The 144,179-nt window shown below is 38.5% G+C and overlaps 5 protein-coding genes and 1 long non-coding RNA gene across 11 annotated transcripts; 3 read left to right on the forward strand and 3 right to left on the reverse strand.

Moving 5' to 3' along the window:
- Nucleotides 1-3,253: 3,253 nt before the first annotated feature.
- LOC110674717 lies at nt 3,254-3,731 on the reverse strand. The gene is made up of 2 exons (XR_002499124.1): nt 3,657-3,731; nt 3,254-3,586 (listed from the first exon to the last, which is right to left on the reverse strand). It is a non-coding gene; the product is annotated as an uncharacterized LOC110674717 (long non-coding RNA).
- A 93-nt stretch (nt 3,732-3,824) lies between these two features.
- LOC5577736 (trafficking protein particle complex subunit 1) lies at nt 3,825-4,527 on the forward strand. Its single transcript, XM_001663460.2, has 3 exons — nt 3,825-4,026; nt 4,094-4,303; nt 4,362-4,527. Exons 1-3 carry the CDS (start codon nt 3,931-3,933, stop codon nt 4,488-4,490), a joined length of 435 nt encoding a protein of 144 aa, XP_001663510.1. The 5' UTR covers nt 3,825-3,930; the 3' UTR covers nt 4,491-4,527.
- An 8,527-nt stretch (nt 4,528-13,054) lies between these two features.
- On the forward strand, nt 13,055-76,581 carry LOC5574744 (protein shifted). 3 transcript variants are annotated; one of them, XM_021838774.1, is made up of 7 exons: nt 13,055-13,574; nt 61,037-61,505; nt 61,562-61,744; nt 62,914-63,114; nt 63,193-63,288; nt 76,046-76,249; nt 76,313-76,581. In XM_021838774.1, exons 2-7 carry the CDS (start codon nt 61,094-61,096, stop codon nt 76,354-76,356), a joined length of 1,140 nt encoding a protein of 379 aa, XP_021694466.1. In that variant the 5' UTR covers nt 13,055-13,574; nt 61,037-61,093; the 3' UTR covers nt 76,357-76,581. The 3 variants fall into 3 exon arrangements, with proteins under 3 accessions (XP_021694466.1, XP_001655311.1, XP_001655312.1); XM_001655261.2 differs by lacking the exon at nt 13,055-13,574 and adding an exon at nt 42,808-43,039; XM_001655262.2 differs by lacking the exon at nt 13,055-13,574 and adding an exon at nt 42,808-43,039 and having other exon boundaries at nt 61,562-61,705.
- Nucleotides 17,472-26,062, reverse strand: LOC5574740 (non-structural maintenance of chromosomes element 3 homolog). Its single transcript, XM_001655263.2, has 2 exons — nt 25,600-26,062; nt 17,472-18,065 (listed from the first exon to the last, which is right to left on the reverse strand). Exons 1-2 carry the CDS (start codon nt 25,927-25,929, stop codon nt 17,571-17,573), a joined length of 825 nt encoding a protein of 274 aa, XP_001655313.1. The 5' UTR covers nt 25,930-26,062; the 3' UTR covers nt 17,472-17,570.
- On the reverse strand, nt 76,530-78,506 carry LOC5574741 (5-demethoxyubiquinone hydroxylase, mitochondrial). 4 transcript variants are annotated; one of them, XM_011495297.2, is made up of 3 exons: nt 78,348-78,506; nt 78,071-78,279; nt 76,530-77,030 (listed from the first exon to the last, which is right to left on the reverse strand). In XM_011495297.2, the coding sequence occupies exons 2-3, from the start codon at nt 78,219-78,221 to the stop codon at nt 76,600-76,602; spliced, it is 582 nt and encodes a 193-aa protein (XP_011493599.1). In that variant the 5' UTR covers nt 78,222-78,279; nt 78,348-78,506; the 3' UTR covers nt 76,530-76,599. The 4 variants fall into 4 exon arrangements, with proteins under 4 accessions (XP_011493599.1, XP_021694467.1, XP_011493600.1 ...); XM_021838775.1 differs by having other exon boundaries at nt 78,352-78,497; XM_011495298.2 differs by having other exon boundaries at nt 78,071-78,294; nt 78,348-78,496.
- A 9,195-nt stretch (nt 78,507-87,701) lies between these two features.
- Nucleotides 87,702-110,969, forward strand: LOC5574742 (mitochondrial cardiolipin hydrolase). The gene is made up of 3 exons (XM_021853121.1): nt 87,702-88,122; nt 110,404-110,574; nt 110,671-110,969. The coding sequence occupies exons 1-3, from the start codon at nt 87,702-87,704 to the stop codon at nt 110,967-110,969; spliced, it is 891 nt and encodes a 296-aa protein (XP_021708813.1).
- Nucleotides 110,970-144,179: the final 33,210 nt, after the last annotated feature.

Raw genomic sequence — 144,179 nt, forward strand, 5'->3', positions numbered from 1 at the left:
ATTCTCCACCCGGATAAAAACGTATCATTCAGTGAATGGAATAAACCATCAATGTACAATATAACGTATTGGATACAATACAGCGTATTGTAATTGAATGTCGAAGCAACATTATTCTTGTTTGGATATACAATTCAAAAACAATATAATATATTGTAACAGAACACTGTATTGTTTTTAATTGGTTTTATACCTTACAATTTTGGTCAAATTCCTATTTTCGCGTAAAACAACTGTTGCTTTTTTCCTATGTACCTTTGCTGAAAGAAGTAAACAAAACAAGTTCAGAAAGCAAGAAATGTTGGGTGAAAAATATTCAAAAAGTAAAAATAAGTAGTTTTGTAGAAGTCACTTGACATTAGCTGTAACGACGAATGCAAACAAGATAAATATCTTTACTTCTATTAAAGTTAAAATTATTTGGCTACTTTTGGCACGAATATCCGGTAAGTTGGGGGATAATCCATACAAAATACAAATTCTATACTTTTCACCACTAATTGAAATACAGCTCGTTGAATTGTTTTTGTATTGTACAACAATACACAAATTGCTAATACGCGAACAATATATCGTATTGTATTTTCAAAATGTATGTATGAGAAAATATATATATTTGTATTGTTACGATACTTAACCACCCATACATTATATTGCAAAAATCTCATATACCATACAGTGATCCGTTCAAAACAATATATTGTACTGTAATTGTATTGTCATTTTACAATATACTGTATTGTATTTCCAATATATTGAATGGTACTATTCCAATACGTTATATTGTTTTTGTATGGACCGATGCATGAGTTCACTATTTGACGTTTGAGCGGTGCCGTGTTATATATGTGGCCATGGCAATGAGTGAATTTGGCACCGCTCAAACGTCGATTGATTTTTTTATCCGGGCACAGTGAGCTCCATTTAAATTGACATTTCTTTTCAACTGCGTACTGTGATCAAAGAAAAATGCTTTTCTTGAGCATTTCTTGCAAAAAATTTCCCATGCATCGTGATAGTCGATTACTTTTCTGTTGAAGTACAAAAATATGATCAGTAATCTTGATAGCGGCCTCCGTCAATCAAAAACTTTAGATTTGATGCTGTTCAATCAAATTCGCTCAATCGGTGTTTGAAAATATACTGCTTCGCGACTAAAAATGGGTGAACCAACGTGCGAATTCGATTTTTGACCAACTTTGCCGCGTCGCGAGTCACTTCGCTATAGTGCGCATCTATGCCCTTCGCCGTGTGCATTATGCGCACTATTGAGAATCGAGTTGCGACGCGGCGAAGTTGGTCAAAAAACAAACTTCGCACGTTGGTTGACCCATTTTTAGTCGCGAAGCAGTATATTGACTTCGCAGCACCAATCTGGAGTTCGCCGGTTGGACTTCCGAAGCGAAGTTTTTAACGAACTAACTGTCATTGCTCTGCCGGCTCGGCTTTTATCTCGACTGTTTTAGAAAACTGTCCAACATCACGTCGACGGAAGAAGTTTCACCACAACGGATGATTTGTCAGTTCGAGCGCGCCAAAATCCTTCCGATTGAAAATGTGTTGGCGGTGCTTAAGGTGCAACTGTTTGCTATCCATAAATGGTGATCAATTTTGTAGTTTTGGGGATGTGATATCGGTTCTACCGGACATAGATGAACTGAAAGTGTATCAACATGCCTGTTGTTAGCAAGCATATGATCCGGATAGATCACCGAATGATCGATATGATATAAAACAGAAATATTTTCTTTTCAACGATAGTTTGAACATAGATTGTTCATGGATGTCACGATGAGTCTATCGTGTGTTACCTTAAGTTCGTTGAAGGAAGAGGAAATTGAGCGAAGTTCTTTTTCTGAATTTTATCGGGATGCACAATAAACAAAAACAATCTGCCATGGAACGAACAGAGTTGCCAGATATTGCAGTGCAACTAGCATAGTATGACATACGTCAAGGTCGCTCACTTCGGCACAGTCGGCACAAATCGGCACAATTTTAGGTGACAGGGGGCACAGTGAGTCGAGTTTTCCTACTTTACTTCGTTCGTTTCCTTGACCTGAGATATAGTTTGTAAAAATGTAAACTGACAGGGTATCGTACACGCAAACAAATTTTGTTGTATAATCTACCGAATCCATAGTAGAATTAAGAACAGCACCAACGATTTTCAACCGACTACAAAATTCTGTTAAGTTTACTATAATCTGGTAAAAATCACTGAGCAGTGTAGTAATTGTGACTATGCCCATAGTAGCCTCGACTACAAAGCATTTTATTTCAATCCGTGACACCCACCGTACAACGCAGTATGGTGAAAAGTACAATGCCAAACTTGTCAAATCTAGAATATTTCTAGTCATAAATACTACAACTCTGGTTAAATAAACTGAATATATTTTCTTGTTGACTATGTTATGGTAGAGTTAACAGATTAATGTAGTCGGTTGAAAATCGTTGGTGCATTTCTTAATTTTACCATGGATTCAGTAGTTTTTACAATAAAATTCATTTCAGTGTATACGCTAAGATCAGTCTACCCAAATATGGGTAAAGTTCACCCATAATCGCTGAAAAGTGCACACACTCATTTTATGGGTAAACAAGGTTCTACTCATAAATTGGTAAACTTACAAAACCCATTTATGGGTATTTGATCAAGAGAATTCTTAAGAAATATAGGAATAATACTCATATATGAGTACACTGAAAATAATCCACACGTTCGATCCACATTCTTTTCAACGTGGATCTGTTGTGTCAAATGGCAAGATGAAATAACGTGTAAAACTTGTAATTCTGTTAAGGTTTGACTTTGGTTCGAAAGCAAAGCCTTTTACATATGATTTGATCGTGTTTTGCAATTGCAATATCAATCACTAGTAGAACTCGTTTGCCTAACATGACAAGGACTTACATTTGCCATCCACGCGTGACATGTTTAATGGAATGTCATTTTTGGTGAAACCGTGCGCCCGTAATGGGTGCCTGGTATCAGGCAATCAAGAAATCGCTAATAAATTCTGCAGAACACTTTTCGGAAATTCGTAAATTAACGTGTTTTACATTTGAATTCGGATTGCCGATAGCGACTGGTTTTACACCATCGATTGATGTGTTTTACAATTAGTGAAAATTCACGTGTGAAACACATTGATCGAGCTTGTAGATTTTTTTCAGTGTACTATTTTTCTCTTTTTGACAAACTCAATAATTATAACAGTGAATTCCAATCATAAATAAAAACAAGTTATTTTAATATCACAATATAAACAAGTTTATTTTAAGCACAGCCAAACATGTGCTGTTGAAATTAAACAATGTAAACACAACACAATCATCCAGAGTGGCTTCTTCCGATTAGATGGACACAAGTCGTGTTGCACATGATGAGACATCTTCCGGTTGCAAAGGTCCGTTCGAATTTAGTAGCAGAAGGTGCATCTTGAGACCATCCGTGGGTTTTTTTTAGTTAGTTGCTGGTTGGAATTTTCGAGTTGGGAAGAGGTTGCCTTGAATGCCAACGGCTGGACCATGATATTTTGGAGCCAGCACCTCAGTCAGCAAATATTCCTATTACCGTTAACTGAAACAGGAAATAGTGCTCTTTGTATGATTTTGTTTAAACAATATAATAAAATGAAATTTCTACTTACCTAGAAAACATCCGTTTTGATAATTTTTAACTTTAACTTTATTTTCTTGCTGTCAAAATCTGGATTGACAATCATCAACTCAATTTTGTGTTGAAAGATCTAACCGTGCACACGGGATGTTTCTGAAATGATGTTACGCGACATTATTTCAAACTGCTTGCGTGTGTTTTGATGCAAAATTTCTGGATGATTGTCCATCGAGGATCTGGATGATTTTGTTTTGAGGCAAACAAAATCCATTATAAAAATAGTGAAATTCAATTTTTAAATCATCATGATCTATAATTTATACATTTTCGACAAATACGGAACGCTTCTCTACTATGGCGAATGGAACCGGCTGAAACAATCTGGAATAACGAAAGATGAGGTGAGTATCGTGTTGTGGCACACAACCATCTATCAGATCACTTATCTCTTATCATGATTGGAAACAGGAAGCCAAGCTGATGTACGGAATGCTGTTCTCGCTGAAATCCTTCGTTAACAAAATTTCGCCCATCGACCCGAAGGAGGGCTTCCTGTACTACAAAACCAACAAGTATGCACTGCACTTTGTAGAGGTGGCGTCCGGGTTGAAGTTCGTACTCAATACGGACACGACAGCCAGCGGGATCAAGGAGTTCCTGCTCCAGCTGTACAGTAAGGTGAGTCCTCCTTATAAAAAGTTATCGGTTATGAATCTTAACCGTCTGATTATTTTAGATATGGGTTGAGTACGTGGTGAGGAATCCGCTCTGGACTATCGGGACTCCGGTAACATCGGAACTGTTCAAAACGAAGCTGGATGAGTTTGTGAAGCAGTCCCCACTGTTCGGACCCAAAGTGATATAAATTCCGTTAATATAGCAATTGAAGCAGTGTTTCACAACTTTTTTGTTTCAAGTTCTACATTCCACGGACCCTGAAAATGAAGGTTCTTGAAATTAGAATTTATGGAAAGGATTTGTCTGATTTTTCAGAATCTGATGATTTGAGCAGTGCTGGGAATGGTGATAGTAGTAGGCTTGAATTTCGCGAAAATCACGTGGCTCTTTCCAGTACAGTAGTTCAAAAACGTGAATCTCATCAAGTAGCCTATGTTGGATGAATGAATTTTCTAAATCGTTAGTGTCATTGAAGGCTCTAAATGCGGAAATAGAACATTTTTCTACAGTAATTTTGGGTTCCGGGTGTTTTGCAATTTTCAAGGCTTTTTGCCTACAGCAGCGATGGGCGTGAGTGTCACTGGCTTCGCTGACTGTGATTGGCTTTGTTTGGCTACTGATTTGCAATTGTACAATAGCCAGGGACACGGTTATATGGAAAAATAGGATTTTCGCTCCAGTCTACTTATTAGATTGCATGTATGTCCCATAACAACTGCAAAATTTCAGCTCGATCGGTGAAACTAAATTTTAGCGCCAGCCGTTCAAAGTATAGGAAAACTCACTCTTGCAAAGAAAAATCGCCCATGGTCCTCTATAAAAATTCTGAACACAGATCTCGATAGGCATTTTAACCCCTCTACCGGCAGCTTCATTTTTTACCGCAAAATTCAAATTCAAATCGTTATAACTTTTTTGATTTTCAATATTTTTGCACCATTTTTTCACAAGTTCTCAAAAAACTCTTCTAGTTTCGAAATCCGTGTCGATATTAATAATTGGTCATCTGGTTTTAATGATATTCCGGTGTTCCTTGGGGGACCGACATTTTCCATACAAAATGTCTCTGGCGGCCATTTTGTTTTTGATCAATTTATCAAAAAAATAAAATGTGGGCTATATAATGCAAGGTAATAAGGAGCTTCTCTGAAAAAATCATACAAATCGGTTCAGTATTCTTGGAGATATCTGAAAATTACGATATGATGTTTTTTGAAGTTTTTAAGATCTCTATTTGGCCAGCGTGGTTCCAGAAACCTAAATGGCCATTACCTAAAGACGGCTGCACCAAATTGCTTCACTTTTTCACAACAAACTCTCATTAATGTATTGTTCCGAAGAGTGAATATCAAAATACGATTAAAATTCTGTAGCCTGAGAAATTAACGGGGGGTTCTAGTTACGGGTCGGTCCCCCAAGGAATTTTGGAATATCTACAAAACCAGATGGCCAATGATCAATATCGGCACAGATCCTAAAACTAGAAGAGTTTTTTGAGAGCTTGTGAAAAAATGGTGCAAAAATATTGAAAAACAAAACCGTTATAACGATTTGAATTTGAATTTTGCGGTAAAAAATGAAGCTGCCGGTAGAGGGGTTAATGATGAACAACATTGTCGTAGACCGCAAAGCAATCCGATGCTTGTGAACTTGGTTGGTTGGAATCACGGTCCGACTTCTTCGGGAATGGAAGACCTTCAAGGTAGCATTCACAAACAGCCCGACAGCCGCAATCTTCCATCTTGGTTCTAGTTGCCATGCTCTTGGATACGAGCTCACGGATGCCTTCGTAGTCACGATGACATGAGTACAGTACAGTCCTCCGGACACGGTCGATCCTGCAATCACCTTTTTGTCCTTCAGTATATGGCGTTCGTTGATGTGGAAAGCAACCGTGGCTCTAAATGAAACCAATTTCTTTACCGACACCAGGTGCGATACGAATTCCGGTACCATCAGCTCATCTTTAAGGGTTACTTTTGATGGCTCACCCTCCGGGGAAAGTACTGTTTCCTGGCACAAACCGATCCCTTCCGCCTTCATCATAGTGCCATCGGCCAAAATTACCTCCTGCTTGCAACTGTCTTCGAGCTCCAGGAAACGTCGCGCCTGAATCGATGATCCACGAATTAGATGTCGCCGAGCCCGTTCTGACGAAAGAATACTCCTGCTTCTTCCGGGTTTCTTGACGAGCCGCTCACACCTGTGATACCCTTCTCATGTTGATCTTCGGATGACCTTCGTGCGGTGGTTAGCTTTTCAGCTAGGGACTCTGCAAACTCTCGCTCAATTCCTCGCCAGTTATCGTCAGCCGTTCGAACAAATTTCGGTCTAATTTACAAAATGTTCCCGGTTTTCAATTGTGTTCATAGGAGGGTTCCTATTCTTGGTATCGTAAACAGGGGCGAATTGATCACTATTTTACAATTTTTTTGTTATATGGGTACCGTAAAACGGGGTAACTTTGATAGTTTTTTCGAAGAAAACCTGAATATTTATGCATGCTGTTTCAAAGAATTATAATTTATATTTTTAAAACAAGTACTGGCATCCTAGCTATCGATTGCAGTTGATAGATTACCAAAAGATTTATTCTGAATGGATATATAATTTTTCATATAATCGAAAGTCGGTTTTTTGTTTTGGGGTAACTTTGATAATGGAGTATGAATCGAACAAAATTGAATGAATTACGGACATTTGTAGGACATTGCATACTTCTAGGCGTTTAACGTTATATGGAAATTTCTGACTTAGATTACAAAAATGGTCCCAGTTTGTGAAAATGCTTTTCGCTAAGAGATTTGAGACCGTATTCAAGTTCTATGATAACTAGGCTGTCAAAGATAAGTGGCCAACTATTCAAAACTACATCAAATAGTGATCGTAGAACAGATTGTTTGTAAGCGTTTCGAAAATGCTAAAATTGTGTCAATTTTTAAAATCTGTAAAAAAGCCTCAAATGTTCTCGATTCAAATGAAAATAGCTCTTACATGAAGTGTCATACTAATATTCTTCAGTTTTGCATTCGTTTTGCGTAACCGATTAACAGAAATAATGATATTTCGTTCAGTATGTGGTGGGTTACGCACTATCAAAGTTACCCGCATTATCAAAGATACCCCGTTTTACGGTATCTATCACGAATGGGCCCTATCACGAATACCGCTCACGGTGACAAAACGGAGAAATGATCACTTTCCTACCCAAGGAACAATTGGTAGCTTTTAAGATACTTACGTGTTTAATACAAGCTGCATAGCAGCAACCATTGCTGAACAAAATTTTAGTTGAATCATTAATTGAATAAAATTAATTTCCGCTTATAAAAAAGCTGTTATTCCACTTGCAGTTTGTGTTTTGAATAAGAGCTGAATAAACCTCCGAAACTGCAAATATAGTAGCTTTTGTTCTACAACACATAAGAAGTTTAACAATTGACTGATTAAAAGCTTCTTTAGGTTGTAGCCATCATTTTAGTAGAATATTGAACATTTGGTTAACAACAAATCGTACAAAAGTTTCAGTGTCTAATACTTAAAATGTTGACCAGCATGATTAGTAAAACTTATAAACAATAAACAAAGTGAATAACAGTATGTGAGTATACTCTTATTCAAGCAAAACATATTATGTCTTTTTATGTTATTTTCAAATGTTTCAAATGGTTTTCAAATCAAATCCAAGACGTGTATGCGATGGATGGATTAACGTAATGGACGTAATGGCGACGTAATGGATCAACGAGGGTAAAGTTAGAATCACATTGGATTAAAAATATCAAAATTTAAATTTTCCAAATGTAGTGATCATCATCTGCGACGTTATTGATATCGGAAAAAGTTACTAATCATAACATTTTTACTGATAATCGAAGTATAAATAATAATTTAACAATAGTTACATGAAAGTGGTTACCCAACTTACAGTCAAGTGTCACAAATAAACATACATAGTTAATTATTGTCGAATAATGGTGATAGCTGAAAAAATGCCCTACAAAGAGCTGGGAAGATGGTATTTAGATCCAAATTAAAATCAATGTTCAACATTGTTCATTGGAAAGAATAATAGTAGAATCAACACTTATTAAACTTCTCCAAAGAATCTCTGCCGACTTGTCAAGATTGTTTTACTAATGAGTTGAACAAGTCATTTTTCCTTCTATTAAAGAGCCAATATTCCACCAAACAAATATAATTGTGTAAACAGATGTACAGGAGACGAACTAACGTTTTGGTTGCTTCGCACTTCAGCTGTTTCCATGTTTAACATGAACATGATTAAAAGCTGAATAGGTATTTTATAAAATCCTAATACAACATAGATATATCATCCGAGCAGGTCATCCAAAGAAGTCCAAAATAACGATTACTAAACACATTGTTCAGCAACAAAGAAGCCTTACAAAAGAGGCACACCATAGCCAAATTTTTGAAAAATGGACAAAATATCTAAAAATTGCGTTGTATTCTTAATGTATTGCAATGTTCAACTTACTAATATTATTATTATTTATCTTTATTTGAGTGGCTTTTCGCCCTTGGCGAATTCGCCACTAACTTACTAATATATAAAAACATGTTGGATACAATAATAACTTATTATTGTTTTATGGCTATATCGGTCATGCGACTCAAAGGTAAAGGGAGTCTATAGAAGCAAATGATGGAAACGAATAGGTGCATAAACGTCGCAAGGGAGCGACAAGATTGAAATTTAATTAGGTGGTGAAAATTGAGCAAGCCATTTTAAAGTCAGTAAGCATCGAAGCGTCCTGTATTTTTCCTAGCTTCTCTACTGGAAAACGGTTGGCTCAAAGCTTTGAGCTTTGCTACCAACACATGACCGATATAGCCATAAAACAATAATAAATTAAAACAATCACGGTCGAACCTTCTCCTATATATATACAATAATAACTGATGCTTTCCCAATACAATATTCAATTATGTTTAGAAAATATTTTGAATCAGTCTTCTGACATAGGATTATTGATTAAAATATATTTTATATTTGTATAATGTTTAATAGATGGAAAAAGCACGAAAAATAATGAAAATATTAACCTAGTAGAAATATTATACATTTAATTAATGAATTTTAGTATAGTTAGATGAAGAATTCAATTAAAATTTTAACAAATCAAAACTATTTATGAAATTCGATTAATCATTTCAGACTTTTACTTTGTGAATAAACTTTATTTTTGACCAGCATTGAAATAAATTTTCTCACTGTGCGCTATAAATAGCCGACTGAGTTCAGCTCGCATCAGTACTGAACAGCAGCAGAAGAAATGTGCTTATTCAGTTGTTGATCAGCATAGCACGTGATGATTAGTTATTGTTGAATAGAAGTTCAAGCATGATCAATAATCAGCTACAAGAGGTTTATATTGGGCACTGGAAGGCTGATATATGAATTCAAGGATGGCGCAGATGGCAAGGTATACCGCTGACGATGGGAAGGTCTCGAGTTTGAATCCAGTATCCGGGTAATTATTCAAAGTGGTTATTAATTCATGGTAAAAGTGTACGCTGCATTTGATATATACGGTGTTAGCGATTTTTAGTCATTTATTTGTTTTCAATCAATTTTGTGGCAGTTGAATAAAAGCTGAGATAAATGCTCATAAAGCGATTTTGAAGTTGTAGAATAAAGTCAATATACAACGACACGCTTTATAACTTCTCCAAATTTGTGCGAACAACGCCTGAACAAAGGTTTCACATGGAAATAATTAAAATGTTGTTAAACATTGTGCTGAATTAAACTGCAATAATGTTGTTTGTTAAATTAGCGTTGTTAAATCAACAGTCCTTATTAGGCTGAGTGAAACCTGAATAAACATCATTACAATATATGATTACAATCACTAAATGATAAGTAGCCTAATAATTTCGCCAGATTTGCTTGAACAATGTGTGCGTAGCAGCTGCAAATTAATATAATGAAGCAACTATTCAGTATGTAGTTGTGAAAAATTGCTTAATAAATGATTATAAAATAAGCAAATGTTTCTTGGGTATTACGAATATCACCTAAGCGAGAAAATGTGGAGAAGTTCATCGCAAGTGATCGCGCTCATGAACACGAGCTATTACGAATGGCACGCTTTCTTGAAATCCACTCAATCGAGGATTGCGACTTCTCCAACAACAACTCTCTAGTTTTGCAGATTGGTGTACTATCAATCGCATGATTGTTAATCCCACGAAGTGCTCTGTGATCACTTTTTCCAGAAAGAGAAGTCCAATCCATTTCAGTTATCAGCTCATGGGTGCTGAAATCGAACGTGTCGACCACGTGAAGGATTTGGAAGTGGTCTTAGACACGACCTTAACTTTTAATCAACATGTGTTTTACGTGGTTGGTAAAGCGTCACGTGTTCTAGGATGCATTTTTAGGATAGCTAAAAACTTTACTGATGTGTATTGTCTTAAATCACTGTACTGTTCCTTGTCACGTTCTATTCTAGAATACTGCCCGGAGGTTTGGAGTCCAAACTACTCCAATGGAGTCGAGCGTATTGAGTCTGTGCAACGGCGATTCTTACGCTTCGCCCGCCGTAGACTACCGTGGAGAGACCCTTTCCGCCTCCCCAGCTACGAGATCCGTTGCCGATTGATCGATCTTGAACCCTTGCACGTTAGACGCAATACTGCCAGAGCTTTGTTTATAGCTGTTGAAGAAGTATCTCAGCAAGCCTTGACATCTATAGCTGTAAGAATTATCAGAAAATAAATTAGTTCCTTTTTAACCACTACCAAAGACAGACGTCTTAGCTACTCTCTACAGGTTATGGGCCTGTCGCATTAGAAAATGCCATCGACTCCAACTTCAAGTTCCGGCGGATCTTCAAGCCTCCCACCAATCGAGCGATTGGCTGGACGAGAAAATTGGTCGTCATGGAAGTTCGCAGCGAAAATTTTTCTTCAGCTGGAAGGACTTTGGGAAGCCGTGAAGCCCAAGAAAAATGAAGACGGAACATTTGAAGCGGTTGAAGAGAAAAAGGACCTTCAAGCCCGATTGAAGTTGATCCTGCTCCTAGTCCCGGCAATCTACGTCCACATCGAAGACGCCGAATCGGCGCGTGCGGCGTGGGAAAAATTGGAAACGGCGTTCGAAGACAAGGGGCTGTCTCGGCAAATCGGCTTGCTCCACAAGCTCATCAAGTCAGATTACGATGAAACGTATGCTCCCGTCGTTCGCTACAGTTCGCTGCGATACCTTCTCGCACTAGCGGTCAAGCACGATCTGGCGATAGACCAGATGGACGCGGCCTTCCTGCAAGGGGATCTCGACGAAGAGATATTCATGGAGCAGCCTCCATGCTTCGTGGACGGAAAAAAGAAGACGATGGTGTGCAAGCTGAACAAGGCGTTGTATGGCTTGAAGCAGTCGAGCCGAGTTTGGAACCACAAACTAGATGCGGCGCTACGACGTTTCGGACTGACACCAACGAAATACGACCCGTGTGTGTACATCGGCTTCCGAGGAGGCAAGATTCTGATCGTTGCCATACACGTCGACGACCTGATGATCTTCAGTAACGACCGGATGTGGACGAAGAAGCTGAAGGAACAGCTATCCAGCTACTTCCGTATGAAGGATCTGGGACAAGCGCAACACTGCCTTGGAATCCGGATCGAGAGGAAAAACGACTCCATCGCTTTGGATCAAGAATCGTACGTAGAGTCGTTTCTGAAGCGGATCAATCCAAGCCTGTGAAAGTACCGATGAACTACAGTGAGAAGCTTACGAAGGAAGCGAGCCCGAAGGACGACGATGAATCCGCTCTGATGAAGGACGTTCCGTATCAGGAAGCTGTTGGATGCTGATTCCAGTATTGTTTGTCCAGTGTTTTTGGCCCAAGGCGGTGCAATTTCGTGGATGTGCAAGAAGCAACCCACGGTTGCATTATCTACCTGTGAAGCGGAGTACATGTCCGTATCAGCCGCTGTACAGGAAGCATCATGGTGGCGTGGACTTTCGGCGCTACTGGACAACAACGACGATCCCATAGAAATCCGTTGCGACAACCAAAGCTGCATCGCAATCGCGAAGAATGGTGGGTACAATCCTAGCACGAAGCATATCGATATACGCCACCACATCATCAAGGATGCACTGAGCCGTGGTGTGGTACAACTAGCGTACGTTGGCACGGAGGAGCAAGTTGCCGATGGCCTTACCAAACCACTGCAGCTGACGAAGTTTGAAGAGTGTCGTCAGATGATGGGAATCTCTGCGGCTTGAGGAGGAGTGTTGAAGAAGTATCTCAGCAAGCCTTGACATCTATAGCTGTAAGAATTATCAGAAAATAAATTAGTTCCTTTTTAACCACTACCAAAGACAGACGTCTTAGCTACTCTCTACAATAGCTAACTCTCTTCAAGGTCGACTTGATTGCCCCACTATTTTGGAGCAAATCAACATAAACGTTGCACCCCGTACTGCACAACAACCTCATGCTCCGCTTACCGTTGAGACGAACCAATTATGAGCCTCTGCATGCTATAAAACGTTTGACTTTTACTGTGCGCTCTGTTTTCAAGTTGCCCGTGAGAGAGAGCGAGACAGCACCAACACACGGCGCACAGTAAAAGTCAAACGGTTTATAGCATGCATAGGCTCATAGCATGCACGGAGCTATTAAAGGTCTGCCTCAGAATTTGACTTTGACACTCCCCGACGCACCTTCTGCCGACATTGAGGCTGTTGATTGCCTGTTGATGTATTAAAGAATAAATAAATAAAAAGGACCCGGCGAAGATCGACAAAAGCAATCACTTGAAGTGGAAACTTTACACCGCCGTTTGCGGTGGTGAAGAGTTGTCACGTAAAATGAAATAAGCTCAAAACAGCATTTTTTCTGCTTTTTAATTACAAATCTAATATTTTTGTTATTTTAGAAAGCAAAACAATATGTTTAGGCTCGGTTTGCCGCGTCAAAGTAATCTATTGGCCTATCTTTATTTGTGGGAAATTGAGGCAGAAGTGTTGTTGAGTGATTTCAAAACGATTTTTCTGTACGCAAAAGAAAACATAATGGCAAATCCAGAAGGGATTCGCTGTAGAAAATTTCAGCCAGTAATCGACGAGAGATTTATTTTTTTTAGTTGCAAATTAGACTTTAGACATGGGCAGATAGGTGTAAAACAAATATTACGGAACAATAAGTACCTATGCAGTTGGACGGACCTACTGGAGGAGGCATAACAATCATACAATTGCTTTATTGTTAACTTCAAAGAAGTTCAAAGGGTAAGTGCGATGCTACGTTCAAGAAAAGTAAACAAATACTTGACCAAAAGGATCATGATATTTCCAACAAAGAGCTTCATTTCAAATTACATTTCTGCTCAACTGCGTACTGCGATTAAAGATAAATCATTTCCTTGATTTCCAAGAAATTTCACACGCATCGAGACAAGCGATCACTTTTTTGCAGTAAACCAGCTCTAATAAAACATAAACTTGTTATATTTCTAGTAGGATTAAATAAATGACTCACAAATAAAAAGTTTATTGATAAAAGGATTACAACGAATCATTGTATATGAAAATCGAAAGATGTAGATTTTATCTCTTTTATCAAACTCTAAAAAAGTTCTTTATTTTAAATAATAAAATGAGCATGGTTTTAGCTGTTAGCATAGCATAGCATAGCATAGACTGACTGTACATGTCAATGGTTGCTACTCCGTGATTGATCGGAACTGGTAAGAATTGCACTACGATCCAAATGAATAAGGGATGGGAGTTTCCGCTTACTCTCGAAGTGCAATTTTAGCAGATCTAATATTATTGATCAATAACGGCGCCGGCCAAGTCCTTACAGTCAGTTGGGATGGGGAAGGAATGTTAGGTTGTAATGATTGTTGCTTCTAGAGACCGAGAATACCTCTGCATCTCCACAATCACCACGGGAAGGGTGTTTATTAGTGAGGGAGGAAAAGATCTGGGAGTCACCTCTGGTCGATGATGCGATCCATGGACAAGGGGGAAATATACGACTTATATTTAAAGCTAGTTTTGTATTTTTGTCTCGAGAAGTTTTTGGTAGAAGCTTTAGAAAATACGTCAACATCTATAATGTCGAACAATTCATAAGATGTTTTTATTAATGACGAAAACTGAAAATTACATGTATATATTTCAAATTATATGAAACAGGAATAATGCCGACACTTGTAGTGACGAACTATACATAGTTTGTTTGAAAATTACATATGAGTATTACTGTGCATTTTGTCTCGATATGAAATAAGTTTTAAAAAATACGTCAACATTCACAATGTCGAACAATTCAAAAGATAATTTTTAATAAGGGATGGTACACAAATTATGTCACGCTAAATTTCAACTTTTTCGACCCCCTCTCCCCCCCTTTGTCACACTTTTTGTATGAGTCCTTCGAAAATTTTGTAAGGCTTGTCACGCTTGGCTCGACCCCCCCCCCCCCCCCCCTTGGAGCGTGACGTAATTTGTGCATGACCCCTAATGTCAAAAAGAGAAAAATATATGTATATTGAAATTGTATAAGAAAAAAGCATAATGCCGACACTTATAGTGACGAACCATACAAAGTTTGTTTTAATATTATTTAAAAGTTACGCTTTCAAGAAAAAATGTGTTATCACAAGCATGAAACGAACTCACCAGTTGGTAATCCATCCTCGACTGAACACAAAACTGACACAGACAGCAAAACTTCTTGGCGTCCCGACAACAAATTGTCTTGCTTGTGCCTTCCCAAATACCTACCCAGCAAGACGCTCCAAAAAAGAAAAAAAAATTCCTCGAAGACGAAAACACGCGCGAAACCGTGAGCAAAATCCATCCGACGACGCAAAACCGAACCGTCCTGCTTGGGCTTCACGAAGCACTACCCAGCAAGACGCTCCAAAACAGGAAAACAAAAAATCTCCAGCGACGAAAACAAAAAACACGCGCGAAACCGTGGGCCAAATCTATCGGACGACGCAAAACCGAACTCTCGCATACTCTGAGATAACGCCCTAAAAGCCATTGGTAGCCACGTGTGTAGCTCATTGTTTCTGAGCACAAGAAAGAATAAGCATCCAAACCAACATAACGGGCAGGTAGATAATGATCCTTTCTTTGCCATAGCGTTGTTAAATAACATGAAAATCCATTCAAATGCTCAGAAACAACGAGCTACACACATGGTTACCAATGGCTTTTAGGGCGAGATCAGAAGTTATGCGAGAACTGTACTGCTTGGGCTTCACGAAGCACTCCTAAAATGAGCATGGTTTTAGCTGTTGTTTACAAAGTAATTAGCTATGTCTTCTGCCGAGAATCAATAAGCGCTCCGTACTTTAAAAAGAACATTTAATATTTTAAACGTGATAGACAATTAAAAGCTAAAAGATGATCTATCGCGAAATGTATTCATCAGATTCTCCAATAATCGAAGTCCTGTTTGCGTTCACCACTATTTAAAATAGATTAAAGTATTTAGTAGTCGACGTAACCCTTTTTCTAATTCTCTACCAAACCACTATATCCTTGCCTATGAAATTCAAACGGCATCCGACGCTTGAAGGAACACGAATACAATTATTGTTAGACATAACATATGTTCTACATAATCAATTTAGTCATTCGAATTATTGACTATAATTTGGATAATCTGATTGATATTTAACAGTTCATATCCGCGCGAAAGCTTCAAATCAACTTTCAAAGTCGCACAAAACAAACCTGTATTGTAATATTTATGTAATTCTCGATATATTGACTCAAAATTCTACAATTCCAATAGGACAAATAATAAACGAAGACATTTCTATTACCTTATCATGCTTAGCTTAGCTTAGCTTAGACTGACTACACATATCAATGGTTGCTATTCCGTGATTGACCGAAGTCAGTGAAAATGCACAAAGAATCAACTAGAAGTTCGGCTGGGATTGGCCATAATCTTCTTCAGTGTGCATAATTCAGTGCCTCTATTTATACAGGGTCAATAACGGCGCCGGCCACGTCCTTGCAGTCAGGTGGGATTGGAGGAAGGAATGTTAGTGTGTAACCTTTGCTTTTTGGAGACCGTGTTTGCCTCTGCATCTCCACAAAGGTTACTGGGAGGGATGTTTGTTAATGGGGAGGATCGTTAAGTCATAGGATTCACTTTGATAAGCGATTAGACTATGATAAACAATGATTTGTGAGATATATACATGCTTATACGTAAATATAATATTTTCATTTGATATGAACAATTTCTATGTAGAGGAAAATTATGCCGACACTTGAGGTGACGAACCATTCAAAGTTTGTTGAACAAATACCTAAATGTAACATTCCTACAGCTGTCAGTACGAAAGCATGTGTTATTATATTTTACTCATTTGAAAAGAAACAAAAAACTCGATTGGTTGGGACATCATAGAACACTCTTATTCTTATGCCGACACTTACAGTGGCGAACCATCCAAAGTTTGTTGAATAAAGTGAACCTTTCGCAAGTCTACACTTGTAGTGTCGAACCATTCAAAGTTTTTTTTAATTACAAAAATAAAGGTATATAAGAGGTGTTCTGAAAAAAAAAATGTTAAACATAAATAAATCATGAATCAGAGTTTGTGTCGACACTCACAGTGACGAACCATCCATAGTTTGTTGAAACATCATATTTACATCCCACCATTGTAACGATTAAATGTGCAGTCATACATATTTTATAGATTAGAAATAGTAGCATGAAACGAGCTCACCAATTGATCCGTTATCCTTGACTGAGCAGCCACAATCCACTTTCAGCTTCACTCGTTTGCTCAGCTAGCACTCAGAAAAAAAAAAGAAATAGGCGCGCGACCCTAAAAAAACACGGACGACAGCTCGGGCTTTCTTGACGCACTGCTCAGGAGCAAGCGTCAAGGTCGTCGAAAGATCAAAAAGAACGAACCGATCGCGGCACTTTTTAACTTACTCCAACCGAACTCCCCGATCACGCCACTTTTTCACTTACTAGACCGACGCGCGACATGTTTGATCCTGCCCTCGTCGCTCGCTCCGGCAAAAGCAAGCGTCAAGGTCGAAAGATCAAACGGAACTCCATTTTGACAAAAAAATAAACCTTAAAACCCATTAATTAAAAGTATAGACTTGCCCTGGAATAATAATCAGTAAGTCTCTACTAGTCCTGAAAGCATTTGTTCTTCATTGATCGAACATTTTATTTATCACTCGGCAGGTACATTAAGAGTTCTTCCATTCGTCGCTTCCGTCATCTCAACCCTGTGTGTTATCCATGGAATCATCCGGGTCGTCATTCAGACCGTAGGCTTTCGTGTGCTGCGTAATGTAACAGATGGACGGTTTCCCCATAAGCTTGCAGATCGATTCCAGGATGTCACATTTGCTCAGTTCGTGCTCAGCTCGAACGCCCCATCCGTAGAAGTACCGGTCATCGTTCATTCCCTCGACGACCTGCTTGGTGCGCACCAGATAGGCTTGCTTGACGAACGTTTCTTGGACCAACTTCCGAACATCTCCAAAGAACGAGTGCTCCTCGTCGTCCGTGATGTTCAACTTTGCCAGAAAGTCCCACAAGCTCTCCTCCGGGATGTCTCCGTTCTTCATGAAGATATAACCCAGAATCAGGTACAGCAGAGTGTACTTTTGACGGTAGTCTTCGTTCATGTCCAAAACGGACCCGCAAGTAACAGTCGACACCAAAATGTAGCTTTTATTGCGATCAGTTTCGATAAGTTTGTATCCATAAACCTAAAAAGAAACAGATTTCAGGATTGGTAGAAATTCAGTATCTTTAAAATTGGAACTTTAGATATCTAATGAAAAAGAGACCAAACAGATGTAATGATTGAAGAGATAATATAAGATTTCTTCAAAGAAATCTCTTTTTTTTTTTGAATTTCCTACAAAATATTGCAAAGTTTTCGGTTGGAAATATTTTATTAGGAATTACTGCGTGGATTCTTCCTAAGATTCTTTCAGAAATTATTCTAGATTTTTTAAGGTGATTATAGAACGAAGCCACACCTCAAAATTTCAAGAGCACAAGGCTTGAGAACCAAACAGCGCTCCACGTTGAAAATTTATCCCATTGGTCACCACCAGCAAGCAAGCAGTTTGGTTGATTTTAAACGCGATCTGTTGTCAGATTCTTCAGTCTTGTGCACTTGTAAAATCAAAGTTTGGCTTCGTTTTATAATCACCTTAAAGGAATTTGTCAAAGATATCTTCAAAGATTTTTTTCAGTCATTTTCTAGGGATGTCTTCAGAAAAATGTCAAAGATTTTTTTCAGAATTTATTGAGGAATGGAAGAATAATTAATATATTCCCTCTATCATCTCTGGAGGAATGGGACGCGTTTGGGTCGTTTGGCATAATAGTCATTTGGCATAATGGACGTTTGGCATAATCATTGAAAACTGAGTTGCTATGTTTTTGGCATTACCATTGCTAACATTCTCATTATGTGATTTTCGCTTTTTTTGGTCATAGGCTGTTCTTTCTCATTACGTTGTTAAACTAGTGGTTTGCATTGTAACTACTAACATTTTCATCAAAAATTTTCCCTTCTTTTGATCTTCTTTTAGATAGCACTATTTTAATTTCTAATTTCTTTTCTTTTGAGCCAAACGTGCATTATGCCAAATGACCATTATGCCAAACGACTTTATGCCAAATGGCTTTAAGCCAAATGACTTTATGCCAAACGGGGTAGCCCCGTAACTGGAAAAAATGGTCAAGGTAATCTTGTAGATTTTCCTGAAAAAATCCCTATACGAATTACTTCAAACAATGTGGAATAATTCTCTGTGTTCCTTTTCATGGTAGAGACTCCGGATTGTACAAGAGGCTTGGTAAATCCATCTGCAGCTTGGTCCTTAGTATTCACGTAGTTGATTACCACTGAACCCTTTTCAATAGCATCGTGAACAAAGTGAAAACGTATATCGACATGCTTTGTCCTAGGGTTGTAGCTTCCATTTTTGGCTATGGCGATAGCAGATTGATTATCACAGAAAATCTTGATTTGTCTTTCTCCAAAAATTTGCTTCAGCATATTTCTCCACCAAAACGCTTCTTGAATCGTTCGTGATAACGCCATATATTCTGCCTCGCACGATGATAAAGCTACCGTTGGTTGCCTTTTAATATTCCATGAAATCGCTCCACCTTGAAGCATGAAAACGTATCCCGTAGTTGATCGTCGAGTGTCCATATCTCCTCCCCAATCGGCATCGGTGAAGCCAATGATTTCATCGTTGCCTTTCTTGTTGAACGAGAGCTTGTTGTTGATCGTTCCCTTCAAATAACGGAAAATCCTTTTGACGGCCGCCCAATGTTTTTGACCTGCATTGCTACTAAATTGACTAACTGCGTTGACTGCATAGCAAATATCCGGACGCGTGGCTTGTGATATGTATTGCAAACATACGACAGCTTCTTTGTATGGAACCTTTTTCATTTCTTCAATTTCTTCCTCTGATTTCGGGGCCATTGATTTGTCCAAACGCTCGCTAGGTTCGAATGGTGTTGAAACGGGATGACTATTTGCCAAATTGAATCTGTCCAGTACGTCTTCAATATATTTACGTTGGTCTAACAATAATTCTCCTCGTTCCTCATTTCTGGTGATTTGTAGTCCTAAGCAATACTTCGTTTGACCTAAATCCTTCATGCGAAATCGGTTACACTAGAATTTCTTCATGCGTTTCTTCATGTTTGTGTCATTAGTGAATATAAGCAAATCGTCTACGTAAATTGTAATAAACAGCATATTCTCTCCTTCAATTGAATAGTACAAGCAAGGATCCGTTTTTGATTGTTCCAGTCCAATTTCTCGTAACGTTTTATCAAGCTGCTGATTCCATATTCTACTAGATTGCTTGAGGCCGTAAAGCAATCTTTGAAGTCGGCACACCTTCGTCGGATCCGTTACAAATCCCTCTGGCTGCTGCATATGGATTACTTCATTGTTTAGCTTACCTTGTACAAATGCTGTGATTGCATCCATTTGATCTACCTCCAAATCGAATTTTACCGCTAATGCCATCAAATATCGTAATGTCGAATATCGCACTACCGGAGCGTACACTTCATCATAGTCGATGTCTGGCCTCTGTGAGCATCCTTTGACCACTAAACGTGCCTTATAGCAGTCAACTTTTCCATCTGATCCTCGTTTTATTTTAAAAACCCATTTATTCTTGATGGCTTTTGCTCCGTCTGGTAAGTCTTCCAGGATCCACGTTTGATTGGACTGCAGTGCAGCGATCTCCGCCTGCATCGCCTCGAGCCATAGCTTCCGGTCTGGTCTGCTCAATGCCTCTTCATAGGTGGTTGGATCGCTCATTGTCTCGATACTGTTCATTGTAGAGTTACCGTGTATGATTCTGGCCGTCGACTGTGGGTTTTGAGATACAATTTGGCCAGTATACGTACTATAAGTTATAAAATCAGTATAATTGCCTGGGTGGCGGCGCTCCCGACCGCTGCGCCTAAACTCATGCTCTTGGAAAGCTGGTCTAACTGATTGCGGTGGGAGCGCAATCTCGTCGCTAGCATCTTCAAAATCGTTCCCTGAACTGCTGCTGGTATCGCTAGAATCTTCCCCATCATCATTTGCTACGTTGGATATCTCTTTTTCATTTGCTATCGGTTCATTTTCATTTACCTGTTCTCCTTCCAGCATCTCTGGGGCTCGCAGTTCGTCAATCACTTCAGAAAATTCAATTTCCAAAAAATCTACCTTATCATCTCTGTTGGCTATTTCTCCATTGCATTGATCTTCATTGAGTATCTTCACATCTCTGCTAATAATAATCCCTCCATTCTCCGGGTTGTACAGTCGGTAGCCTTTAACATCATCTGCATAACCGACGAATACACATTTCGTTGATTTTGGATCCAACTTCAACCTTTCCTGTTTCGGAACATGCACCATGGCAACAGAACCAAAAATCTTCAAATGTCCAACGTACGGCTTCTTATTCGTCCACGCTTCTTCTGGAGTTTTACCATGAAACGTTCGTGTTGGGCTGCGATTGATTAAATATACCGCAGTATTCACAGCTTCAGCCCAAAATTTCTTCTGCATTTTTGCGTCATTCAACATGCTTCGAGCTTTCTCCAGAATTGTTATATTCATTCTTTACGCCACTCCGTTCTGTTCTGATGTGTACGGACAAGATTACTGATGCCGGATACCATCCCGCCTGAAACTTTCTTCAAACCGACCGTTGAAAATTCTCGTCCATTGTCGCTTCTTAAAATTTTCAACTTGAAACCAGTTTGTCGTTCAACCATTGCTTTAAAATCTTCGTAAGCTTCATATACTTGATCTTTGGTCCGCAGGGTATACACAAAAACTTTCCTAGTAGCATCATCAATAAAACTAACGAAATATCGACTACCGGCCAACGAAGGTACCTCAAATGGTCCGCATAAATCCGTATGTACGAGCTCCAACGGCTTGCTTGCTCTTCACTGTTTGGAAATGGGTCTCGGGAATGTTTGCCTTGAAAACATGCTACGCAATTCAAATTCTCCATCTTGTTCAATTGGAAGCCAGTGACCATCTGCTTCAGTTGTTTCAAACTCTGCACATTCAGGTGACCAAGCCTTCGATGCCATACTTCCAACTCACTTGATAAAAACGCATTTTGTACCTGCCGGTTCAATCGATATAATCCTCCTTCGGCTACTCCCGACGCAAAAACTTGTCCATTTTCATCCAGCACTGTACAGCCACTTGCTGTGAACTTCACCGTGAAACCTTTGCTGCATATCTTGCCGACTGACAAAAGATTAGCTGCCAAATCCGGAACTTCTAGGACTTCTTGTACATCCACAGGGCCTTCATCACAATCCAGAATAATGACGCCTTTGACTCTGGTGTGGTGGCACCAGGTCCGTCCCACTCGGGCTCAGATTGGGTACCACTTCTAGTACTGCATTTGGTCCCTCGGTAGTGCAAAAGGTACCCAAGTTTGACAGATCGCAGTACGTTTTGGACGGCATTCTAGATTACCTTATGAGCCATAAAATTTTGGGAAACTGCAAGGGACATGGGGGTCTTTAATTTGTCTTTGGTGGCACTAGAGTCGAAATACCATTCTCCTTGGTCCACGTCACCGACTGCCAAAACAGCGCACATTGCTCGTCCCTTGCTGCTCTTCTGGTTAGGCTTCTCGGGACAATTTGCTGCGTAATGTCCTACCTTCTGACAATTATAGCACGCTCGATCCTCTTTGACTCTTGTTGATTGCTTCTTACGACGCTGGGGTTGGTGTTCTCGCTCCGCTCCGCTGTAGAATGCTCCCTCATCTCTTGCGCTTCGTGGTCCATGTTTCACCTTAACGTCTTGCAGGATTTTCGCTTTCACTGCATCTGCCTTCATAGCTTGTCCAGACGCTTCTAAACCCATCACCATCGGGGCATAATACTTGGGTAGTCCCATCAATAATAGAGACGCTAACCACTCATCGGCTACGGGGAACTTGATTTCTGCTAGCTTGTGACTTGTTGAGAACAACGGATCCACATATGCTTCCGTACTTTCAAAATTCTCCAACCGTATCGACGTTAGTTGCTGCAACAAACCAATCCTCCGATAAATTCCATCGTCTTGAAATGCTGACTTCAACTTGTTCCAGGCTTCTTGTGCGTCCTTCGCATCCATGACTAGACTGTAGTTAGTCTTTTCGAGACTGAGACAAATTGTTGATAACGCTCGCATTCGAATATCTTCATCGACGACTTGACTCTCCTTTGGCATAATAGCGCACCAGGAACCTTCACGTATTAAGGTCATCTTCATGGCGAACGCCCATGACGCGTAATTTTCTCGGCCTTTGAGCTTCTCGATCGAAAGAGATATGCTATTACTACCAGTCGCACGAACCACTCTCGGATCTACAGTACTTCCTGCCCTTGATCCAGATTGAACTGCACCGGAAACTGCATCTCCAGATCCTCCGCTACCAGCGCTCGAGAATATCTTCACAATTATCGTTTGATAAACTTAAAACTTCTTCAGGACTACGTTACGGCCAAATTCGGATTTGCGTTACGGCCAATGTCCTGGGCCCATAACCTATCGTAAGTAAAAACACGTCTGATAGGGTTTAACGTTGGAAAGCGAATGAAAAGTTTTATTGATTATTACAACTAACAAACTTCGGTTACTAAGGTCGTCATGGATTACCGTTTTGACTCATATTCCGAACACTTAAGGTCAACAAGGACTTCAAATGGATCTGATTGGTATAAATTGGCTGATATTTGTGTAAATTTTAATTCCTTCGCAAAGTTTAACGGTTAGCTGTTGGGTGTACCAATAATTATGTTGCTTTTATTAGTTTTAGTGTTGGTTTTACGTAAAAGTATGGAACAACATTTTGATTCAAATGCCGAACACTGTGTTCATTCTGTCTCATATTCCGAACACCTTGATTCAAATTCCGAACAGCAGGAATTAATCGTATTCAAATGAATAATTTGGCAAATAAATAAATGTGAGCTTTTTCTACTGGTCTCAAACTAGAGAATCATCACCACTCCCACGGTATGAATTATATTGGAGACTTTAAAATTGAATTGCAATTAACTGCCATTTCCTTGTTATTTGGTGACATATTTCAGCGAAACATTTCAACCAAATCGCCATACAAAAACCAAGTGTTCGGAATATGAGTCTGTTCGGAATTTGAGACAAAACGGTACTTGATGCTAACACATCTCTTGAAGCGCCGCTAGAAGAAATTATGGGGTATTTGGTGGAGGAATCAGAATCTGAGAAGAAATTCCTGAAGAACTTGTGAGATAGACTTTAGAGACTTTAGAGACCGTTTGGGTTAGAATAGAAGCTTAAGAGACCTTCCGTTAAAAACAGACTTTTTGAAGATTTTCTTTAATATAGAGACCAAGTCTCTAAAAAAAAAGACCTGAGAGGATAATTATTGAAGTTACCCCAGAGATACCATCAGGTATGTCCTCCAGGAATTTAAGCAATGACTGACTCTACCATCGTTTTTTTATTCAAGAATTCCACCAAGATTTCTATTTATAACATCTTCAAAAGTTCAACCAGTATTTTCTCCAGGGATTTTCTAACATTTCTTATGATGTTGTCGCTCAGAATGTGTTCAATATTTATACAAGAAATTTCTCTAAGAATAGCTTCAGGAACTACTCCAGAGAACCCTTAGAGAATCATTCTTTGGAAAGTTTTCCAAGAAAATATTCAATGATTTTTCCCAAGAATATCCCCAGGATTTTTTTAGACATTTTGGGAGGGATGTTTGGAAGATTATTAAATATATTTCCTCGAATAATTGGAAGAATTGTTGAAGAAATTCTTAAGAGGAAATGTGAATGAATTTTTTGAAGAATTCAAATGAAAATGCCTGAAAGGATCACTGGAGAAATAGGCATAGGATTTCTTGCAGATCTCATGGAAAATTGCACGCTTCGTAATACGATAGTAAACTTATCCACTTTTCGTAAAATATTTTAGTTTATTATAATATAGAATCATATTGTTTCATAAACATTTTATTTTGGCGGAGAGAGGATAGATCAAGCCTTTCCTGTACAACTAGGGAAATCAGTGGAAGTATAAGTCAAAACATATCTAGAAGAAACCCTGAGGAAAATTTTCACTGTAATCCTTAGGGAAAGCACAGTATGTATCAGCGATGGTGTGCTCAAGGATTTTTCGGTGCAAATTCTGAAGAAATTTATTCAAGTATCCCTTGGAACACCGCTGGAAGAATTTCTCTGAAACTTGGTGGAATCTCTAGAGGTATTTTTTGAAGGATCTCTGGATGAGTTCCTAAACGTATGCCAGAAGAAACCTCCGAAGAAATCGCTGGTAAAAATTCTGAAGCTTTTATTTTTAATTAAAGTTTGTGAAACCCTCAATTAATTTTGGAATAATAGAACTTTTTATTTGTGAAAATTACTCGAGGTATGTTCGAAGGAACTGCAAGAGTCATTTGTGGATGAAAATAATAAAGGAAATTTCTTGAAAAATATGAAGAAATTTAATGAGGAATCCCTGGTAGAGCTCTTAATAGATTTGTTGGAATTATCCCTGTAGGAATTTGAAAGTCATTCATGAGGCTGAGACGAATCGACATTCTAAGACAAAAAGACATTTAATGTTCTAATACAGACTTTAGAGACCTGTATTAAAATAGTGATCGTCTTTGAAAAGAGACCCGCAACCAGCCCTGAGATATTGAAGTCACTGATTTTACCCTTCTCCCCGAATTATCACCTTACCTCAGCCAACTCGTTCGTGACCTGGTCGATAATCTTCGGGAAAAGCCGGCTATTCCCTGCAAGTGCATTTTTCACCAAATCCGGTTTCTTGATGAGATGCTTGTTCGCCGACAGGTTCAGGATGGTCTTTACCATGTTGATCACCATCTGGTCCAGATCCGCATCGTCCGAGCCGTTCTCCTGTTGGCTTGGGCCGGCGGCCACTTGTTGGCTTCCGCTAGGGCGAGCCTGCGTTTGGGATTGAGACTGGCTGGGTCCAGCTCGTCCACTGCGAGGCACTTTTGCGACCGATGATTGCGACTGCGACAGGGTACCACTTGAACGCGGCATTTTATTTCACTTTAAAATCGCGCACTGAATCACAACTGAATCGAAAAATTTAAAAATTTGCTTAAACAACGAAGATTTTTGTTTCGCGCCGACGAATTCGCGTTTTGTTTTCGTTTTCGGCGATAAGGGCGGTATTCAGTATCAGCAGAAGTGTTGCATCGCATGAGCAAAGTGTCACGTCACCGACACCACACAAACGCTTAAACGCTAGCAGAATTGAAGCAAAACATTAGAAAATGGTCCAAGGCCCAGATGTGGGACAAAATTCAGATTATAACTCCAGTCCACATTTGGAATTTCATTTGGGCAAAAAAACAACTATGACATTGATTCATCAGTACGCTTCGTACCTCCGTACTTGGCGTACACGAATTCTCTCTGCTCTTGGAAGTTTTTTTTTTAAACTACCTAAAGCAATAAAACAGTACTTTTCAGTGCTAAAATTAACGGTACTTTTCAGGCCTACTAAAACAATACTTTTCAGTGCTATTTTTTCTACACTCAGACGCCAATAGGGTGATATTCAAAACTGAAAAGGCAATAGATGACTCTTTTTCAGTGATAGTAAAAACGAAATCCTGAAGCAAAGAAAGCACAATGGAAGATGAACTAAACACAAAAATGTATGTATTCATATTACGCTTGATTTCTAATCACTACTTTTTCGGTCCAGTTTCCTAGTTGCAAGTAATTTACGTTTTTCATTATTTCCCAAACGTTTTGACAGTTCACCGACTACCATAAGCCATTTTACGAGACGTTTCGGAACAGCTGATCGCCGCAACGGCGTCAATTGACAGGAGACCTGGGATTAAATCCAGCGTGATTTTCAATAACGCCTCATCTTACCAAACGAGGACATGGAGAAAATGACAAAAATGAGATCCAAAAATGTTCGTTACTGCAACATTACACCTAGTTGTTGTATCAGCTACCTCTTTGTTACCCAAATTGCACATAAAAAGGCACTTTTGAGATTAGAAATATTTTAATAATTTTTCTCTATTTAAGTTTTCGCCTGTATGAAAAGCTACGCTAGAAATGCGCACAGTCATCAACCATCATCGTCGCGAAAACTGACGACTATGATTGAATTCTCCCAGGTCTCCTGTCATTTGACCAGCTTCGTAAAATGGCTCATACCGTTCAATTACACTAGAGTTTGTATCCTTTGACAGATACGCGTAATTCGACCTCAACTGTAAAGCCGTCTGCAGTGTCGTGTACTAGACTTGACTTGAAGAAAACAATCATTAGCACAAACTATAGGTATAGTCATAATTCCCTAATGTTGTTTGGAAGGATCTTAAAATTTAAGAGCTATTAGGTTCATCCCATCTCTCTTTTGTTGGAACTTTAAATTTAAGGTGAAGATAAATCGAAGCCAAACTTAAAATTTCAAGAGCACAAATCTGGAGAACCGAACACCCGTTTGAGCTGATGTATGATTTTCCAGATTTGTGCTCTTGAAAATTTGAGGTTTGGCTTCGTTTTATCTTCATCTTAAGAGCATACATCACGGGAACGATTAGTAGGTATCAAGTTGAAAAGTCATGTATTGCCGTTGCTTTGGTCTTTGTTGAGTAGCGTCGTAGGTACCTGTTTGTTATTTTTTTCATACTCTCCGCCACATACAATTTCCAAGGAGAAGAAACATTTCGCAAAATGTTGATATCGGTCGTCGTAATTGTATGACCCTCTGAAAAGGCATGTTCTGCCACCTTAGATTTGAAATCGTAAGTCATCTCCTTGTCTATCGTCTTCTGAGCTTTTCCTATTCCCGCTAAGTGTTCCTTGAATCTAACCTCGAGAGACCGCTTTGTTTGACCAACGTAGACCTTGCTGCAGTGAGAACAACTAATACTGTAAACACCAGCTTTGTTTAGTGTGTTTACCGGATCCTTGGTAGAGAGCGACGAAGTCTCAAGTTGAATGTCTCTGCTGGAAAATTTTAAAATTCCTTAGCTTTGGGCGGAGCTGTTTGCTGATGTGTATGTCGTATGGGATGAAGACTCTCTCCATGGGTTCGGTGATAGGGGTGATTGTCGTCAAAGCACCCAAGTAACCAGTAAGCACGATAATGCGGCACGGTAACAGCATTATATGCGCATATAGGGTAATCATTTGATGCATGTCAGTTTTATATACGCATATAATGCTATTATAATGCCAGAAAAGGCGAAATAGCGTGCCATTATAGTGCCAAGATATAACCGTGCTTCTCTGCACCACTAATGTTGATATAAGACCACGTGAGAAACGTCAGTTGTTTTCGCCAGGTTTTTAGGGCGAATATTTTGTGCTTTCGCGTACGCAGCCAGAGAGCTTTCGCGTATGCGGCCAAGCAACTGGTACACGAGGTAAATAAATGAATGAATGAAAATGGAAACCTCTAATAGTATGCAAAAAATGTAATAAAATGATACAGATAGTACTTCTCCGTATCAGACATATTCGTTTTGGTAGTTTTCATCCTTTTGAGGACTTGCAATTGCCACATTTTGATCCTCGTTTTATGATGATGAAATTCCTCATTTTGCGTCTCGAACCTGCGACACCCGTATTGTTGAGTTGTTGTCCTGCTCCTTTGCTCCTACGGCCACATAAGATGAATATTATTGGAAAGAAAAGTGACCAATTTAAATCATCAATTTTCCCCGTCATAAAACCTGCAATTGTAGTAGTGAGAAGATTTATGTTTGACTCCCTCTTACCACTATATGCAAACACAAAGCACGTGGTATATCTGTCAAAACACTGGGTGGCATTTAAACATGCCCTGTATTCGAATATAAAGCCAATATAGTGCTTATTTAATGTCTGTATGCATCAGGCTTAGAAGCATTAATGATGCTGTAATAGGGTTTCTATGCAGCGGAAGTGCTGTTATAAGGTGTGTAAGCATTTGTGGTGCTATTATAATGCATGTACGCATCTATGATGCTGATTAAGGGCTTATTATTAGTGCTTATGGTTACTTGGGCACTCCGGATAAGCTGTATTTCCTTTTTATCGACGATGGCTTTTATCGTCCTTTCCTTGTATCCGTTTGTTCTTGCCGTCTCGTAAATGTATTCCAGTTCCTTGGTCTTTTCGTCTTCGCTGAGGGGTAGAGTTTGCATCCTGTGGATCATGTGGTGAAATGCTGCCATCTTATGCTGGAATGAATGATTCGATGTCTAGGGGAGAACTCGCTGGGTGTTTGTAGGCTTCCTATATATTTTGAAGCTGTAAGATGAACTTTCTTCCCTGGTGACAAGTAGATCCAATAACGATGGTTTTCCATCCCTCTCCTCCTCGTGGGTGAACTTAATATCGTTGTGTACGCTGTTGATTGTATCCAAAATTCTAGCCAGATCGTTCCGCTTGATAACGCTGAAAATGTCGTCGACGTATCTCCACCATTTATCCGGTAATACTCACTGTTTCTTTAAATTTTCCTCAAAATTCGCCATGAATATTTCGCAAAAATGGGGAGCGAGGGTTTCCCATGGGGACTCCTTTCGTTTGCTTGTAGAAATTTTTCCGAAATTGGAAGTAGTTCTCGTCCATGTACAATCTTGACAATCTCATATATGTCCTGATTTAGGGAATCCTTTACTGGAACGCTGGGGAAAAGAGCCACTACGTCGAAAGAAACCATCCTAGATGTGTTCTATCTATAATAGTTTCTGGGAGAACTCCTGGGTGTTTTAAATGACCTAGTGGGGAATGGATTCGGCATACTCTGGAATTCCTTGACTAAGTATTTCGCCAGTATATGAGTGGGGTATCCGTCGGTCGAAAAGATTTCTCGCATTTCTTTTCCCGGCTTGTGAATCATCGGAAGTCCTTTGATCCGTGGAAGAATAGGGTTTGACTCTTTCAAACGAGCCTCGCCAATGATCGGCTTGCAGTCCTTCAGGGTTTTGTCTGTCAGCTGTAATGTGCTGGACATTCTCCGAGCTGATGACACTCGGCAAGCCAATCATCAGTACTCCCAATTGCTTCGCTGTGTATCTACCCGGTAGATTCTGTTCTCCACATTTTAAAACGTAATAAGTGGCGTCAAAATTGATTCCGCCACCCTCGACAACCGCTATTTTGGCATCAAAGGTATACGTGATTACCAAGGATTTTCGTTTTGCATAAGCCGATAACTATTCGTACGATGGACGCACATTCTTCACGGAAACATTTCTGTTCTGCATGTAGTGCCAGATCAATTCATCGATAATGTTATAGTTACTACCCGAATCGATCATCATTTCGATGAGTATAATGCCAACTTTGCACCAGACCATCTCGTCATGGTTATCGCTAATTGCATATACAAAGGATCTCTGAGATGTAGTGTTCGGAATCGGTATAGAAATACTATTTTCTCGTAGCTGCCTTTTAGTGGTCAGCTCAAACTGCAAAAGTATATTGAGTTTTTTTTTAGTTCTTAATTGATTATAAACTTACATTGAATTTTGAAACTTACAAGAAATAGTTCCCTTCTCCTCTTGCGATGTTCTCTATTCAACTGATAACTTCCAGCGCTAACCCTATTTATTTTATATAATGTTAACCAATGGAAATGTTCAAAACTATACTGATTAATTTTACTTACGATCTATTCAATTTGGGATTTCCCAACTAGCTTTCGGATGATCGCCCTATTCTCCTTCAATTGAACCCAACGATCGTGTAACTGTAGCCTGTGCGGATCAAATTCATATTGATTTCATGGCATCTATATAACACTTTGCACAATCTACTTACTATTTCACTTGTGCTAGTTCGCTGTCACTAATTCACACACAGATTAGCGGTTTTTGTCACGAAATCACGATTTTAAGGGTATAATCATAAAACACTTATTATCATCTGCTGCTTTCAGAATGTAAACATGGTTTTTGATTTGTTTTTATTTACCTTCATTCGTACATTTCTTGGCGCGTATAGGCCTTTTCATGTGACAGATCCGTCTATGCATTTGTTTACATCGGTGGAGGACCGGTGCTAACGCGGGCCTGTCATTTTCATAGAAGAAATGTCAAAGTACTTTCCGATCAGCTGATTTGAGACGTCATTTGAATAGGCCTATATTCGCTACTCGGTTGCTCCCTTCTCACTTCTCACTTCATTGTGAACACACGGTTGAGTACAGTGATGCCCCGACGTGCTCAACATGTAGCTTCATCCTTTACAGCACGTGATTCGGGCAAATAGTTGGCTTCAACGGCGTCGACTCTTGGCATTTAGTAACGGTGAAGTCGAGTCTAGTACACGACACTGAAGACGGCCTTACAGTTGAGGTCGAAATACGCGTATCTGTCAAAGGATACAAACTCTAGTGGAATTAAATGGTATAGTACTAAATTCGGTTTTTTTTTCATCTACTTATAGGTATTCTACTAAACAGCTCGAAGATTTATTATCAACGGTGATGATGTTGATAATTAGAAGATTTGCGCTTCTTTGATCGTGGTTGTTTGATTTCCACTTTATTGGAATCGAATCGGCACTTTTTCGAGAAGTGTCCGATATTAACACAATAAATTGTGACACTTTACGTTCTTTGCCAAACAGTGCTCTTCGGGCTTGCGAAGTCTTCTGCCACACTCGGTAGCTTGATGATTGGGCTTCCATCCTGATTTGTCTTCATTCTTCGGTGATATCTTGTTCACGAATGTGCTGCCACGAGTCGGTCGTAAGCTGTTTCCTGCGAGTTGATTCAATTCACGAATCTGATAAATTAGTGTTGACAAGATTCGCCAGATCGTCCAGGTTTATGTTAGGCTTCTCCAGTATCTTGCGTCGTAGTTCCGGTGGTGGAAGACTGTTATTGTCAACCACGGTTGCATCTCGGCTTACTTCTTCTATGGTCTCAAATCGAAACTTCGTTGTCAAAACTTTGACTAGAAAGATACTCTTGAGTTTTCTCTTCTTCTTCTTCTTGCCAATTGCAGCGGCGATGTATTCGAACTGTCTTTTGTAGTCTTTTGTAGAACCATGACTGGCGCACCTCCGTTATTGGAACAATATCGCATTCGAATGGTTGTAATTTGAACAACTGGTCTTCCATCTGCGTTAATTGAATTATAGACAAAATGTTATATGATAGCGTCTCTATTTCAAAAATATTTTTACAAACTTTGGGAGATTTCGGTGAAATGTTACAAAAAATCATAGCTTATTCTCCATTCGCTTATTTAGCACTAGCAATTTACGCTTCTATTTGTTACATTAACAAAGTATGTTGTCAAGGAATATTTTTCACTATTACATTACAAATTGAATTCCCCAAGTAACACAGAAAACATCTTCTCGGTCAGGGCTCCTAAAGTGATGTTATATTTAGGTCTTAAAAATAAAATCCAATACATCTTCTGTATTAAAACCGTTCTGGTGATGTTTTAGCAAAACATAACTATTCCGAAAATGTTGAAATTGTGTTTTTGCTATAATTGTTATATCTCTGTTTGATTAATGTAAACAATATTTAACAAAAGCATTCACCATAACCAACATTCAATCGATGTAAACATAGTTTTAAAGCTGATTTCAAAAACATATTTAGTGCATCTCTGTTATGATTGTTATGGTGGAGAAGTTATAACAATGCTTTTATCTGTCAAATGGAAAACATATTCAGCACATTGGTCTCGACGACATCTCAGTTTCTCTTTGAAGATGGTTATTTCGAAGCAAAACAAAATCTGTGGCAAAAAATAAGAGGAGTGGAAAAAATGCAAGCGATAAGAAAAATGAATCGAAATATGATATTGTGAATATTTTCAAGAAAATTTAACATCTAGTCTTGATGACGCATTTTGATGAAATGAAACAGCATGCTTCTATTTCTGTGTTTTTTACGCTTTTAAAACTTAATTCTAACGCAAAATTTGTTCTGACACATGTTTTTTTTTTTCTATCCCTACCAAAGCAATGCTATATTACAGCACTGGTCAGACAAATGTATATATGATTGACATCATAATGAATTCAATTAATAACGATTGTCAGCAGAGTAGGTGGAGAATCGGTTCGAGCCTGTCATAAGGCTTGATGATTTCAAGTATCACATCTTTCTGAATGGAAACAATTGACAAATCAATTGAATTATCACACGATTTTTGGTAAACAATGATTACATTTTTTTACCTGCACTGTACGCTTCTGCTCGATTCCACCATATTTGTCGCATCTTCGTTCAGATGAGCATCTGACCCAATCGGATGAATTCCACGGAACACTAGTTACTTTTAAACGGCGCATGAAATAACAAGAGGTACAACTATAAGTTTCACCAGAAACCTAACGCGGCACATAAAAAAACACACACTTTATGCAGAGACAACCTTATATTTTCAAAAACTTGATCAAAAGATCCCTGTAAAATGTCATGCGGCAAGAAATTAGTTTTTGATCACCATACACTTGAAACCAATGATTATTATTTTTGTTTTTGTTTTCTTGAGCTGTCAAAACATTTCAAGCAAAAGGCAATGCGCTTGTATTTTTACATACCTTATTACATCTGGAAAACTTGATTACAACTAGTGGGTCATAATGATGTATGAAAAATCATTGATATAACAAATCAGAATGCTTTGAGAAGTATGAAGTACGTATTGTAAAACATCTAGTGGAATCGAAAAGATGTTTTAAATACCGTTCATTTGTGCGCTTTTTCGGTTATAAAGGTGTTTCAAATTTAGTATTGTACATTCGAACCAAAACAGCGGCGATGTACGAAAGGTGTATTTTAAGCTTATTTATGACTATTAGTGTTACTTGGGTCGTCGTTGAGGTAAGTTCATGTCTAAGACGAACTTTGTCCTATTACACAGCCTTACTCTATCTAAACTACCCTTAAGCAAAGTTCTCTTCAGTAGCGAACTTGTCGTTTTTTTAAGCCTGACAGATCGTATCTGACGCAAGTTCCCTTCTAAGGCAACCTTTCTTTGAAACAAGTTCCCTTCTAAGGCGAACTCCCAGACAACCAGAAGTCACATAAAAGTTCACGTAATAACTCGTTCATTCATACAAATAACATCAAACCCGCAAAACACGTTAGGTTAAATCGTCAGATTGATGAGTTTCTCGCATGAAACACTTTTTTCTGAGTTCATTTGTACATTTTGTTTCGTCCCGTACGCTCGTACAAAGTAAGTCGAATCAATCCGTAGCAGCTGTCAAATCAACATTTGTTATTATACGTGAAGTCGCATAAGCTTGCAGGTTAGTTCGGTAGAAAATTTATACACTCGCATTGTATGCTATTGTTTATCACATAATATACGCATGTATATCGCCTCCACTTTTGTACGTAGAAGGCCTCTTCGCGATATTTTATAAGTGAAATTTTGCACATGCAAAGCCTCCAGGTGATTTCTTTATGCATACATTTTGGTTATCTGGGGCTTTTCATTGAAGCATGCCTCCTTCGAAGGAGAACTTTTCTTTTCACAGCCCAACACGACATATTGAAACCCTCCTTATGGCAACTGTTTGTTTGAAAATTTTCTCTCTAATAACCCAACTTTTGCAAAAGATTTCAGTTTTTTTTTACTTACATTATTCCGCTTGACAGGAACCAGCGTAGATTCTTCTTGTCGCCAGAATATGATATTTTACACAAAACTAAGGGATGGTACACAAATTATGTCACGCAAAATTTCGACTTTTTCGACGCCTCCCCCCTTTGTCACGTGAGTCCTTCAAAAATTTTGTAAGGCTTGTCACGCTTGGCTTAACCCCCTACCACCCCCCTTGGAGCGTGACGTAATTTGTGCATGACCCCTAATTATAACTTTAAACTAGTTGGTATAATAGGATTTATTCAACTACAATTTTGAAGCAATTGAAGAGAGATAAAACGTCTGCACACAACTGACTATGGTTCTCGAATGAAAATCCTGGGATAAGTTCATAATTCACCACAGTATTAAATTCGGTTTTTCATTTATTTATAGATATTGAGTGATTCCAAGCAACAGCACCAAAATTTGGTAAATTTTTTAATTCATTTTTTTCTATTCAGCTGAAACTTTGCACAGTTTTCCAGTTCCATCTAAATCGTCATTTTCCGATATCAAATCTTCAAGTTGAGTCACGACTAACTTTTCAAAAGGGTGTATGTGAAAATGGTTCAAAAATATTCAAAAAGCTGCACAGCAAAAACGGTTCGTTCGATTGTTAGACAACTAAAGAAACAAAGTTAGATAACTAAATAAAGATTCCAAAAAAAATACACACAGTAAAAAAAATTTTTTTTTGCATTAAAAAACATAATTTTTGACACAAAAACTCAAATATCTCAAAACCCTATCGGAATACCAACGTAATTTTTTGAGGGAAAACGGTCCATTATATTAGCTATCTACCATAAAAATTTGGTGATGGTAAACCAATAAACAAAAAAGTTATGACATTTCAAACATGTCACAATTTTCACATTTAGTAGAAAAAAAATTTTTTTTTCGGTGTAAATTATTACGGGAACCGCAGTTTGTTGCTAATTTTATTGTTAAGGGCCTTGCGTGAATTAAACAAGTCGTTTTCATGTATTCATTAGTATTATGTATATTATATGTATAAATATTATGTATATGTATAAATAGTATATGTATATGTATATATGTATAAATTAAAATGAATTAACAGATTACACGAAAATAATTTTTTTTTTACCAGGATATTTTTTTTTTAGAGTATGATCGATGAGTTTCTAAATGTTATATATAAACTTTAAAAGTTTTGGATTTGGGTATGCGTTATGAGATCATGAAAACATTTTATTAATACTTATTTATTTATTTATTTATTGTTATTCAATTTTTTTACAATATCGAACACTTTTGCATCATTATCAGTACAGTTCGAGTATAGTTTTGCTTTAATTTTATTTTCTGACAATGGAATGAAACAGTGAAAATTTTTGGGTTCCTTGGATCGTTTTCGCGTTATTATATTGCTCGCTGAGCTCTGATGCCGTTAATTCGTACTCTTCAGTAGTAGTAAAACAAAATGATAATTTTGTTAAATCTTCTTCTTTTCTGCGATTCACCCAATCAAATAGTTCTTTTGCAGTTTTAATTGGATGCTCACGTTCTTTGGCTAAACTTGCTCTTGTGGCCATGCGCTTTATGGTTCCTCCAATAGCATCACAAGGACCTTTGCCATGTGACGTAGCAAAGAAATGCCATTCTGCATCAATTCCGTACTTTGATTTAAATTGACATAGGCTCGAAAAATTCTTACGGTTTTTGTACTGCGATGCTGCTCTATCAGACATGAAATATATCTTTCTGATTTCTTTATCCTTATCAACGCGTAAAAAGTTAATCATTTTGGCAATGAACAAATTTACAGATACTGAGTCGTGTCTTAAATCTTCGGAAATTACAATAAATCTAAAATGTTCAATTTGCGTACTTCCATTGAAATAAATAACGAATGGATGAATTGTAGCTTGTTGTACGTTCCAGTGATGGGACTGCACTTCATCTTGCAATACAAAGCTATAGTTTTCAGAAAAATCACAAATGACTAAAAATTCACCATCTTGTAATGCATTTTTCGTATTTTTTAAAAAGCGGGATTGCTCTGTTTTAATAAAGTCGTGAGGAATTAAACTTTCTAATTGCAAGCAAAAAAATGACACAAACTCATCTACAGGTTTTACAATAGTTTTCTAGGTCACACCTATCCGTGGTCACCCATTGCTCAAATGATAACTGATCAATATAAATTTTCTTCAAACTCAGCGAATAAAGTATTTTCCAATGAACTCAAATTTCATCCGGCTTTTAGGGAAGATTATGTCCTCCTCACACTCTCGGTTGCTCATAAACGGAAATCTCACATCCAAATTCCCAATCCAGCGCTCAGTCAGACAGGGCGATCCCATAAGTATGCACCTTTTTGTCCTCTACCTACATCCCCTCCTAGAAAAACTACGCACTATCTGTAATGATCCAATGGACTTAGTGGTGGCATATGCAGATGATATTTCGATTGTCATAATTGATGATCGTAAACTACCAGTCATCAAACAGGCATTCATAGACTTTGGAAGATGTTCCGGTTCATTATTAAATTTCAGCAAATCATTTGCTGTCAACATAGGACCTCAACGAAATGAAAATGGTCCCATTTGGCCAACTGTTCGAGATTCAGTAAAAATTTTGGGAGTTACATTTTTCAATTCTCAAAAAAAGACAATCGACTTCAACTGGGGCGACACTATAAGAAAAACATCCCGTTTGATGTGGATGTACAAACCAAGAAACCTGACGCTGAAACAGAAAGTGGTAGTGCTGAACACCTTCATTACGTCCAAATTATGGTTCTTAGCCTCTGTAATCAGTATTCCAAACCAAGCTGTTGGAAGACTGACTTCGTACATAGGAAGCTTTATCTGGGAACGTTTTCCAACAAGGGTTCCTATAGAACAACTAACCCAGCCTAAACAAATGGGTGGACTCAATCTTCATCTTCCAATGCATAAATGCAAAGCTCTGTTGGTTGCAAGATTTCTGAAAGAAATTGACCAAATGCCGTTTGCTAGTTCCTATACACAGTACCTGCAGAATCCACCAAATTTCGCTGCCATTCCTGCTCTGTACCCGTGTTTGAAAACAATAGCAAAGCTAGTGCCTTATATTCCTGGAAGACTTCAGGAAAATCCGTCAGCAGCATCACTCCATAGCTTCAACCGGGAACAGTTGACAAAACCGAAGGTTATGCAAGAACATCCCAACAAAATTTGGCCCAGAGTTTGGAGTAACATCAGTTTACCAGGACTCACTTCGAGAGAACAATCAGTTTATTATCTGCTTGTGAATGAGAAAATCCCGCATGCTGCATTGCTTCATCGACAAAATAGGATTGCCAGCCCTGTTTGTGAACATTGTCCCAATGTCATCGAAGACTTAGAGCACAAATTCAGTACATGTCAAAAAACAAGGATTTTGTGGGATCATCTTCAAGCTAGATTGGTAGCAATCCAGGGACGAAGAATGACCTTTCATGAATTACGGATACCGGAATTGAAGAATATCAATAGGAGTAGAAGATACCAGGCTCTAAAGACATTTATAGTGTATATAAATTTTGTTTTAGATGCCAATGACCAATTAACGATAGGAGCGTTAGATTTCGTTTTAAACTGTTCGTTTATGTAATATCTGTATGTACCTAAGTGTGTGATTCCAAATAAATGTGTTAAAAAAAAAAAAAATGATGAAGAATCTGGACAATCCGAACAAGATCGTAGATAGCAATTTGATGTTGTATTTTCACACAAAAGACTACCAGTTAACATTTTAATATCCTTTGATAAATTGATTCTTTTCAAACTATGTAAGATTAGGGTAATATTTTCGTGTGTTGTGCACACACAAACATTATGTGTTCCTGAATTGAATAGAAGCTTGCATTGCCTTGGACGAAGGCTTGCAAATGAGGAAAAACCTACCTTAATATTTTCGTTAATTTCCTTGAAGCGTGTATACGCTTCTTTCAAAGTAGTCATCATTAATCGTTTTTGGATTGCTTGACGCTTTCCATCTTTTTTTACAGATACATAATCTTTTTGGCCAGGCATAGCTCTACTTACTTCATCGTCTTCAAAATATTGAATTATTTTTTCTTTTGTCTCATCTGTTACTGAAATACTCGACCTAGCATTTTTGGTTGCAAGACAGTTATTTTTGAATTGTTTTGCCTCTTTTGCTGTATTTCTATTGGTTTTGAACTCATCAATGGCGTCTTGAATAGACCACGAGCTTGGCAGCATCGACAAAATCAATAATTTTTCTTTCCTTGTCGTGGCTAGATTCGAGAACCTTTCCTTCATATTCATAATTACCTCATCGTAGTCTGTATTTTCCACATCCTCAGGTCCTAATTTGAAGAGGTTTCTTCGTACAGCTTCGTTGATTTCACGGTATTTTTTCTCGGGATAATTGACGTAACCCATCTTCGTCCATTTAATCGGAGTCACTTTTATTCCAGCTATCCCTTCGTTGAAGCGTTCGATGTTGACCTTCTGGATGCACTCATCTTCTGATTGATTTGTTGAAACAGATGTCGCTGATGGTACCGTGGCAAGACTATCTGCACTTGGTACTTCTGGTAACTCCTCAGTTGTTGTCGGTGCATCTAGTAATTCCTCAGTTGTTGTTGTTTTCGAACTTCCTGCAACCTGATCCACCGATGATGTACAGATTGCCCGTTTGTCAACGTTTAAACGGCAGGACGTACAAATGCGTAAATTTGTATTCAATGTAGACATTGGAGCATAACCAGCCGCTTTCAGTTTATCTATGGTGCTTTCGGTGAGATTTCGTAGCTCTTTCGAACACTTTTTTTCTGCAAACGGCCTGCAACAGTTGAGAAAGCGACTACTCATGTTGCTCGTTATATTTTAATAAACAAAATCACTTTTAAGTTTTTACTGACTAGTTTGGTGTCGTTTGCTTGACTGAAGAAAAATTTTACAATTAAATCTTCTATAACCATAGTGGTAGTATATTTTTAGCTTTTTCGTGATCTATTCTCTACCAAGGCGGGTCTATACCCAGGTGTAATCAGATTTTAACTTTGTGGAGAAAACCAGCGCCGAGAAAACCGACTTGCTTTACGTATACTAGATCACCTGGGTATAGACCCGCCTTGTTCTCTACGAGGTAAACTTTTTGCAGGTAAACTAGTCGTATACCTGTATAGAAAACTTTTTTTGTAGCTTTTGTCTTCAATATTAGATTTCTTATAGGTTTCTTTTATCAAAAGGTTTCAACACTATTGAGAGAATTTTTCTTCAGTTACGTACAATAAAAAATATGACACTATCAAGACTTTAGATCACAACACTGGATCGCGTCTAACTTTCTAATAGATGCTATAATAGTTATGAATAATTAAATAAAATATCATGAAAACAACTTGTTAACCTCATGTGGTACCCTTAACAAAAAATTCAGCAACAAACTGCGGTCCTAAAAAAAAATTAACAATGAAAAAAAAAATCACTAAGTGTCAAATTTGTGAAATATTTGAAATGTCATAACTTTTTTGTTTATTGGCTTACCATCACCAAATTTTTATGGTAGATAGCTAATATAATGGACCGTTTTCCCTCAAAAAATTACGTTGGTATTCCGATAGGGTTTTGAGATATTTGAGTTTTAGTGACAAAAATGTTTTTTAATGCAAAAAAAAAATTTTTTTTTACTGTGTGTATTTTTTTGGAATCTTTATTTAGTTGTCTAAGAGCATCTTTAACGGGGGCGACTATTTGGGTGATTAAAATGATCACCCCCAGAGTTGTCATTTTAGTTTAGTCACTCATTCTCACACCGGTGGCTACCATATTTAGTAACTCGTTACCGTACCGGTCGTTGCTTTTTGGGTTAACATATGAGTTGTGAAAATAATGGTGATCAATTCAGGTTGGGAATTTTTGTAACTCTGCTGGAATATCTATTATATTCTGGTGCGGAATTATTAGAATTCCATCGGAAATTTTTGAGATTGTTTATGAATCCAACTGGATGCTAATTTGATTGGAACCCTTGCCAATTCTACCGGAATCCTTGTAAATCCTACAAGAAATATTGCAAATTTGACCGTAATTATTATGAATCTGACTGGAATCCTTGGGATTCCGACTGGAATTCCAGTCAGAATCCCGAGGACTCTAATCTGAATCCCGAGGATTCCAGCCGGAATCCCTAAGATTCCAGCCGAAATCCCGAGGATTCCAGACGATATCCCAAGGATTCCAGCCGGAATCCCGAGGATTCCAGTCGGACTTACAAGGATTCCAGTCGGATTCCCAAGGATTCCAGTCGGAATTCGGAGGATTCCAGTCGAAATTCGGAGGATTCCAGACGGTATTCTTATCAAAATCTCTTTCCAATTCCAGTCAGAATCCCGAGGATTCCAGCCGAAATCCCAAGGATTCCAGACGATATCCCAAGGATTCCAGCCGGAATCCCGAGGATTCCAGTCGGACTTCCAAGGATTCCAGTCGGAATCCCAAGGATTCTAGTCGGAATTCGGAGGTTTCTAGTCGGAATTCAAAGGATTCCAGTCGGAATTCGGAGGATTCCAGTCGGAATCCCAAGGATTCTAGTCGGAATCCCAAGAATTCCAGTCGGAATCCCAAGGATTCCAGTCGGTATTTTTATCAAAATCTCTTTCCATTCCAGTCAGAATCCCGAGGATTCCAGCCGAAATCCCGAGGATTCCAGGCAAAATCCCGAGGATTCCAGGCGGAATCCCATGGATTCCAGTCGGAATTCTAAGGATTCCAGTCGGAATCCCAAAATCCCATAATACTCCGAAATCGATAAATTCTTACGAGGATTTTCGAATATTTCATAAACTTCTATCGGATTTCCAATAACTGCATCAGATTCCTACACGGAAAAAAATTCCGCGGTTAAAATTACTATTTTAGCTGACTACGCCCATTCTTGAAACTACCATGGAATTTCAGACCAATTTACTATGTTTACGGTACACCCCACCCCATTACTGGTACGTTTGACAGAAATAATTTACAACAATTCGACTACAGACATGGTAAAATCAAGCGCATTTCTGGTCTGCTGAAAATTGCCGGTGCGAACGCTTAAGTTAACCCCCTAAAATGGTAGTTTTTACCGCACAATTTTTTTGCGTGTAGTATTCTTATCAAAATCTTGAAGGTTTACCCGAATTCCCAAAATTTTGAAATTTCTACTTCATGCGCATCATGCATCAGATTTCCAAAACTTCAACCAGAATTTCATATCCCACACCGCATGCTTGAATTCAAATCGAATAGCAGCGCAACTATCGCGCTGCTAAATTTGCTCACCCGATGCTTTCCGAAGGCAGCGCTGTCATTTTGCTACCCCGGTTAGCAGCGCCCGGTACGGATCAGCGTAATGATACTGCGCTATGTAATTTAGTTTAGTCGCGCACCGTTACGGCTGCTCTAACTTTGTTTCTTTAGTTGTCTAACGAACCGTTTTTGCTGTGCAGCTTTTTGAATATTTTTGAACCATTTTCACATACACCCTTTTGAAAAGTTAGTCGTGACTCAACTTGAAGATTTGATATCGGAAAATGACGATTTAGATGGAACTGAAAAACTGTGCAAAGTTTCAGATATTTTTGAAATGGTCGATCAGAATCGACTTGCATGCCTCCGTGGAATCCCTCTATTTTACTAAACAGGTCGATAATTTATTATTATCTCAAATCTTATTTGATGAATTCAGGCCGGCACTTAGATCTCAATATCAAAATTCCGACAGTTCAAATGCAAGTTTTGAGTTTTTATGAGTTTTTCCCACTAGTAGTAGTCGATCGTAAGGAGGCCTAATAAAATGTAAATGGTTTCTATCGAGTCTACAAAGGTTGAGCTAAGAACACCGATCAAGAACAACATATGATCAATCATGGAAGCAAAAAACCTGAGATACCTAAACGTTCAAGGCCGCTACTTCTTCAGTCGCGCAAGAACAACGAAGATAGAATAATTCTACATAATGCGTGGTTATGACGCAAAGTTGTTGCTGTAACCAACGAGGCACAAGATACGAAGCAGTCTTGTGGGCACATTCGAATGTCATTCATTCATTGATATTTTTCATCTATTGGTAAATTTATATAGATTGTTGGGTATGTCAATTAAACCTTTCACAAATAGGCGAGAATAAAAACATAAATTTGCAATGCTGCAGCGAGGATCGTTTGAACCCACAGTGTGAGAAAGCAACGTGTTCGGAAAATGTTTTCTCTCTAATTTCTCTGAAAACCTCTCTGTTTGTATCCTCTCAATTGCTGCGGTCTTCTCTCAGCGACCATTCGATCTCCGCACAGCTCAACGCACATTCTCCTACTCACAACTCAGTTCAGTCCAGCGGAAGACTTCTTCAGGAACGGTTCGGTAGAGTAAAGAGTCAGTCCAACGTAGTGACCAGCACGTTTAGGTTTTTTGCTCAACTTACCAGAGTGTAATATATTTTGAATAATCGCATCCGGCTGTTCGGTAACATGGTGTTCGTTGTGGATTAGAGAAGTGCACTACACGGTTTTCGATCGCATGGACGCAGCTAGAGCCGGAAATATACCACCAGAAGTGTGTATTGGAAGTTTGTTTCACGATATTTAACTATCCCAGAATTGTCTGTCCGAGTGAATTGATGGCGATCGAACGAAACCAAACATCTGTTCCATGAAATTCTGTGCTTCGTCTAGAAACAGCGTTTGGTTCGATCGCTTACCAAGAAGTTCCATCTAGTGCTAGGCAAACGTCGCTTTCGCGTGGAAATAATTTATTAAATGCGTTTTTATATTTAAACAAATTTATATCCCTGTCGCGCTGTTGCGCGAAAGCAGAAGTTCTCGGGATGGAGAAACGTGCAAAAAAAAAGTTCGCCTCTACGTCTGGCAAAGACACCACAAAAGTCGCGCAGCATCGATCGGGTGTGTGCAGTCATCGTCAGTCAGTCAGTCAGTTGGTCGAGGAGAAGAAGTATCGAGGGAAGAAACCGGAGAAAGGGAAAACGGCCCAAGAAGCATGGGAGGATGAAAGAGGGAGCAGTTAAGATGTGCAAAAAATTAAACAAGGGATAAATGCGACCAGGGGTGGATTCGGAAGGGGGCATCGAAAGTAGTTCAGTGTCGAATCGATGGGTTCAGTTCATTGGAGTTGGGTGCATGGGAAACGAAAGCATTGTGCAGTTTCAAGAACAGACAAGTGTATAAAGAATTCAGAAGGAGCAGCATGCGAAGGTGTTGCATCCCTTGGTTTGACCCTTGGATGAAAAAAAAAACGGGACGAGGGAGACACCAACAATTAAATACTTAAATGGATTAACTTCAATTTTCGAGCCTTATGAACTCTCTCACGCTGCCTGCACTTGAAAACATGCTCGTGCGCCGCCGGTCAGCAACGCGCAACAGTTGAAGCGCAACGCGAGAGCGCAAGCCAAAGCACTATGGGCGGTTTCCATATAGACTGGCGGCCAAAACTATTTTTTCCATCTCATGTCGTATTTATGAGTTTTATGATACAAATTTGATGTTTTATTTTCAAAAACAAGTTTTCGAGACTTACTTTTGAATAGGGCCTATAGCGAAAAATTAAACCTTGTTACTTATAATGCATGTAAGCCATTTATGCGATTAACGTTGTGCAAACCATTATAAATATTAAAACTTACATAGAAATGATGATTTGAATGATTTAGCGAAATTCAGTTATTTTCTGAATTATTTTTTAGCTGTTTTCAATAGAAAATGGTTAAAAATATTGGAAAAATTCAAAAAGCCTTAAATAAAACAAGTGCAAATTTGTGCAGCTAAATTCTTCACGATCCTTTAGTTTACATCTCAAAGTACCCTTGGAACTGAATTTAAGCCTGGGACAACTTGGGACAAAAAAGTACTCGATGTGTTAACTATGAGCTTATTCGATTTTTTTAACCGCTTTATAAAAAAACATCATAAAAGCCACTATTTTGAAGTTTTTTTTATTTTTTTATTGTGTCTAGGAAGCTTTTTTTTGTAAGCTTCCAAATGGTGTAAAAACATTTTACGTAAGTATTATAGAAAAAAAGTTATATTCATTTGAGTAAACCATGGTTTTTGTTAATAAAAACAAGTTTTTCTCCATAGGCTCAACTTTGGCACCTCATATCTGAGTGTGCAATGCTAATCATGCCCTAATATTTTGGGGATTTTTTAGCAGACATGTTTACAATGAAATGGCGAACAAGAATTGAAATTTGGGGCACATCACTTTTTTGATTATTGGCCACCTGATAAGCCATAGTGCAAAGTCGGAGAGAGAGAAGGAGGTGACTCACAGAGACGCATTTCGACAATGTAGCCGGTCAAAATTGATCGCTTTACGTTTCTAATGAAATTATTTGTCCGTTAAAGGGCGGTTTACAGATCGAAAGAGAGGAAAATGCCTACCCCGATGCGTAGAGATTTACGGTTGAAAATAATCTAGCAGATCTTGAAAATACGCTACTAGATCCTTTAGTTACATTACACTGTTTTGGTGTGTTCTGTGGACGTGGATAACGTGGAAGCGACAGTCGTCAGAAAGAGATGCATCTTGGACAGAACATGAACTTGACTATTGAAAAGAACACAGATTTCGATGTGTTCAGAACATGATCAGTGAGCTGAAAAATTTCGATTTTAATGGTAGCTTAACTAATTACTGAGTCGTCCGATTTGAATACCATCTTCGGCATAGCGGTAGCTGATTAATGTATCTAAGGGCCGATCTCTTCACCTTCGCTTAAGCCGTAAACCTCGTTTACCCATATGATTAAACTTGGTTTAGGACCTAAGCGGGGGTGAAGTAATCGGTCCTAACAGTATCAATGGTGCTCTAACCCTCAAGAGCACGTGGGCATACACTATGACCGATTAAATGAATTGGTCGCTTTTCCCATAGTAATTCCCATGCAAACTTTGAAGGGGACAGGATATGTCATGTATTCTATACTCCAACCGAAACACAGTGAACACATTTTAAACGAATAATTTTTAGTTTTATGCAGCCCACAGACGCTCAGTCGGTTTGACCAACATTGACTCCGCCCCCAAGTTAGTCAAACCGATTTACGTTGCTGCAACCGTTTGACCGACTGTCAAAGTTTGTTGCAGCAACACTATATTTCTTCGCATGTTTTGAATGCTCTCGGCAAGCCTAGTGAATATGTGATTGTTATTTTTTTCGATTTCTGTGGCTGTGGGGGTGAATATTTCTATGGCCATAATCGTTGTGAGAAAGAGCAGAACTTTCAGAATTTAAATACCGGAAGAAATGGATGTTGAGGAGGAATTACAATTACAATTCGCACGAAGTATTCCGGCAGGACTCTAAAATTATGAGGGATCTCTATCGGGGATTATTCTGAGCAGTCATCGATATGAGAATGGCTAGGGTAATTTCTTTAAAGTTTGTATCCGGAGTCTTTAGCGGTTTCCTCTAGTTATTCTACTTTGAAGTCTTTCCAGAACCATTGATTATACTAGGGATTCCACCAGGAAGACTTTCCCTGGGATTCTACCAGAAATTTCATCAACAATTCCTCTAGAAATTTATCCACAGATTTACCCAGAAATTCTTCCGAGGAAAATTCTTCAGGCTGGCTTTCTTCCAGAGGTTCCTTCAAAGATTCCTCTGCTAATTATTCAGGGATTCCTCTACTGATTCCTTCAAAGATCAAAAAAATCCTCAAGTGATTTCTTCAGTAATTTTTCAGAGTTTACTTCAAGGCTGACTTCAAGAATTCTTCTGGAGATTATGCTATCACAATTTTTCAAAGATTCCTTTATTTCCTCTAAAAGTTATATCATTATTCAGGAATCACATAACGAATTATTTCAGATACTTCTCAATAAATTTATCACCAGAAATTCCCATAAGGATTTCACCAGTACTTTTTTCAGGGCTTCTCCTAGGACTCCTCCTTAAATTCAACCAAAAGGAATTTCTTCAGCGATTCTTTCTTGTAATTTTCTCTACAGAGTCCTCCAGAGATTTACACAAAAACTTCCGAGGGATTTATTCATTCAATGCTTCCTTCAAGAATTCCTCCAAAATATCCTCCACAGATGTATTTAGGAATTCCTCCATCGAAACTTCAAGAAATTCTATACAGATTATATAAGGTTTTTTTTTCCCTGCGCTTTTACTAGGAATTCCTCTAGACATTTTTATAGAGATTGCTCAAGAAATTATTACAGGAATTCCATCAATAATTCCACCAGGATTTTCTCCTATGCATCAAAAACCTTTCCCTAGGAATACCTCCAAAAAATCCTTCAGTGATTAACCCAAACATTCTTCCAGAGATTCCTACGCGATTTTTGCTAGAAATTGTTCAAAAACTCCTACAGAAATACATGTAGAGATTCACTTCAGGAACTCTTACAGTGATTCCACCCAAAATTTCTCCAAGGATTCATTAAGGAATTCATCTTGAGATTCCACCAGGAAGCTTTTGGGAATTCAGCAAGAAATACTACAAAAGAATTCAAAACAAATTACACACACGAGATTTCACCAGGAATTCCGCTTGCAATTTTTCGAGAGGTTCCCCCAGGTTACTTTCAGGGGATTATTTTAGGGAATCTTCAATAAATTATTTTATTAATTCTTCCGGTGTTTCCTTAAAAGATTTTTCTTTGTATCCCTTAAGGATACAAAGGCATTCGACCTTGGATTTTTGAAGGAATTACTTCAAGAATTTACCGGATATTTCTCCGAGGATTCTTAAAGGAATTTATCCATCAATTCCTTCCAGTATATCTTGGAGGATTTTTCCTAAAGAATCCACCAGGAATTGCCTTAGAGAATCCTGTAAAAACTCCTTCAGGGATTGCTTTAAAAGTTCTTACGGAGATATATTAAGGAATTTCCCCAGTGAATTTCTCCAGTGTTTTCTTTGGTGATTCCTCCAATGATTTCAGTATAAATTATTCCATGATTTTTTCCAGTAATTTTCCAAAAAATCCTTCAAGGAATTCAACTTGAAGTTCAACCCTTCGTGAAATTGCTGGTCGATTCTCTCGCGGTTTTCCAGAAAAAAAGTCATTTGAACTTGTGGTTTTTTTTATTGATACCCTGGAGGAATTTCTGATAATCCCGAAAAATTCGAAGAAGAAAAATCCTAGTCAAATCATTGAAGTATTTTCTGGTAGAACTTCTGGCGAAGCTGTATTAGATTTTTCTGGTAAAGAATTTCTAGCGAAACTCTATTGATATTCTTAACCCTGGAAGAACTCATGGCGAAATTTCTTAAAAAACACCATTCCGGAAGAAATAGTTAGATAAAATACTGGTGAAATCTCTGAAGGAACTGAAGGATTTTTACCAGAATTTTTGGAAGAACTTTCAGAAGATTTTCTTGAATTTCCGGTGAAATCAACGGAAAAATATTGGCGAAGCTTCTAAAATAATTTTTAGTGGGACCCCTATGAGAATTTCAGCTCATTTCTTGAAGATTTTCCTGATGGAAATCATGGAGAATTATCTAGGCGAATGTCAGATCCAATCCATGGATAAACCTCTGGTGGAATCCTAAGAGAAATTCCTGGAGAACTTTTAGTTTAGCTTTTATAAGAAATTTTTGGTAAAATTGCTTAATTAATTTCTGAAAACTCCCAAGAATGTCTGAAGATATTATTTGAGAAACTTCCGATGGAATCTGTAGAGTTATTCTGGTGATAAAATCCTGAGACATTTCCGGAAAAATCTTAGGAGGAATTCCTGATAACCTTTGAGTATCCTTGGAGATATTTATTCCTTGAAGAATTTTTGGAGGCATCCCATTCGAGTGATTAGAGTCCGCGGCTACAAAGAAACGCCATGCTGAAGGTGTCTGGGTTCGATTCCTGGTCGGTCCAGGATCTTTTCATAAAGGAAATTTCCTTGACTTCTCTGGGCATAGAGTATAATCGTACCTGCCACACAATATACGAATGCGAAAATGGCAACTTTGGAAAAGAAAGCTCTTAGTTAATAACTGTGGAAGTGCTCATAAGAACACTAAGCTGAGAAGCCGGCTATGTCCCAGTGGGGACGTTAATGCCAAGAAGAAGAAGAATTCTTGCAGGAACTCTAGATGAAATCATAGGAGGAATTCCTGACGAAATCCCTTGAAGAATTCCCTATGGAATCACTTTAGGAACTCCTGATGAAATCCTTGGAGGAATTCCTGATATAATTCCTGCTGGAACTCCTGATAGAATGCCTAGAGAAATTCCTTATGATATCCCTAGAAGATCCTGATGTTAGTCGTAGGTGACCTCCTGATATAAACTCTGGAGGAACTCCTAATAGAATCTCGGAAGAAATGCTAGCTGGAATCTCTGAAGGAACTCTTGATGGAATTCCTGGATGAACTCGTGATGAAATCCTCAGAAGAACTCTAATGGTAGCCCTAAAGGTACTCCTAACAGAATCCCTATTGGAATTCCTGAGTAATCAAAGTAATCAAAGAGTAAATTATTGAAATCGTCCTTTCTAACAACTCTCTGCTCATTGCATGCAAATTTGTTGCTGAAATTCTAGAATTTATATTTGTGGGACAGGTAGATTTGAGGGTTAGGGAATCGTTACTGGGAGGAATATAAAGATATTGTAAGAGAACTCCTGATAGAATCAGGAGTCCCAATGAAATCTCTAGATGAACTCCACATGGAATTTCTGGAGGATTTCCTGATAAGTTTCCTGAAGGAACTCCTGATAGAATCTATAGAGGAACTTCTGATAGAGTCTCTTGAGGAATTCCGGGTGAAATCTCAGAAGAAACCCTGGAGGAATTTCTTGGAGGAAATCCTAAATATATTGTTGGAAGCTCCTCATAATATGTCTAGAAGAAACATTGATGGGATTCCTCGAGGAACATTTGATTTAATCTCTTGAAAAATTCCGGGTGAAATCTCAGAAGGAACTCTTGATGGAATCCGTGGAGGAACTCCTGGTGAAATCTCCAGAAGAATGAAATTTAATGAAAGCCCTAAAGGTACTCCCGATAGAATCCAGATGCAGATACATAAATACAGATAATATAGATACAGGAGCCCCTGATGAAATCCCTGGGGGAACTCCTGAAGGAATCCTTGGAAGAATTTGTAAAGATATTCTTGAAGGAACTCTGTATGGAATCATTGAAGGAATTCCTGTTGAAATCCCGAGAAGAACTCCTAGAACTAGAGCAACGACGGACAGAGTCCATGGAGGAATTCCAGGTGGAATCTCTGAAATATCTCCTGATAGAATCCCTGGAGAAACTTCTGATGAACTCTCTAGTTGAGTTCTAGGTGCAATTCCTGAAAGAATTCCTGATCGAATCTCTGGAGGAATTCCAGATGGAATCCCTGAAAGAATTCCTGATGGAATCCCTAGTCGAACATCTGATGATACCCCCAGAAGAATTCTTGATGGTATTCCTAGAGGAACTAGAATCCCTAGAGCTAGTCCTGATAAAAACCCTGAGGGAATTGCTAAATGAAACCTTCGTGAAATTTATGATTGAATCTATAGAAGTTCTCCTGATGGAATGCCTGGATGAAATTGTGTTTAATTACCTAAAATAACTCCTGATTCTAGAGGCCTTCCTTAGCCGAGTGGTCAGAGTCCGCGGCTACAAAGCAAAGCCATGCTGAAGGTTTCTGGGTTAAATTTCCGGTCGGTCCAGAATCTTTTCGTAATGGAAATTTCCTTGACTTCCCTAGACATAGAGTATCTTCGTACCTGCCACACGAAATATGAATGCGCAAATGACAACTTTGGCAAAGGAAGCTCTCAGTTAAAAATTGTAGAAACTCTAGAGTAGAACTCTAAGTTGAGAAGCAGGCTCTGTCCCAGTGAAGACGTAACGCCAAGAAGAAGAAGAACTCATCATTCTCAGAGGAATCACTGATGGAATCTTTGTAGGAACACCTGATAGAATCCCATGAGGAATTTCAGTTAAACTTTCGGTAGGAATTTATAAAGGAATTCTTACAGAAATTTCTCGTTAAATCACTAGATTTGGATTTCTGGAGGAACACCTGGTGGAATCATGAAGGAGTTTTGGAAGAATTCCTAAAGATATTACAAGAGAATTACCTGGAGAAATTCCTGGTAAAATTCTTGATGGAATCCCTGTAGTACAAATCCAAATACAATCCATGGATGGATTTTTTTTGAATCACAGGTAAAACTGCTGATGGATTCTCTGAAGATATTTTTGGAGAAATTGGTTCAGGAATAATTAAAGAATAAAAATGAATTTGTTAAAGAAAACGGATAGAGATAGTTGGAAACGATATTTTACTATCTATATAGAAACAACTCAAGAGCCCGCATTTGATAGATCACTATGGCACCGACGCACGCATTTTGACTTTCCACCCATCTGCATCGGTAGTTCATGGGACGTCGAAGCTTCAATTTGACATGATGACGTCGATGTTCGTGCAACATCCCAGACGGTACAGACGGTACGATCGGTTCGTCAAACATTTGGCTCCGCCCATCGGTGGTTTGAGCAAAATCAAACTCGTTTGATTTTGGCCGACCGATTCGTCAACCGTCAAATCGGTTTCACAAACTGTCAAATTGGTTCGTCAAACAGCATCACACACGGTCAAACATAGCACCAACATGAACATCAACCTGGGGGGCGGAGTCAATGTTGGTCAAACCGTCTGAGCGTCTGTGGGGTGCATTAGATACCATAAAGTGTGGCACATCGTACGATCCCTACTATGTAGTTCGTTTTCTAGTGTGTGATGGACATTCCAGATCAACCAGTATTATACTCTTTTTATAGAATTTTCTCCAACATTGGCGATCGCCGACGATTCAAAGCAAATCGATATCGTCATCGAGATTCACTCACTATGATTGAACGAGTTACTGCTCGTAAGATGATGATCAACGTGATCAATTTTGACCTACTGCAATGATCGAATGCCCCTATGTGCGCCGACCTGCGTATATTATAATACTGCAGTTGGGAACCGGGCCGCAGGGGTGTACGCGTCGGAGCGAATGCGTCCACCATCAGACCCAATATATGTAATTAGTTAAATGAAATTAAAAAGGAAGTGAATAATTAAGATTGATGATCGTGTATGTTCTCGGGCAAAGGCGCAAATTGGGACCATCCATTCCGCGCGAGAAGGATTAACGATCGTATACGAGGAGAGCTGACAGTTGATTGTCAAATTAGGTGGAGTTGCACCTCGTCGGCACATTTCGGCAACGATCGAGAAACGCACCTTTTAAGTTTTCTCGCGACGCGGCGATCCTTGCACATGATCGCACATCGCCTACTCATATTTCCATATTAAGAACCTTCGTACCAGGCAACCATGATCGACCAGCAGCAGATTGTTTTGCTTGCGGTTCTTGAGCGCACGTTTGCATTTTATGCTTTTATGTTTGGTTATTCGTCTCTGTCCGGAGCACTGCACCGTTTGCCGGGGCTTTGGGTGCTAGCTTGTTAGTGTTTTCGTCGTTATGGTCGAATGCGGCTGCTGCGGGTTGGCCTGTGTGAGAAAACCATTCATGTGAACGTCTACCGAGTTTTTTTTATGGTTTTCATGTTCCTTTAGCTGCTTGTTCACCGAGGCCCTAGTTAGCGGCTTAGGTGTTTGCTTTCATCCGAGCGGGAGCGTCAAGCAATTGTGATTTAATGGCACAAGATTAAATCGCATATAAAAGGTATAAAACTGCTTTCGGCTCATATACGATATCAATATCCTTTAGGCACGAAATGGGATGAGATTATTTTTCTTAAGCCGAAGAATGGTATTTTTGGTACGATCGCTCAGGATAAAAATACTGTGCATTGAACTGCATTCAAATCGTGCGAGCCGGATCGATTCAGATTACAAGCCCATTGATAAACCTAAAGTGGGCAAAATACTAATTAAACATAAAAAGTAGTTATAGGTCGAATAACTGTTGTGTAAAGTATATTAGCATATTGGTCGAACAACTGTTGTGTAAATCTATTTGATAACCTGGGGCCTCAACCAGGTTTTGTGTGGTACTGAATGAACATTGTCATAGAAGTTGTCTTCCAACCCTGTTATGATAGCTGATAATCAAAAGCCTGTTGAAAGAACTCCGAGAATAGGCCTTTTCATGTGACAGCTCCGTGTATGCATTTGTTTACATCTGCCGAAGAGCGGTGCATACACGGGGCTGTCATTTCCAAAGAAGAACTGTCAAACAGCTTCCGAATCAGCTGATTTTAAATGTCTTCTGAAAAGGCCTATGTAGCATCGGATCGGACATCAAACGGTCTAGTAGGCATGGCACAAATTCGTCGACTCACTCCTATAGTAACGTCAGAATGGAATGAAAGGTTCTTTGTGGGGCTCCCGCTTGTCAACAACGATTCTTAACTCTACAGGTTTTACCAAAGGTTCACCGGCATTGACCGAAGTCCATGCAAGCTTTTTTGACTCTGAAATCAATGTGAGGTGTCCAAGAAATTTTGGAATCTCCGACATACTTTACCTGATCAGTCACATTAATCTCAGTGTCAAAAATACGTAAAAGTTGAATTCCATCGCGGTTTCGTCTTTTCGTGAAAAGAAAAATAGATGTTTTATTCGGGTTAACCGAAAGGCCATATTGACTACACCAACTCTTAACTACCTGAAGAGCACTTTGCATCAGGTCGAATAGGGTGCTTATGCACATACCAACTATCAGAGCTAGATAGTCGTCGGCAAATCCATAAGTTGGAAAACCGCTATTATTGAGTTGCCTCAATAGCGTATCTACTATAGCGTATATGCTATCGTATACGAGATTCCACAAAAGTGGTGACAAGACTCCCCCTAGGGGACATCCGCAAACACTCAATTTTCGAATCGCTGCTTGACGCAATGTCAATGTTTTTGAGCATTTGATGAATCCAATTGGTAATCATTGTAGGTAGCCCATGGTTTTGCGCAGCTTCCAATATGGCATCGAAAGACACGTTATCATTGGCACTATCAATATACAAGAAAACACCTAAGCAGGATTGCTTCTAAGCGAATGCTTTCTCGATATCGTATACAACTTTGTGTAGAAGAGACACTGTGGACTTTTCAGATTGGTAAGCATGTTGATTCACATGAAGAGGCATGTTTGCCAAATAAACATCACGGATGTGATGATCGATAATGCGTTCCAGACATTTTAGAAGAAAAGAGGTTAGACTGATTGGTTTAAAACTCTCCCCTTCTTCATACGAAGCACGTCCTCCTTTCGGGATAAACTTTACAGTAATATCACATTAGGATCTGAGAATATACCCGTAGCTTTTTCAAAACATGTTTAATAAACTTAAATCCCTTCTGGAGCAGAACAGGATAAATTCCATCTGCTCCTGGAGATTTAAAAGTAGCAAAACTATTGAGTATCCATTAGGGTGCGGCTTATTTTTCAAAAGTTCTCAGAACCAAAAATTCGTGTGCTCTACCCAATTCAAATCCTATTGAAAGAGAAACCTCAAAATGTGAGCCAAAAATTTTAACATTTAGAGGTGGCGCCAGCGTCTTGAAGGTGAATTTTCAGGTTATAAAAAATGACCTTCAGTGAAGTAAACATAACTTTGTTGTTTTTCAACAAATTTTCAAACTTTTAGCATCATTATCTTACAGATTGAATTTATGAAAACTTTGTAGAACATCAAATTTGTCTAAAATCAAAACTAGTCTTAATTAAACATACTGTTATCGAAATTATTCCCCATTTTACTAAAAAAATCATTTTTGTTTGACCATAACTTCATAAATACTTAATCGATTCCGAATCTTTTTAAATGTTTCTGAAGCAAATTTAGTTGTTTTCAAACTGTTCATACAACACATTTTGCTAAAAAATGGTTTTGACTGAGTTATTCAACCAAAACTACCCAAAAACATGATTTTTCAATGAAAAAATAAAATTTCTTTGAATTATTTAAGTTTTTTCGCCGGAAATTGCATTTTTTCTATAAAACTTGAATTTTTAAAGCATCTTGCCTTAATTACGAGTTGAATAGTCCATATATTTTTTAACATATGCAAACATATTTTTGTTTCCAAATTATTTAAAAATTGATGCAAAGTCCTTCTCAAATGTTAAACAAATGATAAAAACCAGTTTCAGCTTTAGAGATAATATTTAACTGGCAAAAATTTGGAAAAACAGGAATTTTTCGTTAAAAAATCATGTTTTTGTGCAGTTTTTGCTGAATAACTTGTTCAATACTTTTTTTAGTGAAATGTGATGTATGAAAGGTTTGAAAACAATTGTATTAGCTTCAAAAGCACGTAAAAATATTTGAAATCGGTTGAGTATTCATGAAGTTATGGTCAAACAAAGTTGAAATTTTTAGTAAAATAAGGAAAAATTTGGAATAAATTACTTTTAACTAAAACTTGTTTTGATTTTAGACAAATTTGATGTTCTACAAAGTTTTCATGAATTTAATTTTGAAGGTATTGATGCAAAAGGTTTCAAAATTGGTTGAAAAATAACAAAGTTATGTTGACTTCACTGAAGGTCATTTTTTATAACCTGGAAATTCACCTTCAAGACGCTGGCGCCACCTCTAAATGTTAATATTTTTGGCTCAGATTCTGAGGTTTCTCTTTCAATATGATTTGAATTGAGTAGAGCACACGAATTTTTGGTTCTGAGAACTTTTGAAAAATAAGCCGCACCCTAATGGATACTCAATAGTTTTGGTGCTTTTAAATGCTTCTGATTTTGAGGTTTCCCTTTCAATGTGATTTAAATTCAGTAGAGCACACGAATTTTTGGTTTTGAGAATTTTTGAAAAATAAGCCGCACCCTAGTATCCATTGAATCGATTCAGTAGTTACGATACTGCGAGCCGAAGCCAGAGACTCAAAACTACGTGAAAAGACATTTGGTTCATCCGTAGATGCTTTGTCCACACATCCGGGGAAGTATGTATTGAATAAACATTATTTTTAAAACTTCTTCATCAGAAGAAGTAAAGTCACCATTAGGTAAACGAATTTTGTTCGCTTGGAAATCCTTTGATTTTGTTCAGCCGACTGACTTCACTCAAACTGGAAACATTTGTACGCCGGCTCGTTCTTGTAAGCCTTGCGAGCCGACTCTGATCAAGCTGAACGGCGTCTGTTCCAACTTCTTCTACATTGTTTCCTGAGCCTAGTCAGATCGGAATTCCACCTTGTAGTCTACACAGACCGCTGGTACGCTGATCATAAGTACTGTACAAAAGGATAGGACAAGAAACGGTCAAGGAATGATTCCGCTACTGAAATTACTTGAGCTGTACGCTGCTGAGAAGTAGAGCTGATTTCAGTAAAAGTGACATTTCGTTCATACTGGATAAGCTGTCAAAATTACTTTGGTAGAAAGGAGAAATTTTACTTAAGGGAGCAGGATCCGTCATTGATTTTGGAATTTTCAAAAGCAGTTTTTTTCGTACGAAATCAAGAAAGTTTTCACGAAAATGTGTTCACTGTATTCAATCCTCCAACCGAAACACAATGAACACATTTTCACTGAATAATAGTTAGTTTTGAACAGAAAAACTGCTAAAAAGATTTAATGATGACGATGATTGCGATGACGGAGCGTTGAACGTTAAGCGTTTTACGTTTCAGGTGCATACCACACTTATGTGGTGACTTATGACTACTGTACTTCCGTGAATCGCATGTCAGTCCCATCTGTAAAAAGTAGGCATTGAGAAAATGGGCTTCGAAGTTTCTATACGAATACGTCTTCTATTGACTGTTTAACGATAAACTTGCGACGATCGACGCGCCACCATAATTCATGTAACGGAGGGTATAAGAACTAACTTGGAGGTGATGATTTCGCAATTTGGAGGTTAACATCACCTCCAAACACTAGCGAATTTGCGGTGGGATGTTGACGTTTGATCACGAATACGAATATTCAAAAAATTCCACGGGATTGGAAAATGCTCAAATCCTAATGAAACTTTCACAATTTACTTTTCAATACGATATCTTTCCGATAAAAATATAAAGATGATCAAAACAGAATTTATTTTTGTGTTACACGATGCGGAAAACTGTAGTGCGACTGATATGCGATTACTTTTTTATGGGACCAATTAGACTTGCTGTTTTTTCCTATTTTTTCCGAATAAATGATATTAGCTCATTAGTGCAGCTGAAAGAGCATTGGAAGATATGTTGAAAACTGAACTCAACTCAATTGTATTTGTATTGTATAAGTGAACACTTTCATGAATAACTCAGTCATTTTTAACCGACTTTCTGTTGCAGACAAGAAAAAGATGTTTAAGTTTATAAGAGAGAGAGGTTTTCAATGAAAATCAACCAAACATAACATTTCTGCGAGTAGAAAAAAGAGAACTATTATTTAAAGTAAAGTTTAGAACAATCCACAATGGCGTGCCTTCATACAAAGGTCGAACAAAACATCAAAGTGCCCCAAATCGGTTGGAAACATTAAATTCTAATTTTTGTGTTGCTCAAAGTAATGAATGAAATATGAAAAATGTAAATAAACATAATATTTCGATCGCAGAAATGCCATTTTTTTAATTTAGTTACGCACAACATTTTTTGCAATTTCGTAGAAGACCACTTGAAGGTATCAGAAATTATATCGGAATGCATTCACCATCATTTTACAATTTCTGAAAAAATGTTGTGTAATGATTCATAACGCAACTCAAAACAGTTGCGTAATGAGAAAGCGTTGCGTGATGAATCATTACAGCACTGGTTTCAGTTGCGTAATGATTATTCCCGCACTGCATATTTCAGTACAGGAAAGTAGGCCGTTTCATGACAGATTGGCGTGATGAAAAACAGCCTATTACGATGAGAAATTGCAAAATAGTAGTTTACGCCACAAGGTGCAGAATGAATATTTTTACAGCACGAGTCGTACGTTTATCCGACGAGGCTTGCCGAGTTGGATAATTACGACGAGTGCTGTAAAAATCGAGTTCAATTTCATGAAGGGTTACTTGAAGAATACTTTTAAAACCATTTTTCATCAGTCTACAAATGGCCGTGCGTAGCCATGATTGAAAAATTCTGATCATAGTAGATTGTGCAGAGCAATTGTCACAATTTTTCAAACTATCATCCGGGTAGCATCTTTATTCGAAACAAGGAGAGATTTCGATTCTGATATTCCGATTGATATTGAGTCGGCAGCGGAAGTGGTCCTGGCTGGTCTACTACCGGAGAAATTATTCCGAGTCCAGTGCAAGTAACTGTGGGAGAAGTCATGAAATTTACAACTGAAGGTTCCAGAGCCACAGTAGAAACGGAAAATTTTCTCAGCTGCCCAGTACAGTTTCACAGTTCAAACATTTGGGCCCACTATCTTGACTGAAAGCTCGAATGTTCCAAACCCAGTTCAAATTAATAGTTTGACTAATTGTCTAATTATTATTTACTAAAATAAATAGGTAGACAATTTTTCATTAAAATATACTCAAATGTATTAATAATTCAATAAAAGAAGAGCAACTTATTGAATCCTAAGAACAAAAATTCATAGACCTCTCCGTTTTTCTAATAACGATAGTCATCTAAAACGCATGTGCTTCATTACGTTAATTAAGCGTTGCGTAATGAACCTTTACACAATTGGGTCCTAAAATTTTTAATAAAATCTTGTTTTTATTTAACAACCCGAAAGAGCATGTTACTTCAACTACTTTAGCATTTTTTCCCGCTCAAATAACGGCTATATCATATTTAAACTTTAATTTGAAAATTGGGTCCATAAATGAAGCTTGACACTTGAGATCATGTTTGACGTTCGCTTAGTCGACAAAAACACCACAGGGGTTTTAGTTTTAACACTGGGGTTGTTCCTATCTGACATTTCGAAAGGGACACGGAAAACAAGATACACCCAAAATTTAAGGTTTAAGCCAAGGGGTGTGACAAAATCTAAAAAAATGTTTTTTCGACTTAAACCAACGGAAAACATTAGAAAATTGAGTAAACACGTGTTTTTGGAATAAACTTAAGCGTTTGGCACTAAAATCAGGACAGGGCTTTAGGACCCTATTAAAATGCGTTGTATAATGAGCCATTATCGAACGCTTTTCAGTCGGATGATAGACCCATACGACAATGCGGGAAAGTAGGCCTTTCTATCACAGGTTGGCGTGATAAAAATCAGCCTATTACGATGAGAAATTGCAAAAAAAAAAAAAAAAATAATTGCAAGATATGTTAAAATTTGATATTTACTAAATTTGACTTTCGATTCATATCAGTGGCGCAAAATGGATATCACCCTAGCTAGAATCATCCGGGTTAATTGTAGAATTACTTAACAAGCTACAGTTTCTTGGTAGGGGAAGATCCCCCCGTTACGGACAGCGCCCAATACAGGACACCGTCGAAATATTGAGAAATCATGTTCCAATCAAGTGGTGTATTAGAAGAAAAGAAAGCTTTTATGGAGAGTCATGTTTGTGTAGAATAACACATCCTTGAAATATGCATGCCTATTTAAAAAAGTAGAGATTTTTGAAAATCGTTAAAAAGTAGACGTATCGCATTAAATTTGAGCTTAATTAGTAATTATTTTAAAAAATGGAAAAATAGTTTGGATCACGCTATCATGATTGAATATAATCGTAATTTGAAAGTATGAGTGTATTTTGCACCATATTTAAGCAAATTGCGGACAAACTACAATTATGATCAAGCACCTTCTGTCCTCCAGTTTCGGACAGCTTGATTTGTTATATGACATCTTTGTATTTTTTTTTCATCAGTGTCTCAAAATACATCCATTTTTTATGTATTCCGTCGAACGTGGTATCAAACATGCAATAAAAATAAGCAGAATGAAGATTCAGAACAACATCGTAAAATATGTAATTCTTCATCAGAGAGGTTTTTGATGGACATCTTGCAAACTAAGTAAAACTCAAATTATTCTTGTAAACGTTGCAAATGCATTGAATTGGTCATGAAAACCCATTCCTGGAGTAGAAACATTCAATGATGCACAAATCTACAGTGAACGATCCATTTTTAGATTATGTCCGGTATTGGGAGTCACTTTTTATGATTGGCCAATCTATCCATTAGAATCCATCATCAAAATGTAACGTCAAAATTCATATTTATATTTTCAAATTTATTTTTGTACGCTATAAAAATGATATTTATCATAAACAAACAGGATCACATAAAACCAATCTTTTTTAATTATAAATTTAGTGGCTTAAGTGTCCGGTACTGGGGGAACTCTCCCTAAATGATTCAACGTGCAGAAACTCCTTCAAATATTTCTTCAACAATTCTGCAAGCATATCTAGTGTTTCCGACAAGAATTCTTTCAGAAACTCTCCAGAATGTACCCTATTTTTAGAAGCCCAGATAGCCGTAGCGGTAAACGCGAAGCTATGCACCAAGATCAAGCTGAGGGTTGTGGGTTCAAATTCTGCCGGTCGTGAATCTTTTCGTAAAGGAAATTTTCTCAAATTCTACAGATTATTTCAGAAATGCCTTGAGAAATCATTGGCCATCGCCAGTAGCATTATGGTCGTTCTGTGTCAGCGCTGCATAGATATTTTTCTTGGTTCACGAAATTCTTTGATGTCATGGAAAGCGACTCGATAATCTTCTGCTAAGGAGCGGATTGTGGAAAATCGGTTCAGAAACAGAACAGTGTAAGCCAGGCCTGCCCAACCTGTTTGCTCTTTTTCGACATAAATTGTTGGTGTGTTCGCAAGAATTGACCTATATGAACAAAATTAGTCTCAAATGAAAGCTTGGTAGTATATCTGTATGGATTAGTCCATGCTGAAAATTTTAAATTTATATCAAACTCTTCGCTAGCGATGCAAGCATAGGTAAAAAATCAGTCCGCGGGCCGGACCATTTTTTGAACTTAATTGCGTCGGTAGCAAAGAGGTAGAAACAAATTTTAAATTTTCAGCATGGATTAGACAAATATACTACCAAGCTTATTTTGTTCATATCGGTCTATTCTTACGGACACACCAACAATTTATGTCAAAAAAGAGCCAAAAAGGTTGGCTAGGCCTAATGTAAGCTGTAAGGCCTCTATCAAAAGACGACATAGGATTTTTTTCATTTATATAAACGGTTTATCTCTCGGGAAGTCAAAATTGTAATAATCGTTCTCTACAGATCAATTTCAGATGGGTTTCGGGCTTAATCTTCATTTGAAGAATACCAAATTTAGATAACAATTAAAAATCAGATTACATTTAAAAGGCGAAATCTATCTATAGGTGGATCGTTCAAAGTTTTATTCTTATTTTTTCCATCCAATCATTCTATACTGACAATGCCCAATTGAATGAGAATGGTTGTCCATATTCACGAGTGAATCAATTTTGCATTTTTTGCTTTCCTCTTTCAAGTCGATCTTTTGCCGACAGAGACCGGCGAGCTGGAATCATCGAAACGTGACGATTAATATGAAGAAGGTTCCCTCATCCAGATCAATGAATTCGCATCGAAGCGATTTGTTCGCTTCCCAGTTCTGGGAATATGCAACAAAGTTGCACGATCGCTCTCGATTGGGCATTAATTGTTGTTTGATTTTCACCAACAGGTTTAACCACCCGATCTTGGCCATTTTTACGATACGCTGCCGAATACTGGCACTCCGATGGCGAAACGTGACTTGCTTCAGAATGTGATCAAGTACAGTTTGATACTGATGGCGACGATCGTGAGTCATGTGTGCCCGCGCCAGGATCATTACTACAGCTATCAGGAACCGTATGACGATGATCTATCGCTGTGGATCAATGAACAGCAAGTGAAGATATTCAGTGGGGTACCGACGAAGATCTACGCAATCGATAATGGGCGTGTTTCGCTGCATCTTCGGGATCCGAATTTCAGTCACTATCTGCCGATCATACCGTCCGAGGTGAGCTGCGTGAACTTCACCTGGAAATCCGGATCGAAGAAGTATCACTACAACTTCGATCGCCTAGTGTCCGAGGATGAACAAATACTGAAACCTCCTACGATATCGATCAAAACTAGCGGTCGTGTTCCAAAGAATGCAAAGGGTAAGTGTTTGAAGCTTGTTGGGCGAAGGACTAGTCGCTAATATGTTCCATTGTAGAGTTCAGTGTGACACTGCCGTGCTCTGGTAATGTGTCAGGCATTGCGGTGTTCAGCATTGGACTCCTAATACAAAGTCGCAAGGGCAAACCTGTGCCCGGCACGCCACTCCGAATAAAACTCCGTAAGGAATGTGCACATAGAGGTGTGTATGATAGAACTTCTTCCCTAGCATCTTCGCAAGGTAGTGTATGCCTTTTTTATTTTTTAATCACTTACTCTCCTCTTGCACTGATCCTCTACTCCTCTCTCCGAACTTTCCTGGGACATGCATCTTTTGCTCTCCTTCAATTCTCTCTTTCTTTCTCTGTATTTGCCTCTCGCAGTGTAAATTTCTCCTCTTTTGGTTTTGCGCATCCGAAGAGCCGACGTCGCTCGCCGTGAGTTTAGTGTTTTTGCCGCAGATGCATCCTGCTTCGATCGAGGGTCGTGCTCTTCGTTGTTTGCTTCAACCACATCCCATGCATGCGTTAATTGGGATTACCCTTTGATTGCTTGCTGGTTTACTTCCAACTAGCAATTACAGGTGATGAAGCATTGAAAAGAAGAACAGATCACGACTCCATCCCATCCGAAGGCAGAGCATCTCTGTTGTCTCTGCTCCCTCTCTCAATGTGCCCTCTCTTTGTGAGCCACTGAAGAGCGTTGCTCCGGACACTCAATTATATGAACGAGCGTGCGCATTTCAATTAGCGATTGAATGGTGTTGAATCGATTAGATTCGGTTGTTTACGGCGGAACGAGCAGCGGTGGAGAATGGTTTAAACCGTTCAACACACTCAGATGGTTTACGATGCAGAATATTGCAGGGCAATTCTTTTGCTTGTTAGATTTACTGAATGCTTCAAGCTCACACACATGCTTTATAGTGTTGATTTATACTTCCCTTTCCTACCGGTAGATCGCTTCACCGCCTACTTTTACGATTTGACATGCTTTTATCTCGGTTGATCAGCATTTCTAAGCATCAAAATTTTGAAATTATTATGTTTCTTGTCAAACAGAGCCCCCTGTTTCGGCGCCCATGTGGTACTCGGTATAGAAATGCTGTGTTTCCTTCATAAACCCATCCCAAGCGCATGGTAACTGGTAATTAGACTGATATCTCTAATCATGAATCAAAACCAAAGGGTAGAAAATTATTCTCAAAAATCTCTCGTCAATCCAAATCCCTCTCCCCAATCTTTTCGCACCTTAAACGGGACCACGTGATCTGATCGCCATTGGTTCCGTATCCTTGTCCAATCACACACGAACACATCCACACCCACCCACACAAACACAATATGGTTTACGCCATGCTCGAATCGAACCAACCTTAATGACACGAATTGCACAAACACCAACTTGAAGGACCCGATCCAGAGTGTGACAAAAAGTGCGCCAACAAGGGCGTCTGCAATGAGGACAAGATCTGTGTCTGCCCCGAGGGCTACATGGGTCAGTACTGCCAGACGGCCCTGTGCTATCCGCAGTGCATGAACGGAGGCAACTGCACCGCTCCGGGGAACTGCTCCTGCCCGCCGGGTTACCAGGGAAGGCACTGTGAAGGTGGTAGGTCTTATTGCTGTTTGCATGCTTGAAAACGGCTAGCTCTAGAATAAGTTCTTCACCATTTCTTTTTTTTTGTAGGGATATGTGCGGAAAAGTGCCTGAATGGAGGAAAATGCATCCAGAAGGACAAATGCGAATGTACCAAGGGTTACTACGGACTGCGTTGCGAATTTTGTAAGTTATCTAAATCCTTATTAATTACGATCGTCAAAGCTATACCCAATAGACAATTTATTTAAGTTTGAAAAAAAAGTTATTCTACACCGGTCAGGCTAAATAACTTCTGTGTGCACTCCACGGAATTTCGTACGTTCTGCCTGCTTTACAGTTAACCGAGAACTAATGATATAACTCGATCGTTCTACACTTCTACCTCGCAGTATCGATGTGCGGAGATCGTAATCTCTTATCGTGTTTTTATATAGAATTTTCGCACTCGTCTCGAGTGTGGTACAGAGAAAAAAGGGGAAAACAACTATTTGGCTTGCGGGTGTCCACTAAATTTCGAAAATAAAATTCCCTGACCTTCCAGTCGTTTTTAGGGAAAATTCCAGACCACTGAATTGGTTACTTTAAACCGAAATAAGTATAATTTTTGAAAATGGATATTCCACTATTTGCATGAATCAAAGTTGTAGGCCGTATGAATAAACTGAGCAAAAACTTTTACTTCACTCTTGTTATCATACAAACTTTGTTGAGCGTTTTTCAAGGTAAAATTTCAGACACTGCTGAAGGACTATCTCAGAGAACTGGTTCAAAAAATTCAACAGACATTTCTCTAAAAATTTGTTTTGAAATTCTTCAACGAATTATTATTTTAATTCCAGATCTTTTTCCAACAACTTCTTCAGGAACTTTTATAAGATTTCCTCCAGAAGCTTTTTTTCTCCTATTGTTTTTTTTTTCATATCACATTAACTTTATTAACTTTTTTGAGAACTTTTACATTGTTCCTCCACAAACAAATCCAAATATTCATTTAAGAATTTCTCTAATCTAAGGAACCACCTCCAGAGCTTTTTCTAACAATTGTTAAGAATTGAGGAGATTAGAAGTGACAAAAAACTAGTGTTGGGAAAATCAACTCAAGTTTTTCAGTTTTGCAATTTTTCATTCCATATAAATTGTATGTGAGCCAAAACATATCAATCTTCTGCAAATTATGTTATTTTTTCTGTTGGACGAAAAAAGAACCTGAAATACCGTTGGAATGCTTAGAAACAAGATAAATTTTAAGTATATCCTACTGAAAGCCGACCAAAACGTCCCTTTGCGTTTGGGACACTCAGCCATTCCGCCTTGAATTTCTCCAAAAATAGCATTTGGAGTTCCTGAGAATATTTGAGGAACACTTCACGATGATTCGTTTCAGGTAGTTTATTTTAGCTAATATTTTCTTGTTCCAATATGAATTTTGATTTGGTTTTCTTCTCTGAGGAATTATAATGAGATTTATAAGTTTCATACCAGCCTAGGACTGAAAATTTCATTAACAAAGGAAGGAAAAGTTTTCTGATGTCTTTCTTGCATTTGTTGTGCCTACAGCAATGCTCTAAGAAACTCCTTAAAGATCTTCTATGAATATCGCCAAAAACTTCTACAAAATTTTAATGCATTATCGAGGAGATTCTTTGAAGGCAAATTTCTAGAATTTCCGCTTTCAATGGATCTTAATTAGTAAAAAAAATCATTCGAGTAACTTTTCAGAAAGCTTTTCTTTTGAGAAATTATTCAGAGAGGAATTTCATGAGACATTTTTAGAAATTTTTAGATCTTTAGAATCTTTTGAATATCTGGAAAATTTCCCGATTATATTCTTAGAAAAAAAAATAAAAAAGAAGGAAATATGGTACCTGGCACAGGATGGAGTAAACTTCATTTTTTTTCTAAAGATTTCGAGCAAAACGTACAAAATTAGGCAATGCGTTGATCGTGAGCACTTCGTTTGAAGAAATTGTTCGTAGAGCAAGACGTTTTTTATTCCAGAAAAAAATAATAATTTTGTGGCATATAAGCAATAGAGGTATAGGTAGTAAAGTAGAGTTTACTCAAATATTGATAAGAGTGTTTTCTCAATGAAAAGCTGCTATTTTGAGCGATCGGTTTCCTTTTTTCGACAGAAATCGTATTCAATGTTAACATAACTGTATTGCTGTGTTGACCTAATCGATAATCGATTACATTAAAGACAATCAACTAGTTTGACGTTGTAGTATATTATTAATAATTTTTCCCTGACCTCTAGTGAAATTCCCTGACTTTCCAGATCAACAATAGAATTCCCTGACTTTCCAGGTTTTTCCAGGTAGTCGACACCCTGCGGGCTACAAGTCCGATGTCCCCCTGGAATGGTACCTGAAGTAATCAGGGGGCTGACGCTTCTACGTCATTTCGTCACCTCTGGCTGGGCCATGTGAGACTTTTTATGATAGATACTCCTGTGCTTGTTGGTTTTCTGGACTTTACTGCGCTGCTCGTCCTGCTCTTCGGGCGAACCGGTTGGATGTCGAGGACGGTCCTGCGATTCCGGTGGAGGGAAGCTTCCGGTTCACAGGCACCCCGACGACCATTTGCCGGTGTTGTTCCGCGATCTACTCAGCTAGTCCCCGGCGGAGGATCTAGCCTACTCTGACTCCATGGTAGTCGGCCAAGTGCCGGGGTCCGTCGTGTAATTCCAGTTGGAGGATGACTTCCGATTTGCGGGCACCCTAACTACCCATCACCGATACTTCGTGACGCTCGAACTACTCGGCCTAGTACCCGAAGGAGGATCTAGCCTACTCCGATCACAACCCGACGCCCTCTGATCTTCTCGTCATTTCTGTTGCAGCGACGACATGATCTGCGTTATCGCTCTCTTCATTGCGTGCCACGTACTTACGTATTGACACATTTTCTGCACGATGTTGTCGGGGTTTAAATCTCTGTCGCTGCTTTCGAGAATTCCGTTGCGCTCTTCCGCGTATCTTGGGCAGTCGAAAGCTACATGTTGCGGTGTCTCCTCAATGTTTGAGCAGCCTGGACAGCGTGGCGACTCTGCGTACCAGAATCTATGGAGATACTTTCTGAAACATCAATGACCTGATAGGAACTGTGTTAGGTAAAAGTTCATCTCTCCACAGAACATTTTCCGGGATTAACGGTCATTCGATTCAGGGTGCACCAGCTGGCAAATGCATGAAGATCCTGCTGAAAGCACATTGCGTCGTAGTCCGAATGAATTCGTCGATAGATCTTTAAATCATCTGCGAAGGATAACCGAGGCCCCTTGAGAGTGTAGTGAACAACGTTGAAGTATATCAAAAATATTAACGGTTCCAAGTGGCTGCCTTGAGGAATTCCGGATGTAGCTAGAAATTCATTGGATTGAAAACCTTCAATGGTAACCGTCAGTTTACGTCCAATGAGGTACGAATGGAGCCAGCGTGGCATGCTGCCGCTAATGCCGAACCTTTCCAACTTAGCCAACTCTAGATTATGATCTAGTGTCGCATCACTGCTGTTGGTTGTCAAATCAAAATGATATTGATAGCTCGAGAGTGATATTGATAGTTTTAGTCCATCAGCCATCAGTTGATATGACTGATATTGTGCAACTCTGCGCATACAGCATCTGACGATATCGTTCTACACGCACTCGTGACTCACATTACCATCAGTCGAAACGCTCTGTTCAGCTTTTCGCGGTCCCGCTATGTATCTAATGCCTTGCCCCAAGCAGGAACTTGTTGGAAATGGCCAGAGTAATACGCAAACATGTCTTGCTTTAATAACGGTTTATTTGAGAATAATAAAAATGAACTCCTGTTTGACACCTTCGGTTCTAAGCCTCCTTGATTGGTCGTCAGTGGATCGGCCTACTCCAAGACTCCTCCTCGATCTGCTGCTTCCAATCCGCTAGCCGCTGCCAGTCTTGTGATTCGAACTCCAGTAAATGCTTTCGTCAAAAGATCTGCCACCATATATTCTGAGGGGCAGTATACAAACTTCACCTCTTTCTTCTCGCTGATGTCTCGAACAAAGTTGTACTTGATAGAAATATGCTTTGTTCGATTGCTGAATTTCTCTCCTTCTAACATCTTCAGACAGCTCTGATATCTGCTTCTGCTAATGCAATGAATTCAGCTTCGGCAGTAGAAAGTGAAACACTTGTTTGTTTACGGCATCTCCAACTGATAGTTCCGCCATTGAATTTGAAAATTTGTCCGCTATTCGATTTTCTGTCAGTAGAACACTCCGCCCAATCCGCGTCTGCAAAACCGATCAGCCCTTCATGGTCCTTGCACCTACTAATCCGCAGACGATAACCGCTGGTTCCTTTCAGGTAGCATATGACACGTTTCAGTTCGGTCCAGTCCATCTGTGTCGGCGCACTCGTCTTCCTGCTGAGAATCGATACTGCTGCGGAGATATCTGGTCTTGTGTTGACAGACAGGTAGAGTAGCTGACCTATCACCTTCTGATATTCGTGATTATCTGGGAGTGGTTCTCCTTGGTTTTCGAGCTTCTGGTAGTTAGGGTCTAGTGGAAACTTCGATTCTTTTGCATCCGTCAGTCCAGCACTATCCACAACGTGGTTGATGTATTTCCGTTGATTAATGAAAAAATCTCCTTCCGCGTCGCGCTCCACTTCAATGTCGAGGTAGAAATGGATGTCGCCCAAACTGTTGATCTCGAAGTTTTGCTCCAACACCTCCACAAGATTTTTGATCATCCAGTCATCTTCGCTTGCCACGACCATATCATCGACGTAGACTAACACGTAGCACTTATTGCCTTTCCTCGTCTTGCTGTATAGGCACGGATCAGCGTCGCACCGCTTGAATCCCTGCTGCTCCAATACCGCGTTCAGTTTTTGATTCCAGGCTCGCGCTGCTTGCTTCAATCCATATAAGCTACGCTTCAGCTTGCACACCTTGCGTTCGGTGCCTTTCACGATAAAACCTGGTGGTTGACGCATATAAATCTCCTCCTCAAGTTCGCCGTTTAGGAAGGCGGTCTTGACGTCGTATTGCTTCACTACCATGTTTCGTTTCGCAGCTACAGCCAGCAGCGTCCTGAAGGTCGTCTGTCTTACAACTGGAGCGAATACTTCGTCGTAATCACATCCGAACTTTTGTGTAAAACCTAGAGCGACGAGTCGAGCTTTATGACGGACAACCGCACCATTTTCATCACGCTTCGATTTAAAAATCCATTTGCATCCGACGACTTTTCGTTCCGGTGGTGGATCGACTAGCTCCCAGGTCCCGTTCTTCATGAGCGCTGAATACTCCTCTTCCATCGCAACCTTCCATTGATCAGCCTTGTCACTGCTCAAAGCTTCAGCCGGTGTCAGGGGATCATCTGAAGTTCGCTTGGTGCCCAACTGCTTCTTACGCTTCTTTGTCACCAGGCTCTGCTGTGCCGTTCCCATCTCGGTATCGGTGTCCGCATTCGATTCAGAATCATAATTGGTAGACGGCTCTGAAAAGTTTGGGAAGAGTATTCCTTTGCCACGCATAATGAAGTCAGTCAACTTGCCTGGTATGGCGCGCTCTCTACCGCTTCGCCTCAACACCTGTGACACGGGTGGATTTGAAGTTGTGCGCGGTGGGAGCGCCGGGGAATTTGTCACGTCACCGGTGGCATCTGCAAAGTGTTCATCGGCTTCGTCATCTTCAACTTCTTGAATCTCGTCATGGTTTGGTTCAGGGGGACGTAATGATCCTTGTCCGTTGGCCTCTTCATTTTCGATTTCGGGATTTTCGCAACGAATTGCTTCAGCGGGCCGGGTTGCACCTTGTCAATTAGTCACTTCAATAAGGTCTAACTTCACATATACAGGCCCTACGTCGACGCTGACTTGACCTACATCAACCGATGAGTTCTTGTTGATTCTGCCTTCATCCAGGAAATTCACATCACGGCTCTTGATAATCATCCGCGACCTCTTGTTATACAGTCTATAGCCTTTCGAATCTTCCTCGTAACCAACCAATATGCATTCTTCCGCTTTTCTATCCCACTTCTGTCGCTTCTGCCGGGGAACGTGTGTCATGACGGTTGTACCGAAAATCCTCAAATGCGCCAGATCCGGTTTCCTATTTGACCACATTTCTTTCGGTGTCATGTTGTGTCCTTTTGTCGGAGAAAGGTTCAGTAAGTAGACCGACGTCACCACCGCTTCTCCCCAGAATCGCTTCGGAAGATTTGCTTCGAATAACCGTTCAACGATTGATCTGTTCGACCGCTCAGCCAGACCGTTTTGTTCCGGAGTATAGTCAACGGTTGTTTGGTGCTTGATACCATGCTTCTTCAACAGCTCTTGAAATTTCCGGTTCGTAAACTCCTTCCCGTTATCCGAACGAATCACCATCAGCTTGCGACCTGTTTGTCGTTCCGCCAGACTATGGTATTCTTGAAACGCCTCGACGACCTCCTCAGCCGACTTTGTCTTCAAAAAATATACGTAGATTCTTCGGGTTTTGTCATCAGTGAAGGTAATGAAGAAACGGTTGCCGCCGATTGACGACTCCTCCATAGGTCCACCGATATCCATATGAACAGTTTCTAGGACCTCCTTCGCTCGATGTCCTTGCTTGTTGAACGGTAATCTTGATTGCTTCCCTAGAGCACAAATCTTGCACGCCTCGAACATCTTCTCTTCAATCGATATTCCGGTGACTAAATCCTTCCGGAGTTGCTTGAGACCATTCAGATGTAGATGTCTCATTCTTCTATGCCACAGCTCCAGATTTGTCATTTCGGAACATGCGAGGACCGTCGATGCACCGGCTTGGTTGAACTCTTCCGAGATCCGGTAGCGAAAATTTCTCCAGCAGCGTTCACCACTCGGCAGCCATCCTTTTTGAAAATCACCTCGTTACCGTTTTCAACTATCTGACTTACGGACAACAAATTCGTTGAGAGTTCGGGAATCAGTTGAACGTTGCGCACATCTATTTCCGGTTCTTCTGGACAGCATTCGGATTTCAACTTCATGTCACCGACCGCTTGCACCTGCATGGTACCTTTGTTCGCTGCAACTACGGTTCCACTTCCAGGCCGCAAATTGTTCAATAGCTTCCGGTTCTTGGTCATGTGTGGTTGCTCCTGAGTCAAAATACCACTCATCTCCAGCGTCTTCGATTGTTGAAAGCACGGTGCAGAAAGCATTTCCCCGCTTCTCACCTTGACGAAATTTGCTTGAACAATTCTTCGCAATGTGTCCGAATTTGTAGCAGCAACGACATTTCGGTCCTTTCGATGAAGACTGTTCTCAGGGCTGTTTTCCACCTTGATACTGTTGATGCTTTTGATAGTTCTTCGTCGCGTACGCCGAACTGATCGATGGTTCTTCCATCTCTTGGAGTAATTTAGTCTTGATCAGGTCTCCTTTAATCGCTACGCCGGAACTTGAGATCGCCATCACCATCGGTTTGTACTCTGGAGGAAGGTCAGCAAGTAGTAAGGCTCCTACCCATTCTTCGCTCACGTCGAATCCGATTCCTCGCAACTGGTGTGACGTTGAAACGATCCGGTTGACGTAGTCGACCATTGACGAACAGTTCACCAATCGGGTATTGATCAACTTACTCAGCAGCCCTACTTTTCGTTCAGTTCCTGAATCTTCAAAAGCATTTTCCAGACACGACCAAGCTTCGCGGGCAGACTTCGCTTCTTGAACATGGACGTAATTTACAGGTTCGAGCAGCAAGCTAAGCTTCGCATTCGCTCTTCTGTCCTTCTTTGCATCCACCTCCGGCAACGCTCCAGCGGCACCCGGTGTAGGCTTGACTACGTCCCATAGCTCTTCCAGCTCGAACAGTGACTGTACTGCAAATTTCCAGGTCGTCCAGTTTTCCCTTCCTTGCAGACGCTGTATTGCAGGCAGACTTGATACGCTGTAGCTCGTAGGGTTCGCCCAAGCTCCATCTCCGTTTCCGCCGCTAACAGAACTTCCGGTGCTTACCGTTTCGTTAGGCATTTGTTCGTGATCTTGCTATTCTTCTGTTGTAATCCAAATAAGGCCCATAACCTGCTACTGCTTGGACCGACTAAGTTTGGCATGATTCTCCCTATTGCGTTCATTGCCTTCTGGGACTTTTCGCATGCGAAATCGACGTAGCTCTTGAAATTCAGCCGATAGTCGATCATTACTCCCAGGTGCTCCAACACACGCGTCGGTGCAATCACATACCTTCCTACGTTGACCTCCAACTGCTGAACCGCCTTGCAGTTGCTGGCTAGCAGTACCTTTGTTTTGTGGTTAGCTATCTGCAGTCCGGCGTTGGTGGCTAGGACGTTGGGTCGTGCTTCGGGAAGAGACCCTCCACGAACAAATTCAGCTGCTCGTGAAAGGCTTTTGATGTTTGCCATAACGACTCGATACGCATTACCCCACAGATTGGTGTCTGCATCTTGGCACATCTCCTTGTACAATTAAATTTACTAAGCTTGATCTCACGTTCGAGTGCAGTCCTAGCTTCTCTAAAAGCCGTCCTTCGCTCCCTTCTCTCCAATTCCGTCCCTGCTCTCTGAGCCCGCCTTCTGCATCTGAGGTGTCGGCTACGGTAGACGCGTCACGCGAAGCGAAGCGAAAATCGCGTCTACCCTAACCGCGCTCTGAGACAAGCAGCGCGAAGCGTGCTGAGCGTGTCATTCCACCAGTCACCGTTTGTTCCTCGGCTCCAGTTTTCGCGGCATAGTTGCGTCACAAGCCGTTACCATCCTTTGTGTTAGCTCGGTGGCGTCGATATCTTCGTTGTCGCCGTCTTGACTAAGTGCCTCAAAGAATAGCTTCTTGTTAAAGGCTTTCGTCTTCCACTTTCGCTCGCTAGTTATTCTTTCCATTGTTGGCGCAGGGTTTCGTTGACCGATACGATAGCGAATCGCTAGATGGTCGTACCCCTCATAAACTATTCATTTCATATTCGCCGACAGTGCTGGACTGGAAAACGTAACGTCAATGATGTATTCCCTTCCGTTCCTCCGAAATGTGCTAACGGAGCCTTCATAGCACAATCGTACATCTAGCTTCGCTAAAGCTTCCTGCAATGTATCCTCTTATATTCTGCGGGTGGTGATAAGAGCAGATAATCAGTGGAGGGTGCGATCCGCCTGCGATCCTGACACACAATTATGGTGCTTATTGATAAGCTCTCCATCTCGTATTGTGCTGTTGGAGCACGGGACATGCGTTGTCTGGGACTTGCGGCTGGATGGATATAGTGTGGGTTCTGTTGTTCTGCTGTGGTGAGTGTAGTGTATTTTACATGATTTCTGAGAAAATTCGGAATTGGCATGTCTCAGATGAAACTTCATTATTGGATCATAAACACATTGTTTTTGAGTGGGGTGGAGGCGACTTATCACCAACAGCATATCGTAATCCTAGAAAAACGAACTGGGGTCATTATGCTAATCACTTGAAATCTGACACTTTTACAAATGAAATTAGTATTAAGACAATACAACAACTTGAATCATTTTCGCAAGAGGTAAACGAAGTGATTCTAAAAGCATATAATAATAGCTGTCCTATCAGGCAATCGTCCTCTAGTAGGGACGTACCATGGTGGAACTCAAAATTGGAAAGCCTTAGAAAAACATCTCGGAAATTGTTTAATAAAGCAAAACGAACCTCAGATTGGGCTCAGTATAGAAGAGCTCTAACTGAATACAATAACGAATTAAGGAAATCAAAGAGAAGAACTTGGATTCATATGTGCGAGAGTATAGATAATACACCAATTGTTGCTAGATTACAGAAAACTCTTGCTAAAAACCATACTTCTGAACTTGGCAACCTTGAACGCCAAGATGGGGTGTATACTAAAACTTGTAATGAGACACTTGATTTGATGATGGATACTCATTTTCCGGGAGCGGCTTCAGGCGAGGATATACAGTATACTGAAATGCAAGGATGCTCTATGCAGACCATACCGGAGATCCGCAAGGTGGAGTACTTTCGCCACTTTTATGGTCTTTGGTTGTAGACGACCTTCTCAGAAGCTTAGAAGCTAAAGGTTTCGAGGTTGTAGGCTTTGCGGATGATATAGTCATCGTAGTAAGAGGAAAGTTTGACAACATAGTATCGGAAAGAATGCAGCAGGCCCTAAAGTATACCCAATCATGGTGTATAAAGGAGGGTCTAAGCATTAACCCGTCAAAAATCGTGATTGTCCCATTCACTAAAAAGAGGAAAGTCAACTTAAAATCTTTTAAGATTGGAGAAGTTGAAATTCAAGTTAGCAGTCAGGTAAAATACTTGGGAGTAATCTTAGATGCCAAGCTTAGCAGGAATGCGCATCATGACTCTACGATTAATAAAGCGATCAACGCATTATGGTTATGCTCCAAAACTGTCGGGAGGAAGTGGGGCTTGAGGCCAAAAATGATTATGTGGATTTATACATCTATTATACGACCAAAAATTACCTACGCTTCATTAGTGTGGTGGCCTAACACCAGGGAGGCTACTGCAGGAATGAAACTAGCTAAGCTTCAAAGACTTGCGTGCATTGCTATAACGGGAGCAATGCACAGCACTCCATCGAAAGCGTTAGATGCTATTCTCAATCTGCTGCCTTTGCACGAATATGTGCAATTAAAAGCGGAAAGAAGTGCTTTAAGGCTTAAGAGGTCTAAAAATGTTTTGCCAGGTGATCTTATTGGCCACTTGAGCATTTTGCAACACTTTAAAAGAGGACCGGTGATGAGTATGAACGGAGACTGGATGAGACCTGAGGACAACTATGATTTTCTCTACAAGGTAAGCGAAATGACGCGTACAAGTTGGGATGTCGGAGGTCCCACGGTTCGTGAAGGCTCAATCATATTCTTTACTGACGGCTCAAAAATTGGAACAAATACTGGGGCTGGGATCTTTGGACCCGGAGTAAATATTTCAGTTGCAATGGGACATTGGCCAACAGTGTTTCAAGCTGAGTTTTTTGCAATACTTGAATGTGTGAATGTCTGTCTGAAAAGAAAATACAGATATGCAAATATATGTATTTTCTCTGATAGTCAAGCAGCTCTAAACGCATTAAGTGCATATAAATGTACATCAAAACTCGTCTGGGAATGTATTCTCTCGTTGCGACAGTTGTGTGAATCAAACTCGGTAAATTTGTACTGGGTTCCAGGACACTGTGACATTGAAGGGAATGAAAAGGCAGATGATCTTGCAAAACGGGGCTCAAATTCACAGTTTGTTAGCCCGGAACCATTCTGTGGTATACCAAACTGTGCAGTAAAAATGGAACTTAAGTGCTGGGAAGAACAAAAGGTGATGACCAACTGGATGGATGTCAAAAAGTGTACCCAGTCTAAAAGATTTATAACTCCAAACGCAAATAAAACTAAAAAGATTTTAGAGCTCAACAAGAGGGCTTTTTGTACATACACTGGCCTAGTAACTGGGCACTGTCCGAGCAAATATCATTTGAAGAACATTGGCCAGGTTCAGAATGATATTTGTCGCTTTTGTAATATTGAAAGTGAAACCTCGGAACATCTGCTTTGCAGTTGTGGTGCATTATACAGGCGCAGATCAAAGTTTCTCGATAGCGGCTGTTTACAGCCCAGTGAGATCTGGTCTGCTGATCCGAGAAAGGTGATTGGTTTCATAAACCATATCATACCTGATTGGGAACGTGTCATGGTAAGCAGCTGATCGTCTAATCAATGGTGTTCGGCTAGCGTGACATGTACAGTAAACTGGGACATACTACAATAGTTCTAAATAATGGACGCAGTAGTTTCAACCCCCAACAAAAAAAAAAAAAAATACATAATTAGAAAGACCTATGCCTTTATTTCATACGGTGACCTTGGGAAGCTTTGATGCCCTCGCGTGGCCGTTGGTTGCGAGCAGGTTACTGGTTTTAACAAATACATGTTAAATTCCTAATAGTCTGTGCAAGATTGATTAAAGGAAGGTTCAGTGATCTAAGCAGTCAGTGGGTGCGAAGTGAGGTCAGCTACAGGCGAGCTGGCTAGCTGGCGAGTATGTTTTCATGTATCGTTTCTATGGGAATGTTAGGGATTGTTTACCAAAGAAAATAAATCCTACCGGTAAGTGAAAATTTTCTCCCGCATTTCTAAGTAACGTTTACCTTCTTCGTGTGTTTTAGAGGATGTAAAATGCAAGTGTTTTATTGTTTAAAGTGAGGAAAAGCTACTAGGATGCTACATTTCTTCTATGACTAGTGAAATTAAAAGCCGAACGAAACGAGATGGAGTGTGGCTGTGAAAAATGTTTGGAGGTACGTCTTGAGTTAGCACCTTCAAACCAAAACAAACTCGCCAGCTGTCACCTGGTATTTCAAAATGGCAAATTCAACATTCTGACACATTGAAGTACCTCCCTTCTAGATACCTTGATTCTGTGTCTGTTTTGGGGAACCGTAAAACTCGCGGTTTTGTCGAGGTTAGGGGTAACAATATTTTCAAAGGAACGGATAGGATAATGGGATCATTACGTTGACGTTCAGCAGCGTTCAGTTGTGTCTTGTTGGTTTTGGTCTGGTCCAACGTAGATTTGACAATGACAACCTGTAACGATACAAAAAGACGGATTTCGAGGGGATACAAGGTGGACCGACAAGACGGGGAAACAAACACTGATTACAGCTTGTTTCGAAAAGTCGTGCAGAAGGTCAAATTTACTCAACACATCTCTAATGTATTCCTTTTCTGGTTTCCTTTGGGCCGATGTAACAGTATTTTTTCAAGGAATCCCTCCGAGAATTCTATTAGTTCATCTAAGAACATCTTTTAGAAATTTTTGGGGACCCCTGTGTAAGAATTTCAGAATGAGACCTCGCCGTTTTACCTGAAAAATATCGGAAGAGAACCGCTGGAGCTTTTCTTTGAGAATCTATCGAAAATTTTTGGAGAACATATAATTTCTAAAATATAAGTTTTTAAATTCCAGCAAAGTGCGTCATCCCTTGTCTACACGACGGCAAATGCAAAGGAGTGAACAAGTGCCGCTGCAAGCCTGGATTGAGTGGAGATCACTGCCAGATTGGACGTCGCCAGCGATCCACCTGTAAGAGACCCTGCAAGCACGGGACCTGCCAGCCCGATCACACCTGCAGCTGCGACAACGGATGGTTCGGGAAACTCTGCAACAGACGTAAGAATCGCGAGGTAAAATCCTTATGAAACCTTTTTTCAATCGATGATCGTTTAATTTTAGGAGAGAAGAAGAAACGCAATGGCTCGAAGTTACCTAAAAGGTAATCCATGGGAAATGGTCCAGCCGGCGCCACCTAGCCCAGAAGATGGAACCACTCTCTGCCGAAACCAATGCCTTATCTGCCTAGCTTGTGCTTATGTTCTCAATATAATCGTTCTGGAGTGTTCTTTCAGCCTCTCTTACTCGCGCAAGAGGGAGATAAACGCAGCCACATGTGTATTTTGTTGTGATAAATAAACGAAAATTTATAGTTTCTCAGTGTAAGACAACCAAAAGTGCGATTTTTTTCAAACCTTTTCGGCTATCTTTATCGCCGTACGGCACCCAAACTTGATCACATCGGTCAGAGCCTTGTAGAACGGTGCCTGTTCGGCTCCCTCGTGCAGTCCAATGTCGTGATGTTCCTGTTCCTCATCCCGGAAGCGTTGGATCGTTTCCAGCAGCTCGTGGTCCTTGAAATCCGGGTTGTCCATCAGCTCACGGAGCTGGTCGTTGTAGTGTTCAACGATTACCGACTCGACGGCCACCGTGCACGCCATGGCCGCCTTTTCGCCGAGCAGCGCACTTCCGGCTCCGAGGGCGAACCCTGCAATGTTCCACAGTGGAAGCAGAGCAGTAGGCCGGGCGCGGTATTTGTTCATCAGTCGGTCGAATTCCGCTTTGTGAACTTTTTCCTGTTCCCACATGTGCTCGATCGTTTTTCCCACTTTGGTGTTGCCTGCGAAATTTTCAGGGAGTAATTATAATAGGCCCACTTTCTGTTAAACTTATCTAGACTTATCTGCACTAATGTTAAATATTGTGGCTCCAGCACTAAAATTAAGTCGTTGATCACATAATTTATTTCCGCTGTGGCAATTAGTAAACGTTAAACATATTGTCGGAAGTAGTGCGCTGCATCAACCATTCGACGAACTACATATACATCGCATTACTTCAGATGTTATGTTTAACGTATAGAAACAGCAGCGGAAGTTATCGATCGGAAATCGGAATGTAATTTAGTGATATATTCACAATAGTTAAATGCTTAAATGACATGTTATCTCTTTTTTTGGGAAAATTTTTTCACAGTGTATTTAGAGCACATGTTTTGGATTTGTATCGATAGCAATTCTATTGAAATGACCGATTTTCACAACGATGTAGCACGACGAAGGACAAGACGACGAGTAGTCGATGGAGAGAAATCGATCATTTCAGTTACGCCCTTATGATACTGAACACGACATTTAATTCCGAAATCAGTGACATTACGATAGATTGAAAACTAAAGTTTTGTTGGGTCAGAGTATTGAACACCAGATATATCAATATTTGCCTTCAATCAGATTGGACCAAGACTTGTAGTACTTAGTAGTTTTTTTTTTTGTATTCGTATGTTCATTTTTGACGATAACCTATTAGTTTTAAGCTTTTTACAAGGTCAAGAAAACTGATTTTGAAATTGACCTGAGATATAGTTTGTAAACTGACAGGGTATCGTAACGTTAATAAATTACAATTATAATTACAATTTACATGTAAGATTTGCAGTGCCAAAAACAAGAGTTAACTAAATTAAAATTAAAATCACAATCCCGAATTTCTACCAACATGATTCTAAAATTTTGAAACTTTTCAAATTTAAAAACAAGTTTTCAAAATTAAAATTTGATCATGAAACTAATTGTTGCAGCGGATATAATTCCCAGCTGCATACTGGCCTTTCCCGGTTTTGTCACCAAGCATGCAACGCCTACTACTAAATTGACTTACCCAGAACGGCCAGCTGGCCCTTGTAGATCTGATTGGCGCCCAATTCGCCAGCATGGTCAACCCGGATTATGCGGTCAATCGTTTCCGAACACCGCTTGGCACTACTGAGCGCGGCATTGAGGTGCAGACTACGCGACAGAACTCGCTGCATTTTGGTCAGAAATTTAAATATTTATATACGACGACGAGGAGCTCTGCTGGAGCGAAAGCTAGAAGTTACGCAACTATTACTAACACTAAATATTTGGAAAAGTAACTATCTACAGGGTTTATTTACCTACTGGATTTGTATTAAACCTAATGTAATCACTTATTAGCTAAAACTATCACTTTTATCGCGAAAAATCGAGTGATAAATACGACGATCGGTCTGACGAAATGCGAATCGAAAATGATCGGAATTAGTAAACAAAGAACGACTCACATCTCTTTTGTTTTGCAACATTGCACGCTTAAAACAATCGACATTTCTTTGTGTGGGCCGCCGCAAACTCCAATTGACAAGATCTGTACATGACTTGGCTGAAAGGTAGGAATCCAGTTTATGGCTTGAATTTTAGGCTGTGTGCGCTATAAAATGTTTGACTTTTACGGCGAGCCTTGTTTTCAGAGGACAGTTAAGTGTCCCATGTGCGAGAGCAAGACAGCATCAATCCAAGGCTCGCAGCAAGGCGGGTTCACTATGGCCTATTCATAAATTTCATAACGCTGAAGGGGGTGTCCTTAAGATGTTACAGCTCATACGAAATTCGAAAAATATTCATACAAAATGCGTCACGAGGGGGTGGGTAGGTGTCAGAAATGACCATTTTTGACGTTATGAAATTTGTGAATAAACTCTAAGGTTATACATTATGCTCACTTTGTACACTCAGAAATACGGGTAGTCACAGAATTACTAAATTTCAGTAAATTATGACTATTTTCTATCTGCCTCTCTTTCATTCTGCAGGGAATTTTATTCCAATTTGTATAGGGTAATGACTGTTTATTTTGTTCTCAAACGCTAACAGTTGGCGCCAGCAGCAAAAATTACAGACAACAACCTTTTGAACATTCAGTTTCTCTTACCGGCCGCCGAGCGACGACACTGTTTTTTTGTATGTCACCCACTGATCGCGCTACGCTGGATTCTCAAATTTCTCAAACTTTTAACACAAGCGCATGGAAGAATGGTAGTTGGAGAACTGTCAAAACGTATGGAAAATAATGAAAATCGTAATATGCTTGCGATTAGGAAACTGGATCAAAAAAATAGTGATTAGAAATCAAGTGTAAAGTGAATACATAACTTTTTGTGTTTAGTTCATCTTCCGTGATGCTTTCTTTGCTTCAGGATTTCGTTTTTACTACCATTTAAAAAGAGCCATCTATTGCCTTTTCAGTTTTGAATATCGCCCTATTCGCCTGGGTTGAAGCATCGCTAAGCTTCAACCCAGACGAAATGAAATTTAATGTAGAAATTCACAGCCGAATGAAAGGGATGCAGATAGAAAATAGTCATTACTACATAAAATTTAGTAATTCTGTGACTATTTTTATTTCTGAATGTCACAGAATGAGTAGGTAAGGAAGGGCTGGCAACTTTGTTTACAAACGTGTGGGATAGGTATCCGGGCGATTAACATCTGATTGGGAGGAGAAACAGTGTTGTCAATAATTATTCTAGTACCTATTCCTCGTGTGCTCCATACTTCTCTCTTTTTTCTACAGTTTTGTCCACAGCGCGATTAGTTTCTGTTTTAGCATCATCCGGACCAGGCAGTAATGACTTCCCAGATAACCAATAAGCACTGTTTCAAGCAGTATATGAGTCGTCCAAACGTTTTTTACAGTACCAACTGACATCATAAAACATTTTAAAATTCTTCTAGGCACTGTGATCTCTAAGTCCTGTAATAATCCATATATTCATATATAACCTAGGCTAGTAGTTATAACAAAGACAAATTTACACCTATGTTTTATGTATATTGGCGACAGCTTCACGATTCGTAAATATTTAAGCTTTGGATTAGAAATATTACATTCGATTTCTGTGCTTCAATGTTTTATTTGATTGAGAAACAGAACCATTCCAAGATTTCTGGTTGGTTTCCATCGCCCGCAGTACTGACAAAGGCATTTCCTCCGTTGTCCCGACCTTCATCTCCCATCCTTATCCCTGCACATATCGGCTCGCGGAACGAAGCCATTGCAGGGTGCGTTGAGCTTCTGATAGAACTTACGTGTTTTATGAGACCGGCACAGTTGTCCATCTCCTCGCACTCCGTCTCCTTCCGGCGGCGTTTTTTCTCCCGAAAGAGGTGGGTCTGCTGTTACCGTTTCCATCTGTATCGTTCACCGTTCGGGCCCATTCACATATTTCATAACGCTGAAGGGGGTGGGTGGGTGTCTTCAAGATGTTACAGGTCATACAAAACTTTTGATATTTTCAACCCTGTTGCAGCTGTTGCCATTGCTTCATAGTTTCTGAATTTTTCGAAAACTTCAGATTTCTTTTTCAGCACGTATACCACAGCAAAATGCGAATAGTCATCTATAAAAGAGACAAAATATCGCGAACCATCCCATGCAGCCGGTGTTATTGGGCCGCAAACATCTGAATGGATGAGTTCCAACGGTCTTGCTGCTCGTACACGTGTACCTTTGAACGGCTCTCGGCATTGTTTGGCAAATATGCAAGGTTCACAGAAGGCAATATCTTCAGATTGTTTCGGCATCCCAATTACCATACCTGCCAGGGTCTTCAAATTTGCGCTTCCCAGATGCCCCAGTCTACGGTGCCAGAGATTTGTGTCTTACACTTGACAAGCGTACACGGATGTTTGTTCATAGTAGACATCTAGCTCATAGAAATCGCCTCGTATTGGACAGACAGCAATCACTTCAGCTTCATATTCCAATTTCGCGGCTGTTCTTCCAAATGTTACCTTGATATCCGCTCTAGCTAGTTTCTTCACAGAAAGAAGGTTTGCTCTCAGATCTGTTACGTACAGCACATCATTGATGGTAACTTGAACTCCCAAGCTGTTGACTCCAGTGATGCTACCGGCATAAAGCTTGAATTGATTCATTTTCCTTCGCAACGTTAATTACAATCGGCTGACCTAATTTCACGAGTTTCTTGAAGCAATTCTTTTCATTGACGAGGTGATCACTGGCTCCTTTTCTTCGAACAGCTTCTGTTGAAACATTCCGACCGACCATGAAGGCCACAGCTTTACCTCCACTGGCTACATTGGCTTCAGCTTGAATCTTCACTCGCAGGGTGTCTACTCATTTATCAAAATGAAATTCCCTGATATTTCCAGGTTTTTTTCCAGGTTCTATCAAATAATTCCAGGTGCCAGAAATACTCTTATTTTATATGGGTTAAACAAACTAATAACAAATTTTAAAGTGTTTATAATTTAATAGCATTTTTTAAAGCAATCTGGAGCTATTACAATATCCAATATTCTAATAATAAGGTGCTGAATATATCTAAGCTTAAATATTATCCAGTTGAATTGTATTTGATCATGATGATGTATTCTATTTCGTTTGTAAATTCTCTGTTCGTCATTGTGAACTGCGTTCTCGTGCAAAAAGAGGATTATTCATTAATTTTCATGGGTTATTTGAACACCTGATATGCAAAATTAATTCTTTTTTATTAGTGACAATATTTAAACATAAAATTTCGTTTACCGATGTTTCGAGAGTTCTTAATTGAATAATTGTTACGAAATTTTACATCAATAATTAAACAATACCAGATTGTTTTTGCAAAATTGGATTTTTTTGATATCAAATATTTTCCAATAATTTTAAAAATGGTTACAGTAATCAGTAGCAAAGAGTTTGATTCCTCATGAAATCAGATCAGACATTTTTCTAAGAATATTTCTAAAATTATTTCCAATTTTTCGTGACATTACGACAAATAAAACATTTTGTATTACTCTATGCAATTTCAATGATTTTCTCAAGCAATTTCATCAGAAATTATTTTAGGTATTCGCCCAAAGATTCAGATATACCTTCAAAGATTTCTTTAGGTTAGATAGATGGACAGAATTCCTCCAAGATATTTTTTTTTTATTTAAAAATACAATCTGGGTTTTTCCAAAGAATACCACAAAAATTACCTCAGAGGCTAAGAGATTCTATCAGGAATTTCTTCATATATTATTTCAGATATTCTTCAATAAAGCCCTTAGTCTCCCAAGATTTCAACCAGCGATTCTCCCATCGGTTTTTCTTGAACATCCTCCAAGACTCCTGTTTAAAAACTGTTGGAATATTCAATCAGAAACTTTTCCAGATGCCAATAGGAATTTCTCAGGAATTCTTACAAAAATGTTCTTCAGAATTTCATTAAGATTTTAGCTAGGATTTTTGTTAACGTCACCTTCAGGAATTACTTCAGAGGTTGCTCATAAGATTTCTTTGGGAATTCCTCCAGTATTTCTAACGGATTCCTCAAGGAAGTTATCAAAAAAAAAATTCAAGCATTCATCCAGGAGTTTTTCCACAATTAATGAATGAATTTTTCCACGAAATTATGGAATTGAAAATTGAAAAATCTCATGACGTATTCCTAAAGCAAATGGTAAACTTGTGTATGTTATTGTGTCAATCTTGATGAATGAGGATTTCTAGAAGAATTTTGCAAAGAAAATAAAAAAAAAAAAACAAATCAATTGAATCTCTGATAACAGGCGAAATACAAAAAAAAATGTGTAGGAATGATCGATGGAATTCTTGGCAAAATTGCTGTAGTGTTATCTGGTGTGGTACATTTAATCACCTTTTAATTTACTCGAATAACACCTTGTGGAATTTTCGAAGTAATTCTTTACAGTAACCGTGAATGAAAAAGCATAGCAATTCTTGTCGGGTTCGTTGAAAAAAAATCCTTAAACGAATTTTATTAAAAACTCTGGAGTTGATCCCAACTAACATTTAGTGCAAATGTATACATTCTCTAGGCCCTCTTTATACGGCTTTATGCTGAGTAAAGGCGCTGTACATACGAACGAAAGCTTCTATGCGATACTTTTACCAACAAATCTGGCGAATCTACTCAGCTACTTTTAAGCTGTGGTGGCAGTTCTTATTCATACCGATCATTGCTCTATCTCGACAGTTATACGACAATTAGCTGTGTAACATCTTCGGAAGGCGCTTTCTCAACCATTTCTCAACTTTTGAATAATTTTTATACAGCTTCGCTGTATTATCGATTAAATATTATTTTCAAGCTGTTTCACAGCTTCCGGAATTCATATCATAAGTACCTGAATTTAATGATCCCAACGTTACCTACCACCGCTTGGAATCGAACTTACGATCTCTGCATCCACGAGTCTCGACGCTGTCATTGTTGCCACCACAGTCTATATCGAAAGGCAAAGAAAACACAACATTTTGTTCTACATCGAAAACGGTTCACACAATATTTTATAATGATCGTAAAAGATTTCATAGCCACGCTTACACCACTTTATCAGGCTGTAAAAGAGTGCGATACGTCAAACGCAATGTTTACATCCAACAAGCTGGGTAGATGCGCTACAAGTTGTTGTTTTACAGCTAACTGCTGTATGCTCGCTGTATAACTGACGACAAAGCGCTTCTTAGTTATATATTGAGCAGCATAACAAATCATATTGTATAGAAGCAGCAGGATTTATGATGGCGAGTTTTATTCCACATCATTAAGTTGCTATCTTTTACGGTGTTGAGTTACAGCTTAGTGAAAGCAGCAAAAGCAATAACTGACGAAATTTATTCAGTTAAGATTTGTAACTGCAAAACGTTTGCGTTACAGCTGTATTAACGCTAATCGTTCTATTTTTGGCAGCTTTCATTTTTTGCTGCGTTCGCTGCTTCAATTCAACTGTTATACAACACAAAGCAAATAATCTTGGCTTATAGCGCTAAAATTGTTAGTTGGGGACCTTGACGGGTTTTCTTGGAAGAAAATATGTGGAAATCTTTGGAAGATCTTTTAGAGCAACAACTAAGCTAGTCTTTGAAAAATTGTTCAATTAACCCTTGAGAAAATTACTGGAGGTAGTAATGTTGAAGTGCTCAAGTGAAAAATACTGGAAGTAGTAGTGCTGAAGCAAATTCTGGAGAAATACTTTAAGCATCCTTTGAAAAATTGCTAGAAGAATTGATAGAGGAATCTCTTGAAGAATTTCTGGAGAGAACCCTGTACTAGTACCTGAAAGTATTCCAGATGAAATCTCTGAAAAAAACACTAGGATAATTCCTGAAGATTTTCTCGAGAAATATAAGATGAAATTTTGCACTTCAAGCAAAATAAGGAAGAAAGTGACTTTAGAGACCCTTTCGAATAAAATAAAGACTGCAGAGACCTTTCATCACAAATAAAAACTTGCATTAATATAGAGACCAAGTTTCCAAAAACAAACCTGCTACCGTAGGATCCTTTACTGATAAAATATAGAGATATTAAAAAAAATAAATCATGTTTTGGTAAGTCGATAAAATTTCATAATCAAAAAGATCCTCATTGAACAGTTGAAATAGTGGTTTGAAAGCGGCGCAGCCGAATTTTTTTCAATTCCAGATAACTTTCCAGCAAATAGTAGTTAGCTCTGGGTTTTGATGCCGAAATTCTTTGTCGCGAACATATTTTATCATAAATTACAGACTCAAAATAATTTCCCTGATTGTGATCGCAATTCCCTGATAATTCCAGGTTTTTTCCAGGTTGAATAAAATTCCCTGATAATTCCAGGTTTTCCAGGTTTTTCCAGGTAGTAGACACCCTGACTCGACAATCTTTAGCCATGTGTCCTTTCTTGTGGCAACGGTTGCATTTACCAGTAAACCTTCGTATCTTCTGTTTATTACCAGAGAACACTGCAGGTTTCTCCTTGTGAGTATCCATCATTGAACTTTCATCCATTGTTCCTCATCGGGGCGGCCAGATACATCTTGAAACGTCTCAGGTGGATCAGGCAACAAGTTATTATCTGAAGAATTGATATCGCTCCGTAAGAACAACGTTTGGAAATTTGTGAAATGTCCCAGTAACGTTACTCCGTTGAAGTCGAAGTGGATCTTTCGTGTAAAAGAGGATGCAAATGGAAACCCCGTTCGTTATAAAGTCTGCTTAGTTGCAAAAGGATTTCTACAGCAGGCTGGCATTGATTATGGAGAAACTTATGCTCCAGTCGCGAAATTGGCTACGTTTCTATATGGTGACCTGAAAGAAGACGTATATCTAGTAGTTCCTGACGGTGTGTTAGCCAATTCAAATGTAGTCTGCAAGTTAGAGAGGTTGTGTCCGTTTTTTAGCCGATTACTATGATTACCAACAAAAACTCGGAAAATATTCTTACAAAAGGCGTTATGAGGAGGTGGGTGGGTGTTGAAAATGGCAAATTATAAAATTTGTGAATAAACCCTTCTGTCGGGTGCTGCAGCATGACCGCCCACGCTGCATTTTTCTTCTCCAGAATCTGCCTACAATCTCCGTCGAACCAATCGTTCCGTCAATTCCATCCCACGTACTCGACTGTTATCCAGCAGTCCTCAATGTTGAAAGTGTACACGGAGAAATATTTTTACCTAATTTTTGAGTTTACTTTACCCAAAATGAAGTATATCGATTATACTTTCAACCCAAAATCTCTCGGTTTTCTCTTTCTCCCACACGAATGTTGTCAAAAATAGAGAGAGCTGCATCTACCCAATGGGGGTACTTTGGCCCAATAAGCCAAATTTGGGTAAATGCAACTTTTCTTATGTTTGGGTCGAAAGAACTCAATTTTGCGTTAAATCAACCCAAAATTGAGTATATTTTTCTAATGGAATTAAAGCCCAACTACCTAGTGGGGACCTTGGAAATTTAGCCAAAATTGAGTTATTGGGCTCAACTATGAAATTGCGTCGAAACAACCCAAAATTGAGTTGAATTCCGTCTCCGTGTATGTTTGTTACAATCGAGCGCCCCTCGTATCAAGACAACATTTATGTTAATTAGTACACCATGGTTATGTGTGTTGTCGATTATTGTATTGTTTATGTTTATATTGATAATAAATCAGTCGTTTGTGTACAGTGGAATCGCTCGGTCGTTGTTATTTTTGATCCGTAAGCCTCGGTGTTCCTCTCTCGATCCACTGTTTATTGTGTCCACTGGTAGTTGCTTTCAACACTCAAGAGGGGTTTCATCCAGCTCACCTTCTTCAGGTAATGCAACCTCAAAGTGCTGCGCGTATGCAGTTACGACATTCGGTTGCTTAAGCCGCTCTAGGTCGTACCGAGGCGGCCGTTGGTACCGTACGTTGTTAACGACGGAGAGTTTTGGGCGTAGTTTAACCATCATCAGATAGTGGTCAGAGTCGATGTTGGCGCCACGATATGTCCTGACGTAGATAATGTCGGAGAAGTGCCGTCCATCAAGCTCAGCGATGCTTCAACCCAGGTGAATTGACAACTAGGAATAAAATTTCCTGCAGAATGAAAGAGAGGCAGATAGAAAATAGTCGTGAATTACTAGAATTCTCGCATAACTTCTGATCTCGCCCTAAAAGCCATTGGTAACCATGTTTGTAGCTTATTGTTTCTGAGCATTTGAATGGATTTTCATATTATTTCACAACGCTATGGGGAAGAAAGGATTGGAGTTTGGATGCTTATTCTTTCATTTGCTCAAAAACAACGAGCTACACACGTGGCTACCAATGGCTTTTAGGGCGTTATCTCAGAGTATGCGAGAATTCAGTAATTCTGTGACTACTTGTGTTTCTTAGTGTACACCTGAGACGAGACTCACGAAGACGGTCTTCTTTTTCTGTGATTGCTGAGTTTTTTTTTCTTATTCCTCTTTGTGTTTATACCAATTATGCGCATGCTGTTCAAATCCACATATGAATCTCTCAGCAAAAAATGATTGAGTTTACATCACATCGAATCATAAATAGCCGTTTGTGTGAAATTTCATGCCAGCAAACGTAGCAGACATTAGAAATAATTGATATTCTGCTAAGGTTTATCAGCAACTTTGGAGAAAACTGCTCCGCTGACTGAGGTTTTAAATAACAGTTTGAACACAATACTTTTCACTTTTTCAGCCATAAAAACGGTGGGCTGCATTTGACGTTTCGTGAGAGGGTAATCTGGGCTGCATATGACATTGATATTTTTCCTCTCCGCGAGTCTCTCTCAGGTGTTCACGAGGGTTTATTTTTATCATTCCTACCCCATTCAAACACCTCATTATGGTAAAAGCGGATATTAACATCGCGTTTCGCCCTTTGGAGTTAGCCCTCCGCAGATGATTGACAGTGACAGTTCGCGCATCTGTCTGCTCTGCTTCTGCTCGTTTGATGGACGACGGTTTGTTTTCTTTTTCCTCGAATCGCGTGAATAGTCGTCGAAAAGTGCATATGGCTAGACATCAGTGAAGCACAGTTTTCCCGTGTGCTTCTTTACTGTGACTGCATTTTCGTTTCGATTTTCTATTTCGATTCCCCCTGAATCCTTAAAGTCGAATTACCTCCGGAATTTCGCCGTGAATCGGGAGTTCGGGCGCCGGGCAAACAAGTTACGTGTGGTTCCGTTTCGAAGAGTGGTGTTGGGGAAAAGTATTGGGTGAAAAAATATGATGTTGGAATCTGTGCCACGATGGGTCCGTGTGTCGGCCGTGGTTCTCGGGGTCGGAATCGGTTCGGAAGTGCTGTACGAGCTGTACCTTGGCTGGAGGTCATTCTGCGAGCAACGTCGGGCTCGGCAACGCGCGACCAGTCATATTAACGAAGTTTATTTCACCAATGAACGGAGCACCCTGGCGAATGCGCCCGGGACGACAATGGCCAGCTTTACGACGGAACACGTCAGTCGGATTGTGGCCCTGCTGGACCGGGCGCGCGTCTCCGTGAACCTCGGGATGTACATTATTACGGTGTCCAGCATCGGGGACGCGCTCCTACAGGCCGCGAATCGCGGAGTTCGGGTTCGGGTCGTCGGATGTTCGTCGATGGCCTACAGTACCGGATCGCAGATGACCCGTTTGGCCAATGCAGGTGAGATTTGGGGACAAGGGAATTGGGGGAGAATACTTCTCTGAAAAGGCTTTTCTTTGTTCGCTGGAATGCACTTCCGTTGACCTCGACATTGACATTCACAGTGTCCTTGGAGAAGAGATAACCTTTTCTTTCTAATTTTGATCGACTTTTGTTCTGGATTCTGGAGTCTGGATATGAAAATGCACATTTTTTATAGTATTTTGCTAGATATTGTTAAAAAATGACAAACTTCCCTTTCAAAATTCAAGGCTTACTGAGTGAGAAATTCTTTAGTGCAGTGGTTTTCTCACGTAAAATTCGGGTTGCTTTGTTAAAAAATTGAAATATCTATTCCGAATGGGGTTGTAAAGAACCTTTAATAATTGGGCTTCAAAAGCCACGAGACCTTTCTAACCTCAAGTTAGAGATCGAACGGGAGAAGGAAACGAGTTGCATCATTTTCTTATTTTTATATCCAGTCAAGGCAGCGCACGAAAGGAATGCACGTGTTTCGCGAGTTGCAAAATGTTATTCTGAATCCGATGCGATGCGATGACGTTTGAAACCCCAGATTGACAGATTAGAGGCTCGAGCTTCCATAAAAAATCGTGGAAAATTTCCTTTGTTTCGAGTCAGGTGACATATTTGGGGGGTACAATAAAAATAATTTGCTGCTGCACTCGATTCGGCCGTCGAATAAAATTTTAAATGCAGCCGAAGAGCAACAACAACTTGAGAGACCGACCGAGGCCATGCGATGCGAGGCAACGACAGCGAGAAGAGCAGCGCAGCAAAACTGCAATAACAACAAGCGGACAAGAAAAAGATATAACACGACGACGACGACGACGGCCAGTCGAACGAACGAACGAACGAGAACAAAACGACGACAATGCACTGTTGTTGCAGTTTCGCGTTTTGTGTTTTTCTCGCGCTGAGCGCTGAGCTGATAAATATGTGGCTCGACATGAAAACACACAGACAAAAAGTAAAAAAAAAAAAAATACGCGAAAGACGATTCGTTTTTGCTTCTTCTGCCTCCTCGCGCAGTGTGACTGTTATCAAATCAATATAAGAGCGACTCGGTCTCTGATGTAGGTGGAACACTTCACACACTAATGTAGGGTATGGTGTTGTTGATGAATGCAGGCAAACAACCTCTCTGGCGGCCGTCGAACGAAAGTCGATTAGGAATTAACGCTCTTATCAGCTGACATCTGCGCGGTCGGCGTCCAGCGAGAATCATTTCGGCTGTGACAGAGTAGGCTTGTCTTCAGTCGTCACCACGGTACGACACGACGGTCGAAGCAGGCGACAACACTTTTCATAAGGGGTTTTTTGAATGCCTACTATGACGTAAGTTTGATCTGTGCAAATTGATTTCAGTAACGAAATAATCACTTTGTTTAATTTTAGGTATAAATCTAAGTATGCTGTTTCGCTCAAGAAAAGTAAAGAAATTCCTTGACTGAATGGTCAAGAAATTTCCTACAGAGAGCCCCATTTGGAATGACATTTCTTCTCAAACGCGTACTGCGATCAAAGAAATATGAATTTCTTAACCATTTCTGGGAAGAAATTTTCCAAGCGTCGAGATAGGCGATTACTTTTCTTGTCAGCAGCAACCAGCCATTATGGCAACATTTTTGATCAAGCTGGAAGGAAAAATATCGTGGTATAATGGATTGCCTGCTTTGCTCTTGTTCACAGTTGATCAGCAGGAGTTTTCTCGTTTTATTTTGTATGGGGAAAGTCATCTAACTTCAAATTTCTCGTAAATAAAAGCTTTAATCGAAAAAATATTTGGTAGGCGTGATAGCCATCATCATTACGTACAACCGGCATCAAATATTTTTTCGAAAATAGTTCCCATTTTTTGAGAAAATAATTCGTTAGATGCATTTCGCCATACAAATATTTTTCCTTTTAGCGATTTTTCGTGCATATGGCCGGTATGCTGATCATAAGTACTGTGCAAAAGGATAGGACAAGAAACGGTCAAGGATTGATTCCGGTACCGAAATTACTTGAGCTGTACGCTGCTGATAAGTAGAGCTGATTTCATAACGTCAGTAACGCCTGCCGTGCATATCAAATGGAGCTGTCACTTTTCCGTACGGAAAAATGTGCCGCTCAATTATTCCGCAAGTAAAAGTGACACATCGCTCATTCTGGATCAGCTGTCAAAATTACTTTGGTAATTAGCAACAAATTGTACTTGACCGCTCTACTTAGGATGTAGATACTAGGCTTAAAAAGGAGAAATTTTACTTGAGCGCTTTACGTTTCAGGTGCATACTACGCAATAGACACTAGCGCATGTGCGTTACTATGTAATGAGTAGCGAATCAGGCCATGCATGTAACCCATATTGTGACAGGTCAGGAGGACAGTGAAATCAAATTCCTTTTGACCTCACTAGGAATATCGATTGGCAAAAATCGGCATAAGCGGTGACTTTTGGTATCGAATCATTCAACACTCTCCCACGAGTATCGATTTCTGACAGATTTGATTTATAGTGCATTAGAATCTCTAAAACAACGAGTTCCGTCCTTCAAAAGAAGAGCAGCCACGCCTGGTTGGGATGATGAATGCACCCAGTTGTATTGAGAAAAATCTAATGCCTTTGAAGCTTTTCGTAGATATGGTATCTCAGAACTTTATTTAGAGTACTCGAAACTTGAAAGAAAGTTGAAGAATCTAATTCAAGCGAAGAAGTTATTGGCAGCGTATTATTGATGGCCTCTCACGAGAATCTTCAATGTCCACGCTTTGGAGAGTGGCTCGCAATATGCGAAACCGCTCATCTTTAAATGAAAGTGATGATTACTTCCAACCTATGGATATTCAACTTCGAAAAAAAGGTCTGTCCAGATTAAGTTCCAGCTCTACCGCCTTTCTGAGAAACCCAGAGAGACGATGCTTTGGACAGACCATTCACGGTGCTGGAATTTTCTATGGCTCTTCTCTCATCAAACAACTCCGCTCCGGGATGCGGTATGATGAAGTTTAATCTTCTTAAAAATCTCCCTGATATCGCAAAAAGACGGTTGCTTGACCTGTTCAACTCATTCATGAAGCACATTGTTCCACTTGAATGGAGACAGGTCAAAGTAGGTAATAGCTATCCAAAAGCCTGGTAAACCAGCGTCTGATCAGAATTCATACCGGCCGATCGCTATGTGTAAGGTAATTGATAGAAAAAATGATCCTATCGCGACTTGACTATTGGATCGAATCAAACAATATGCTTTCCAGTTTTCAATTTGGCTCTCGCAAGGGTAAAGAAACAAATGATTGTCTAGCGTTGCATTCATCGGATATTCAACTAGCCTTTAAAGACAAGAAGCAACTGGCTTCAGTTTTTTTTTCTGGATATTAAGGGCGCTTTTGATACAGTTTCCATAGAGATATTGTCAGAAAGCATGCACAATAGTGGACTACCTGAAATATTGGATATTTTTTTGTACAATTTGTTGCCAGAAAAACACATGATCTTCACTCTCGGACAAATGACAACTTCCATAATTAGCTATATGGGCCTTCCCCATGGCTCATATCTAAGTCCCTTGTTCTATAATGTTTATGTTAAACATATTGACAAATGTTTGGAAGAACCATGCATGCTGAGACAACTTGCAGATGATGCAGTGGTCTCTATAAAGTGCCGACGAGCCGATATCTTGCAAAGACCACTGCAAGATTCCCTTGATAATCTATCCACTTGGGCTAGAAATTTGGGGATTTCGTATTTTCTAGAAAGTGGAATACAGCCCAACTAAAGCTTAATCGTTTGGGAACAGAAATAATAACTCCGGTTTGCCAAAGACAATCAAGGAAGGCTTGGTAAAAATCGCTAGTTTTCATTTGTTGTGCTGCCGTTATACGCATAATTGTCCCATGTTCCAAAATATGCAATCGAGAAAAACGCGTTTAAAGATTTTAACACATTCAGGCCTCGTATTGACCAGGTGTGTGGTAAATTGAATTGCAATCTTCACAATAGTATAAAGAATAGCGTGTTTATTAGAGTCAAGAGTTTGTATTATGGGAATAAAGTAAATTTAACTACGAAATTCAAAGTGGGACTGTTATGCCTAGAAATACGGGGTTTTTGATGAATTTCTACGCATAACAGTCTCACTGAGAGTAGTGACCAATTATGTGCTAAACATACTGCTGTGGATGACCGTACTTAGTACATACGTATAGATTGTACCGAATGTAGAGGACGTATATCCTCAAGACTATGTTAAGGCACCTAATGAAGGCTCAAGTGACATGTGCCATACGGAGCCACGCGTGGAGAAGTGAAAAAAATACGATTTTATAGTTACCAAGTTTGGGATGGAAAGCAATGTTTTCTGTATGTGTGATAGTGTGAAAATGTATGAGTTAGTGAAAGAAAGAGTGGATGAGTAAGTAAGAGAGTTTATAGGATGTAAAAAATTCCTAAATCGACTCTTCCAGCTGCAGGCTTAACAGAAACTCATCTGCGAATTCAAGGTTAATCTGCCGAGTAAATATTTAACTCAAAATTCACGACACAAATCTTCACACGATTTGACATTTCTTTGGACTTTGATTGCAATACATATCATGATATTTTTGATACATCGCAAATTAAGCTTTAGAACCACCAACATATTTGCAACTTGCACCGAAGAGCCAACTATGCGGAATAACCCAGTATGTGGTCAGGTCATCCTATTCTTCTTTTGACTTGACTTTGACTTCATCATGTTTGATACGTCGCAAGATAGGTCTCAAGACCGCCAATATAATGGCTACTTCCTCTGGGGAACAGGGTATCCAAAACAACCTGGCATGTTATCAAGTCATCCAGGAACCTTTGAATTACCCTTCTTTAGCCTTGATTTGTGAATTTATGAAGTTTGATGTTGCCAGCTAGGTTTCAGAACCGACAGTTTAGAGGCCATTTCCCCCAGGAAACCGGGAATTCAGAACAATCAGACATGTGGTCAAGTCATTCAAATACATTTGAACCACATGTAGACCTAATTTGCAAATTCATGAAAATTGATGTGTCGCAAGCCAGGTTTCAGATTCGCCAATATAATGGCCACTTCCACCAGTGAACCGGTATTCGGACCAACCCAGTATATCCAAAAATGGTCGAACTATTTTTATTTGCTTTGCTTTACTTTGTTTGCTAAATTATGAAGTTGATTTGTCGCAAGCCATGGACTTGAAATTAAAGTAATTATAGATTCTTCAAGTGGGATTATTTCAGTATTCCTCGTGATGAATCCAAAATTACGGTGAATTTTTAATCGATGACGGCGGTTCAAAAAGATTGAAAAAATTGTGATTGACCCTGAAAATTCAACTGAAATTCATTGAAAACCCGATGGGAAATAATATTATTAAATTGAAAATTTCAATCAAATTTGACGTCAGACTCGCATGAATGACGAATGCATCCCGCTAATACAAACACATAAAACGGGTTGTGTTCCACATGAGATGTAAAGTCAACGTAAGAAGATGTTCAAAACGATTTTCACAAACACCAGCTAATTCAAAACTCACAACTGAATATTTTGTTCAAGACTAGCGCAGCGAATTGTACAGTGTGACAGTTATGCGTAGAAATACAGTAGTGGGACAGTTATGCGTGGAAATTCAACAATGGGACAAATTGACTTGGCTTGCTTTTCATTGATTTTTCGAACAAAGTTAATTTTTGATAAGTGTTTTCTAAAACTATACGTAAAAATAAACTGTTTGATGACAAAATGCACAAAAAGTAACATGGGACAATTATGCGTATAACGGCAGCTGTGTACCTTCGATCTTTCTAGACTAGGGTTACCATATTTGATCTCACCGGCAAGAGTACATTTTTTCAACTCTGTAAAAGAGTACTAAACAGTACAACAAAATATTGAATACGCACTTTTTACTTATGTTTTGTCTTAATTAACTTGTTTTGATCATTTTTAATCGATTTTTCAATCAAAAGTCTTTGATTGCATTAATCCTATTGACGACCAAGGATATAAATAAATTAAGGCGAAGTAGGCCGTCATTGAAATTTGTACGTGTATGATTGTCGTTGATGATTGATGATGATCTCACGATTTCGAATCAAAGAAAATCAGTTGGTTTTGCACTGCCACAGCTGAAAAAGTATCAGCATACTGTATGCATGTTAACGCTTACAGTGATACTTTTTCAAGTCAATATAAACTAACTTTGAAATGCAAGCTGAAAAGTCATCATTGTTGCCAAAACTAATGACAGGCTACTTAGCCTTAAATGTGTGCTTATTACACCATTTCTACATACAGTGAATCCACAATTAAGAATCACCCACAATTTATGAATCAGCTGCCTCTAAAGGACAAAATAACAGTAAAAAAGAGGACAAAACATCACGGAAACATTTTTGCTTATAATTTATTTTGAGTAAAATTGTTTACGTGATGTTTTGTGTTGATTTTTGTTGTTATTTTGTCATTTAAAGTCAGCTGATTCATAAATTGTGGGTGATTCTTAATTGTGGATCCACTGTATTGCAAACAATAATTGTCAAATTTATAATCAATTCGATTTTATCATAAAATTGTGATTCATCAAACATTTTTAGAAAGAATGTTTCAAATTTTGAACAATATATGTTTCTAAAGGAAAACGTAAGAACTGAGAGTAACAAATTTTTATACCTTAGAAATGAAAAAAATCTCAAGTTTTATTTTTAATTTAAGCTGAAATAGTTTGGAATCAAACTTCTACGGTTGCTAAAGGTTAAAAACGTTTGCAAAATATCTCTTCAGTTTAGTGCATTTGCAAACGTGAGTAGGGACAAAAGTTGGCCATTGTGACGGCCATCTTTGGATTCCGATATGTTTCACCATATGCGTTTTGAAGAGAGCAATGATGAGAAATCGATAATTACAAGTAAGCCTTTATGAAAAATCAATATCGATTTGTTAAAACATTGTAAAGGATTGAGTTTTGCTGATTTTATTGTTTATTTTAGTTGTATTCCCGCAGTATTGTTGTAACATTGAATCTCCAAGACAACGTTTCTAGAAAAAGTGCTTGAAGTTCAAGCCTTGAACATAAGTTGTTGCAAGTTGTCCAAAATAACTGCAATATTTTTTGTTTATCAATAGTTTCACCATTCTTTTATGTAGATTTAATAAGATAATTGGGCGTACACAAATTTTTTTTAATCATTATTGAGCTAATCATATCAACTCGATTTACAATTGACTCTCCACATCTCGATATTGAAGGGACCATCGAGGTAGGGTGACATCGAGACAAAGAACACATTTTTAATGAAGACTAGATTGAAAACGGCTCCGTTACCAGGAAAATAATAAACAAACAATCGTCTCTTCGTGTTCCCAAACTGTTTTGAATCTATGAAATTAGGTCTAATAACATTTGATAATGTACATATCGACATACGGAGAGAAAATCAGGAACAAAAATCAACAAGGAACACATCGAGATAGGGAGATATCGAGATATAGAGGATATTGAGATACGGAGAGTAAAAACATATGCAGAATGAAGGGACCGAAGAAATCATCGACATAGAGAGAGATATCGAGACATAGAACATCGAGATGTGGAGAGTCGACTGTATTTGACGAATATCGTTGGATCACCTGTTTCCATAGGAAAGAGGTTTATTTGGTTTCTTCAAAAGATTATATGATTTGTTCAGCAATCGTCAGTGATATCTAGAAAAGAGTACAATTGACCCGTTTAGTAAAAAAGAATAGTACACAAATTTTTAAGGTAAAAAAGAGTACATGTACTCTTAAAAGAGTACGTCTGGTAACCCTATTCTAGACAAATATTTAAAAAAGGCCACAGTTTTCTATGCGTTTAGTTTTACTGAAAACAGTAGAAACATGCGGATTCCAATACATTATATTCAATCAGAATAAAGGGTGCTTACGTGTACTTTTGAATGTGCACGAAACATTTCTCATTCGATGTTTGTTACCTTTGATGAAATGCAAAAATATGCTTTGATGAATAACGCACTTTTGTCATGTTTGTCCATTGTTTAAGATCTGGGCTCACTGTGACAATCCGTGACAGCAAAATCTCGGCTCACTTTGACGTAGAGAAATTTTGTATTGGTTTCTCCCTCCCAGCTCAATGGGCTTATGCACGGGTTCACTAATTTGACGTTTTAGCGGTGCCGTGTTATTTATGTGACCTTGAAAACCAGTGAATTCGGCACCGCTCAAACGTCAAATGAGTGAACTCGTGCATTGGTCCATATGGACCGGCACCGCTCAAACGTCAACGAGTGAACGCTTGTATTGATCCATACTGTGCAGTTCAGAATCGTTGTTGGCAAGCGGAAGCCCCACGATGAACCTTTCATTCCATTCTGACGTTACTATAGGAGTGAGGCGTCGAAGTTGTGTCATTCCTACTAGATCATTTGATGTCCGCTCCGATGCTACATTCTCGGAGTTCTTTCAACATGCTTTTGATTATCAGCCATCATAACAGGGTTGGAAGACAATATCTATGACAATGATTATTCAGTACCACACATCCTCCCTCTTCTCAGGAAAAAAAAATGAAGTGATGAGTTTTCACATCGGTCGTCAACACGAAAGCTTCTAGAAATTTATGGAATATCATCTACATCGCTAAGAACTTCACTGATGTATACTGCTTCATATCTCTACTGTTCACTTGCGCATGAGATTTTGAAACATTTTTTCGCTATAGGATACCCACACAATCAGAACGGCATTGAAATTATTGATCGGTTGAATGTCGAATTCATTAGAAACGGCAAGCTAATTCTATGCAACAACATTTCTAAGACGAACTAATTTTGAACAAAATATTGCCATCAATGGACTGCCATATACGTGTTCTACAGAGTAGCATCACGTTTGACTTTCATCGTGTTATACATTCAATTCGCCGTACTTCCACGGAAATACTCACTCAGACTTGTTTGACTTTTGTTACTTGTTTTGATATAACATACCTTGATCTATTTGAATGTAAATGGAAGTTACCACACATCGTTGGGTTCACATATCTTGTTCTTTAGATACATTTTCGACCGCCAGTCGCACATGCATGTGAACATCACTTTTATTAGGAACCAATTTGCGATCACCAGTCGCGATAGCAAGTGCACACCACCATTGCTTAGAGCAAATATGCGACCACCAGTCGCGCTACAACATCAATAGCAGTTACTAAGAACAAGTATACGACCACCAGTCGAGCTAACAACATCAATAGCACTTGCTAGGAACAAGTTTGCGACCACCAGTCGAGCTAACCACATCAATAGCAGTTACTAAGAACAAATATGCGACCACCAGTCGCAGTAGCAAGTGTACACCACCATTGCTTAGAACAAATATGCGACCACCAGTCGCGGTAAGGTATTTTTTCCATTGCACCCACTAGTCGCGTTAATAACATTTTTTTTTATTGCAACCATCAGTCGCTTAGGGTTTCTTATTATTTCAACTACCAGTCTCATTGAGAACTTCTTTTTTTTTCTTGGCATCCACCAGTCGCATTAAGGACATATTTTTTTTTCATTACGACCATGAAAGATATGTTTGTGAAGACAATTTCTAGTCTTTTTTGTATGTATGGATTAATACATTCTAACTGCCACTGTGTAGTAGTAGCAGGTCCGTCCGACTCGGGCTCAGATTGGGTACCACTTCTAGAACTGCATTTGGTCCCTCGGTAGTGCAAAAGGTATTCTAGATTACCTTATGAGCCATAAAATTTTGGGCAACTGCAAGGGAAATGGAGGTCTTTAATGTGTCTTTGGTAGTAGTATTATTATTAACAGTCTTTTTTTTTTATTTTGCTCAAAGCAATAGTCATATGATACATGATATTTAAGAGGCAAAAAAGTACATTAAGCAATAATCAGTTCGATCGCACCGATTATTAATGAAACTTTCATAAAAATCCTACCAATCAGTCAGTTTTACATTCAAGCTTTTAGGCAAAAATAGCTGGATACGTAATGTACTGAAGCAAATATGAAAGACAATAGTCATTCACGTTCACCAACATTCAATTATCAATCGATTTATTTCATTTTACGGAAACATAGCCACAATAAATAATTTTTTTTTTTAATTTGTAAATAGAAATACATATATTAAGAGAAGCAACGATAAAATCGACAAACACAATTTAAGCGAAGTTTATTATTACTTGTATATACATTTAGCAGAATTTTCAATGCTACCAAAATTTTCGAACGGATTAAATTACTAACTTATCAAATTGATTTTACTAATTTTGCACGGAAATATCTAATCGACTCATGTGGAAAATATAGTTAGCTCTAAAATGTTCATCCCGTTAAACTTAATATTGTTTTCTATAATCTAATGCAGTAAAATATGTTCCGTTATTAGCAGGATGTTAACTTCATAGCTGAGAAGAATTTGGAATTTTCAAAATAGGCATGATTTTGAATTGATTAAATTATTCCGATTCTGCTGAGCTGATGACCTTTGTCAATTGTGTGTACATTCGACTTTTTACAATCAAAGCAATCTGTTTGAGTATTCTTCAAGCAACACTGCTTAACTTCCTTCGGAAGGGAAGTGAAGCCGTTGGGCCCGAGATGAACTAGCCTAAAATTCTCGAAATAATGAAAAAAAAAAATCAAGCGGAACAAAATACGCTTTTCAAATATACTCTTGCGCAACTCAAACTGTTAAGGATATGCTGGTTTGTATTGTTTTCAACAAGAGCAAGCAATGTTGCTTCAACGTTTAGTGCAGCGGCTAACTATCTCACCTTATCTCCTCAGTCAGCCATAGTTTTTAACTGTTCTCAGAAACAGGGTTGGGAAAAAATCTGAAACTCACTCTACAGTAGCCAAACAAAGCCAATCACAGTCAGCGAAGCCAGTGAAACTCACGCCCATCGCTGCTGTAGGCAAATGCCTTGAAAATTGCAAAACACCCGTTGCTAAGGGCAACCCGAAATTACTGTAGAAAAATGTTCTATTTCCCGCTGCATTTCCCGCATTTAGAGCCTTCAATGACACTCATGATATAGAAAATTCGTGCAACCAACAGAGGCTACTTGATGAGATTCACGTTTTTGAACTACTATACTGGGAGAGCCACGTGATTTTCGCGAAAAGTCAAGCCTACTACTATTACCATTCCCAGCACTGCTCAGAAAACATGAAAAAAAATCTACTTACAGATGTATTTGTTTTTTTTTTTCAATCTACCTATTCCAGACTGAAAATTCACTCCACAATCACTTTTCAAACACTGACTTTCACCCGCGGTGTCGGAAGACCAAACGATACAAACACATTTTCAAGTGGAAACTCCCGGTTGCTAACAAATCCAGGCTCTCGAGGAACACGAAAAGAAGTTTTAAATTCTGGTAGGATCGCCAAATGTGGAGGTCAGAATCGTTGTTGGCAAGCGGGAGCCCCACGAAGAACCTTTCATTCCATTCTGACGTTACTATAGGAGTGAGGCGTCGAAGTTGTGCCATGCCTACTAGATCGTTTGATGTCCGATCCGATGCTACATTCTAGGAGTTCTTTCAACAGGCTTTTGATTATCAGCCATCATAACAGGGTTGGAAGACAAGATCTATGACAATGTTCATTCAGAACCACACAAGTGTGACTATTGTTGGCAGCCTCATTCTCTTCGGAAACTTTCCCATAAGCGCTGCAGGCGAATCTGTTCGGCTGCTCCAAATCAGTCGCATTTTGAGGCGTGTTCATTTGAATTGATGACATCTCTGGTAAAATTGTTTGTTCTGTCTCCGAAATCTCGTCAGCGGGAAGCTGACAGAGCAAAGAATCTTCTGCATATTTTCATTGGTATGTCTTGATAGGAAAATACTGTGTAATTTGGCGTTAAAAATTGATGCCGAAGCCGTAAGTCTCCCTATTTTCCACGTTACCTTTTAGCGATTTTTCATGCATAGACACTAGCGCATGTGCTCTACTATGTGGTAAGTAGCGAATCAGGCTATGCATGTAACTCATTCGCGATGACGGAAGCGATTACCACAGTTGACCCTATGCGTGAAGCTCCGATTTCTTTACATGGCAAGGCATAGGAAGTCAATTTTTAAATGCTTCCAAAAAATTCAAAACATAATTTAATTTAATTCAATTAATTGTACGGGGTTAGATTTATGATAAGCTATAGAATCCGCAGAATATTGAGGGAAAAATATAAGAACCAAAATAATGTGTCTATAATGTAGCCCATCAAAAGTTTATCAACATGTACTAAATAGCTATTGTGTTTAATTTTACATAAGCATTAGAAATTTCACTTCCTATACCTTTCCGGGTAAAATTATCGACGCTTAACGCACAGAGTAAACTTTTTACAGATGGCAGCACCGTACCTGCGTCAGATCGAATTGCTGCTCCGAGGAAAAAATGTCAACCCTTTTGACGATTTTTATAGACCGTTTTGTTTGAAATTCCTTGCACATAATAATTACCGAACGGCTACTACTGGATTACTGGTTGTCACTCTTTTTATATTTGTCTCTTATACCGTGACCTGCTCTAATTCCGTGTGTTGCCTAATACCGTGTATTTGGGAATTATGTGGATTTCTAGCATATTAAATTATTTATTTTTCTAAATGATTGTCACAAACGTTACCATATTAAGCCTGATTCGCTGCTGACAAGTAATTTCTTGGCTTATCTTGATGCATTGGAAATTCCTGCAAGGAATCGATCAAGGAAGCGCTTTTTTATCTTTGGAAGGAAGCTTAACAAAAAAATTTCAAGAAAGTAGCCTGAAAGTTCTCTGAAACTTCAACCAAAAATTATTTATCAAATTTGTCAGGAATTATGCTTATAAAAATTTATCAAATTTACTAGGAAACGGATTCAAAAATTTTACAAGAAGTTTAATAAAATTTTCCAGACATTCATTCGTGGATTAAGCCTAGCCTTTTATCTCTTCAATTTGTAACGATTGTTTCTATTCCAAATACGCGCTTTGGAATAGAAATAGTCGTTGCTTGAACACGCATAGACACATGGACATGGGATTCAAAATCAGCTTGAAATGAGTGGTATTTAGCGTGCCGGTGCCATTAGTGGACTACCTAAGCTATGAAAAATCATAACAAAATAACGAAAAGCCTTAACATAGATCTTTTGACGTCAACAGAAGGAACCTCTACTACAGTGCTTCCCAAACTTTTTCAACTTTCGCCCCCTTTAGACCAATATTAATCTAAAATCGCCCCCCACATATGTGATTCAAATATTTTAATAAGGACTAAAAATGTCTTCGAGTCGCATATCCAAAGAATCATAATACAATAACTATTATGTACATTTAAAAATATTTTCTTCGTTAACCTGGGCTGTAAATTATAACATTGATTTTTAAAATATTTTGCGTACAAAATATTTTAAAAATCAGTCGGTAAAAATTTGGTCCAGTTTCAACTTAACAAATGTAATATATTCATAGGCGCCTTGTGACGTAGTTGGTGGCGAAGTTCTCCAAAACTGAACCAAATGCAATGTTTTCCGAGCAAACGCATTTATTTTTACATGAATATGTCATATTTGGGTGAACTACAATGATTCTGTTCGCAATTGTTCGTTTTTGAAAGATCTCACCCCGTGAATTGTGACTTATCAGCTATTTTTTTAAATTACTGGAATCATTTTCAGAAATTGTGAGTAATAAATGCCTGACGTTTCTAACGCTTTTCTTCATCCAATCCAAAAACCATATGAAAATCCAGAATGTTTTTCAACTCATTTATCAATTCAATTTATCAAAAGGGTGTTTTTCCAGCACTAAGAAAAACTCGAATTTTTCGGACGTTCTGGAGGTATAAATCCAACGCAGCTCTGAAATTTCTTCAAATCTATTTATAAATAGAGTTTTTTGTCCTTGGCTTCGCTGGAACGCGATTTTTGCAGGCTAAATTTCCCAAAATTTATCAAAATTTCTCAAATTTTCTTCCCAAATAATAAACATCACAATTGTAAAAAGCTGGATGCCTTATATATATTGGGCATCTGCAAAATCTCGTGAAAATCTCAAAAGCTGACTATTCTTAAAACTCACATGATATTTAAAAAGCTTAATGAATAACACACATATTTTGTGTTTGACAATCATGTAATGTTGTATATAATAATTTTAAAATGACCATGATTAGAGATATAACGATCTAAATATTTAAGTTTCGAACTGATTAACCTTCAGATGTGTGTCCTCCAAAGGTTATTAGTAATTATTTTCAAATGCTCCCATGTTAGCTTTTTCGCCCCCTTTCTGGATTTTTCGCCCCCCATATTCTGTTTCACAAATTTTCGCCCCCTTGAGCCTGAAAATCGCCCCCAGGGGGGCGAATTCGCCCACTTTGGGAATCACTGCTCTACTATATGGGAAATATATGAAAAGAGTGATAAAACTAATTTTTTAACATAAAATCGCTTGAGCCACTATTGGTACACGTGTTCCAGTAGTAGACGTTTGGGAATAATGCAAGGAATTACAACCCTATTAGTATTTAGGGTCACCAATATATTGTGGACCTCTATATATGTTGGACCCCCTGGGCCATTTTCCTGCAAATTACCCAGTTTAAATCAAAAGACCAACTCAATTCGCATCAAATGGCATGATAGGACTATTCCGAACTTGCATAAACTGTTTGTACATAGAAAATGTGTTTATTTTATCTGAAATTAATTTAATTAATTCGGTTCATTCATGCAACCGTTACAATACGTTACACACAGAAATTGAAGCCGTCAGAAATTTTTCAAATGTAAACAAAAACTTTTTTTCAAATTCCTGAACTAAAAGCGTAGAATTTCTTCGGTTTTCCATTGTCAATCGATTGATTAGACTATGGGCAAGCATATTATACAACCAGTGTCGTGGACTTATTCGCCAAATGATAAAAAATGCCGGGGGTCCAAAATACATACTATGAGGGTCCAAAATGTATTGGTGTGTCCAAAATACAGTGCTGTTCTGAATAATAGCAGCGCATGTCGATTTTCATACAAAATGCTCAACGTTGACATGCTGTAGTTTTGTTCCCTTTCAAGCAATCGAGTTGAAATTTTCTCCACAGAACTACAAATATGCCCAATTTCGTAAACACAAAATTTCAAAATTTTCAAAGCCCCTGCCGGAAAGTGAGATACTAGGTGAAATTGTTCGAAAAAATAGCAGTTTTAAAAATTTGAATTTCGGCTTGACATTATAGTTTTAAATTGTATATAACTTACCATTGGAACAATCTCCTCCTACTTATCAAACCTACACCTAAACCGAAAATGTTTAAAATATTTGTAGAAGAAAAATTTTAAAATGAAAAACTGCTATTTTTTCGAAAAATTTCACCTAGTGTCTCACTTTTCGGCAGGGACTCAGAAAAAACTGAAATTTTGTAGTTACAAAATTGATCATATTTGTAGTTCTGTGGAGAAAATTTCAGCTCGATTGCTTGAAAGGGAACAAAACTACAGCATGTCAAAGTTGTGCATTTTGTATGAAAATCGACATGCGCTGCTATTATTCAGAACAGCACTGTAAGCATAAGCATTGATGAAAATGTATTGGTGTGTCCAAAATAATGAAAAACAGTGCTTCACAATTCAATTATTTTCGACGTTTTTTGGATCCTACATGACCGTGAGGGCATTTTAATCATGTAGAGGAAGTTTTTCTCTACATTTTGGCATGTTCTTTGACTTGGTTACGCTGTGCAATTAATTAATTGGGACAAAAAACTAAAATCACTTCCTTAGGGTGTCCAAAATACGACCGTTACCCTAGTGATACGATTATTAGTATTTAGTGATACGATTGTTTTTGGATACTTCGAGTACTGAGTAATATCTAGATTATTGTAATACGTCTAACTCATATTCTAATTAATGTGGCACAACAATCAGAGTTTTTCTCGAGTTCATCGAAAATAGATAAAGCTTGTGAGTGAGTGCGGGTTAAATTTATCTATCTTCTATCTATATAAATAAAAATGGAGTGGTGATCGGGCAATCGGATTTTGAAAATTCTTCAATAGTTATGTTCGTAAGGTGTTCCGATTTGTTTGTGAAAAAAACGGGAGTAACTGTCTTTTTGTACGGGACGTTTCACAACGTTTTTCAACAGCCTACTTGATAGCAGGACAAAGTTTGCCGGGACCACTAGTTTTAAATAAATTCTTTTTAAATTCTCTATTCAGCCGGGATTTTTTGTGCTATTTTTGTAAGGATTTTTTGCCAAACCATCTTCCTATACCACCCATGGTGACCAGCGTACCGGGAAATCAAAATTCTAGGATAAGGAGATTAGAATAAGAACAGTCTGTACAATTTTTATAATTGAAGACGAAGTACAAATACAAATACAAATACAAATACAAATACAAATACAAATCGGGAAAACCGGGAAAAAGCCGGGAAGTATACGGGAATTTCAATTAACAAGTGTTAAGAGCAATTCTCGCTGAAACCAGGCCGCCATCGGCACCCATCGTTAGAATTCCAATTTTATGTCACTGATCGCTAGCTTTCGATAAAACTTAAGGGTGGTCCTTTTTGTTTTCTCAAATTGGTGGACCCCTCGTACGCCAGCTAGCTAAACAGTTAGCAAAAAAGCCCATTTTTTGATAAATCTTGGGTATTTCTTCACGTGATATGTCTCATATTTCCCTTGGAACACATACCAAACTTAATGGCATCGTATAGAGAAAGGATATAGCTTTCATTTGAAGTTAAAAAAAATCCGGCGGCCATTTTGAATTTGGCCGCCATCTTGAATTGTGTTAGAAAAATCATTTTTTCACCATTAGCGCACCGCTCGTTTTGAATTCTGAGATCACCATCAGAAAGCTGAGGAAAAATTGCGTAAGATAGGCTACAGAAACTAGGTGTGCAATGGTATTTACCCTATGAAATGAACGATTTTCTAAAACATGTTCCACGATTTTGACGTATATGGCGAGTGCAATCAATGCAAACATCATTTTTGGTACAACATAGATACAAGTTTTCAATAGTTGGTGTATTTTTCGAGTCAGATGAAGAATAGGAGTATTATTTTGAGTGAAAAAATCTGGCGGCCATCTTGGATTTTGACGCCATCTTGGTTTTAAGTAGTAGAATGAGTTTTCACCTTGATAACACTCAACATGTTGAATTTTAATGCCACCGTTACACTTACTATTCTTCTTGTTCTTCTTTTTCCTGACGTTACGTCCCTACTGGAATAGAGCCAGCCCCTAAGCTTCAAAAATAAATTAACAAGTAGAATTTTTTAACGCTTTTTTACTACCTGAATGATTCTTCTGCATATCTGCGAGTTGAAAAATAGCATTAATTCTTTCATTTATTTGGTCAAAAACCATTGATAGAAATGAACAATCTGTTGAACAGCTAAAATAAGATAAGAAATAAAGAATCTGTTTGTTTTTTAACGGAGATCTTTAATTAATTAAACATGAAGAGCGCTGAGATGGTAAAAAATCATTCTACTGCTAAAAACTAAGATGGCGTCGAAATCCAAGATGGCCACCAGATTTTCCAAACTCAAAATGATTCACCTGAGTTTCGTCATTACGTCCACATTAGAACAAAGCCTGCTTCTCACCTTTCAATTTCGCTATTTTTCACATGCATGTTGGGTGTTAGTAAAAACAATACTTTATGATTCAGAAAATCAAGGATTTTTTTCGCTCAAAAATTTAAGTTTTCCATTCTAAATTAATGCACTTTTGGAAATGTTTTATGTTAAAACTACAGATATTACCACAAAACTTACTAATGTCCCAACGCACAATTTATAAACTTCATTCGATGAAAAAAAAAGCATATGGTAAAAAAAATTGTTTATTTCAATCAATGTTTTTGGACGGTTTTTATTCATTAAATTTATTTATTCATAATAACTGAATTCAAAGATATGTCGAAGAAATATTCTGTTATTAAAAATCGTATTATAAAAGAAAATTCCTATTTAATAACCTGTATTTATAACTAATAAAGCTGAGTATCAGGCTCGGTTCCACTAGGGACGTAGCGTCAGGAAAATGAAGAATAATAAGAAGAAGAATATACGTAACCTTGTTTTTATTGGTAACCTCTAAATTCGACATGCTGAGTGCTATCAAGGTGAAAAATTCATTCTACTAGTCAAAATCAAGATAGCGTCAAAATCCAAGATGGCCGCCAGATTTTATCACTCTAAATAATACTCCTATTCTTCATATGACTCGAAAAATACACCAACTATTGAAAACTTGTATCTTTGTTGTACAAAATATGATGTTTGCATTGATTGCACTCGCCATATACGTCAAAATCGTGGAACATGTTTTAGAAAATCGTTCATTTCATAGGGTAAATACCATTGCACACCTAGTTTCTGTAGCCTATCTTACGCAATTTTTCCTCAGCTTTCTGATGGTGATCTCAGAATTCAAAACGAGCGGTGCGCTAATGGTGAAAAAACGATTTTTCTAACAAAATTCAAGATGGCGGCCAAATTCAAAATGGCCGCCGGATTTTTTTTAACTTCAAATGAAAGCTATATCCTTTCTCTATACGATGCCATTAAGTTTGGTATGTGTTCCAAGGGAAATATGAGACATATCACGTGAAGAAATACCCAAGATTTATCAAAAAATGGGCTTTTTTGCAAACTGTTTAGCTAGCTGGCGTACGAGGGGTCCACCAATTTGAGAAAACAAAAAGGACCACCCTTAAGTTTTATCGAAAGCTAGCGATCAGTGACATAAAATTGGAATTCTAACGATGGGTGCCGATGGCGGCCTGGTTTCAGCGAGAATTGCTCACTGGGAAAATATTACATACCAAGTGATGTTTCAACCACAATTTTTATATTTTTTGTGCATTTTTATTATAGCTTCTGGATTTTAATCTCAAATTAACCAATAAAGTCAAGGGTAGTATTTGGAAACATATTCTATATACTAATGTTTATAATTAGCCAATGAATTAAAAACAAAAAAACATTTTGTGAAGTGTTTTTTTTTATATAAAGTTTTATGAAGTATTTCATGTTACAAACTACAATTTTTGGATGTAATCAATTACATTTTTTGTAAGCAAGCTTGCAATTCGCTATGGTCAAACTCATTGCATTTCCAACTTTCTATGATTCTTCGTTAGAACTCCCTACACTCAATTCTTCTTTTTTATTGCTAAAGATAACAAGTTATTGCCATCCTTAGAAAAATATTATTTCAATCATTTATCAAAAACAACTTATGAGAAAGTTTACCTAATTTTTCAAAAAACATATTGTATAAATTCGACGTTAAGCTAACTTGTGGTACATACAAAATTATTGTAGAAAACACTTTTGAAGTCCCTGGATGAAACATCTGGAGTTATCTCTGAATGAATTACTTTTGCATTTTTTGAAGAAATACCTGTTTAAGAAATCCCTTGTTAATCTTCTGGTAACTTGGAAACTCTGGGCGAATTCTTCTATCAGTTTTGATTTGATTCTTGGATCTTTGGTTTTCGTGAAAGTATACTTGTTTTAATATCTTAAAGATCTCCTGGAAGTTTTGAATAGGGGCTCATGAAAAAGTTGTGAATAAGTGAAGAATCTAAGTAATGAATTCTTTGAAACTATGTATGAAATCTTGTTTTACTAAATGTATATAGAAGAAAACACGAATATAGATATAGATATAGCAACGCCTGATTTGAAAATTTAAAAATATATCTCATCGAACATATTTCAATTATTTGGTAAATTTTAAACCTACGATCTTCATTAAAAATTTGTCATCCGCTTCTTATTTGGGAATAGTAAAAATAGTATAAAAGTCTCTACTTCATTCCAGAATTTTAACTTCTATATTTTATCAGAAATTAAATTGCCCTGAGAAAAACTTCTAGGTTTGTGGGGGAGAAAACAACAAAAAAATTCTATGCTTATGAACATGGAACGAACCGATGAACAATTGATAAATTCGTTACTAAGACTACCAAGTCTGTGTGACCGTTTCAAATTTAAACTATGATTCGTTCTTAGATTAACTCAATCACATCATAAACAAGGGTCAAACCTTTTTAAAACTAAACATTTTCATAACAAATTCCACGACTACTTAAAATGACCGATGTAAAATATCGTTTTATAGATCAAACTGAAATTTAGCAGAATCAATATAAGCCAAGAAAATTTAAATGCGCAGCAAAAAGTCTTATTTCCGTCTACCCTTAATAGGTATGTTTTGTTGTACGACCAAAAAACTCGTACTTAAAATCGTTTAAAACATTAAAAACATCGTAATAATTTACATTTCTTAGCATATCATTGAATCGCGAAAATTATTGAAATATCGGGAAAAAAGCGGGAGAAAACCGGGAATTTAAAATTGACTTTTCACTGGCCACCCTGACCACCGAAAATTTAATCTTGGCCTTTTTCTGAAATTTCCCAAGAAATTCATAAAGATTTTTTCCTGAAATTCCGCAAGTTTGGCATGTGAACTGTTTTAATTTTTTTGGCGCAATTAAGCCAGCGAATTTTGCCTTTCTTTCTTTCTTAAGAGTTGATGAATTTCTGGAAGAATTTCTTTACTGACTGGAATTAGCGTTTTACGAACCCAGCGTTTGTGTGCTCTGTTCAAAGTCTACTAGATTTTTTATAGGTGAAGTTATTTGTATAGTGTAAATCAATTAACAATTTTTAACAATTATTGTTAAAACTCAAGAATCCATAGTTGAATCATCAGCAATCATTAAAAAATATCTTTCAAATTGAATGAAATCTTCATAAAAACTTTTTTTGCATTTCAGATAGCTAAGTGGAGTGATAGATTTTCATTACTATTGCTGCAATTTTGAACGAAAAAAACCGATTTAGAAAATTTGTAAAACGATGATGGTCCTTTTCCTCCTAAGACATGTTTCGAATTCAAACTTATTTTTACATAATGTAGACTTGTTAATATTTTTGATTTTTGAGTCACTTTTTAGTCATTTTTTTGATAATTTTGGTCACTAAAGCCACTATTATTTTGCTGTCTGACCGCTACCAGCCCTGCAAATACCGTGTTTCAGTTATAATTCCAAACTGGCGAAGTAAAATATACATTTTATCTCCCGAATCAATCATGCAAACCTTAAGGCGTTGTTTGACACAAAATGTCACCCGGAAGTCGGGATCAGATGCATGGTATTTGGAACAATGGTATGTTTAACAACAGCAACTGTAACCATGGTTAAAATTTTCAAAATGGCTCAAATCATATTTTTTATGCGAAATATATGAAACGGTCTACTGTATACAACTTAAAATACTTGAAAATAATCATATATTATTTTTTTCTGATCGATTGGAACTTAAGTTTTTTTAACCTCACGGTAATAGAGCATGTTACGGTAGTAGAAGTTGAAATCTTTCTATATTGGATTCTGTCGTGTTTCTTAATGAAGCGAAGTATGCACTTCAACAGAAAAGTAATCGCCTATCTCGATGCTTGGAAAATTTCTTGCAAGAAATGCTCAAAAAAAGCATTTTTCTTTTATCGCAGTACGCAGTTGAAAAGAGATGTCAATTCAAATGGCGCTCACTGTAGGAAATTTCTTGACCATTTCTTGGGCAGAAATTTTTACTTTTCTTGAGCGGAACAGCATACCTAGCTTGAGCCAGGAATTTTACGAGGAAAATAGCCATCATCGTTTTTCAAACAGTTTTTTCACTCAAAATCGAAGCAGTGTTCATGAAAATCGATCATTGCATTGCACTTCTTATCTGTAACTCAATGATAGATTTTGATGAGGATTTCATTACATTTGAACGAAAAAAACTGGTTTTTGGTTTTCGATGATTGCTGATGATGGATTCTTGAGGCTTACCCCAGAGAAATTGCTGCATTGCTTGCAATGCATATTTAACTTATAGTTCTGAAAACCTGGAACATATTGCTGTTTGCATTTGAGATGCAAATCTTGACTAAACGTCCTCCAAGTGCGGTAACCCAAAACAATCGAAGGACACCTAGCAACGATTATAGAAATCACCGCCGCCCTAGCAAGAAAAATCTATTTTTGACATCGCATTTCTTGTGAAAAATCTTACCGCATCTGGTGTTTCCGCATTTGATATTTGCATTTCAAACGCACACAGCAATATCTACGGTGTCCATAGTTTTCCTAAATATTGGGTGATATTCAAATCCTAGAAGAGTTTTTCCTGTTCTGTTTATAGCAAGTGACCTACTAACTCAACTTCCTCTTCTTATACATTTCCAGGAATCCCAGTGCGTTTCGATCGTAAGGAAAGTGCCTACCTAATGCACCACAAGTTCTGCCTAATCGACACCGATTGGTTCTGTCCGCGGTGCTATCATGAAGAAAAAATGCGCAGAAAGGGCTTCTGCTGTGATACGGTTTTCGACAAGCGAAGCGGCAGTGCCAGTGCCGGTGCAGTGGCCAATGGCCAAATCAGTGCCAGTGGTGGTGGTGGTGGTGAGGGGGAGCGAGGGGCCTCCAATGGAAGTGCCAGTCCTACTCGCAAAGTGCAGTGCGTTGATGATGGGTCGCGATGTGTGCGCTGCGATCCGCAGCAGAAGAAAGAAGTCGAGATGCGCAAGCTCAAGGTGACGGCCACCGAGCCGTTGCCGATCGGGGGGTTGCTCATTACGGGGTCCACCAACTGGACCATGCAGGCCATGTCCGGCAACTGGGATAACATGGTGATGACGTCGATGCCGGAGCTGACGACGCCGTTTCAGTTGGAGTTTCAACGGCTGTGGCGCGAGTTCGGTCAACATCCACTGCTGATAACTCCGGCGGCCATCGGGGGAGATAGGCAGTGAACAGCTGACGCGGCAACGCGCCGTGAAAGAAGGTTGGTTCGGTTTGTTATTTTTCTACTCTTAAAAATCTCTATTATCCAAAGTTACTTTGTTTTTCCTGTTTTGCTGTCAGCTATTTTTTAGGCAATGTTCTAGTGGCTCCAGAGATACGACTAGCGACTCTTATACAACTATTCTACAGATTTATCTAGTTATTTATCAAGAAATTTCTTCTGGATTACTTCCAACGACTCCTTCAGGGATCATTCCAGAAATTCCAGTAATTTCCACATTGATTTCTGAAGATGTTCTAAGGACTATTCCAGAATGTCCTCCAGAGATTTTTCTAATAATCTTTCCACTGTTTTCTCCAGCTCCTAATCTAGGAGATCTTTCAAAGATTCCTAAAGGAGTTCTTCCAAAAAATGCACAAACGTTCAGTTCAGAGTTTTTGAAGAAATTCGATCAGAAAATCCTGCAGGATATTATTTAGTGATTCGTTCGATTCTTTTTTCAATTATTACTTTAGCAATTTGTTCAAAAAATCATACAAAATTTTAGAGTCAATAAGTTTTACAGATATCCATACAAGAGCTCACCAGAAATTTTCTTCAGAGAATACTTTTAGATATGCTTCAGAAATACATCCTGGATTTGTTTCATAAATTTCTGAAAATCCCCTTGAAACAACCCTAGAAGAACTCCTCAATGAATTCTTCGAGAACTTCTCTATGAATTTCTCAAACAATTTCTGGAGTAATTTCCGAAGTTGTCTTTTAAGATATTCTTATTGAAATCTTAAAATAGTCCCGAACGACGATGTTGGAGAAAAACATTAGATATTTCTGAAGGCATGTCTGAAGAAAATACTGGTTGAATGGTGTAGATGCATTTCACCTAGCCGGAAAATATTTGTATAGCGAAATCCATCTAGAAAAAATTTCTCGAGGTTCAAAAAAAAATGGCACCGGTTGAGGATAATTATAATAGCTATCACGCCTACCAAATATTTCTTCGATTGAATATTTCATTTACAAGAGATACATGATGAGGCCTTCCTTAGCTGAGTGGTTAGAGTCCGCGGCTACAAAGCAAAGCCATGCTGAAGGTTTCTGGGTTCGATTCCCGATCGGTCCAGGATCTTTTCGTAATGCAAATTCCCTTGACTTCACTGGGCATAGAGTATAATCGTAGCTGCGTGGGTTCGATTCACGCTCCAGTCGGTGGAAACTTTACGTCAAACGAAAAAAGCATCTCTGGGCTACTGGGTGTTTCGTGATTGTTCAGTCTGTGCAGCCTTTTGCTGAAGACGATGTATGGGCAATCTATAGTCGGATGAATTCCCGGTGGACTTGGGACCGTTTTGAGAAGTTTCCATAAAAATCTTCAGAGGAGTTTCTGATGGAGTCTCTTAATTAATTTCAGGGGTATCTTGACCGACATCCTTGAAGGAATACCTTAGGAAGTCCATAAAATAATCATTTCATGAAGTCCTGGTTTTTATACGGAATGCTATCTGAAGGAAACTTTAGGGCAAACATTCGAATTAAATCTGATGAAATCCTAGGCAAACATCATGAATAAACACATACAGTAATACGGACAGTAGCACTTGTCGTAATATCACAAGAAAAAAGTATTAGAAATATCCCTAGTCCTTAAATGAAAAGCAGAATTTAGTACAATACCATTTAAATCCACTAGATTTTTTTTTTATTTATTTATTTGTATTCCGCTGAACAGTTCCAAGATTTATTATTCCTGGTCCTTTTTTGGCCTCTAATTCTTAGGCATAGGGTCTGTAAAGCACAAGTTCCCAACCTATTTGAAGCAACGATTCCCTTTGAAGTTCTGTTAAAATCCCGGAAATGGATGTTCATGAAATTGAAGCTTAATATATCCTATCGGATATTTACCAGGGTATCGACTTACCTAAAAAAAACCTGGAATGTCAGGTAATGTCAGGGAATTTATCGCTTGGCCTGGAAGGGAATGTCATGGATTTTCACTTGAGGTCAGGGAAAAAAGTTACCATTACTATGAGCAGTATTGGTAACTCCAAGTGCTTAATTTCAATCCCAACTTCAAATATTAGAAATTGGCTATTTATTTTTAAATATTGTTAAGATTTCACAACGCTTATTGACTTCGAATAGAAGTAGATACTCAAATTGGGGTGAAAACGTACTTGTTTTTTTTGCTTATCTTATAACATGTCCAGTAGACTGGCCCAGCTCAGTATGGGAGAAAAATAAAGTTGTATGATTCCACGGGGCACCCCCCAGGATTATTTCTTGGGGTTAGAGGAAGCCTTTCTGAAAAATTCAGCTCATTTGGTCGTTCCATGAGCTGGCGCATTTGAATTGAAGTTAATATGGGATTTTCAGCTCAAACATATGAGCAACAGCACATCATCTACTGTTTGATTCAGGAAAATTGATGATTGCGTTCAATTGGACCCAGAATGTCAAAAACACTACTTGATGTAATGGCGAAGAATATTGTAGAAGATTGTACCATGATCAAAATTAATATAGTTGGTGTTTTAACCATCTGAAGTATATCTTGCAATACTTCTTGTATTTCTTCAACATAGCTTGGAGGTAACCACTAAGCGCATCATAGCCACCTATGACGCTGGGCGAGCTGAGGCACATGTCGCATGCATATAAGTGACTGTACGGGAGTTCTGATCTAAGCCTAACTTTCAACAACTGAAAGAGTAATGAAAATGAGATTAAATCCAGATACAACCTTCTGCAATTATGTTCATTAGGGTATCAACTAGTGTATTAGTCATTCTGGGCTAATTTGAACGTGAACAATTAGTATACGGAACGAAACAGTGACATAGGATCAATTTTCAATATATTTGAGACGAATATCCCATACAAACTTCAAATCGAATGCGCCAGCTGGTGGCGCAACCAATTGAGTTGAAATTTTGAGAGAGCGTTTTTCTTACCCTAAGGCTCATATCTAGGGGGTGCCCCGTTGAGTTTTACAACTTTTTTGTTTAAGGGCCAGTCTAATGTCCAGTCGATTTCTGTATTATTAAATTAGTGAGCAGTATTGGGTCTTATCGTTCTGTTAAATTGTTCAATAAATTGAAATATATTCATCGGCGACAATAAGCTGTTCATGAATAATGATAATTAAAAATCTAATTCAATGGTAGCTAGAGATATACATAATGCAAATAGTTATGTATCTTCTTGTAAAAATCACACTTACAGTTGTTTTCAAAATGATAGTAGTTTTTTTTTATTGTAAATTCGCTTGTTACGCACCGAACACCGAATGTCATCACAGATTTGCTTGTGTTTACGATTGAACCCGCTCTCCTCAAGATACTACAATAGCTCTGTGGTAGGAACCTTCTATGGGTGAAACTTGCTAATGAGCTTATTAGAAGATAATTATTCTACTAAAGAAGTTTATTACTACATGCATATATAAGTCGAAAATCTTGCTTATGAATTCGAGAAAATTTCGCGACTGGTTTAATGGGAAAAAGTGAAGAAATTCAAATGTCTTCTATCCCGCGAATTACTTTGAGGATCTGAGGGTGACCAGCGCACCGGGAAAAAGTCGGGAATTTCGAATCATCGGGAGAAAACCGGGAAATATACGGGAATTTCAATAACAAAACGGGAAAATATTGCATACCGAGTAGGAAACATCACCATCAACATATTTGTTGATTTCTACAATAACTTCTGGATTCGATTCCCAAGTTAGTCAATAAAGTCAATGGTGAATGGAAACATATTCTTTATACAGCATATGCTCTAATCCTGTAAATAATTAGCCAGTAAATGGAAAACTTTCTAAAGGAACATCTTGCAAAATGTTTTTTTTTCACCAACTGCAATGTTTGGATCAATAACATTTCTATAACCAAGCTTGCTGGTCAAATTATCACTTCAGTCGTCGCGCTGTTGTATTCAATATAACACTGCTGAAAAAAGCTCGGTTTTCGTTCACAACAGCAGCGTGGTGCTTCAGAAGGTGGCAAACCGCGCGACGACTGAAAGGTTAATTAAATATACAATTTTCTATGAATCCTAGTTAGCAGTCTCTCTTCTCAACACTTCTTTTTGTTTTATTGCTAAAGATAATTTGATGGCATTCCTAGAAAAAATATTGTAATATATTTCAATCATCTAAAACAACTTATTGGAAAGTTTATCTATTTTTTAAAAACAAAGCAGTTCTACGCACATTTGTAACGTGGTCCATAAGGTTTATAAAGAACATGGAACAAATAGGCTTAGAATGTCAGATATAGCGACGCCTCTTTTGGAAATTTAAAAAAAAGTATCTTACCGAATATATTTGAAATATTTGGTATATTTTTAACCTATAACCTTCATTAGTCCTCTCTTTCCCATGGTAGCACAGGTGATCCACCGATTTTCGACGAACGTAACAATTAGCTCAAGAATAATTGGGATAAATTTATACGCCTATTTGTTTCATCGAACATCCGAATGAGAGAACAAAGGGCCAAATTATTAAATAACAAACAACTAACCATTGATTTTCAATCAAAAATTGTGAAAGTGCATTTGAATAATTCAGCCTATTTGTAATAACTTTTGTCTAATAATTTTTTTTTAAGAAACTCCATTTTGACAGATAATTTTTCAAATAAAGCTGTGGGGAAGAGAGGGTTAAAGATTTGTCATTCGTTTCTTGTTTAGGAATAGTGGAAATAGTATAAAACTCTCTAATTGATTACAGAGTTATAACTGTCATATTTTATCAGGAATAATTGCCCTGAGAAAAACTTCTAGGTTTGTGGTGTTGAACACAACAAAAAATTCTATGCTAATGAACACGGTACGAAATGTTGAACAATTGATAAATTCGTTATTAAGTTTAAAATTAAAACAATGATTCAATCTAAGCTCGGCTCGATCACATAATATAAACAAGGGTCAAACTTTTTCATAACAAATTCCACGATTACTTATAATGACCGACGTAAAATATCGTTTCATAGATCAAACTGAAATTCAACAGAATCAGTATAAGCTCAAAAAATTAAATGCGCGACCAAAAATGCCCGTCTAATAGCAAAGGTTCCCAAACATTTTATAATCGTGGTGCCCTTTGCAATTTTCTGGGTATGGCACGGCCCAATTTAAATACCTCTTTTCAATATAAACACAATAAATTCAAATCACAATAATATATGTTGCAAATGAAATATGAACTCGTGGAGCTTCTGTATTAATAAATGAATACTCAACTTCCAAGTTCCCAAAAAATCAAAAGTGGTAAAATGGAGATGCTTTAGTATTCTAAAAATGTAAAATAAAAACAGGAACTGATATGAATAACATTTGATGATTTGAACTGCAAGTCAGTCTCATCGGCATTTTGTCCAAATTAAATTGATATCGGTCTTTATCATATATTTTAATGATCTTTCAACTGCAATAGCGAGACAACACGATTGGTTATGAGCAACTTCCAGGTTAGTTTTGATTCAAGTTGCGGCGCACTTGAAGAAGTGCTACGGCGTACCAGGGAGCCGTGACACACAGTTTGGAAATTATCGCCTAATAGGAATACTTTGATATACCGGGTACCCCCGTTAGTTTGACCACATTTAATCAGCATACTTTTTTATTTGACCCCCACTAATTTTCACATAGTTCAAATTAAAAATAGTTCAAACGTCATTTAAAAAGGAACATTGTGGAACGGAACGCAGAATCCAAACAAAACAGCCAAAAGGACTAGACTAGGGCCAAAAGAGTGACACTGAAGTTCAAATTAAAAAGGAACCCCGATGGTTTGCATGAGATACCATTCAAATTAGCGGGGTGCACAAAAAAAAAAAAAACTGCAAACTCGTACCTAAAGTCGTTTGAATTGGTAAAAAAATTTCGTAATAATATACATTACATATTATGAAACCGGGAATATTTTTGAAGTACCGAAAAAAAACGGGAGAAAACCGAAAATTCGAAATTAAATTTTCACATGATTTTGAAATGATTTCAACAGGAAGCTGACAAAATATGCCGAAAATTGAGTCACAAACATGACAGGAATTTATTATGGATACCTCCAGGAACGGTGTTAGGGTCGGTGTTCCCTTAGTGGACAGTCCCCTATAGTCGCACTAATGACTTTTCACGGCCGTTTTGCTTTAATTTTTTTCAAAACATTTTTTGACATGAAGGTCACGACCTATTTATCTAAGTACCATTGATTTACATCTTGATTTTGCTCAAAAAATGCTCCCTTGCGCCTATAGTAAACCTATTGTTCCTATAGTAGCACTACTGAGAGAAACTATTTTTTATTATACGCAGAGGCGTCGCGTCCACATGTGCAACATGTGCACTGCACAGGTGGCGAATCGTTCATCATAACAACCTACAATTGCTACTATTAATGAAGTACGGTTCTTCAATTCTCTCAATAAAATTTAGCCTATTTCAATTATCTTTATCATTGATCATCGCAATTTACACCTTTCAAAATATTTGTTGTTATATTTTTGGTATTCAAATTAAATGCAAAAGCTGTTTGGTGCGGCGCCAGATCTGTGCCCTAATTTTCCCTACGCGCTCAGTGCGATGCATGCTACGCAACACTTTGTTCCACGCTACACGTTGCTGTTGTGACGATGAAACCTAACGTGTGCACAGGCATTGCAGATTTCGCTCTCATTTGAGTATGAAGCACGATCAAAGCAAGCAAAGAAAAACATCCCATCTGTTGCGGTCCACGATCGTCATTGTATCGCAAGGTGTAACAAGTCTGATAATTGGAAGCAGCGAGCGAGAGCCCCAAAGAGAGAGCGATGATAAAATCCATTTTTCTCGCTTGTTTACCGTTGGGGATAGATGTTTTTCTTCACTGGCACGATAAACAATCCACGAACTTCCAATAGCAATAGTGTCCCCCAGGCTTGGAGCATGTTTAGAGGGGTTTTGTCATGCACTACTATCCCCCCAATCTGATCAAAGTTGTAGCAGTATACGATAAACAATCTCTCATAATGTGCAGCATGTTATGATAGTTACAGAGAGCGATACGTGAGAGATTCTCTCAATTTTCTCAGGATTCAATCCCTGCTGCAGGGTGATTCCTCCCATTGATAAAGTGTGAGAGTGCACACGCTCTCATCGGGAGACGCGTTGCCTTTCGTCGTACACACAATTCTGTATATGTGGTAGAATGTTTTTTGCACTACAAATGCCAGTGTGTAAGTAGCCAAAGCGTCGACTCTGGCCGGTGCACAGTCTTGCCACATCAATCTGTGCGAGCGTGCGGTGGGAAGACAAGAGACAAATCAATCCACGAGAGAGATCCATTTTGCTTGCTCTCTTTTTTCCTTCGCGCTTTCAACATCACCACGCTTGTGGTGTGGAGTACTGGCGTGATTTTTTAGACGGCTGACGGTAAGAAGTTTCTGTAAGTTTGAGACCCAGGGCCCGCGCGTATTTTTGTACAATACTGGTTAAGAACCTCGCTTCCAGCATACAGTATTAGCGCGGTGGTACTTGTGATGGTCAATCTGAAGACAATCAGAAAATGAATTCAAAAGCGGTCGTGCCCTCCGTACCGTCATCGTCAGTATAACGCTAGTGGTGTGGTTTAAAAGCGAGCAATTTTCTTGATGCGTGCACCAAGTACACGAAGCGAACGATCTTGTATTAATTCTATGTAAAAATATGCGGGTTATGATCACTAACTCTATATTGCAATATTAGTTAGGATCCAGTGCTTTATAAATCGAAACTGATGACCCGCATAATTTGAATTATTTTCATATGTAATTTTACAATTTCCCCATGATGATGACTAATCGTTAAAAATGAAAAAGTGAGAAAATAAAACTAAACAACCCGATTAGCATCTGCAATCATATATGTTTTTAATCAACTGAAAGACTAAAAACAAATATATTTGAAAACGAAAATTAGTAAAGATTGATTATACATTTTATTACCTTAGAAAAAAATGGTTGGAATCCACGGTGTACCTAATAATGACATATATAAAATGACACTTATGTTGTTTCCGTTTTTAGGAACTGGGTCGGTTATCAGCACATAAATAAACCAACGTCAAGCAAATTGTAGTTCGGCCAAACTTGAATCGGGTTGGGGTTGAAACTGTGGTTCAGAACAGGTTGCGTCAGTTCCAACCTAGGTTAAAAAACGAAATCAACATAAATTAGAAGTGCACAAGTTGATAATAAGGCCACGCGACGCCTCTGATTATACGAAATATTTGATGAATTAATAACTTTTTTTACATCAAACGAAAGCTTAAGATCCACACTTTGTAGGAAAAATATAAAAGTTTTGTAAAAATACGGTTTTGATAAGTATTTTGCCGACGTCGTGATGCTAGTGCTACTATAGGAACAGAAATTAGAAATAGTGCTACTATAGGCACATGTGTCCCTATAGTGGCACACGCGATAATAAATACAAACATTTGAGTTTTCGTAGGTTTTATATTTTTCCCACAAAACCAAGATAAAAAGCTATCAGCTGATGTAAAAATAATGACGCTAGCATTATTTTTCGATTTTATACGAATTTTTGTTCTTAGCTATGCGGCTATTGGTACGTCGACCCTAGTATTTTGTTGTTGTAAAATTTTTTAGCAAAGGCGATGATTTAGATTTAGAATGTATGAAATTTAACAAATCTGAAACTCATTAAAAATGCTCCCTTATAAAAAAAAACATCCAAGTAAAAATAATCTTATTCTCACTCATTTGTTATACGTTCTGCCCTGTAAAGGTCTGCGAGCGATTGGTTTCAGAAATCCTACTCTAAACATTAGACCTTTACTTTATCAGTACATCCTTTGCAAAATGTTCAAATATTTGACTAGGCATAAATAATTAAATAAAAAGACAAACATTAGTTTCTACTTTCACAAAATCTATGTCCAAAATATTTGTTTGGCTCCGTATCAATCCAAGCCAACTATTTGCTTTCGTGTCCTGATAGCTTTACCCGCTACTAGCCCTGGGTACGGGAAGCAGTGCGCAGGCTCACGAATACTAATGCAATAAACAGCTGATGGAACAGCTGTTTGCTACACGCTAATAAAAGTGGATACACTTTCGCTTTAAGATTACACATCCCAAATGGAGATCATTTTTGTGTGCAAATTAAGGCCAAAGGAATCGAAATTTATATTACCTGATATATATATTTAACACTTAGAAAACAATACTTAACTTCGAAAGGTCAATTTTGTGTTGAAAGCTGATTTTCATTAATGTGTCATAAGCCGTGTGTTGATTGTTTTAAGTGTGCTGACGAACAAGAGAGGAGAGCGCAGACAAACGGTAGCAGTTACACGCTCATCAAATTCTTCTCACCGTTCATGTTACATCTAAGCACAGTGGACCAAATCTCACATAACTTGTGATCTGGCCCTAAAAGCCATTGGTAACCAAGTGTGTAGAAAGAAATTTTCCTAAACGCACCTAAATTTTGAACGCTTAACGTTGCGAGTTATTGTTACGAAATTTGTTGTCATTGTTAAAGAATGACTGAGATAGAGTATTGTTTTTTGCAGTTTGTATAACAATTTCATTATTTAGTGGTTTCATAAGCGAAACATTGCGCATATTTTGTTCGACAAACTTCCTGAAGTTCGTTTTCCCAGTAAGAGTGTTTTTATCGTTATTTTGACTCTGATTTTTGAAACTTGTTTTTATTATAAACTGCTTTAGGTTTTGCTGTACGTGAAATTTCATATCAGACAGAACAAAGTTGATCCAAAGGATCTCCATTTACGTTCATTTTTCTAAACGTGTACACGGTTGTTTGCGAATACCCTTTAATGGGTAAAAATATATTCAGTTTCGAAATAGGGCACGGATCTGTCAAAACACGGGTGAATTTAAAATCTCGTAAGGGGTAAAAATTTACCCATTTCTAGAGTCCCCTCTCGTTCTCAATAATGGGTGAAAAATAGTTAGAAATATTCCGCTCGGCAATTCGCATTTGTTTACGGTGACCCAATTTTGTTAATGTTCATTAATAAAAGAGTTTCAAAATTAATATATTACCACGCACAGGGAAGGTAAGTGATGCATATTGTAGATAATTTGGCAATAATATAAATTTATTCTAGAGCTTCACTGGCTTTTTCCTGCAGATACATATGTGCACTTAAAAAAATGCCTAATCAAACGTATTGATGTATTTTTTTTAAATAAATCGCATGGACATAATGTTTTTGTAGATGTTTATTGAAGCAGAACGAAAATTATCCCTAAATTGTAATTATTCTTAATAGTTCCATTGACCATTCTCAAAATGGGTAAATTTTTACCCTTTTTATGCCATGAGCGTGAAGAACGAAAAAGGGTAAAAATTTACCCATTCATTGACAGAAACCGCTTTTACCCGTTAAAAAGTAAACCGTGTTTACTCATTAAATGTGGAGAGGCACTTCTAGCGAAAATGGGTGAATTTTTGCCCATTAAAGGGTAAACGCAAACTACCGTGTAGGTAACAGTTGATCATTATACACGCTAAAAAATAAACCCCAGAATAGGCCTATTCACATGACGTCTTAAATCAGCTGATCGGGAAGCACTTTGACAGTTCTTCTATGAAAATGACAGGCCCGTGTTAGCACTGGTCCTCCACCGATGTAAACAAATGCATAGACGGATCTGTCACATGAAAAGGCCTATGCAAGTAGTTTCGACCACAATGATAATTTTTCACTTATAGCCAGTTTTAGCCTTTTGCAGAGAGCAAAAACTCCGTCGCTCATTCGTGAAGTAGATTCCCACCGAAGTGCATCTCTTTAGCCCCCCGAGCGAAAGTAACTTGCAGACCGAGTAGCAATCTATCAACGTGTTCGTGGTGAGTAAACAGTTTCCCTCGAGTTGAGGCAGATGTCCCAGGTGTGTTGTACATGTCGATTCGATTGCAATATGCCATCTGGTGCTAACGAAAGCGGAATTTCGCAGTGCTGCAGATTACACTCTCAATATAAATCAGGCGATGAACGAGAAAACAAAACGCGTCTCCAAAGAGCCTACTATGTTCTGATGTACTGATGGGGTTCTAGATGTATCGCCTGATTATAAACTCAACGCATAGCGCCAGTAACGATTTGTATGGCGAAATGCATCTAAAAATCTAAATCTTTTTCGCATAAAAATAATTGTTATGTTCATTGTTAACAATGATGCAATTTTCATTTTCGAGAATTTTTAAGTAAGATGCCTCTTACCCCATACAAAATAAAATCTAGCTTCTGCTGATTAACTCTCGCTTTCTTTCGATTGATAGTTCAATACTGCTGCTTTTGAGAAGTTTCTTTACTATATATCGGAAGACAAATATCCTTGTCATGTCATACAAAAAAAAACGCCATTGAAGAGAATAATGTGGCTCAGTTTAATTAAAGAGAATCTTTCAATATTAAATACAGTTGACTATCCCTTAATCGATCGAGTTAGAGAACCATAGTACAATTGCTTTTTATGGCTACCTCGATGGTCCCTTGGATCGCATTTGCACTGGTTTTGTGTTCTATAGCTCGATACCGCTCTAACTCGACAGTCCTTTCAATATCGAGTTATGAATAGTTGACTGTAGGTCCTTTACAAAAGTTATGCGAAAATGTTTAGAATTATTTATAGATGAACGTCTGCAGGGATACATAGTGAAATTTCAGGTGGGAGATCCTTGCCGAAATTCTTTTAAAAGTACCAAGAATACTTTGAGATACCGTCAAAGCACCTTTGATAATTTTGACAAACATTCGGAAAAGTAAAGTTAGTAAACTTTTAACACATTCACCAACGTGACATTTTTCGAACAGTTGTCATAATTGGATTGTCAATCTTTGAAAATCGAGTTAGAAAGTTATGGACTTAAAGAGGGATCAAAGTATTCTAGATTGAAGGGACCGTGATATTCATCGAGTTACAGAGTAATTCAACTGAGTTACGTAGTGAATTTGTGGTACGTAATTAGTCATATAAGCAACCTAAACCACGACACAAAGTAGGCCGTTTCATGACGTTTTGGCGTGATGAAAAACAGTCTATTACGATGAGAAATAAATATAAAAAATGTTTTCAGTGGAATCCTTGAATGAGCTGTTAAGGATTCGAGAGAGATTTATTCAAATCCAAGCTCAAATCGAATAGGTACATTCAAAACCTACTTCTATATCTAGTATTGCATTCATATATCATGCGTAAAAGTCAGAAACAAACTTGAATCCTAACTGCCTTCAATCCACTCCTGAAGGGAAATCATAAATTCACATAACAGCACCGCACAGTGCGAAACGATTCTCTGCCAATCTCAGACCCCGGAATTCAATTCTCGGAATCCGACTTCCCAAAGAAATCTATCCGAAGGTTGACACCCTCCCTCTGACAATCTCGGCGAGGCGTCCCGAGCTGATTGGTTCCCCATCCCACAACAGGGAACTTTCTTGTCCTTCGCCGCGACAAGATACTCACTGCGGGCCGTTGCTCTGTATGACACTTAATTTCCCGTGTTCACACATATCCATTGATTTGTGTAGGTATCACAGAAGAAGCAAAAAAAAACTTTTCTTCGCCTTTTTCCCCCGCGGGGCAATGCGTCTCCTTTTTATGTGACAGCTACGTTGCAACTTTTGCGGAAAACCACTTGGGCTGTCATCGAAGCAAGCGGAGTCGCATCACTTCTCCAGCTGCGTGCTAGAAAATTGCAGCAACCGATGCTTGCCTGGCATGACTCGTCGATTTTGTCATTTTCATAGGCTACTTTGTTGGGGGAAGGAGAAACTGTTGCACAACTTGGCTTGACAGCAGCAGGACGTCTTATTTACTTTTCGAGAAGAGTCCATCACCGGTCTCGGGCGCGCGTGGATTCCCTGTGCGGTTTTGTTTGATTCGATAGAAACGATTTTTTCCTCTATTCGAAAATGATGGCAGTATAAAATTGTAATTCTTATGACGGCGGTCCCATGGAAAAATATTGAGACCTCTACCGAACCTTTGTATGCACCGACAATGCACAGACAGCCGACTCATTAAAATTTCATTAATCTTTCCTTGGGAACCCAACCTGAATAAACAAAATTCTCCCAAAGAAGTAGCAATCTGGGAAGAAACACTTCGATTTACTTGAAGTAAGATTCAATTAACCATAATCTGGCCCGGGGAAAGCTGCCGGAAAGGTGGCATTGGCATAGCAGGCTGCGTCAAAAGAGAGAGAAACCTTTCTCCTCAAGTGGAACCTTTGACTGATTATGTTTGTGCACTGTCATAGAAAACTGAAATGTAAGAATAGGAAACTCGGCTGGTTAGGTCGCAAATCTTTTTGCCAACCGAAAGCAGAATGCGGGAAGAAAAATATCCTTCCATTGAATGTCTGCAAGGCCAAGCAAGCATTTCTGCATGCAAAGAAAACATCTGTTCTTGAAGGGAATTACGCATGTAACGTATTCTGCAATTGTCTTGCGTTGGACTACCTGTACTGCTAGCAAAAGGCCTACTTTGATCCCTGGGTAAGTCGTTTTTTCTGTGATTTTTTTCCTGCCGAAATAGTTTGAGGTGGCAACCGCTTCCCGTAAAAATAATACCACCAACCATTTCTTTTTTCTCAGTTTTGAGATTAAGTAGGGAAAGTCCCAACTGGATGAAAAATTAATTAACAGCGAAAGCAATAAAAGTCATCGTAAAAGTAGTCATATTTCATCGTCGACGTGCCAGTTGCTGCTGCGACTACTACTGATGATGATGATGATGCGTGACAAGGGCATTCCACCGGGTTTTAAACACGCATCGTCATATCCAACTAGTCCAGTACAAGAGCATTTCCATCTTCTTCTTCTTCTTGGTATTTACGTCCCCACTGAGACAAAGCCTGCTTCTCAGCTAAGTGTTCTTATGAGCACTTCCACAGTTATTAACTGAGAGCTTTCTTTGCCAAAGTTGCCATTTTCGCATTCGTATATCGAGTGGCAAGTACGATCATACTCTATGCCCAGGGAAGCCAAGGAAATTTCCATTACGAAAAGATCCTGGACCGACCAGGAATCGAACCCAGACACCTTCAGCATGGCTTTGCTTTGTAGCCGCGGACTCTAATCACTCGGCTAAGGAAGGCCTTTAGCGTTTCCAGCCTGAAACGTAAATAAAAATTGCATTTTCAAATCGCCTTTTTTCAGTTTAGATGAAACTTTGCGTTTGGGATAGTAGCTATTTGATATGACAAAAAAATGCGGCGTGATGAATTTAGTTCAATGGTAGAATATGGTAAAATATGTCGTTTTTGTGACACAAAATCTTTGCAATCAAATTCAAGTCAAAAAATTTTCAGCTGCGCAGCTATCAAAACGTTAGTTGACGTCAGGCTTGATAGAAACTCCTCTGCGATGCAAAAAGGAGGCGATTTAGCCGTTTTTCTGAGGAGAAAAAATTGGTTACTCTAGGATTTTTTTTTCGATATTTTTAATAATTTTCTCCAAAACATTCTGAAAAAATCCTTGACATTTCTCTAGAGGCACCTCTGTATGAATGACTTGAAAAATTCTTTGAAGAATTCCTTGAGTAACTTTTCGAAAATAAAAGTGTAGGAATGCCTGAAGGAGTTTTTTAATTTTTGGAAAGTGTTCCAAACGGGAATGTTGGAAGAAGTCTTAAGGAAACGAATGGAATATCTTTTTGAATGTTTAAGTTCTTTTATAGCAGATTTTTCTTTTTCTAATAATGATTCGATTATCTGGAGTGAAAAAAAAATTGACACTCCGGATAATCGAGTCCGACCTGTATTCGGCAATCATTTATGTATTCTGGAGAATTTCTTAAACCTGGAATTATTGTTTAAACCATGGGAAAACCTGAAAATATCAGGGAATTTCATTTCTGTAAATGAGGAGACATCCTGTCTTGAGATACAAATTAATTATTTCTTTTGGTGGATTTCTGAATATGACGTTTTTTTCCTAAAAAAAACTGCTATAAAATTTCTATAAACTAAAATGTTACTTGTGCGATGATTCTACAGTATGGCCCATAAAAAATGCGAAAATTGTTTGAACGTGAATATAGCGTCCACAAGCGTTATTTTCATTGTTTTTGATAGTGAATGTAATTTCTGATTATTGTAGTATATTCTGACACAACTTCGCTATCCAGGACAATTTTTGTCATTTTTTTCTTTCTGTCCTAAATAATGTAATAAAGCAAATAAGTTCAAAGGTTTTGTCCGTCCAATGCTATAAACAACGTCTGATTGTCGTATACTCTGGTGATAAACTTTCCACCTTCAAAAATCGCACTTTATTGTTGAAAATTTTAGTTTGTTTGGTATCAGAGGATGGAGGAGTTCTTAGAGAACGTGTTTTTCATGATCACAATAAAATATTTTGCCAGGGTCATAGTTTTGAGGGCATTTGCGTCTTATGAGTTTGATATGCCTTAATTTTTGTTAAGGTTGAATAAAAAATAAATACGGAGGCCTATAACAGATTGTTGAGGATGAAATTCATTCCATCGGTTAGACACAACTTATATCAATACTAGCTCATAGGTTTTTAGCAAAACGGAGCCGCTTATCACACTTATGTGAAGGTTCAATCAAAGCACTCCAAAATGAGCCGTTTTTTTCGAAAATATGTTTAAGTCTCCAATACCTGGGCATATGAACCAATTCTATCATTTGATATGGGCGTATGCTGGAGACAAGGCCTGTGAAGAATCTCACGGCATCGTTGATGTTTTAGAAGCTTTCATCACACAGATATTAAACTCGACGTCCGCATGATAAAATTTGAAGGTATGCTTCCAATTCCTCTCTGGTAAGGTGAAAGTAACAGATAAAAATCATATCCAAAGCAAAAAACTGAGTCTAAATAGATTACACAATACAAGTAATGGATAATATTTATGTTTCATTCACATTTTCTATGCAAAAACTACCATAAAACATGATATGATCATTTTCGCATTTTTTTATGGGCCATACTGTATGGAAATCTTGTCTAAGTTTTTTTTAATGTAGATGTATAGAAAACTGCACAGCCTCTAAATCCTTGAAGAAGGCGAAATGTACGCCGAAACGTCGGAGAAGTAGATGCAAAAGTCGTTTTAGCTGCTTCAAGACTGACAGAGCCGATCAAACTTTAGAAAAAAGCTTCAAAAATAAATTCCGGAATATTTCTGGCAAAACATACAGCTTTTGACACGTTCAACTATTTGATTAATTCGACTCTTGACGTAATCATCGCTGCGTAGTGGAAATTTATCGTATAATTTCCGGTGGAACTGGAACTGATGAAACGTGTCGTATAATTTCCGGAGGAATTACGGCTTAGGAATTCTTGAAGGAACTACCGATAAAAATTTTGGAGGAACACCTGGGAACGGAATCTACAGAAACTCTTGGATGATCACCTAAGGGAATTTATGGAGAAACTCTTGAAGAAATTTTTGGAGCAACTCCCGGGAAAATTCCTGGCTAATTCCCGGGGGATTCCTGGAAGAACACCTGGCGAGATTCCTGGAGGAACTTCGGTGGAATTCCTGGTGAAACTGCCAGCGTAAATCTTTGAGCAACTCGCGGGGAAAGTCCTGAAGGACCTACGGTATAATTCCTCGAAGGACTTCAAGAAATTCCGGGCGAAACTCTGGAGGAATTTCCGGTGGAGCTCCTAAGGGATTCCCAAACGAACTCCGAAGAAAATATTCCTGAAGGAACTCCGAAGAAAATACTGGAGGAACTCCCGAGTAATTGCTAGAGAAACCATGAAGAAAATCTGAGGGAATTATCGGTGAGCTCCAAAGGACTTCCCGGAGGAACTCTGAAGGAATTCCTGGAGGATATATGAATTAAATCATAGAGGAACTCCTGAGGATTCGATGGAAGAACTCCGGAGCGGTTCCTATAGGAGCTTCCGAAGCGTTGGCGGAAATCCGGTAAAGCTTCAAAGGAAATTCCGGAGGAAATCTGAAGGAATACCCGGCGTCACTCCAAAGAAATTTCTTGAGGAACTGTGAAGAAATTCTTGATGCACGTAAATTCCTGAGGGAGCTCCGAAGAATTTACTGGGGGAACTGCGGAATATTTTTTTTTCAGATAAACTCTGAAGAAATTCCTGAAGGTACTATGGAAAAATCCCGGAGGAACTCTGGAGCATCTCCAAAGGAATTTCTGGTGGAACTATGAGGTATTTTGGAGAAAATCCGAATGCATTCCCGGCAAAAAATTTGAAAGAATTTCTCTTTAATGAATGTTCGAATCCTCTGAGCAGAATCTCAAATAGAGAAACTTAAAAGTAGATGGAGTACCGTGTACCTTTTAATTCCGCTCCTAAATGCTTATCTTTGACAGATACGCGTATTTCGACTACCACTTGCAGTCTTCTTCAGTGTCAGTTACTCGTATCCACTAACGAGTAACTGACACTGAAGAAGACTGCAAGTGGTAGTCGAAATACGCGTATCTGTCAAAGATAAGCATTTAGGAGCGGAATTAAAAGGTACACGGTTCTCCATCTACTTTTAAGTTTCTCTATTGAAAGAATTTCTTGAGGAACTCCTGGAGGAACTCTGAAAAATATATTGGAGAAATTCCCGGAGCAATTACGAAGAAATTCTTGGAGGAATGAACACCGGATGTATTGCTAGAAGAACTCCGCAGAAATTGCTAAAGAAACTCCAGAGGAATTGCTGAAGGAATACACAAAAGAAATCTGGAAAAAAATCCTGGGGGAATTCCTGAAAGTACTACGGAAAAATTGCAAAAGGAACTATTAAGCAAATCCAAAAGAATTCTTGGTGGAGCTCTAAAGGAAAAACATCGGAGGCGTTCCTGGAGGAACTCCGTGATAATTGCTTGAGGAAATCCGAAGAAATTCAGGAGAAAATATGAAAGAATTCCCGATGGAGCTCCGGAGGAACTTTCCAGGAATTACTGTAAAAATCCATAGGAATCGCTGAAAGAGCTCCAGAGAAGTTTCTGAAAGAACTCTGGAAGAATTTCCGGTGTAAATCTGGAGAAAGTTCCGAGGAATTGCTTTAAAAAATCCAGAGGAATTACCGAAGGAAATCCGGAAGAATTTCTGGAAAAACTTAGAAAAAAAAATTCTAGAGTAATTACACGAGGAACCCTGGAGGAATTATAGCAGGACGATAGAAATCCAGAGGAATTGCCGGAGGAAATCCGGGAGAATTTCTGGAAAAACTTATGGAAAAAATCCTGGAGGAAATACACGAGGAACTCTAAAGGAGTTAGCGCACGACGTCTTGAGAAATTTCCTGAAAAAGTGTGGAGGATTTCCCGGAGGCATGTAGGGAATTTTTTTGAAGTAACTCCAGGAGAACTCCTAGTGGAACTCCAGAGGATTTCCAAAGAATTACTAGTGGAATTCTAAAGAACTCCTGAAGAAATTCCGAAAAAAAGTCCATGATTAGCTATGGAGGAAATTCGAAGGAATTCCCGGTGGAGCTACAAAATAATTCCCGGAGTAAATCTGAAAGAATTCCCATACGAAAGGCAACGGAATTTCAAGAGAAAATCTGAAGAAATGTTTGGTGGTCCTGCAAAGGATTTCCTGCAGGGACTCCGGAGCAATTGCTGGAGGAATTCAGGATATTTTTTTTAGAGGAACTCCGCAAAAATCCTGAAGGAACAATGGAGGAAATTTCGGAGGCATACTGGAAAAAATTCAAGAGGATCTCCACGAAATTTCTGGAAGAAATCCGAGGAATTTCTGAAGGAAAACAAAAAAAAATTCTTCAGAATTCATGGAGGGATACCGGCGGAGTTCCTGGTAGAGCTCCGAAGGAATTCTCGTAGTACGGTAGAGTTCTCGGACGAAATCTGATGGAATACCCGATGCAGCTCCGAAGAAATTCCCGGCAAATCCCCAGAGAAATTGCTTGAAGAAATCTCCGGGTAAATCCACAGAGGAATTTCTAGAGAAATTACTTGGAGGAATTTCTTATTGAAATGCAAGGAGGAAATCCTGGACGAAGTCCCCAGATGAAGTCCTGAATGAAATGCCCGGAGGAATAGTTTTTGTAAAAAGTCCTGATGAATTCCTGGAGAAAATCCCCGGAAAACTTCCTGGGGGAAATCCCCTGATAAATTTCTGGAGAAATCACCGGATTAATTCCTGGAGCAAATCACCAGAGGAAAAGAACCTCTGGAGGATTAATTCTTGGAAATAATCCCTACAGATTTTTTTAGCGGAAATTCCCGGAGGAAGTCTTGGAGGATATCCCCGCTGTAATTCCTGCAGGGCATCTCCGGAGAAATTCATGCAGCAACTCTTCAGAGATATTCATGGTGCAAATCTCCCGAGAAATTCTTGGAGGAAATATTCAAATAAATTCTTTGAAAACATCCTCGATGGAATTCCTGGACGAAATCCGCAGATGAATTATTATTGGGATTCCTCTGAGGTATTCTTGGAGAAAATCTACGGATAAATTTCTGGTGAAAATTCCCAGAGAATATCCTGGAGGACATCTCCGGATAAATTCGCTGAAACAAATCCTCGAAGGGATATCTTAATAAATTTCTTGGCGAAATCCCCAGAGGAATTCCTGGAAGAAATCCCCGGAGGAATTGCTATTGGAAATCTCCTGAAGAATTCCTAGAGAAAATCCCCGAAGCAGTTCTTAGGCATAATTCCCGGAGGAATTTTGGAAAAAATCTCTGGAGGAATTCCTAGATGAGATGTCCGGAGATATTCCTGGTACAAATCCCCAGAGAAATTCGTTGGGGTGATCTCCAGAGAAATTCTCTGAAAATTCCCTAAAGGAATCGTCTTCATGTTCGAGAAGAATCTCGTCTTTAGATTCGAGAAGTATCTCGTCTTGAGATTCGAGAAGTATCTCGTCTTGAGATTCAAGTACAATCTCATCTTGAGATTCGAGAAGAATCTCGCCTCGAGATTCGAGTAGAATCTCGTCTCGAGATTCGTGTAGAGTCTCGTATGGGGTTTGGGTACAATCTCGTCTCGATTCGTGTAGAGTCTCGTCTCGAGATTCGAGTAAACTCTCGTCTCGAGATTTGAGCAGAATTTCGTAACGAGATTTGAGTAGAATCTGAGTGGAATCTCGTCTCGTGATTTGAGTAGATACTCGTTGTGTGATCCGAATAGAATTTTGTCTCGAGATTCGAATAGGATCTCGTCTCGAGATTCGAAAAGAACCTTGTTTCGAGTAGAATCTCTTCTCGAGATTCGAGTAGAATCTCTCCCCGAGATTTGAGTAGAATCTCGTCTCGAGATTCGAGTAGAATCACTCCTCGAGATTCGAGTAGAATTTCATCTCGAGATTCTAATAGAATTTCATCTCAAGATTCGAATAGGATCTCGTCTTGTGATTTGAAAAGAACCTCGTCTCGAGTAGAATCTCTTCTCGAGATTCGAGTTGAATCTCGTCTCGAGATTCGAGTAGAATCTCGTCTCGAGATTCGAGTAGAACCTCATCTCAAGATTCGAGTATAATTGTGTCTCGAGATTCAAGTAGAATTTTGGCTCGTGATTCAAGAAGAATTTCGTTTCGTGATTCGAGTAGATTCTCGTCTCAGGATACGAGTAGAATCTCGTCTCGATATTCGAGTAGAATCTCGTCTCAAGATTTGAGTAGAATCTCGTCTCGAGATTAGAGAAAAATCTTGTCTCGAGATTCGAAGGTTAATCTTGTCTCGAGAAGAATCTCGTCTCAGGATTCGAGTACAATCTCATCTCGGGATTCGAGTAAAATTTTGTCTCAGAATTCGAGTAGATTCTCGTCTCGAGATTCGAGAAGGATCTCGTCTTGAGAAGAATCTCGTCTCGAGATTCGAGTACAATCCCGTCTCGTGATTCGAGTGAAATCTCGTCTCATAATTCTAATAGAATCTCATCTAGAGATTCGAGTAGATTCAAAAAAACTGAAATTTCAGCTTCAAATTGAATTACGGTCAGTGTTCCCTTTTTTTACATCAAACGAAAGCTTTTGATCCACACTTCGAAGGAAAAATATGAAAGCTTTGTAAAAATATGGTTTTGATTAGTATTTTGCCAACGCCGTGATGCTAGTGCTACTATAGGAACAGAAATTGAAAATAGTGCTACTATAGGCACATGTATTCCTATAGTGGCATAAGCGATAATAAATACAAACATATGAGTTTTCGTAGTTTTCATATTTTTCCCACAAAACCAAGATAAAAAGCTTTCAGATCATGTAAAAATGATGACGCTAGTGTTATTTTTCGATTTTATACGAATATTTGTTCTTAGCTATGCGCACGGTGTGCCAGAAACCGTTATTAACAGAAAAAAATGTCCATGAATTTGGCACCTACCACTCGAAAGATATAGTATTCACCTGTCTTCTCCGTGAATTTGAAAATATTCTAACGAGGGAATCAAAAGTTATCGTGATTTGAAAGTTTTGAGCTATTTTGGAACGGAAATTCACATGCTTATAAATATTCCCCAACGGTGCATCATTATTAACTTGTAAACCAGCCAAGTTATCACCAGCTTTACATTAAGCATTCGAAACATGTGATATCCAAGCAACTTCTCTGCAAATTTGAAATCATTACGTCGAGAAAATCTGAAGTTACAGTGATTTGTATTTTTATGATTATTTCTGTGAAGTTTAAATTAGGGCTGATTTATATGCCTTTTTTATGAAAGTGTACGTAATTTACAAATAAAAATGTCTATAGGACTGACCCTCGACATTCAAAAGATATAGTAGTCAATTATCTTCGCAGTTAGTTTGAGATTATTTTATCAAAAGACAACATAACTAGAATACTTTGAAGTTTTGGTGTCTTAAAGATTTTTTCTTTCAATCGTCTAAAATAGAGTTCGCAACACACAATTAATAATTTCGACACAAATTAACTTAACAGATTTGCATTCAACTTATATCTTTCATTGAAGAAATGCAGAGTTTCGTTAAATCACAAGCAAATGGGTTCGTTTTTGTGATTTTTTTTTTTTCATTTCTGCGCGTTTTGCGGGGCAGTGTTTTGTTATGGCCCAAATAAGCATATTGATGAACCCGAACAATTGGATGTCACTTTCAAATGCATGTTGCTCAGTAGAGGTTGGATTATCAACTAGTGAGATCGTTTTATGCTAGCGTTTTAAATAAATTAAATATGATGGTTCACATTTTGTTCATGACAGCGATGGGGATACGTTTATATGTATATGTGTTTGTTCAATTAATAGTTCGTAGGAGTTTATTGTAGAAATTAACCATGTTTCATGTTTTGCAAAATATGTAAATGCAACCAGCCTTATATTTTGTTTAGTTCCTAGAATTATTGGATACTATAAGCGTCAAATTTTCCTTTAGATACTGATAGATTACTTTTTGGATTGATGCTGCATAATTTGCATCATGCGAAATCTTTGAGTAGTTCGTCATCAAAGGTATCGTCATATTGATTCAGTCATGTTTTGTGCATATAAAGGATTACTTTTAATTTTATTTCATTCATTATGTTGGGAGCAGGCCGTTAGGCCGAAAGTCTTTAGGCCGAACGTCGTTAGGCCGAAGGCCATTAGGCCGAATGCCGTTAGGCCGAAAAGGTCGTTAGGCCGAAAGGGTCGTTAGGCCGAAAGCTATCTCAGGCTACAATTTTTTTCCCGTTTTTGGATTTTCACTCCACGAAGTGAAACATTAATGCGATTATGTTGTGAAAAAATGAAGCAATTTGGTGCAGTCGTCTTTGAGTAATGAGCATTTATGTTTCTGGTACCACGCTGGACAAATAAAAATCTTGAAAACCCTTAAAAACATCATATCGTAATTTTCAGATTTCTCTAAGAATACTGAACCGAATTGGCATTGTATAGTACACATGTTATTTTTTTGATAAATTGACCAAAATCAAAATGGCTGGCAAAGACATTTCATATGAACAATATGGTCCCTCAAGGAACATCGGAATATTTTTTAAACTAGTTCTTCTTCTTCTTCTTTCTGGCATTACGTACCCACTGGAACAGAGCCTTTAAGCCAGGAACTTCTCTAAGAACGCAATCAATGTTTTCACCTGCTCTTTGGTCTGTTTATAAAAACGTACTGAACAGTTTGCCACGTACCACAAATAATGTGGAAGCATGGCATAGCCGATGGGCAAAACTAGTCGGAGAGAGTCATGTGGGTACATTTCGGATAATCGAGGAGATGCGTCTTGAGCAAAAAGCTTCCGTTAGTCGTGCATCAGTATGGCTAGCGGGAGGAGCGACAGGCAAGAGAAAAGAAACCATTGATAAAGATGTACGCCTCCAGAGAGTAGTGCAGAATTACAAGGAATATCAGTTATTGGATTATATTAATGCTGTAGCATCTAACCTGAATAGTAAATAGTATTTAATGTCAAGTATTTTAGTTTGCTATAACTGTAATAAAACATGAACTCGTTAAACATAATAAACAATATTTCGCTTACACATAATTTGTAGCATTTAAAGGCAGACAGTATCACTTGTTTGACTCAACCATTTTTGACAAGCTAATATTTTTGAAATCCTAACATCGCTCAGACGGCTTTAGGACATTTGGTCGAAAGACATTTGGTCGAATGACGTTTGGTCGAATGACATTTGGTCGAAAGTACATTTGGTCGAAGGGACATTTTGTCGAATGGACGTTTGGTCGAATGACTTTAGAAAATTTCGTAGGGAGATTTTTTAGTAATAGTTGATCGCAATATCGATTGGTTCAATATATATAAAATAAACTAATTTTTTGTTCAATGGATGATCTAAAGTTTATTTTAGATGAACATATTTTTCATCTGAGGTCAGTAACGAATCCATCTACATGATAATTATTATCTACGCTTAACAACGTGATTAGTATATGTACTAGCGTTTATATATGATTAATTATTCTTGAAAGTGTTCACACTTAGATTTTATTACCGAAGTCAGTAAAATTTTACTGGGTTTTTGAACAGCAGAGTTAAGTCGGTAAAAAATATAATTACCGAAAACTCAGCAAGGCAGCAAATATCGAAATGTCAAAAAAGTACGGATTAAATCAGTAAAAATTGTTGCGAAACTTGACTGTCTTTTTCAGTAAAGTGCTTTTTATTTACATTTTTTTGCTGATTTTTTCAGTCAATGATTTTAATACTACTGGTTGTTCGCGATATGAATATAATGTCCTCATTTCCTCGCGACTTCCCAAACTGGGTTTATATTACACCATGGTTTGCCAGAGATCCACTTGTTTTTTTTTGCAGCCCGAGCATGTCTCCGACAAGCTGGATCTCCGAGAATGATTGGGTATGCTTTGCATACAAGGAAAGAAGGAAATACATGACGAATATTATATTTATCCACCAGAATTGAAATGGCCTCCAGTAAGTTCAGAATGCAAGACATGTTGCTGCACAATCTTAGCACCAGCCAAATTGTCCAGCATTGTGCGAGTTCCGTTGCACAAACATTGGCGGAAGATCGTTTCGATTTTTATTCGTCTGATTTTCGCATACTTACCATGAGTAGTGATGCAGATGGACGAGTTTAAATACCTATCAAATGTATATTTCTATCACAAAATTGAAATTTTCGTCAGTAGGCATTCTTTTTCTGTTTTTTAGCTATAAGTACATCCTCTTGACAGATAGCACACGTGGTCAATTGTTTTCATTGCATATTAACGAAAACTCGGTTAAAAAGAATCGATACTGATAAGTCAGTAATAACATTTTACTGGCTTTTTGCTTCTTTCGGTGAATTTGAAACTTTACGGTACTATCAGCATAATTGATTATCGAGTTCAGTAAACTAGGAAAAATTTTACTGAAAATTAGTAATATTATCCAAAAGAGCTGAAATCTCAGTATTTTCTGTGGTTTATTGATTGAAAGCTGTAAAATAAATTACCGAACAGAGATATCGTTTTTAAGTGTGTTCATATTTTTCACCCTTTTTGAATTGGGATTTTATCCAATTTTGTAAAATTTTAGAAATTATTTTATCTTTTTATTGCTCAATGTTGAATTTATTATTCTTTAAACATATCATCATTCTTTGTGAAAAATCCTCCTGAATACTCTCGTTGTTCAGATATTGGAATATTATACATTGTTGAATTTATTATTCTTCCACAATGTCATCGTTCTTTATATATTAACCTCAGTGTGAGTGCTCGGAACCATTATTACCAATCACGTTTGATAAAAAGGTAAAATTTGCGGGGACCAGATCTGATGCAGCTGGATATAGAACAATTTGATCATCTTGAATGGTCTGCATATAATGCTGTTTTGTGCAAAGAATAAACAGGCTAATTTTAATGGCCATGGCTTTTACGAAACGATTTTGACGAAGTGTATTTAAAAGTATTAGCTGTATGATATGTTTTCCTACTCATGGTGATTTAGTGTAATGATTGTTACTCTCAGTTCAATTACATTCTTTGACTCTGACTCAATCACTGTGATTGAGTCAGAGTCAAACCCTGTACAATAATCTGAAAAATCCCTACTCGACAAAATTTTCGACTAAAAATCCTTTTAACAAAATATCATATGCTTCTTAAAGCAATAAATTTTTTTTCGACCGAATGTCCATTCGACGAAATGTCCATTCGACCAAATGTACTTTCGACTAAATGTCATTCGACCAAATGTCATTCGACTAAATGTCATTCGACCAAATGTCATAGATTCCGCTCAGACATAGTGAAACCAATCTCGGTGAAATACTCAATGATAATTCACTTGGCTTGACTTGAAACCTAATTGTACTATCAATTCATTCACCTTTCCGACCCAATAGCCTATTCGGCCCAACAACCCATTCTGCCCAACGACCCATCAGGACTATAAGCCATTTTCGGCCTAACGACCCTTTCGGCCTAACGACCCTTTCGGCCTAACGACCCTTTCGGCCTAATGACATTCGGCCTAACGGCCTTCGGCCTAACGACATTCGGCCTATCGGCATTCGGCCTAACGGGATAGCACCCAAAGGTATCGTCATATTGATTCAGTCATGTTTTGTGCATATAAAGGATTACTTTTAATTTTATTTCATTCATTATGTTGATGACTTCATTATGTTCTAAGAGAGGTATAAAAGAGGTATAACCAGTGAAAATGATGTGATGATCCCTAGGACTATTGTAATTAAGCGTTTTGTTTACCAAGACGAATCTGTAATATAACCACTTCCAATTTTTCAAACTCCCATTGACTTCTTGTGGAAGTGCAAAGGATTCCAACGGCTTCCAAGATAGTATCACGCAAATATTTATTCCATAACCCCAATTGACATGTATTTGGACGCAGCAGGACGCGGTATTGCTTAGTACAAGGAATAAGAATTCCATTACTTACACACTGAGAGTGCTGCGACTAATCCTAAGTTACATCCTTTTATTCCTTGTGCTCATGTAAGAACGGAGAAGCAACAGAAGGCGGTCAATCACGCTATTAAATTACATTGATAGATAAGATAGATAATTACATTGATAGATAAGAATTTGTTGCCATTAGTAGTGGTTAAAACATTGAACGTGGTGATTGAATGCTCAAAATTTACTTTATTATAGGTACAAAGCTTCAAAGTACTTTAGTTGTGTTGTCTCTTTATTTCTCAAACTACTTTATTTCTCAAACTACTTTATTTCTCAAACTAGCTGCAAAGATGCTTAAATAATCATCTTTTGAATGCCGAGTGTCAGTCATATAGACATTTTTATTTGTAAATTCTGTGTACTAATATAAAAAAGCCATAAAAAAGCTCTTATTTAGACTTCATAGAAATAATGGTAAATATACAAATCACTATAACTTCTGAATTTCTCGACGTAATGATTTAAATTTACAGGGAAGATGCTTGGATATCACATGTTTTGAATGCTTAATGCAAACCTGATGGTTTCTTGACTAGTTTACAAGTTAATAATGATGCACCGTTGAGGAATATTTATAATCATGTGAATATTCCATGCAAATAGCTTAAAACCTTCAAATCACTATAACTTTCGATTCCCTCGTTAGAATATTTTGAAATTCACGGAGAAGATGCTTGAATACTATATCTTTCGAATGGTAGGTGCCGAATTCATGGACATTTTTTTCTGTTAATAACGGTTTCTGGCACACCGTGTATGCGGCTCTTGGTACATCGACCCTAACAGTTGATATTGCCTTGATATATCTTGAGTTCGGGTTAGCTGCTCAGTGTACATAGATATCAGAACAATTGGTCCAGAGTCTTTTTGGATTGAAAATTTCTCGGCCTCTTCATAATATACTACAGTCGACTCTCCACATCTCGATGTTCTACATCTCGATATCTCTCCCTATGTCGATGATTTCACAAGTCCCTTCAGTCTGCGTACATTTTCACTCTCCATATCTCGATGTGTTTCGGTTGATTTTTCATTCTCAATTTTCTCTCCGAATGTCGATAAGACCAATATCGAAGGTTACTAGACCAAAGTTTTGGGATTCAAAACAAATTAGGAACGCAAAATGACATCTGTTTGTGTATTACTTTCTTGGCAACGGAGTGTTTTTCAATCTAGTATTCATTAACAATTTGTTCTTCGTCTCGATCTCTCCCTATCTCGATGGTCCCTTCGATATCGAGATGTGGAGAGGCGACTGTAATGCCAAAAAAGGACTATCTGCAAAAAAGCTCTCAGTATTCAAATATGGAAGGCCTCGTAGAGCACTAAGCCTAGAAGTAGTTTTTTTTAAGTCAGTGCAAAATGACAAAAAATTAAGCCTTCAAGGCTTTAGTAGTATTGTAAAATACAAATTTTAAGATTCTAACAGCTTTCTGATGTGGATTCAACGATTCCGTACAGTTGAATATTCATTTAATTTCAATTAACAGTGGGCTTCGTAGCCGTGCGGTTAGCGGCGTCAGTCGTTTAGGCGTATTGCGCTACGGAGTGTGGGTTCGATTCCCGCCCCAGTCGGAGAAAACTTTTCGTCAAACGAAAAATTCTTCACTGGTCCACTGGTCGTTCCATGTGTCCGTTGTCTAATGTTAGTAATGTTCAGTCTGTGCAGCCTTTGGCTGAAGACGGTGTAAATTGTCTTTAAATTGTCTTTTTTGTGTTGTTATCCACAGAACCCCTCTAAGAAGTTTATGATTCTAACAGAAATAACAAGCTTCTAGTAAAGATAGAGATACCTCAATATTTCCAGATTAAAAACGAAAATCAGCATGCGCACCATCCTAATGATAATCCATCCATTGACGGCCGTTGAAGCGAAAAGATAGCTATCACTTTCACACAGCTTCAAAGACGGACCCGAAATCGAAGACATTATCCTTCTTGGCGAACGCAATCGACGATGCTGTCAACTGGCCCATCGAAGAGTGATGAGGCAGATGTTCGGAATCCTTCGACTCACGTGTCTTCCCATTACTCATCCAGGATTCGGATGCATCGATTCCGATAGATGCCCTCCGTATCACAACAAATGCAGCTCTAATTTCTTACGCAAACAAAACAGCCCGGATCGACGACAGTGATCGATTTTTTTTCTTCTGAAATCTCGATTCACAGTCGCAAATGTGGGACAAAGGACCGGCAAATAATCCCTCCCCGGTGGTGCAGAATCCGATTCGAACCAAAGACGATCGTTTCGTTTTTGGGTTCATTTTTTTCGCTTTGAATAACAATGAATCTCGTTCAGGGGACGGGACGGGGCGGGAAACGCAACGCGGGGAACAAGGATTTACCGGGGAAAGGTGTTTCGAAGAAAGGCAATCAAATGGAAGATGCCTCTACCTCTACCTGGTGTGCCTGGCTCCTATAGGATTCGCTCGAAGAAATTAGATAATGGCACGAGACTCAAGTCGGAGGGGTCCGCTTCGGGACATTATGATCAACGTTCAGCAAAATCCCATTTCCCCTAAGCATCATCTTCTAACTAAGCTCTTCTTCGTTTGGATTTTGCTCACTTTTATGCTACAGTTCTGTCAAGGCCAAAAGCATCTCCCAGCCGAAAGCAAAAGAAGAAGGCGAGAAGAATGAAATCAGAACAACAGGATACCCTGCGGATGGACCCCATAAATTACGGCTGGTCGAATTTGTGCCATTCAAGGAAGACGACCCTTTCGAAGGGGAAAACTGCCAGCTCATCTTGGAACGAATTGCGAAAGCAGAAAATTTTTCCTGGTATTTCTTGCTTATTAGAAACCGGAGGGCTCTAGCAAAAATAGGAAACACCTTGAGGTCACTCAGGGAAAGCTGGAGAACAGAGAATAGTAGGCCCTGGCCCTGGAAAGAAAAGAACCGCGCGATTTATGGTCCCAGCTTACTGCGATGCGATTGGGTGCTTCGATCCCTTAATGACATCACTACATATTTTGTGCAAGAAACTACGCTTCAACAATGGACGACCGAACGAAGAAAAGAAGGAAGCGGTAGTTAGCCATGATTTAGGAAGCTAGTGACGCCAATTAACGGAATATTGTTCCGCACGCACGAAACACCTTTCACTTTTAGAGAACCCGGCCATGAGAAACGGGAGATCTAACGTTCGAAATTCTAGAAAAATTGGATGTTAGGTAATTTATCGCCGCGTGCATTTGCACCCATATCCCGGTGCATTTGGACGGATTTTGACGAAGATCGGACCCGGGCAGGAAGGAGCACGTGCAACGTCTTTACCTGGATTCGGGACCATTGTTTCGTTCTGCTGGTTTTTAGACCACGGAAGTAAATGTGGTGCCTTTGTTTCATTTGTAAGTTTTGTTCCTTGGGCGTCATATTTTCTTGACGGGCTGTCAAATTTTTGATTAACCGATTGTTCAATGTTGCTTCCTTGCCATATTTCCGGCTTTCATTGGTGCGATTGCCGAAAGCCAATCCCACTGTAATTGTTGTTTGTAGTTGAGGTTTTTGTATTATGTCTACGGTTTTACTGAAAATGGAAGTTTTTTTTCGACAAAGATTGAACAACTGAAAATCGACCAAAAGTTGTTCTTAGAAAAACTTTTTTATTAAAAATTTCTCCATCATTAAAATGTTTCCAAAACATCTATATCCTATCAAGATTCTATGGTAAAAATTTAGAAAAATATAAAAATGGGGTTGTTGTGTAATTTGAAATTTAAGTTTTATTTTTAATGTTTTCATGAACAAAATAAATTTTTCCAGTGTATATTTTTTTCTTGAAGTCCAAATAGTTCGTTACAACATCTTCATAGAACATTTTTCTCTAAAACCAACAGTTTCGGAGTTAGAATTTTTCAAATACAGTCAACTCTCCCTTACTCGATATTGAAGAAAACACCATTGAGTTAGGGAGGTATCGAGTTACAGAACACAAAACCAATGCAACTGCGATCCAAGGAACCATCGAGTTAGCCATGAAAACCAACTTTCACTATGGTTCTCCAACTCGATATCGAAATACGGAATATCGAGTAAGGGAGAATTAACTGTAATTTGCATGCAAAAGTTTATATGCCATTTTCAAACGTAATTCTTGAGTCAAAATGATCGATTTCTCTATGGAAAACACTTACACTACCATACCAAAAAACATGTGCAAAATTTACTGCAAATCGAAGATGGTCGAGTTCTGTCACTGACCGATTTGACATGGAATTCGTCTTAAGCGATTCTTTTCATTTTTTCTGTTACCAACTACAAATTACCTAAATTTTCGAGAACTAAAAAGTTATGAGATACCTGTTGATTCAAAAGTTACAGATAGGCTGAATTTTCACATAAAAATGCCCCAAGAGTGCGATATTACTTTTAATACATTGTCGTAGTAATAATGATTAATGATATGATTTTTCGGCGAACTGTAAACTAAAGTGGTACCCATACAGGCTCATTTAATCAAGTTACATTTTTTTTTAAGTACAACGACCGTGTTAAAAAAATAAAAATTTTAAGCGCAACTGATGGTCTATTAGAGCCTTCATCAGATTCTAGGAGAAGCTGGAAGAAACTTTTTGGGCTTGTAGAAGAAGCCTTCTTAGTTTCTGGAAGAAGCTTACTCAACTTCTGGAAGAAGCTTTATAAACTTCTGGGAAAAGCTTTTTCAGCTTCTGGGAAAAGCTTTCTCAGATTCTGGGAGAAGTGGACGAAACTTTATCAGTTTCTGGGAGAAGCTTTTTCAGCTTCTGGGAGAAGCTTTTTCAGCTTCTGGGAGAAGCTTTCTCAGCTTCTAGGAGAAGCTTTTTCAGCTTCTGGGAGAAGCTTTCTCAGCTCCTGGGAAAAGCTTTCTCAGATTCTGGGAAAAGCTTTTTCAGCTTCTGAGCGAAACTTTCTCAACTGCTGGGAGAAGCTTTTTCAGCTTCTGGGAAAAGCTTTCTCAGATTCTGGGAGAAGTTTTCTCAGCTTCTGGACGAAACTTTCTCAGTTTCTGGGAGAAGGTTTTTCAGCTTTTGGGAGAAGCTTTCTCAGATTCAGGGAGAAACTTTCTCAGATTCTGGGAGAAGCTTCCTCAGCTTCTGGGAGAGGCTTTTTCAGTTTCTGGGAGAAGCTTTCTCAAATTCTGGGAGAAGTGTTCTCAGCTCCTGGGCGAAACTACTGGGAGAAGCTTTTTCAGTTTCTGAGAGAAGTTTTCTCAGATTCAGGGAAAAGTTTTCTCAGCTTCTGGGCGAAACTTCCTCAATTTCTAGGAGAAGCTTTTTCAACTTCTGGGAGAAGCTTTCTAAGTTTCTAGGCGAAACTATCTCAGCATTTGGGAGAAGCCTTCTCAGCTTCTGGGAGAAGTTTTACCAGTATCTGGAAAAAGCTTTCTCAGCTTCTGAGAAGAGCTCTTTTAACTTCTGGAAGAAGTTTTCTCAACTTCTGGACAAAACTTTCCTAGCTTCTTGGAAAAGTTTTCCAAGATACTGGGAGTTGTTTTCTCAGCTTCTGGGAGATGCTTTTTCAGCTTCTTGAAGTAGTTTTCTCATCTTCTTGGAGAAGCTTTCTGGGAGAAGTTTTCTGAGCTTCTGGGAGAAACTTTTTCGGCTTCTAGGAAAAGCTTCCTCAGCTTCTGGGAAAAGCTTTTTCAGCTTCTGGGAGAAGCTTTTTCAGCTTCTGGGAAAAGCATCCGCAGCTTCTTGGAGAAGCTTTTTTAGCTTTTGGAAAAAGGAAGCTTTCGTAGCTTTTGTGAGAAGCTTTCTCAGCTTCTGGGAGATGCTTTTTCAGCTTCTTGAAGTAGTTTTCTCATCTTCTTGGAGAAGCTTTCTGGGAGAAGTTTTCTGAGCTTCTGGGAGAAACTTTTTCGGCTTCTAGGAAAAGCTTCCTCAGTTTCTGGGAAAAGCTGTTTTCAGCTTCTAGGAGAAGCTTTTTCAGCTTCTGGGAAAAGCATCCGCAGCTTCTTGGAGAAGCTTTTTTAGCTTTTGGAAAAAGGAAGCTTTCGTAGCTTTTGTGAGAAGCTTTCTCAGCTTCTGGGAGATGCTTTTTCAGCTTCTTGAAGTAGTTTTCTCATCTTCTTGGAGAAGCTTTCTGGGAGAAGTTTTCTGAGCTTCTGGGAGAAACTTTTTCGGCTTCTAGGAAAAGCTTCCTCAGCTTCTGGGAAAAACTTTTTCGGCTTCTAGGAAAAGCTTTTTCAGCTTCTGGGAGAAGCATCCGCAGCTTCTTGGAGAAGCTTTTTTAGCTTTTGGAAAAAGGAAGCTTTCGTAGCTTCTGTGAGAAGCTTTCTCAGCTTCTGGGAGAAGCTTTTTCAGCTTATAAAAGAAGCTTTCTCAGCTTCAAGGAAAAGCATTCTCAGCTTTTGGGAAACGCTTTTTCAGCTTCTTCTTCTTTCTGGCGTTACGTCCCAACTGGGACAAAGCCTGCTTCTCAGATTAGTGTTCTTATGAGCACTTCCACAGTTTATTATTATCTTTATTAACGAGACTTTCAGCCTGAGGCGACTTCCACAGTTATTAACTGAGAGCTTTCTTTGCCGATTGACCATTTTTGCATGTGTATATCGTATGGCAGGTACGAAGATACTCTATGCTCTGGGAATCGAGAAAATTTCCTTTACGAAAAGATCCTCGACCGGTGGGATTCGAACCCACGACCCTCAGCATGGTCATGCTGAATTGCTGCGCGTTTGCCGCTACGGTTTCTGGGAGAAGCTTTTTCAGCTTCTGGGAGAAGCATCCGCAGCTGCTTGGAGAAGCTTTTTTAGCTTTTGGAAGAAGGAAGCTTTCTTAGCTTCTGTGAGAAGCTTTCTCAGCTTCTGGTAGAAGCTTTCTCAATTTCTGGTAGAAGCTTTCTCAACTTCTGGGAGTAGTTTTTTCATCTTCTGAGAG

This window comes from Aedes aegypti, chromosome 1 (genome assembly GCF_002204515.2).
Source record: "Aedes aegypti strain LVP_AGWG chromosome 1, AaegL5.0 Primary Assembly, whole genome shotgun sequence".
Lineage (NCBI taxonomy): Eukaryota > Metazoa > Arthropoda > Insecta > Diptera > Culicidae > Aedes > Aedes aegypti.

Bases quoted from the DNA above. Each gene is read 5' to 3' on its own strand.
- LOC5574742 (XM_021853121.1), top strand. From the start codon at position 87,702: ATGATGTTGGAATCTGTGCCACGATGGGTCCGTGTGTCGGCCGTGGTT. The intron at 88,123-110,403 runs GTGAGATTTGGG...ATACATTTCCAG, and splicing joins GACCCGTTTGGCCAATGCAG to GAATCCCAGTGCGTTTCGAT. The intron at 110,575-110,670 runs GTGCAGTGGCCA...CTACTCGCAAAG, and splicing joins AAGCGGCAGTGCCAGTGCCG to TGCAGTGCGTTGATGATGGG.
- LOC5574740 (XM_001655263.2), bottom strand. From the start codon at position 25,929: ATGCCGCGTTCAAGTGGTACCCTGTCGCAGTCGCAATCATCGGTCGCA. The intron at 18,066-25,599 runs GTAAGGTGATAA...GTTTCTTTTTAG, and splicing joins TCACGAACGAGTTGGCTGAG to GTTTATGGATACAAACTTAT.
- LOC5577736 (XM_001663460.2), top strand. From the start codon at position 3,931: ATGATCTATAATTTATACATTTTCGACAAATACGGAACGCTTCTCTAC. The intron at 4,027-4,093 runs GTGAGTATCGTG...GATTGGAAACAG, and splicing joins CTGGAATAACGAAAGATGAG to GAAGCCAAGCTGATGTACGG. The intron at 4,304-4,361 runs GTGAGTCCTCCT...TGATTATTTTAG, and splicing joins TGCTCCAGCTGTACAGTAAG to ATATGGGTTGAGTACGTGGT.
- LOC5574744 (XM_021838774.1), top strand. From the start codon at position 61,094: ATGGCGAAACGTGACTTGCTTCAGAATGTGATCAAGTACAGTTTGATA. The intron at 63,115-63,192 runs GTAGGTCTTATT...TTTTTTTTGTAG, and splicing joins GGGAAGGCACTGTGAAGGTG to GGATATGTGCGGAAAAGTGC. The intron at 76,250-76,312 runs GTAAGAATCGCG...GTTTAATTTTAG, and splicing joins CGGGAAACTCTGCAACAGAC to GAGAGAAGAAGAAACGCAAT.
- LOC5574741 (XM_011495297.2), bottom strand. From the start codon at position 78,221: ATGCAGCGAGTTCTGTCGCGTAGTCTGCACCTCAATGCCGCGCTCAGT. The intron at 77,031-78,070 runs GTAAGTCAATTT...AAAATTTCGCAG, and splicing joins GGGCCAGCTGGCCGTTCTGG to GCAACACCAAAGTGGGAAAA.